Here is a 144,179-nt window from a genome sequence, read left to right on the forward strand (position 1 = left end):
TTGCAACGGTTGGATTTGGAATCCATTCTTCTTTCGACGAGTCATATGAAGAGATTCAAGATACATGTGTGGGAATCCTTCCATGGATCCTTATGCATGGGATAAAAGATATTATGTGAAACCCGGTCAAATTTCCGAATAAATTTGAACTTTTGGAACCCGGGTGATTTCAGATTTTGGTTCAATATTTCCCATGCTAACCTCAAGCTATAGGCAGCATCACATGTTTTTCCTGTGCTTGGCATGCTGGTTTGATGGCCTGCGAAGCCTGTCTCTGTCTTTAGGCCGAATCCCAGGTAAGAATCCCATTTTATATGTATATATGTTGTATTTTTAATTAATTAGTGTATTAGGGGCAGAATAGTAATTTTTATCATGTGGGACCCCGCACTAGAGCTATCTAAGTCAGGTCTGCTGGCTGGACAGGCTGCAGGACCTCCCCCTTAATTAAACTCAATGTAAGTATAATTTAAAATATATTTATATAATGTTTTGTACAACCAAATAGAGTTAGAAAGGTATTTTAGTAAAATTGACCATGTGGGACCCACTTTCCTAGTAGGCAATGCTGTCCCCGATAGTTACCCGTACTCGGATGACCTTTAATATCTCTCGGCATCGAATTATGGATAGAATAGTGTATTAAATACAAATTTTAGATATATAAACTGTTATAGAAATTGATTTAAATCTAATTTCAGTCAAAAAGACTGAAATGCCCTTTAGTGCTTCAATGCCATTACCATATATAAATATATATATATATATATATATATATATATATATATATATATATATATATATATATATATATATATATATATATATATATATATATATATATATATATATAACCTTCTCTTTACTATTACAATCACAACAAACTAAAGGGGCTGAGAGAAACGAATTCTCTCTTGAAAGAACCAGAAAGCAAGAAGGAAAAATAGAGAAGAAAGGAAAAGAAGAAGAAGAACCTTACAACCTACCTTCTACTTCTGAAATTGAACTTAGAGACTCCATTAAAAGGCTGTTGTACCTTGTTTCCTGCTCCTATATTAAGGTAAGCCTTGAATACTTGTTGTCTCCCTCTTTATTTCACTTCTTCTCCATCTCTAGTTCATCTATTAGGAAATTCTACCATTAAAGCTTGAAGACCAAGCATGGGATTTAGAGATTGAGCATGTTTGGACTAATTGGAAACAATTTCTGTCCCTATGAGACCTGAAATTCAGTAATTCATCAAGTCTGCAGTCGTATTGCTATTTTTAATAGTATTTCATAAACCCTAATCTAGTTAATTAGGTTTAATTCTTGAAATTATCAAAATTAGGAAGTTGTTTATGAAATTGAACCCCTATGTAGGTAGACCCACCTTAATATGGTGTTAAAACACCAAGATTTACCCTTGCATGTAAGGATCTGCCCAAAAATAGGAAAAACCCCAAATTCAGACACAATCCCGGATGGAGTTGTAAGCCCAGAGGAGGTCGACTGGCTCCTTTGGAGTTTGCATCCGGTTGGTCATTTTTTATGCCTTTAATGCTCTGTTATGTTGGGGTTTGCCCTGATACTTCATGGACCTAATAAACACTGTTTTGTCATGATATTTAGGTCTATTTCTCTGCTGTCTTTGTGTGCTTTGCTGATCTATTGGAGAACTCCCTAGTTGAACTAGACTCCAATACAGGTAAGGGGATTCGACCTTAATTTCCTGCATGTTTATCACATTAACTTTAACTTTATGCTGAATGCCATGCTCATGCATCATTACCTCTATACCTGGAGCATGTAGTTTTCTAGCTTTTATTTAATGCATTAGACTGCATGTAAAATAGGTTGCACAAAGACATACTGCATTGCATTTGCATTGATTATTTATATGATGTGAATTTATGATGATGGAATTCGATAATTTATAACTCAGATCATGCTTGCCTCATCATGTTTAGACTGCACTGGGCTAGGTTGATATTCATTACCCAGTACTGCGCCCCTTACCAATAGGGGGAAAGGTGTTGGACAACCCGTGGCAGAGACCGATGTGTTAGTTTCGGGATGCCATCTTCTGTCCCATGTTAGCGGGTTCCTACTTCTGCTGTGGGAATAAACAGGCAAGGTTGGTCATTTGGGGGTCTGTCGGGGTCCGATGTGTTAGTTTCGGAACTAGCGGGTCCTCACCATGGTAGAATGGTTTCGCTCGGGTGACCGAAGGGTTAGTTTCGGGACCGAGGTTAGTATCTACCACTAGTAATAGTACTTATACCTCATGAGACTTAGTATCTGTGCTAGGAATATGTTAGTTTAGCACATGCATCATGGATTTATTGTGTTTGTATGCTTGTACCCCCCCTTACTGGGCTCAGTTAAGAGCTCACCCCTGTGGATATCCTTATTTTTCAGGTGATTTAGTTACTTCTAATGTTGGATTTGCGGCGCTGGAGTTTGAAGTGTACGATAGTTTGTGCGCACGTGATGATTGCGTAACCTCCTGATCTTGGCCTGATAGTCCAGGCTACCTCCCCACTCTTTTATGCTTTATAAATGCTTTATATAGTTATAGTATAGTTTCTTGTATACTTTTACTCTGTGGTACCTTTGAGAACTGTATAATTGTATCACAAGCCTTATCCTTTATATAAATGAAATATCACTTAGACTTCTCTTACTAATGATGTTATCTCTATTAATTAAATTATTTTCGCTGCCTCTGATTACTGTATCTGTGAGCAATGATTGTGAATAGAGTACTGTACTTGTGATTCTTGGGGATTGGTTGGATGTCAGAGACATCCCGTCACACTTGGCCCTTAATAACCGGACCGGGGTGTGACATTTAAGTGGTATCAGAGCCTTTGTGCTCTACTCCTATTTACAATCAAGTTCACAGTACAGTAGTTCTTAGGCTCATTGATCTGAAGATGAGTCTACTTCGGATAAATAAAAGCTTCAACTAAAAGCTACAACTAAAAAATAAATAAATAAATAAATAAAATAAAATAAAATAAAAATTGATTGTACAACACAAGAGATATTAAATAGAAAATTAAAAACTTCATAAATAAGCTAAGTCTTTAATACAATGGTCACAACTTTTTACAGACCTTAAGTACAAGGTTCAACAAAGAACAACTGAGGAAAGTAAAGTAAAAGCTAGACTAGGATGCATAAGTCATCACTGCCGTGGTGGTGGTGGTGGTGGGCCCATAACCCACAGGTCCCACGATTTCCACTGGCCCAATCTCCACTACCTAGACACAGCTGCTAACATGAGTGAAGTCTCTCCTCATGTTATCAAATCCCTATGCCATGGATCTCTCTAAGCCCTCAAACCGGCTAAAGAGCTGTCCCTAGGGAGTACCATCTGCAGGAATAGCTGCAATAAACAAGGAAGAAGCACCCGCATGACCATATGAAGGGTGTCGAGGAGGAGGAAGTGGATCTCTGCGTGCCTCTGTATGTCCTCTCTCTGTAGTATCCTCAGCATCAGTAGTCTGTACCATGTCGGTGCAGTCAGGATGACCAAGCTCTGGAGAAAAAGGTAGAAGTTCTATACCCATCTTCACTCGGGTAATCCAGTTGATATTCGGAGACTTCACCCCCGAAGCCTCCTCATTTAAAAGGTTTACACCAAACCTGGGAAATACTTTGGTGAGTAGCCTCCCCAGTAACAGATTTCCACGCCCTGGGTTATCATGCAGGTGTGCTATGGTACGCATGATGGCATTAAGAAGGCAGATCTGGTATCCTGTATAGAGACAGCAAGTGGCAAGGATCTGTATTGTGGACAACTCAGTCCGGTGACCACTTTTTTGGACTACATTATGTCCACAAATCCTAGATAAAACACGGGCTGATGGAAGCAAGTCCAACTCAGATTTCATCTTCTCATAAAACTTGCCATTACTGAATATAACCATTCCTGTTCTTCATCAGCCAGGAACTTAGATGCATCAGTACTTGGAGGGCAGTACCTCCACTCCCCTTCATATGATATCTTCTGAATATTAGCTAATCGGGCTGTGCTGAAAGAGATGGGTATGTCTTTCACATAAGAGTTGATGATGAACTCTTTTCCTTCATACCAGTAAGATTGATTGCTCAAAAAGAATCGCATCAACCGAGGGTAGTAATGTGTCTCCGATTGTAGCATGGATAACTACCCTAGTTTCTCAAATCTTTCTTGGACCTTGAATGGGATAAGGTCAGCCAAAACTACATTCCTTTCTTCTTCTACTTTCAGGAAGATCTTTGGGTTGATTTCAGCTGGAACCGTAGCTGCACCTCTACGTCTCCCTCCACGGCCTTGAGTTGCAGTCATTTATGGTAAATGCTGCAAATTTAAGAAGAAAATTATTTAGGTAAAGTCTAGGACAGCAACAAAACTTAACATAAGATTGTTAAACCTACAAAGTACTAAGGTAGGAAGCCTATCAATATGTCTAGGTAAACTAATTATATAGGAATACATTATGAATAAATAAAATCTGTTTAGATTCCAATATAAGTATAAATAGATGCAAACACAAAAAAAATAGGGTAGTATAAGGAGAGAAGGTAATTATATAAGAATCATAGTACATTAATATAGCATTAGATAGAACACGTGCAAAACATAAAGTAAACTTTAAAAACTTAATAAGAAAATATTACGAACTAGGTAATCTTATGATTAACACTGTACTATGTTTAAAATGAACAAAAATAATACCTAATATTAAGACCTAACACATTCACAATGATAGATAAGAATCAACAATGTACCTTAGCTAAAACCTAAGATGAAAGGAAGAAAATATAAGAAATGCATAAAATCCAATAAAGAAAAAAAGAAATACGTGTTAATGGAGTAAAAGAGTAAATATTTACCTAAAATCTAGAAAAATGATGAGCCATAGTTAGGTTTTGAAAAGAAGAACAAAAAAATGTACAAATTTCTAAGTTTAGAACACTTACTTTAGATGTGGAGGAGTGGATCTTATGATTTAAGCTCTTATTAGTGTTATAGGAACCCTAGAATAACCTTAGGAGAAGTTAGAAAGGGTTAGGGAAGAGAAAGAAATGAAGTTTGATGTGTTTTGAGTGGGTTTTATAAAGCCTGTTTTGCCTGGCGGACGATCCGATTGGATGGTGTCTGAATTCGGCTCTTCCATCCGGCTGATCCAAAAATCTTATGAAGCTACTGCTTTGATAGGCGGTCGTCCGGCCCATTAGATGCTTGAATCCGGTTGTGTGCATCCGGCTTGGTTAAAACAGAAAATAAAATTAAAATAAAATATAGTAAATTACATACATATTATACACTATATATATATATTAATTAAAATAGTAATAATAGGTATATAATACAATAAATAAATAGAACCTGTGTTTCATCAAAATAATGAAATATATAAAAAATAAAATAAGATTAAATATGCATATTGTATATAAATGTGTATATATATATGTATTAAAAGTATATATATTAATGTAGTAAGTGTGAATAGAGAAAGAAACTAAATACATTATGACACTAAGATGTGCATTCTTGTGTTATCATTATTTATAATGAATATAGTGTACGATTTGGTTGCTTATGTAATTGTAATATATGTAAAGTACTATATGATGCTCATGTTTCTTTTTAGGCACTCGCTATGATAGTTTGTCATGCCTTTGCATCTCAATAACGAGTTATATATTGAGTATCTAGGGTAAGTAAGCAAAAATAAAAGACCTAGGAATGCTAGTTTAGGCAGCCAGTCAAACACCTTGTAGGCATTAGAATAATAAGCTCTTCCTAAAATTTTTGATACATATATATATACACATTTTTTATACATATGTAAAAATACACATTTTACTTATATAAGAATCATAGTACATTAAATAAAAGACCTAGGAATGCTAGTGTATGATTTGGTTGCTTATGTAATTGTATTATATGTAAAGTACTATATGATGCTAATGTTTCTTTTTTGGAATTTGCCATGATAGCTTGTCATGCCTTTGCCTCTCAATAACGAGTTATATATTGAGTACCTAGGGTAAGTAAGCAAAAGTAAAAGACTTGAAAGAAATATAAAAGACTAAGAAACACAACCTGGGATCAAGAAAGGTGAAAATGTTGAAAAAAAAAATTTTGAGGAGAAAAATTGAGATTGTACAACTTCCTTATAGATTAGGAAGGTATATCTTAGGATTCAATGCCCCAAAATGTGTTGGAAGTCTTCTAGGAGAATTCTTGAAAGAATTAGAGAGTAAAAAAAAAAGAAAGAATAATGCTACATTGCTTAGACTAAGTAAACAAAAAATAATAATAATAACTGAGAACGGAGAGAAATTGGAACTGAAAGATGTGTCAACACTTTGCTCAATAATAAATATGAATGGAGCAATGGGTCACCGAATGTTCCCTCCATTTGGAGTGAACACCAGGGATTCCATCAATATTCCAAGTCATCCTACAGTTGAATTAGGTATTGCATAACCAGAAGGGAAAGTCTTCATAATAGAAAAACCCTATAAGTAAAAAAAAAAAATTGTACATACCTACACACTACAACCCAAACCTTGAAAATATAGATAAAATATAATAATTGCATTATATGAAAAGACCATGAACATAATAGAATTTAGATAAAAGAAGCAAAGAAATGAACACTAAAGAATAAGAATATTTTCCTTGTATTTTTAGGTTTAGATACTTTGTCGATATGGTAAGTGAGCCTGGTAATGAATTGTTCCCAAGTTACCTTAGATACTCTAGGACCCCCCGTTGTTTATTCTTGTGTATTTAGGGAAAGAATAGGAGAGTTTTGGAAAAGAGGATAATGTCTTTGGTCGGTTTAGAATACTGTCTGACCCAAAATCGATCAACAAAAGCCATCGATCGGTAGATTGTACGATACCCAAAATAAGAAACAACTTAAGAGAGTATAAGTCATGATGCTGTTGAAGTAACCTCAACTGATCGGATTATCTCCTGCAACAAATTTTGAGGACGAAATTCTTATAAGGTTGGGAGAATGTGAAACCCTGCCAAATTCCCGAATAAATTTGAACTTTTGGAACCCGGGTGATTTCAGATTTTGGTTCAATCTTTCCCATGCTAACCTCAAGCTATGGGCAGCATCACATCTTTTTCCTGTGCTTGGCATGCTGGTTTGATGGCCTGCGAAGCCTCTCTCTGTCTTTAGGTTAAATCCCAGGTAAGAATCCCATTTTATATGTATATATGTTGTATTTTTAATTAATTAGTGTATTAGGGGCAGAATAGTAATTTTTACCATGTGGGACCCCGCACTAGAGCTACCTAAGTCGGGTCTGCTGGCTGGACAGACTGCAGGACCTCCCCCTTAATTAAACTCAATGTAAGTATAATTTAAAATATACTTATATAATGTTTTGTACAACCAAATAGAGTTAGAAATGTATTTTAGTAAAATTGACCATGTGGGACCCACTTTCCCAGTAGGCAATGCTGTCCCCGATAGTTACCCGTACTCGGATGACCTTTAATGTCGCCCGACATCGAATTATGGATAGAATAGTGTATTAAATACAAATTTCAGATATATAAACTGTTATAGAAATTGATTTAAATCTAATTTCAATCAAAAAGACTGAAATGCCCTTTAGTGCTTAAATGCCATTACCATATATATATATATATATAACCTTCTCTTTACTATTACAATCACAACAAACTAAAGGGGCTGAGAGAAACAAATTCTCTCTTGGAAGAACCAGAAAGCAAGAAGGAAAAATAGAGAAGAAAGGAAAAGAAGAAGAAGAACCCTACAACCTACCTTCTACTTCTGAAATTGAACTTAGAGACTCCATTAGAAGGCTGTTGTACCTTGTTTCCTGCTCCCATATTAAGGTAAGCCTTGAATACTTGTTGTTTACCTCTTTATTTCACTTCTTCTCCATCTCTAGTTCATCTATTAGGAAATTCTACCATTAAAGCTTGAAGACCAAGCATGGGATTTAGAGATTGAGCATGTTTGGACTAATTGGAAACAATTTCTGTCCCTATGAGACCTGAAATTCAGTAATTCATCAAGTCTGCAGGCTGTATTGCTATTTTTAATAGTATTTCATAAACCCTAATCTAGTTAATTAAGTTTAATTCTTGAAATTATCAAAATTAGGAAGTTGTTTATGAAATTGAACCCCTATGTAGGTAGACCCACCTTAATATGGTGTTAAAACACAAATATTTACCCTTGCATGTAAGGATCTGCCCAAAAATAGGAAAAACCCTAAATTCAGACACTCCCGGATGGAGTTGCAGGCCCAGAGGAGGTCGACCGGGTCCTTTAGAGTTTGCATCCGGCTGGTCATTTTTGATGCCTTTGATACTCTGTTATGTTGGGGTTTGCCCTGACACTTCATGGACCTAATAAACACTGTTTTGTCATGATATTTATGTTTATTTCTCTGCTGTCTTTGTGTGCTTTACTGATCTATTGGAGAACTCCCTAGTTGAACTAGACTCCAATACAGGTAAGGGGATTCGACCTTAATTTCCTGCGTGTTTATCACATTAATTTCAACTTTATGCCGAATGCCATGCTTATGCATCATTACCTCTATACTTGGAGCATGTAGTTTTCTAGCATTTATTTAATGCATTAGACTGTATGTAAAATAGGTTGCACAAAGACATACTGCATTGCATTTGCATTGATTATTTATATGATGTGAATTTAAGATGATGGAATTCGGTAATTTATAACTCAGATCATGCTTGCCTCATCATGTTTAGACTGCACTGGGCTAGGTTGGTATTTATTACCCAATACTGTGCCCCTTACCAACAGGGGGAAAGGTGTTGGACAACCCATGGCAGAGACCGATGTGTTAGTTCCGGGATGCCATCTTCTGTCCCATGTTAGCGGGTCCCTATTTTCGCTGTGGGAATAATCAGGCAGGGTTGGTCATTTGGGGGTCTGTCGGGGTCCAATGTGTTAGTTCCGAAACTGGCGGGTCCTCACCGTGGTAGAATGGTTTCGCTCGGGTGACCGAAGGGTTAGTTCCGGGACCGAGGTTAGCATCTACCACTAGTAGTAGTACTTATACCCCCATAAGACTTAGTATCTGTGCTAGGAACATGTTAGTTTAGCACATGCATCATGGATTTATTGTGTTTGTATGCTTGTACCCCCCCCCTTACTGGGCTCAGTTGAGAGCTCACCCTTGTGGATATCCTTATTTTTCAGGTGATTTAGTTACTTCTAATGTTGGATTTGCGGCGCTAGAGTTTGAAGTGCACGATACTTCGTGCGCACGTGATGATTGCGTAACCTCCTGATCTTGGCCTGATAGTCCAGGCTACCTCCCCACTCTTTTATGCTTTATAAATGCTTTATGTAGTTATAGTATAGTTTCTTGTATACTTTTACTTTGTGGTACCTTTGAGAACTGTATAGTTGTATCACAAGCCTTATCCTTTATATAAATGAAATATCACTTAGACTTCTCTTATTAATAATGTTATCTCTATTAATTAAATTATTTCCACTGTCTCTGATTACTGTATCTATGAGCAATGATTGTGAATAGAATACTACACTTGTGATCCTTGGGGATTGGTTGGATGTCAGAGACATCCTGCCACACTTGGCCCTTAATAACCGGGCCGGGGTGTGACATATTATGTTTCATACAATATCTCAATGATTCAGTGTATTGAAGTTCTGCTTCTTTCATAGAAAGAAGGTTGTAAGAAAAGAGTTTTGTGGGCAGATTAGTTGCTTCCTTGAGGGCTCTATTTTGACATGAATAGAGAGGCATCATATAAAACAAAAGAACAGAATTTTTTAGACAAAATAAAGCATGCTTTGGTGGAAGCCGAAGATGCGCAGTTATTTGAGATGCTTTGAAATTAACCGCAAAAATTATGAATGCAGTTGATGTTCACCTGCAACTCTTCTTCTTTGCTCTTATTCTATTGGTTCATACCAACCGATCGAATACAAACACCATACACTACAGTGTCAGAATGTTTCATTCTATGGAACGAATGAAACCGCTTCATGGTTCATAGAATAATATCTTGAAATGAGGTGTCTTTTTATTGGAGACTTTTCATGTTGTTTGGTAGCTCTTGAGATATAAGACACATGCTTATGTGTGGTTTGCCTCAGTTACAATTGTTCGCTGTAAATTGCACTCGTTCACGATGGAGTTGGGCTCAAGTTCTAGTACGTACGAACGTGAACCTGTCTCGGTGGGTACGTTGTGTCTTCCTATATTTTATCCATTTAATGATTTTTATGACTTATATCTTATACGGGACGTGATAGTATATGAATAACATTTGTTTCTATGTGGGGATAGGTGGCGTTGACCTTGTGGCCGTTTCGTTTAATCATCATCATGGTATTCGTTGACCAGTTTCTTTTATATAATAGTACAAAGTAATTACAAACCCAACAATGGGATAAGTGTTCCTTATTAATTTTAGGACATGTGGACTGTATAAGACCATTTATCGAACTAGTCACAAGTGGACTACACATTATATATCTTATTTGAGGATTTGGATCTAGTCAAAATATAGTTTTGGATCATGATTAGATTATGTATTACGTATTGGTTCTTTTTACAAGACATATTGTATTTCTGTGATGATTTTTTCATACTTTATATGTATGGTGCTATATGAATAGACAACATGTTTATAATGCATAATTTAAGGTATTTCCATGTGAATCATATGTTGTATGGCTAAGTTAAATGTTTGATTCTTGTATTTGAAGATGGTTATGTTTATAGGATGTTAATGTCTGATTGGATTACGTTAAATCCAAAGTTGGCCAAACCAGGTGTCCATTAGAGTGATGTGGCATTGTATAATACATGTTGGTCGAATGCTTAATCTATTATGTATTTGTGAATTGCATGGGAGCATGAATCTTTGTTTCAATGTCATGTTATATTTGATATGCAAGTAAAGTTACATGGGTAAATTAATATGGAAGTGTGGGGGTTATAGTTTTCTCATAAGGACATTCTTATATTATTTTGGCTTATATCTCCAAATGTGATAAACCCAAAATGTGGGGGTCATTATGAGAATGCATATATTTACATGTTGAGTCTCTTCTTAAGAGATAAATAAAGCCAAGTAGAATAATTAATCTCTATTTGGAAATTGAATGTACTAGATATGTTTAGATTCGATTATGTAAATATTTGGAACAATACCTTGGTTTAAAGGTAACATGTACAAACATGTATTGGTGGGGCGATTCATGGAATCAGTAATATAAATCTATATTATAGGTTCCACCCATGGTTTTATTCTTATGGCTTTATAAGAATGTCAGATATAGAGTCACAAAGCAAGGATATAAAAGATATATATAAATATATATAGATAGATATAGATATAGATATATATAGTGATGACCAAAGCCAAATTTACATAAGTGTTGTCATGAAATACAAATGGCATGGTCAGTAGAGAAATAAAGACTAATATGTCTTTGTTACTTATATCTAGTGAGGCTAAGAAAGGTAGCACTATCAACTCAGTACAATCAGGACAAAAATGACTAATACTATTATATAGCCTCTGACCACTATTGTGGTATACATATAAAGGGATGAGCCCTTAAGGCCTGAGTCATAGGTCATGTGATGGGCATCCAACCTATGTGAAGATGAACAATCCTTGAATTAGGTTCAAAGGGTACAAACAAAGTCACTAGGAGACCTGTCTAGTACTACCAAGTGTTTGCTCATTCTGGTCAGATGAGAAAGTAGTACCACTATAATGAAAGGAATATGAGTTTTAGACTCTTAATTAGCCGAATCCTACGAAATGTGGGAGTGTGTTAACTGTGGTGCATACTGGTTGACCAAAGTGGATGTAGGAGGTGTGACCGCCTACCGATGAGAATTTTATAGGCGAATTCTCTAAACATCTATGAATCCAAGATAGGGGACAAGGCCCGTTTTTTAAAGAAAAAAATGCTCATATTTAAAAGGGATTGATTGCTAAGGTCGACCGGTAAGATATGGCTGGTGAGCTAGTCGGCTACGTCGATTAGGAAAGGTTCAAGAAGTCTGACTTCACCCATACTCTGTAGCGTAATTCATTAGACCTACTGTAGGTTCAAGTCATGAAAACACCTGCAACGACGTGTCCTGTTGTGTCTAATATGCTCATTAAACTCATTCATGTTTTATTGACATTGTGAATCTTGTGGGGGATTGTTAGATTTTTATTTGTCTTTAAAATTAAAGATTCAAAATATTTAGAAGAATATGTTGTTTCCTAATAGGCACCTAAATGACCAATAGGCGTGACTATTGGACAACTTGTTTGAATGGTCAACAAACAAGTATTTTGGGAAAAGGCATGGTGTTAGAGCATGTCTCTTGAAGATCGATACCCCTTAGTTATGTCTCTTCTTCTCCTATATATAGAGATGGGGTGTTGTCTATTTCTCTAACATTTTTGTGTGTGGAGACAATGGTTTTTCGGTTGCATTAAATTCATTTTTCTAAACCATCTAGTGAGCCTAACTTTGTTTACCCTTATAACCGAAGTCTTTGTGCATAAGACCAATGTTCGGTGGTTGATTTATCTTGGAGGTAAAATGCAAGGAACCTCGGTTGCACTAATACAGGGGGTGTTTCAGACCTTAAGGAGAGTGTCTTCATTGATGCGACTCAATCACAATTGCTAGTTCATGATTGATTCATAGCTATCAACAATAACGAGTTTGTGGCTATCAACAACTTCTTAGTCTTATTTTCTCAAACCGGGTATTTGTTTACAACAAGTTATAACACTCAATAGTTCACTCTCTTAAGGAGATGTCCACTTATTCACACATACGCATAATAACTGACTCTCAGACATGTTTGAGGTCCCACAATCTGACAGATGTCTATGATCCTTCGCAGATGTCTAATCTGACTGATGCAAACGCTTGTGTACATGTACGAATGCCTACATGGTAGAAATTCAATGGTAATATTTCTAACTATTGAAAGCCCAATGGTTATATTTTGGTTTGTTGGAGGTCAGCAGTCTTCCACGTCACCCGAGCAGCCGTTTGTGGTGTGTTTTTGTTTGAATCTGAGGTTTTTACTTCACAACACTTTTAGCCTATATAAAAGGAATTTTTGGATATTCAAAACATAACTATTACAACAAGGTTGATGTTTTAGTGTTTTTTTTTTTTAGGAAAGAAAGATTAGCATTTTTACTTTGCGATTCACCTTCTTAAAGGTTGTAACCATTCTTCTCTCACTTTGTAAAAAAGTTGTGTTTCTTGTGTGGAGATTTGAACTACACAAGAAGTATCACAGAGTGACATTGTCATTGGTTTTGATGTGATTCTATAAAACACCTTTGGGTTTGTAATGAGCCGTGGAAAAATTATATGTTATAAAGGTTTAATTGCTACCTAAAAACACAACTGAAAGTATTGTGTAACATTGGTAGTGGACATAGAGAAGTTGCTCGAACCACTCTAAAATCTTTGTCTCCCTTTTGTCATTTCTCGTATTTCAATTACTACTTCTTGAGTGCAAGTGAGAGTTTAATACTTGGTAGCTTTCACATGTTGGATTTTTTGGTTGGCTTTTATCTAGACCGGTTGATGGTTTGGTTCAATGGTCTAGTTTTGGTCATCCATTTGAATATGAGGTGAAGATTCTTCAAGTGTTGGAGTTTTCAAGAAGGTGAAATCTTCAAGAGGTGAAATTTTCTAGTAAATGGAGGAATTCAGTCTTTAACAATGTTGGAACTTCTAAGAAAGTGGAAGTGGTTTTGATAGTTGAAGATATTATCCTTGGTGGAGTCTTCCACGAGTCCCTTTGGAAGAAGTGTGAGTGGGCTTTCTCTAAGGATAGCGAAAGTCAAATCTTCTCCAACAAGTAAGAGGAGAGAGAATTAGTGGCTTTTATCTAAGGAGAGATAAAATGCCAAGAAGAATAAAGTGAAGAGATAGAGGTGTAGAGACACCAAGGGGAATAAGTGTGAAGTAAGAAAGAGGAGGTGAGTGAGTGTCTAAGGGAGAAGAGGGAAGAGAGAAAGGGTGTACAAGGGAATTGGGTTTGGGTATCAAATTGCAAAGGTTGTACTATTATTTTTCTTCACTTGTTCTTAATGGAAGATCGATCACTCCGTGGATGTAGGCGGTATTGCCAAACCACGTAAATCGTTTGTCTCTTGTGTGATTGTTTTCTTTTTCTTTTCTTCTGTTTGTTCTTGTTGATCTTGCGTATACCGGTTTCATCTGTTTCTCATATTGCAAAGAGAAGGTTGTTTTCACAACCCCCAACAAGTGGTATCAGAGTCGACGATTGGTGACCAAGTTTGAGGTCGGCGGTCTTGGTAGACAGTGAGCACATATGGTATTTCGAGAAGGTTGATTTAAGATCAACAAAGTTTGAGGTGTAGAAATTTGATGGCAAGAACAATTTTGGCTTATGACAGAGCACAGTCAAAAACATCTTGGTGCAACAAGGCTTAATCAAACCGTTGATTGGAGAGAAGCCAGAAAAGATCTAAGTTGAGGACTGGGAAGAGATGGAGATGAAAACGGTAAGCACCATTCGCTTGTGTCTTGTAAATAAGATAAAGTATACTGTTTTGAATGAAACCTCTGTTACTAAGTAGTGAAAAAATTTAGAGCAAAGGTATATATCGAAGTCCCTCACAAATAAGTTGTTTCTGAAGAAGAAATTATATCAACTGGGAATGAAGGATGGATCAAATATTGTTGATCATATCAATGAGTTTAACAAAATTGTCACCCAGTTCATGAGTTTAGATGTGAAAATAGAAGAGGAGGACAAGGCCTTATTTCTATTGTCTTCTCTTCCAATTGTTTATGATACGCTTGTCACTACACTTCTTGTTGGAAAGGACACATTAAAGATTGATGAAGTTACTGCAGCTCTTCTGGATACAAAGACGTTCAAGAGACCCAATAATGGTTCAGATTCACAAGCATTGGCGATGAATGGTGATGGAAACCAACAGAGGGGAAGGAATAATGACAGAAGATTTGCAAGGAAAAGAGACTCGTGGTCCAAGTCAAGAGGTAAAAATATTGATGAGATTATATGTTTTTGGTGTGACAAGGTAGGACACATAAAAAAGGATTGTCCGGAGAGGAAAAAATATTTGGAAGAAAAAGGAAATGAGGAGAGGACTCATGATGATACGAATCAAACAAGTGTGACTGAAACTTGTTCCTATTTTAATAGTGATGAGATCCTTGTCACAGTTTGTGGCAAGCACAATTCAAAATCGAAGGTGAAAAAAAACACATACGTTGCTATAAGTGCAGAAAATTTGGACAGATGAAGAGGGAGTGTCTAAAACAAGGAAAGAAGAATGCACATTCTTCCAAAAGTATGCATATTGTTTCTTGTGATGAATGGATTTTAGATTCTGGAAGTTCTTTTTATGTTTGCTCCAAAAGGAAATATTTGACAAATTCTAAGAGACCAAAGGAAGTGTGTCACTTGGTGATGGTTCTACTTGTGATATCAAGGGTGTGGGAATGGTGAAAATAAAAATGTTTGATGGAATAGTTCACACTTTTGGTGATGTTAAGTATATTCCAAAAATGCGTAGGAATCTAATTTCAATTAGTCGATTGGACTCCAAGCGTTTTAAGACTTCATTTGTAGGTGGAGCAATGAAGATCTCAAGTGGAGGTCTAGTCATGATGAAAGGTGAAGAATGTAAAGGGTTGTATCGATTGTTGGGAAGTACAATGGTTGACGATACTCCTATAACCCCAATGAGTGATTGGAAACGGAGTGCACAAGTTGGAAGAAACATGTGCAAGGTTTCTTTTGTTGATAATATTGAGAAGTGAGTTCATGTTCAACAAGTCTCCAGGTGGCTATGATAAAAGCCAAGGTGTAGATTGTTGGGTTTTTGTATGCTTTTATCTAGACCGGTTGATGGGTTGGCTCAATGGTCTAGTTTTGATCATCCATTTAAATGTGAAGTGAAGATTCAAGTGTTGGAGTTTTCAAGAAAATGAAGTCTTCAAGGGATGAGTCTTCTAGTAAATTGAAGAGTTGAATTTTCAATAATGTTGGAACTTCCAAAAAAGTGGAAGTGGTTATGGTGATTGAAGATATCATGTTTGGTGGAGTCTTCCAAGAGTCTCTTTGGAAGAAATGTGATTGGGCTTTCTCTAAGGAGAGAGAAAGTCAAATCTTCTCTAACAAGTTAGAGGAGAGAGAATTAGTGGGTTTCTCTAAGAAGAAAGAAAATGCCAAGAAGAATAAAGTGAAGAGATAGAGGTATAGAAACACCAAGGGGAACAAGTGTGAAACAAGAAAGAGGAGGTGAGTGTCCAAGTGAGAAGAGGGAAGAAAGAAAGGGTGTACAAGGGACTTGGCTTTGGGTATAAAATTGCAAGGATTGTACTATTGTTTTTCTTCTCTTGTTCTTAGTGGAAGATCGATCACTCCGTGGATGTAGGCGGTATTGCCGAACCATATAAATCGCTTGTCTCTTATGTGATTGTTTTCTTTTTTTTTTTCTTTTGTCTATTCTTGTTGATTTTGCGCTTATCGATTTCGTGCGTCGCTCACATTGCAAAGAAAAGGTTGTTTTCACAACCCCAACATCACATTCATTCCTTAGAAAAGTTTGGACACACTAAAAATTCCAATTCACCCTCTTTTGGGAGCTCTCTGATCCTTGCATCAGCCACCATCTAGAGTAGAAAAAGGGTTGTAACCTGGTGCATGCTCAACTTTAGCACTAAATTTTATTTTATATATAGGTTACTAAAGACCAACTTTAGCACCAGAGTTTATTTTATATTAATTGATCAAAACCTTGGTTCACATATTTTCAAAGATGTCATTCCGAATGTCATTGACCTGCACCAGAGGAGTCAAGGATGCATTTGTTGTTTCCTCCAACATTTTTGATGAAAGAAATGTTGGGAGCAGTAAAGGACAACCCAACTTCAAATTATAAGTCAAGGTGAAAGACAATCAAAAAGCAAAGCTATTAGATGCTGAACTACAAGGTTCCGTCAACCACGGAGTAGAATTAGGCCAAATTTTCCTGCTCGGAACAGACAGAGCCTTCTAGCTAAGGAGTCAACTACAGTGTTGATCTCCTTAGAGATAAAATGGAAACTACATTCCAAAAAGTACAATGATGGTACTAATTATTGAACAAGCAATTTCTTTCTGTTTGATTGGCACATGGAACATCAACTAAAAGCAGCATTCCGTCCAAAGCAAACATCCCCCTTGCTCTCCCCCTTTCATGCTGACTTGCTACCTCCTTAAGGATTTACTAATAAGAGGAGCCACATCAAGGCATGTTGGGCTTCTCGTCAGCCGGCTGATAGAAGGATTCATACGTTTCCACCCTTGTTTTCGATTCAGGTTGCTCTAGTTCTTCCAGGAAACCAACGGTCATCTTGAGAAAATCATTAAAGTGCATTTTCTTCCATTCCTTGGAAATTATGAAGGAAAAGAATGTATTAGAGGAAGCTATTTTCAAAATGGATTACATAATTTGACATGTACACAATCCAAGCAGTGCTCTATGTATCAAATGGTTGGACGGACCATATCTGCCCTCCACGTGCCTTAAACATGTGCAGGAGAAAAGCATTATTATCATCATCATCATCATACTTATTGTTAGAGGTATTCCCTTTTTTCTTCTTTATTTTACCCCTAGAACTAGTGACATGTGTAGAGTTGAATTTATGACATAATTTAGTTGCAGTTCAATAACTCACAGTACATTTTAGTCCACATTATATTCTGTTGTTGGTTGCAGCCAGGAAAGAAAAGCATTGTGATTCTAATAAGTAATTAGTTCAATTGGTTGATCAGCAGAAAATCAGGCACAAACTGAAAATTTGAAAATGTGGAAAGGCGAGAAGGTTACCTGAAAATCCCATTCCCCATACAAATTTGGATCATTTTTGTTTCCCCAAACATAGGCGTAGACTTGTAATCTCTTAGAATTTTCCTGCAAACAACCCATACTCTTGTAATTAGTACCCACACAATCTAGGAAATAGTGGCTCTATATTACCACAGCAATTCACAAGGAGAGGGGTTTATGTCAACCTATGTTGTGATTTTTATTCAGGGACTTTAAAATTTAAATAAGACAAATCCAGTGAATCTCTTACATTCATTTATAACACCCAGTAGCAGAGGTTTCTTATTGCAAGTGTGACAGTAATATTTACAGGTCCATCATACCACGTATAAGAAGATGCACAATAGAAGGTTATAGTTACAAATTTAGTTTCTTTTTTTCCAAAATTCCGTTGATGTCATTCCATGCCTCCCCAAAGTTGCTTCACTCAAGATCCTTTAGATTCCAAGAGGCAATAGCTCAATCAAGCATTAGAAAGAGCATCCGTCTGAACCAATTCTTGGTAGAATTTGGGATTTTATCTTTGAAAGTAAGAAACTATTTTTCCTGTCACTGCTAAACAAATTACAGTTATAAAAATGTATTGAACCTCCAGTACACCCCCTCCACCATACAATAATGTATATATCCGTTGCCACCAGTACTTTAAGATCCTTCTAGTTGAACATGTTGACCTATCACCTAGTCCTCATAATTGTGGATCAACCTCTTACCTTTTTATCCTAAACTTATTGACTAGTCAACTACTCATCCAAACCAGGCAATTGAACTGCTAAACTGGAATAGTTCATCCACATTGACCCCTGAACAGGACCAACTTTTTGTATGTAGGTATTTAATTTAAGTGTCAATAATGCACCATTTATTGCTTGAGCAATGGAAAACTAGAAATGATAAAAGAAAAAGGTCTGGTGATTTAGGAGAGGCTCCACTAGGAGATAAACTGAAGGAGAGTTGTTTGAGGTGGTTTGGGCATCTGAAACAAACACCATTTAGTGCACCACTAAGGAGGAGTGGCATGGTATGGATTGGGGGAGCTAATTGACTAAGGAGAAATGTTGACAATGAAGGGCTTTGAGTTGATAACAAAAGAGGCATTAACTTAAGGTTGAATTGTGAAATAGGATCCAAAGCCCAAAACTTATAATTCCCACAACAGGGCACCACAGTGACCCACGACAGTGTTGCCAATATAGAAAATAAAGAAAATAACAAGAAGAAAACAATCCAATACTGATCAACAAATGTAAAAGACCATCATCTCATTAACAATCATAGAAAATAACATGAAGAAAACAATCCAACACTGATCGACAAATGGAAAAGACCATCATGTCATTAACAATCCTTGCTTCCAATGGAACAAGCTATCAAAATTCAGTTTCATTACACAGTCCAGAGGAGTCCATAACTCAACTCTTTGGTCTGTAGGTATGTTCTCATTGATTACATTTTTCTAATTTGTGAACAGAAAAACAAATGAACATCTGAGAGATTGGTTTAGTCATTGCCCAATGAGCTCTATCCTCATCATGATCCACTCAATGATCAGCAATTCCGATGAGAATGTTTTCCTCTTCTCCCACAAAGGTCTTAACACAACCAATGAATTGCCTTCCAAAAAAATCCTCCCTTTCACACCAACTGAAGTAATATGCAAAAACCAGATCAACCCCAATATGTCCTTTGGAGGAATCCAATCCAGATTTGAATATTGTTACGAAGTGGACACAAAGATGGTAAAATGGGATCCATGTATCCGACCCAATTTAGTTGGGATTAGATTTTGAGTTCAATATAGAAGGATTGAAACTCCGACCTCCAAAATACTGTTCAAATAGAACTTACTAGTGTCACAATCTCAGTCATGCTACAGAAAGACTTTATTTATATATATATATATATATATATGTGTGTGTGTGTGTGTGTGTGTATGTGTGTGTGTCAATGGGGTGTTTAGTTTCCTTACACAAAAACCATTTGACCCGGTGATTGACTGCTTGACCTTCACAATGGGTTGGAGGGAGGACCATATTTCAGAACATTGGTTTCCACCTTGCAATGAAGAAACAAATCATTTGCACTCTCCTCAAACAAGGTGCACCTATTTGCCAATTGGAAACCTAATACTGTTTCAGTGATCGATCCTCCAGGAGCATTTGTCATACATGTGCACCATGTGAAAGATGTCATCATAGCCATGGTTTAAAGTATCGACCGATACGATACATACCGATACGTCTCCCTTTTTTTTTTAAATGAATTGCCTCGAATTGTATCGAAATGTATCGACCGATACGGGCCGATACCATCGATACGTCCAGTAAAGGGTTCTGTGGGTGGTTTAATACGTATTGGTCGATACGACTCGATACATACCGATACATTACCGATATATACCGATACGCACCGATACATACCGATACCATCGATACATTCCATAAAAAAGCCATTTTCACTCACAGACTAGATACAACTCTTAATCTAACGAAAAAATAAAGGCAAACTCTCAACCAAGAGTCTAAAATCTTGCATTTAATCTTGGTTTTTCACACTTTTAAACTAAAAAAATGAATCAAAAAGTGCTACAACATCATCCTTTGCATCATCCAATACTCTTCTTGGCTATAGACGATTACACATGTAAGGAACCTCATCTTTTATAACAATTTCAATTTAATGCACTTGTTTGGTTATACATTATTCACCATTTTAGGATTTATGCATGACACTTATTATGTATTGCTTATTTATATTGTTTTTTGTTCTCAAAGTGTATTTCAATGTGTATATTGATAATTTTTATGCATCTATATTGTTCGATACGTATCTCCGAAACGATACGATACGTCTCTTAAAATCACCCGACCGATATGATACCCGATACCGATACTTTAAACCTTGATCATAGCTCCATTTAGAGCTCTAATGCTACAATCTGATAAAGGACAGCCCAAGATTCTTAGAGTCGATCAAACATGCTCTAAAGTTCCAATAGGACCCTGAATTCATATGTATTTTTTTTTTAATCTTTTTAAGAATTAGCGAGAGTAATGTAAGCCTGAATTGATGACTCAAACCAGTACCAATAACAAGATCTTTAACTCAAAGAAAATTCAGAATATAGGGGCCAATCCTTGAAGATCTAAGAGAAGGATAATTTGGTCATAAACCAACAAACAAGAACAGAAAATAGGGTAGTCAACCTATACTGAATTGTTATGAAATGGGAATTAAACAGAACCTGATATCAGTATTCGATCAAGTAAAAAACAGTAATTAAGACTAGAGGTAAAACAGTAATTCAACTAAGGAAATTAAAGATCCGAGATTAGGTTTCGAACTAATAATCAATTCTGCTTATGGATCTGATATCAGTAAATAAAATAGAACAAGAAATCAGAATCAACATCAGTATATCCAGGTATAAAACAGTGGCTTAAGAAGAAACAGGGGCAAAATTGGAAAATAGGAATAATTCCATATCGACAAGTTAGAATCTTTCCAAAATTGAATCGAGTTCTTCTTTAGGATTGAAGAACATTAGGTCAAAATATGGGAAAATTCTAACAGCTAGATTCTTCTATTCAGAATTCGTGCAAAAAATGGCCTTATATATGAATTCTGGATAGAACAGAAGTTGCAGAAAATTTCAAAACTCAACTTACTTGTTAATGGCAGAATAATAAGTAGAAACCAACAAATCCAGATAAAATAATCCATCCGGGCTTCACACCGCAAGGTGTTCGATTGGATCAGACACCAATCTACCTTGATCACACACAAGGGGTTTATTGATCAAACACACCTAAATGGGCTTATTTTACTGGAAATAAGCTTTGGTTGGGTTATATATGTGTTGGGCCTTTGACCCATGTGTTTTCATTGTAATGAGCCACTTTAACGGGCCTATAATATGGGTAGAGACTAGGCACACAGGATTAGTTAAGTTAGTGTCTTTATTTCTTTGTTATTTCAGTTTCCTAGTCAGTTTAGGTTACCTTATTAGTTAAGTGCCTTTCCTTTTTGGTGTAAGAGTCACTTTTTGAGTCTTCTACATAAGTTTGTAAGGGAGCCGGTAATGTACATGAATTTTGATTGTTGAAAAAGCTTTTGCAGCTCTCTTCTCCATTGAAGATCTCTTGTATGTGATCAATAAACCCCTTGGGTGTGATCAAGGTAGATTGGTGTCTAATCCAATCGAACACCTTGCAATGTGAAGCATGGGTGGACTGTTTTATTGCTGGATTTATTGATTCTTCTACTTATTATTCTGCCATTAACAAGTAAGTTGAGTTTTGAAATTTTCTGCAACTTCTGTTCTATCCAGAATTCATATATAAGGCTATTTTTTGGCACAAATTCTGAATAGAAGAATGTAGCTGTTAGAATCTGCCCACATTTTGACCTAATGTTCTTCAATCCTAAAGAAGAACTTGATTCAATTTTGGAAAGATTCTGACTTGTCGATATGGAATTATCCCTATTTTTCAATTCTGCCCTTGTTTCTTCTTAAGCTACTGTTTTATATCCTGATATACTGCTATCGATTCTGATTTGATATTCTATTTATTTACTAATATCAGATTCATATGCAGACTCGATTGGTAGTTCTGTTAGACTTATTGGCAGTTGGCAGTGTGTACAGACTGATGGATGTGTTGTCATTGTTGGCAACAGTTCAGAGATGTTGTGGAGCAGTTTGGAAAGGTTTGGCAATGTCAGTGCTGAGCAGAAAGTGTAATGGTTTATTTGGCAGTGTTTAGGCTTATTTGACAGCTTTTAGCACCATCTGGCAGTGATTAGCAGTGTTTTGGGGTGTTTGGTAGAGTTTGGTAGTATGTGGTGCAGTGGTCATGAGCATTCAGTGGCATTTATGAAGGTTCATGCAGATGGGGTAATTTCGGAGCCAATTTCAGCAGTCCAAATGGCAGAATTGGAAGATGACATGAACTATGGAGTTGTAGAACAATGAGTCATCTTTCCAAAGCAACTGGAATCACGTCAATCCGAGTCCGTATGATGAAGTTACAGACATTTCCATATCATTGCGCAAAAATGGCTCAAAATGGAGTGGAGTTGTTGGTGATGTGGCACATTAGTTGATATTAAAAAAATAATAAAAATATATTGCCATGTGGCATGCCATATGGCATGGCCAACAGCATCCCACAGCAGCATGGGGGGCCAAGGTTCGCACCATGGCACATGGCTCAGCAAGCCCACAGCCATGGGCCACACAGATGTCTGGCATAGCACTCAGGCCACGCACAGCACCGGCATGGGCAGCAGGGCAGCTTGGCTACACAGTTGCCAACAGCCACAAATGACACACATGGAGGCCATGGCAAGGCACAAGCACAGGGGCAGGATCCCCACGCGATGGGCGCATGCCCGCAGAGGTTCTCACGCACGGGTGTGCCCAGCCAAGCTAGCATGCCAGGCCTCAATGCCACGGTTTGAAGGTTTTGAAAATTTTCTAAGTGTCAGATCGCAAATAAGCTATTCGACGACTTGCTTCAAAGAATGGGAAATTTGCATTGCTCTCAGGAAGTTATTCCGTGAGAATGCATTTTAGTGTGACACATGGCTGTTCCAGAGGCTTGTAGACCATAGATGTGGCATCTGAAGGGCTAGATGCCAATCCAAAAGCGTGTGGGAGTCCAGACACAGAAGAATCTGGCGCTCATGAGTTGATTGGGCCATGCACAGAACTCCCGTACACTGGAGTTTCACGGAAATGTGAGAAGAATGAGGGTCATTTGATCGGGTTCTGAATCGGAGGTGGCAATCTAACAGAGAGGGAGATTAGTGTTGTAGCTTCCATCGGGCATCCTTAGAGTGGTTGAATGCATGGTATTCAGTGAGCCGCAACGCATTGGAATACTTTGCCTAAGCGACTTCATTTCGGTGTTGTGTAGGTGTTTGATGCGGACAGGAAAATTTTCATTTTGTAGGATGAGAAGTGTCGGTTTCTCTGCTAACATAACTCACGATCCAAGAGCCCAGAATCCACGCGCCAATTAGATCCTTGATCTGATGGTCCGTAGGCAAGCCAACCAGGGTCATGACGTGCTGACACAGCACATCGACGGTTAGTGAGATGCGGAATGTCATGATATTTTCCAGAAATGCCTCTGATTCGTATTTTGGCCATAACTTGGCCATTTTAGCTCCAAATTGAGTGATCCAAGTTGTTGTGTGCTCACAAAAACGAGAGGAACATTGCTGTGGAGCTAGTGTGACCTGAAGACAACCCAAAATCCCAGAAATTGATGAAGAAGATGGGCATACAAAATGGGAACATTGGGAATGCTTCAAGGTGATTGGGGAGCATGCACTGAGGTCGTGTGGAGGTATGAATGTGTTTGTGCTGCTGGTTTGGTGGAGTTTTCCAAGTGATTGATACACTTTGGTAAACCTTAATCCCCCTTGTGTATTTGACTAGTTATAGTTGAAATGTTCTGTAATACCTAGTTATGGTTTGTAAATGAGTGGGGGGTTACAATTTATATCATTTTATCATTGTAAGGGACCTTGGAGTTGGGGCTCACAAGGTGTTTGATAACTTTTCTAGTAGAGAGCTAGACACAGTTGTGGCTGTGAGTGTTGGGATTTGTAGCTCCTTGTTTTTGTATGATCAAGGACAGAAGAGGGAGGAGTCCTAGCTGTAGTGGCAGTTGAAACTCGTAGAGTATTGAGCAAGTACGAAACCCCAAGGGGGTATTGTTCCGTGGATGTAGGCAATTTGTCGAACCTGATCACTTTTGGTTGAAGCCTTGAAGGTGGGAGTACATGTGAACTGTAGCTGGCAAAATTGGACAGCTCCAGCCAATGGTGTTTTCAGCTTGAGTGCCAGACTTGCACAGTGACAATGTTGGAACAGGGATACAGCTTTGGGATAAAATTTGAAAAACACTGATTCAACCCCATCCCCAGTGTGTTGAAGCCAGTTCAAACCCTAATTTGATCTTTAATTTCCTTAGTTAAATTACTATTTTACCTCTGGGCTTAATTATGTTTTAATTCCTATTTCATAACAGAATTCAGTATAGGTCGACTACCCTATTTTCTGTTCTTGTTTGTTGGTTTATTACCAAAGTAATGAAAGTACCATCCTTCTCTCGATCTGCTAGGATTAACCCCTATATTCTGAATTATTCTTTGATTTGCAAGTCGTGTTATTGGTACTGTTTGAGTCGTCAACTCAGTCCTACATTAAGTGTTATCAGAGCATGGCAGAGAGTAATTCACCAAGGCTTCTCGGTCCACCCGGGCTTCACACCACAAGGTATTCGATTGGATCAGACACCAATCTACCTTGATCACACATAAGGGGTTTCTTGATCAAACACGAGAGATTTTCAATGGAGAGAGAGGAGCAAAAGCTTTTCATTAATCAGAATTCGTGTACAATGCTGGCCTTCCTTACAAACTTATACAGAAGACTCAAAAACTAACTCCTTCATTGAAAAGGAAAGGCGTAACTCAATCCTTAACTAATAAGGTAATCTAAACTAACTAGGAAATTGAAATAACAAAAAAATAAAGACACTAACTTAACTAATCCTATATACCTAGCCTCTACCCTTATTATAGGCCCATTAAAGTGGTCAATTACAATGAAAACACATGGGATCAAAGGCTCAACACATACATAACCCAACCCAAAGCTTATTTCCGATAGAATAAGCTCATTGAGGTAATTTAACTGCATCATTCAGCTTGAAAAACTTGACCTTGAGTTTGTAGTGACAAGGGGAACAACATATGAGTAGCAGCTTTAACCATTCCAAGCAAAATTCTGGTGACAAAGGGAGGTTAGGAATAAAGTCTTCAACCCTGGGAGTTTTCTCTTTAAAATAGTGAGGTGGAATCACAAACTCAATAAATTCTCCGATGATAGAAATATCATCTAGAGTGTTGACAGCTTCGTGTGGAGTCTACTTGAAGTCTTCTTTAATCACGTCCTAACCTAGTACTGCTTCTTTAACTGTGTCTTCACGAACATTTGTAATGCAATCCTGAACTATGGTAACCTTCTCATCAAAGACTTGAGGTACAAGCTCTACCTCTTCAAAATTAGCATCATGAATGTCCATGATTTTTAGTAGAGTGTTCTTGATTACTACCTCATCTTTCACTGTTACAGTTTTGTCCACTTTGATATCTTCAAAGTAGACCTATCCAGTAGAATTTTCTACTTGTTGACCTTCTATCTTTAAGCTTCAAGCACTGCCTCTTCTTTATCACCATAGTTTACTGTGATCACTTCAATTCAGGCTCATTTTCTTTAACTGGTAATCTATCAAATTTCTTTGGCAATGTAAAAATTTGAATTCAGCCTTTGCCTTAACATTGTTGGACAGATTTCCAACAATACTCAACTTGCGAAATGAACTTTATATACAACTACTTCAAAATCTCTTCATCTTTAAATGCCTGTTGGTGGTAATCTTGTCTAAGGATGAGCTTTCTTTGGATATGCTCTGTTCGGTGCTTGTCCTTCAACTCCTGCTTCATGTCTTCCCAAGTCCTAGGTTCATGTCTTCTAACTCTGAGCCTTCCTTCATAGGATATCCACCAATTTCTTGCAGTCAATCGCATATAAACAAATCTAAGCTTCCACTCCTCTATCAAGTTGTACCAGTCAAAATATTCCTCCAGAGAATCTCACCAATCAAGGAATAGTCGTGTCTGTCTACCAAAGTAAGGAACTTCTGGCTTCACCTTCCTTGTAGTAATATCAGTCCTATAGTAGGTTTTGCTTCAGATGTTCTCCCTCTTTGAACTCTCATGATATTATTTACAATTAAACCAAGAGGTGGTTTTTTTTATCAACTCCATGATTTTCAAAAGGTGTATGGAAAGTGTAAGACCTCTGTAGACCTCTATCCATGAACCTTTGAGTATTGTTGTTTGTTGTAGAGTGTGTTGGATGCCTTGCCTCACCTTCAGGAGGTGCGTAACTACCCCTTGTATAGGGGCAGGAGTTCAATTTTTCATTGCTGTCAATAGATTATTCATTCTACTTTTCTAATTAGGAGTTAACTGCAATAATATCTCCAACATCGTAGCCATAGGATTAGGTGGGTTTGGAGTTCTTGAACTATTCTCTGCCATATCTCTGATACCACTTAATGTAGGACTGAATTGATGACTCAAATAGTTCCAAAAACAAGATCTTTAAATCAAAGAATAATTCAGAATATAGGGGTTCAATCCTACCAGATCTAGGAGAAGGGTACTTTGGTAATAAAGTAATAAACCAACAAACAAGAACAGAAAATAAGCCAGTCGACCTATACTGAATTCTGCTATGAAAAAGGAATTAAACAGAACCTAAAATCAGTATTCGGTCAAATAATAAACAGTAATTAAAACCCGGGGTAAAAGAGTAAAGAAATTAAAGATCAGAAATTGAGGTTTGAACTATCCATCGATATCAGAAATCTGCATATGAATCTGATATCAGAAAATAAAATAGAACAGAAAGTCAGAATCAATATCAGTATATCAGGGTATAAAACACTAGCTAAAGAAGAAACAGGGGCAGAATTGGAAAACAGGGATAATTTCAGATCAACAAGTTAGAATCTTGCCAAAATTGAATCGAGTTCTTCTTTTGGATTGAAGAACATTATGTCAAGATAGGGGTAGATCCTAACGGCTAGTTTCTTCTATTCAGAATTCGTGCAAAGAAAAAAAGCCTAGCATGTGAAATTCTGGATAGAAGTTGCAGAAAAATTCAGAACTCAACTTACTTGTTAATGGTATAATAATAAGTAAAAGAATCAACAAATCCAGCAATAGAATAATCCACCTGGGCTTCAAACCGCAAGATATTCGATTGGATCAGACACCAATCTACTTTGATCACACATAAGGGGTTTCTTGATCAAACAAGAGAGATTTTCAATGGAGAGAGAGGAGCAAAAGCTTTTCATTAACCAAAATTCGTGTATAATGCTGACCTTTCTTATAAACTTATATAGAAGACTCAAAAACTGACTCCTACACTGAAAAGGAAAGGCCTAACTCAATCCTTAACTAATAAGGTAATCTAAACTAACTAGGAAATTGAAATAACAAAGAAATAAAGACACTAACTTAACTAATCCTGTATGCCTAGCCTCTACCCTTATTATAGGCCCGTTAAAGTGGTCAATTACAATGAAAACATATGGGATCAAAGGCTCAACACATACATAACCTAACCCAAAGCTTATTTCCAATAAAATAAGCCCATTTATGTGCAGGTGAAGGTAGTTTTGATTAATTTTGAAGATCTTCCTTGTCCAAAGAGACCTCAGGTGTCCTTTAAACAAAAGCTACAGTTTTTTTCTTTTTGTGAGAGTGCTCAATGTATATAAAAGATTATTTTTGTTGTACTTACTATCAAAGAGACATCAACAGTGCTCCTTTCATACTCAACATCCTCAAAAGAATCAAAAACATGTAACTCAGGATCTGTGATACCAAAGAGCACCTACAGCATGAACAAAATGTGTGATACAGTCAGTGATGGATGCTTTCCATTATAGTAGAAAAGAATAGGAACAAATTTCATCAATAAAATCAATTGAAAAATTAAATTTTCCCTTGCCAACTAGAATATGAATTAAGGATTCAAGCTCAAAAATAGATCCATGAAATGGTTTAGAATAAGTTCAAAGCCTCAATGGAGCCCAAATATCTTTCAAAATCATTCAGTAATCAGAGTAACTTATACAGCTGTATAACCAGATCGAAGGGATATCATTATAAGAACTCTGCAATGATGAGAAATAACTTAACTTACGAAACCCTTCCCCAACTCAAATACAAGGTTTTTTGTTTGATGGCAGCTTAAAGGAAGAAAACATTTATAGTTTTTATAACAAGAGGTATCCCATGTGAAATTTTATCTTTCACATCTGATGTAGGATGGATTGGGAAAAACTCCAAATCCTATGGTTGTAATGGGCTATAAGGGGAATATTAGCAAGTACGTGATAAGAAAGATATAAGGAGAGGGATTAGAAAGAAAGAAGGAAAACTTCTGATCTAAAACTTAGAATCACAATTGCATAAGGAATAGGGACAACAGAATTAAAAAATAAGAGCAATTCCTAGAAAGGAAGCAAAAGAGTGGAATAGAATTGATATGAGAGAAAACAAAGAGAATCACTAACAGATTTGCTTAGTTTGGGTCTTGTGCCAAGTATGACCTCAGATAGAGCCTTTTGGAGGACAAGGATCCACGTTAGCGACATGTAGCTGAGATTTTCCTGTTTTCCCGGGCTATACTCTTTCGTCTTACTTTCATTTTTCATTTTTCATTTTCCATTACTTGCTTTTTTATCCGATTTCATCTTATTTTAATCTTCATTCCTCTTACTTTGTTTTTGAAAGGATCCATGTAGCCGACCCCATTTAGTTGGGATAAGGCTGACTTCTTGTTGTTTGTTGTTATCAGAATACTAATCTCTAACAGTTCAAAATAGGTAACAAAGGCATAGTATGTTTCATGAAAGGGTTAATGATGAAGAGAACAAACTAAAATTGACCTGCTGAGAGTTGATTTACTGTGTAGTGCTATCTTGACCTGCAAATCTGAATCTGAAGTAGGAGAAGAGAAAGAAGGATAGGAGTATAGAGAGAGAGAAAGAAGAAGAAGAAGAAGGAAGGTAGTTTACACCCAATTTTCGCTCTATTTCGGTCAGCAGAAAAATAGACCGAAGTTTATTTCAGTCAAGACTGACTTGTCAGTCAGTGACCGGAAAAGAAAAGGGTCAGCGACTGACAGATTGCAAATGATCGACAAATGGTCAGTGACCGACGAATTGTGTGTGACCGACAAACGGTCAGAGATTGACGAATTATGTGTGACCGACGAACGGTCAAAGATTGACGAATTGTGTGTGACCGATGGACGGTCAGCAGGGTAGTTATAACCAATTCTCAAAGAAATGAGTAGTTTCATAACTACCTAGTAACTACAAAAACTACCCCACGGATGCTTATAAAATAGGATTCCAACTACAGAGGAGAAGATCCCCGGATCAACTACACAACACTCTAGAGGAGTCTTTATTTTATCTGTCTTTTTATCTTTCGAGATGTAGAAGATCTTTATCTCTCATCTTTTCCTGTAATTTTTGCTGGAGTTGGGTTTCAGCCACCAATGTCGCATTGGCCCGTGTTTCATGAAGCATTCATGTAGGTCTTGCTTGGAGAATAACTCCAACAATTTGTCTTTTGCCCCATGTTTCAAAGGACAATGTTTGTAATCAGAGTCAACCTTTTGTTATCAATATATATATATATATGAATATATTATCATTTTTCTATTCTTCTTCTTGGCATTATGATTCTCATCATTAAAAGTCCTTGGAGCGATCAAGGCAATGGAAAGATCCCACTCTTTCCTGGTTAGAAGTCGGATAATCTATTCGATCCTCTTTCGAGTCTTTGTGACTCTGGCACACCCGCGCATCTTCAACTCACGCCGTCGATGCCGAAAAAAGAGGTAAACAATTTGGCACGCCCGGTGGGACACCAGAAATTGAATCTTACACCAAGAAGAAAGAAATGCTGATGAAGGGAACCCAATTCCGAGAAAGGCACTGAAAGGTGCCGTAACCCATCGACAAGGGGCACGGTTTACGTCCAACAGAGCTGTGATGGTTTGAGAAAGAAGAAATGCTCTATGCAAGTTTGAGAGAAAGGAGAAACTAACAAGAAGACCTGGTCAACATCAACCAGGGGCAAGTTTTAAGGGAAGTTTCTGTTCGAGACATTCGACTTGGTCGCCACCAAGAAAGAGGAAAATTTTAAGGGAAGGTTCTGTTCGTCACCAATTGGTTTTCAATTATTAATTTACGTGTTACACAGTTCTTCTCTTGACTGGGTTTCTAGCAACCATTCTCATGCGAGCACTTGGTTTTGACTAAAATGGTGTGATTTAGTCATTAATAATGATTCTGCCCAACGTTTCAAATGGCAAAAAAAGAAACAATTGAAGAAATGGAACAAACTTGGGATGATGGCAAAGATGAAAGCGAGAACATGATGATGAAACAGATGTAAAAGAGGTAAAAAAAAAATGTGCGCAAGGTAGAGCTGTTCACATCAGATCAAAACGTTGAAGCAGTTCTTGATCAAGTCAGATTGATATGTCTCTCATGTATGGCTTCGGTCAACAAGCGACGAGCATCGACGAAGACATGCCAAGGACGGTTACAAACGGTTTTAAGCCCGAGTTTGTGACGGTTACCACTGGTTTAGCAAATAAACTGTTTTGATTTGCCAAGAACAGTTATGAGTGTTTATGAGCAATTTTAAAATAATAAGTGCTCATTTTTCTGAAATGTAGTGTTGCATACTACTTGGGTTCTAGGATAGGCCAATAAATGGAAGCTTCGTTAATGGTGAAGACTGAAGGGAAGGCTATCAGAAACGATTTGAGTACCACCTACAGTTGTGTAGGGGCATAGTAGAAAGACTGAATTGAGATCATTGCCAACGACCAAGGCAACAGATCACTCCCTCCTATATTGTTTTTAGAAAACGAAAAGGAGAGGAAGAAGGGTTGTTAAAGGTAGGTATGGAGACGGTGGACAACGACGTACCAGATCTTTTTCCTCCTCCTCATTTCCTCAACAACCTCATAACCTGAGCCTTTTGTTGAAGCTCCAGCTTTCAGGTCGCCATTGATGTTGTTCGCACCTCTGGTAGACTCACTGCCGCTCCCACCACTGCCAACGTTGTGCACAAGTGGAGAACATGCTGACCAACATGATGCAGATAGGGGCTGGCGCTTGATTACGTGGACTTGTCTATCTTCATATTTCAAGGCTGTAAACAATCAAGATATTGATCTACAAATGTTTTTTATCAGAATGATTGACCCGATGACAAACGAGATTGTATTCTATCACCTGATTCATGTATAACAGCGAAGGAAGAAAAGAAAAGTTCAAAACTTCAAAGCTTTCATGGCAACTATGGTGACACAGAAGATGACTTCATTACCATGGACATCTTCTTCATTTGTAACACCACCAATTACATTTCTGATCCCTTGGCTGAGCCATTCTCAGATCGGCTGGACTATTTCTGGTTCTAAGGGCCAGAAACATTCTTCCTTATACTTGGGACCGTTCAAGACTTCAAAGGCACCAGCTTTTCACGATCACCATGATCTCTTCCACTTCGGTCATGTTCGCTGCCTTGAACAGACAAGAAAGTATTGCCAAATACCGACTTGTTGGATGTTGCAATGGTGAGACTTGAGAGCACTCATAAGTATAAAGGTAAAACTATCATGACCAAATACAACATTTAAATAAAATCTTGAGGTGTTTGCCATTCTCAAACAGGTCCGTTCCTTTATGGCAATATGAGAGACCCTTGGGATGATCTTGATGGTGGGAACCCATCCGTTGATGAGTTCTCCTTGATATTCTTAGATTTGCAAAGGGTTTAACCTAACTTGATTTACACAACTGTTTGCATTGGAATCATTTCCTTGAAATACACTGATAGAGTTGGTGAGGATGGGCTGCATAACCATAAAGAGGTTGCTATACGGTTTGTTCCAGATTTATTAGATTGTTTACCCGAGAGACCAATGGATGTTACACAGGCAGTCCTTGACTGAGAAAGAGACTCAACTTGCTTTGCAAACAAAGAAGAAATCAAAATAAGACCGATCAAAAGCCTGTCAACAATTCCATTTGAACTCATGTGATTCCGTTCAAAGGAATCGTGAGGGGCATTGTTTACACCCAATTTTTCGCTCTATTTCGGTCAACAGAGAAATAGACCGAAATCTATTTCAGTCAAGACTGACCTGTCAGTCAGTGACCGGAAAAGAAAAGGTTCAGTGACAGAGACTGATAAACGGTCAGTGACCGACAGACTGTGACTAACCGACAAATGGTGTGTGACCGACGAACAGTCAGAGATTGACTAATTGTGTGTGACTGATGGACAATCAGCAAGTTGGTTATAACTTATAACCAATTCTCAAAGAAATTAGTAGTTTCATAACTACCTAGTAACTACAAAAACTACCCCAAGGATGATTATAAAAGAGGATTCCAGCCACAGAGGAGAAGATCCCTGGATCAACAACACAACACTCTACAAAGGTCTTTATTTTATCTTTGTCTTTTATCTTTCAAGATGTAGAAGATCTTTATCTCTCACCTTTTCCTGCAAATTTTGCTGGAGTTAGGTTTCAGCCACCAATGTCTCATTGGCCTGTGTTTCAAGAGGCATTCATGTAGGTCTTGCTTGGAGAATAACTCCAACAATTTGTCTTTTGGCCCATGTTTCAGAGGACAATGTTTGTAATCAGAGTCGACATTTTGTTATCAATATATATAGGGAGAATGTTCTCTATGCCGCAGCGTAGCCTGCTCCCAGGCACATGGGACTGCCACTCAGGGGGGCAGGGTGGTCATTGCACCCATCCCCATGTACCTGGGCGCAGCCTATGCTGCGGCACAAAGAACAACGCCCATATATATATATATATATATTATCATTTTTCTATCCTTCTTCTTATTGGCATTATGATTCTCATCATTAAAAGTCCTTGGAGCAATCAAGGCAATGGAAAGATCCCACTCTTTCCTGGTTAGAAGTTGGATAATCCATTCTGTCATCTTTCGAGTCTTTCTGACGCTGGCACGCCCGCGCATCTTCAACTCACACTGTCGATACCGAAAAAAGAGGTAAACAAAGGTATGAAGGGATCAGCTCCCTAGAGGCTCAAGTGAGATTCTCACAAAATGCAAATATTTCATTCTTATATATCTCAAAAAAAAAAAACTGAGCATTACGTAGGTAATTATAGAGTTATAAGTAACTAATCCCTTGTGCTATAAGTAACTAGTTTCTTGCATTTTAAGTAACCACGTACTTATGGGTCAAATAACTAGAGACTTATCCATAAAGAGACTAGAAACGTCATCCCTGAATATAATTACAAAATTACTCTCCTCTAGAGCTACTAATTACAATCACGTTGCGGATCGGCCATAACCCACATATGAACCAGCCAAAAATACCTTAATACTTCTAATTAGACAAACCTAAAGGCTACTAAATGCAACTCTTACACAAAATAAGGATACCAAGTACAGAAAATACCACAATGAGTTCTAAATTCATTAATCCCTTGCAGCCAAAATTGTTGCAGCAAGCCCCAATAATTCCTCTTGTGAAGCTCACATCCCCCCCCTTCTTAATCCATCATCATTTTTTTCTCCTTGGTTCCCCCCCCTCCTTTTTATTCCTTCCTTATCATCTTCTCCTTCTCTGGTTTTCCCCTTAGTATATGGACAAAAAGATCTTATTCTTCTCTGGTTTTATGTTTTTTTTTTTTTGTTTTTTTTGGTTTTTCTGTCTCTGTTTTTCTTTTCTTTTTTTCTCTCTCTTCTCTGTTAACTTTTAATTATGGTTGCCTATAGAATTTCGTACATTCATATATTTCTTACATGCTTTTGAGCAAGGTTTAAAATCTCGTTTCGTTTCGGTATTTCGGTCGAAATATTGTATTTTTTCTACAAGGTTTCGGTAGGTCATTTCGGTGGGTTTTCGGCCAAGTTAAGGCCTGACACTTCTTGGAAACCCTATTTTCGGCTATATAAACACATGTAAATGTTCAAATTGCAAAAATAGTTACCCAAAGTGGTGTTTTGGAATTGCACCATTGATTGGCAGTATACGGTCGAATCCTAATGTATAACTTGATTAATTACACGTACACATTGTTTAAGACTTTAAGTACTAGAGGATATAATAACTAATAAGCAATTCAAACAAGTAAATTCACTTGGAAACATAAATTCAATGACTCATAAGTCATAATATTAAGTACAATAAGCTAATAACATCAATATCCCACATTTCCAATACAAGTCAAGTAGTCATCAAGTGACTCAAATGTCTACTAATAATAATTACTCCGCCATCCAAGATTGACCCCACTCATAGTCCGATGGAGCCGACGTGCATTGTTCTCCGACTGTAGGACATATGAATGCCATGTCATAGTCTGGGAGAAAAAACAAGTGTAGTCATCTACAGTTGCCATGTAAATAGCATCATCAACAACATGCTGAAGTTAACCTATCCTAGGATTGGCAAATGGTGTCTAACATATATTTAATTGATCCCCATACAATGTACATAAACCCTATTTTTTTAAAAATTTTGTTGTAGGAAAATCAAAATTTTGAAGCAGAAAAAATTTTAAAAAATAATATATACAGAAAAAAAATTTCGACACCGTGACGTTGTAGATCAGCCTCCGGTATCTGACATATATTAATTTCATCACAAACAAACATGTATTGATCATGATTTTTTCAAAAAAAAACATTTCCGGAGAAAATGGTTTGACCAAAAATAGTGGAAAGGCTTCACAGATGTGCTAAGAAGGTTCAATCCTATATTCTCCAAGTGCTTCTGGCGTAGATGCGGCGAAGATTCGAAGGCCTGTTCAAAAATCACCAAAGAGAAGTGAAGAAGGAAGAAATGGGTGGAAGAAAATGAAAAAAGCAAGCCTTGTGAGTCTCGGTCGAAATTTCAACCGAGACTCACAAGATTTTGACATTTTATAACTTGGGTTTGTAACATCTTGCCAACAACAGCAAGATGTTACAAAGTACCGAAATTTTGCAAAATGACTGAAATCTCGATTGAGTTATTGTATTTTTTCATTTCGAAGTGGTGTTTCGTTTCGGTCAAACCTAGATACTCAAGATTCTCGAAATCTCGATCAAGTTTTAACGAGTTTTTGTACTATGCTTTTGAGAATGAGAGAAAATTGGAGGAACTTGTTTTGTCATCATAGAGGTAAGAATAGCATACTACATCCTTAAATATTTATATGCTTTATGATTCTTCTTCTTAATTATATGATATTATACTTTTTAGTTTATTGCTTATATTTATAAATATGTGCTTCTTTATATCTTATACTTTGATCATCATTTGTTGATTTTTTTTCATTCAAGCTGTAATTATATCATTTTGCATTGATATCGCTTTGCTGTTGATTCTTGTCACTTGATGTTGCTTAGAGTGTTGATTCTTGATGTAGCATATAATGCATATTATATCATTGCTATACTAGATATAATGGATATATCAAAACAAGCCTACATCTAGGCGTCTTAAGGCCTCGGTGGACTTGCACAAGCTTGATGTTATTGGAGTGGCTGAGCCAAAGGCACATTTCTCTAAAGCCAGGAAAATTATGAGGCGGATTGGCATGGATGCAGTATGCTCTAATGGCACACCTTATGGGGATCGGATCTGGGTTTTCTGGAAGAGCTCGTTCCAGGTTAACATTGTTGAGGAGAGCAGTCAATTTATCACGGTGGAATGCTCTGAGGCTGCAAGGGCAGTGCACTTTCTGCTAACATTTGTACATGGGTCCTGCTTATTAGTGGAGAGGAGGGATCTGTGGGAGAGATTGGATCGGTTCTCCAGGACATGCTCGCTTCCCTGGGCCGTTGGGGGTGATTTTAATGCGGTTCTTTCCCCCTCAAAGAAGGTGGGGGGACGGCCTGCTTGCTCTATCTCCTTGGAGGAGTTTGGTGGCTTTGTTCATAGTGCAGGGCTGATGGATGGGGGTCATGTTGGCAACGCTTTCACCTGGACGAACAATCAGCAGGGGGGGCGTCTTGTTTTGGCCCGTTTGGATCGTTTCTTCATTAATCATGCATGGGTGGCAGCCTACCAGTCTAGTCGGGTTACCCATTTGAACCGGGTTTGTTCTGATCATTCCCCGCTCTGGTTGAATGTGGAGAAAGCTAGTGCTCCAGTTTACTCGCCATTCAAGTTCCAACAAATGTGGTTGCACCACCAGCACTTTCATGAATTTGTCAAAGAACAGTGGTCCAAGCCATGTTTTGGTTCCCTGCTTTATGTCCTGTATATGAAGCTTAAGCTGTTACGCAGTAGTCTTCGAACTTAGAACAAGGAGGTTTTTGGGGATGTCCACCAGAATGTTAGGAATGCAGAGGATGTGGTCTGTAGGGCCGAGGTTGGCTGCGATCAGTTGGGTACCCCACAGGCTATAGAGGCCTTGGTGGTGGCCAGGGAAAGCTTGCAGAGGACACTGTTACAGGAGGAGATTTTTTGGAGGCAGAAATCAAGAGTTACTTGGCTTAAGGAGGGGGACAGGAATACCAAGTTCTTTCATGCCACCGCCACAGTGAGAAGGAGGATTGCCACAGTTAGCACCATCAGAATGGGGAATGGGGAATGGGGTTTGGACCGGTGAGCCGGAGGAGGTTAAGGCAGAAGCAGTCAGGCATTTCTCAAATATTTTTTTTTATGGGGGTAGCACGGTGGATGAGGATCTGCTTGACAGTATCCCTCGGTTGGTTAACAATGAAGATAATACATGCCTGCTGCTACCCCCAATCGATGTCGAGGTGAAGGAGGCGGTCTTCTCGCTCTCCAGTGATAGTGCACCGGGTATTTCTTTACTGCCTGCTGGGATTGGATTGCGGATGACGTTAGTGCTGCGGTAAAGGATTTTTTTGCAAGTGGCTTTGTCCCTAGGAGCTACACTTCAGCGAACCTGGTGCTCATACCCAAGAAGGACAACCCTAAGGTGATTTCAGATTTTCGCCCTATTAGCCCTTGCAATTTTTCTTTTAAAATTATTGCAAAGATTATTTCTTCGAGATTGGCAGTTATCTTGCCCAGGTTGATTGCAGAGGAGTAAGGGGCTTTTGTGCAGGGGCGATGTATCCACGACAATATTGCTCTAGTGCAGGAAGTGGTGCAAGACCTTAACAGGAAAACTAGAGGAGGGAATGTAATCCTCAAGTTAGACATGGCCAAGGCATACGACAGGATGGAGTAGAGGTTTCTCTATCTAGTTTTGGCACGGTTTGGTTTTGCAGATGCTTGGATTGACCTGATTAAAAAGACCGTGGAGAACAATTGGTTTTCTGTTGTTTGGGGAGGGGCTCCCACGGGTTACTTTAAGTCCACTCGTTGGCTGAGACAAGGCGACCCTCTTTCACCGGCGCTGTTCATTCTTGCAGAAGAAGTTCTGAACAGAGGTTTGAGGAAGCTTTTTGAGGAGGGATGGGCGGCTTACTTTCATTTGCTGAGGGGGTATCCTAGCATCTCCCATTCTTTGTTTGCAGACGACACCATTATTTTTACCAAGGGTTTGAAGCGCTCGTTGAAGCAAATCCTTGGATTTATAGGCAGATATGAGGGTTTCTCAGGGCAGTTGGTTAACAAACAGAAGAGCTGCTACATTATGAGTCATAAGACCTCAGAAGCTAGAGCTCGTATGGTTGGATGTATTTCTGGCTTTAGCAGGCGAACGCTCCCCATCATTTACCTAGGGGTTCCTATCTTTACTGGAAGAGCGCAGGCAACGTTTTTTGATGAGCTTTTGAGTAAGATAAGGAATAAGATTGCGGGGTGGCAAGGGAGGCTATTATCTTCAGGAGGACGTTTCACTCTTCTAAGACATGTTTTGGCATCCATGCCAATACATTTGATTGCTTTGGTGGACTTGCCCAAAACAGTTATTCGTAGCTTTAATGGAACCTAGGATTTCTTATGGGGGAATTCGGACTGGGGCAAACGACATCATTGGGTGAGCTGGAGGAAAGTTTGTAGGCCTCTGTCGGAAGGTGGGTTGGGTATAAGGTGCTTAGATGATGTAGGGCTGGCTCTCCGGTTGAAGGGCTTATGGCGAATCCTTTCCGAGACCTCGCTATGGAGCAATTTCTTTAAGGCGAAGTTCTTCAAGAACGTTCACTTTGTTTTAGTTGGATCAAGCGGGGTTGGGTCCAGGTCTCGGAGAAGAGCTTTGGCACATAAAGAGTTTATCCTTGACAGGTCTAGGCGGTTGATTGGCTCAGGCGATGTAAGCTTCTAGCTTGATGACTGGGTGGGGGTGGGTCCATTAATTGACTTTGTGGACAACGCATTGCAGACGGATCTCTCTCTATGTGTCAAGGATGTGCTCGACATGAATGGTGAGTGGGATTGGGCTGTAGTGAACCAAATTGACTCAGTGTCGGTCAAGGAGTGCATTGCCACGGGGAATTTCCATAGAACTACTAAATAGGACAGGCTCATCTGGACACCCTCCTCTGATGGTATTTTTTCAATTAAATCAGCCTGGAACGAGTTGAGGCAGCAGGCCGCTACAACTCCCTACACGAGATGGATATGGAATCACTCCATCCCTACGAAGATTGGGTTTTTCATATGGCAGGTTCTGAACAGTAAAATCCCCACTGATGATTCTTTGATGGCCCTTGGAATCCCCCTGGCGTCAAGATGTGTTTGTTGTGGCAATCCAAAGTGTGATACGGCCATCCATTGCCTGGTTGAAGGGGTAACGGCAGCTAAGGTGTGGCATTATTTTGCTGGGATTTTTGACATTGCTGTGGCTCACAACCAGGATCTAAGGAGTAAATTTTTGCTTTGGCTCAATGCGGCAAATTATCAAAGCATGTGTGGACAGATCACGGGTTTCATTCCCTCATTAATCATGTGGGAGCTGTGGCGCGAAAGGAACAATAGGAGGCATGGGGAAAATCCAAGGACGGCTGGTACTATTATTTGGAAAATCAAGGAGTGGATACACAACCTCCCCTTCCCCTCCAAAAACAGGCACAGGTCGAGTCTCAGGGAGGAGTTAATTTTGCAGTGCTTTGGTTTGAAGGGGCACAACCCGGTGGGGAAACCACCAATCCCGATTTGCTGGCGGCCGCCGGCTAGGACTATAAAGCTAAACGTTAATGGTGCATGTAAGGGGAATCCAGGCATAAGAGGAGGGGGAGGGGTAGTAAGAGATAGGGAAGGTAAGGTCCTTTGGGCGTTCTCCAACTTCTATGGGCATTGTACTAGTTCTGAGGCTGAGTTAAGGGCCCTTCGAGATGGGCTGTTAATCTGCAAGGAGCTGGACTATGTTGCTTTTGATGTGAATTCTGACTCAGCCATGATGGTGCAAATGGTTAACCAGAGGAAATGTCAACTTTGGAAAGGGTGGTACTGGTTCGAGGACATCATGAAGATCAGCTGCTCTTGTCAACTTGCAGTCTCTTTTGCCTACAGAGAAAGCAATAGAGCAGCGGATTGGCTAGCCAATTTGGCTTGTGAAACAGGCGGCAATAGCGTTTACTACTCTGACTCTGCACTCCCAAGAGGCTTTCAGCAAATTCTCTGGGAGGACAGGGTGGGGCTGCCAGTTTTAAGGAAATAGGAGGTCTTTGATGGTCAACAATGTAAGGGCTGGGGCCTCAATGAAAGTTTGAGAGATTATATATCACTTGGGCCAGGGGTAAGGCGGGTATGTCCCCCCCTCTGTATTTGATTTTTTAAAATAACTTTCAATAAAATTCTAAGGGCCTCCCCCGGGTCCTAGATAATATTCGGGGTTTAAAAAAAAAAAATGGATATATCAAAAAGATACTTGGGCGCCTTGTTGACTAAACGCTTAGGCAGCCCTCCAAGACCTATAATCACCTAGGCACCGTGACGACTATATCAACAACAAATTAAAAACAAGGCTTCTTGCTGAAAGTCAAAAATGATATTTCATGAACTTCCTCCTATTTGAGTTCCATAGGAAAAAAAAAGGCTCCTTACAGAACAGTCTAGCCTTCTAATACCATACTCAACCCATGTCTCTTTGGACCTTAGTTACCAGGGCTGGAAGGCGACCATGGCGTTTTAGAGGGTAAAGAAACAAGGTGACACCGCCATGGTGGCAAGGCGCCCGCCATGGCGTCCAAGGCGACCAAGGAGTTTGGACGCCATGGCGACACCTTGATAACTATGCTTTGGACTGCCCAACTCTGATAAGTAAGCTAGTGCATCAAAATGTTTCTGAGAAATTTCTCCATTTCTGACGTGTTTTCCAGCTCCACCCCAAAAATAATACATGATCCATCAATATACTGCAAGTGTATGATCATGGAGCACCATCTAACGCCATTGAGACCTGGAGACTTCCAAACTTCAAGGCCTTTTGATTGTGCCAAACATCTTTTTCAAACTCAGTTTCTAGCCACTTTTTACTCATCTTTGAGAGCCTTTGGAAAGCCAGATTATCAAATGGAGGCCTTCTCACCTCATCGAAAGAATATAACTTCTTAGAACATCCCAATATAGCATCTTCAATGGTTTCTTCATCAACATGCAAGCCATCATCCATCCTTAAACTTAATATGTGAATTATCTTTCTTCAACAGTACACCCAAGTGATGGAAGATTTTGGTACATTTTTCTTTCAGCTTCAACCATATTACCCTCGATTTTTTAAATCAGGATGTGATGAGTTCTAGTAAATCAAAATAAGATTTTAAGAACACAAACAGCCACTGGACAGAACCACAGTTAACTAGCTTAAGTAGCTAACACAGCAAATACCAGGTTGGATATCTTCCAATCCAGCCAACCGATTGGGCTGAAATTTGTTAGAAGTCATGCAATAGGGGTAGTTTAGGAACTAGTCTCATTACTAGTTGTCTTATTATGTAATTCTGTTCTTTCTTCTTTATTTCCCTTGTACCTCCCTAGGGAGGTGGATGTAATTCTCTCCTTATTATGTTTGAAGTAATATAGGTGTATGGAGAAGTCTCTCCAACACAACCGATTCACAACCTAACATATTCTCTTCTCTCTTCTCTTGTCTCCTTCTTCTTCCTCCAACTTCTTCCTCCTTTCTTACTTATCTCCCTAACCTAAATCTAACTTGGTATCAGAGCCTAAGGGTTTGAGAGTCGAATCTATCTCCTTGTTCCCATTCTTTTCTTCTCTTTGAAACCCTAGGGAACAAAGGGTTTCAAGGAGAAGCTCCATATATAAGAAACCTGTTGAAAGGAGAATGAAATAGGTTTAGTACAACCTATTCTCAGGTTTGCAACTGCTATTTGAGCTTGGAGGAAGCTCCTTGGATGTTTTGAAGCTTCTCTAGCCACTGCTAGAGTTACCGCCTGCTCCACCTTGGAGTTTCTGTCTCTCTCTATCTCGGCATGGTTTTGGAGCTTGGACTATGTCACTAGAATCGCCCAAGGGTGCTGGTGAAGACCCTTGTGCTCCTTCTTGCTACTTGGAGACTCCATAAGAGTACAATCCTTTTTTCGTGGAGCTCTGTTTTCTGCCCAGGTAAAGCCGAGATTGTTCAACTTCTGGTTTTCTCATATTTGGACTGTAATACCCTATCTCCTTTGGTGAGTGACGCTTGTGCACAGCTTTTGTGAAGCAGTTTGAACTTGTTTGAGATTAATGCTATCTATTGGAATGTATTAGGGTGCAGTTTTTTCAAGGCTGCCTCTGTTTTTTCCTTGTATTTGGTTCTCTTTGGGTTGAGTGTGTACTCCCCACTTGGATTGGTACCCTAGTATATGGTCAAGTACCATTTCCCTTACATGATGGTTGGTACAGAGTCTTCTGAGCTTGGTTCGGCTGATTCACAGCCCCCTTCAACAGCTCCTCAGTTGGTTTATGAGAGTACTCACCAACAGATTTCCTTTGTGAAGCTTGATGGTACCAATTACTTGGATTGGTCACATTCAATGAGACTTTCCCTTAGAAGTAGAGGAAAACTTGGATATATCATAGGTACTATCAAGGCTCCAGAATTTGGTTCACCTACTTTTGATAAATGGGAGACTGAAAATTCTACAGTTATGACATGGTTGATCTTCTCCATGAAGCCCGTGATTGGGAGAAGGTTTATGAGGAAAGAAACTGCCAAAGCTATCTGGGATAGTGTCTCTGAGGCCTTTGACAGAGCATGTGACTCTGCCAAGGTCTATCAGCTCCATCAAAAAATTCACTCAATGAAGCAAGGTGACAGAACTATTTCTGAGTACTATAGTGCTTTTTTTAGTCTTTTGGAAGAGTATGACCACTACAGGGACCTTCATTTGACCAACCCAGAGGATGAAGCAAAGGTGTGTCGGACTCTTGAAAAGGAGCATGTCTTCTCTTTACTTGGTGGTTTGAACCCTAACTATGAGCCAGTTAGACTCTAGCTGTTAGGCCGGTCTCCCCTTCCCTATCTTAGTGAGGTCTGTAGTCACTTACAGAGTGAGGAGACTCGGCGGCTTACTATGGAACTACCACCAGCATCATCTCATGAGAGGTCAGCCCTCAATTTCAGCTCTTTTCGGGACACCCATGGAGGTAGTAGAGGCCAAGGGCCTAACCGTGAGGAAGCCAGTGTCGTGGAGACAGTTGGTGCCAGTGGAGTTGGCTGAGACAGATTTAAATGTGATCATTGTGGATGAACTAGACACACCAAGGATAGGTGTTGGTCTCTTCATGGTCGTCCTCCTAGTACACATGGTCGTGGTGGCCGTAGAGGGGGAGCTCGAGCTCATTCCGCGACGACTGAGGCTAATGCTCCACAGGATGACTCCACCTTTATGGATGCAGTGGTTCACAGGGACGTGTCACAGTTGAGCACATCTTCTACATCTAGTGTGGCTGGCTCCTCATCATCCTTAGCTTTACAGTCTCCACCTCGCTTCTATCGCCGCCCGTCTTGGGTCATTGACTGTGCCAGTGCACCACAGACCTGGTAGTGCGTCTCATTATTATGATTCCTATACCATTTGCTCCGGTAAGGATAAGGTTAGGGTAGCTGATGGTTCCCTTTCCTCCATATCTGGTAAGGGTAATATCGCTGTGACATCATCTATTTCCCTCACTTCTGTTCTTCATGTTCCTAACCTTACATTGAACCTTTTATCTATGAGTCATCTGACTAAATCTCTCAACTATTGTGTCACATTTTTTCCTTCTCACTGTCTTTTTCAGGATTTGGTGACAAAGAGGATTATTGGTAGTGGACGTGAGGAGCAAGGCCTCTACCTTTTTTACCCTTTTTTGCCCACGGCTCAATCCTATGTGGGTGGCCATAATGATAATAGTTCTGTGGATTCTGTTATGTTATGGCATCGTCGTCTTGGCCATCCATCTTTTGTTGTAATGAGGAAACAATTACCTCACTTATTTTCTTCTATTGCCTATTCTCATGTTTTTCAATGTGAACCATGTATGTCTGCCAAACATTGTCGGCCTTCATATCCTTATCATGGTAATAGAACTGTTGCACCTTTCCATATTATGCATGCTGATGTTTGGGGTCCTTTCCCTAATCCCTACTACTTCTGTATTTGGCTATCGTTACTTTGTGTCATTTGTTGATGATTTTTCACGTGCTACATGGACTGTTCTTCTGAAGCATAAAAGTGATTTTTGTGATGCCTTTCAGAATTTTTATCAAATGATTCTTACTCAATTTGAGACTCAGATCAAAATTGTTCGATCTGATAGAGGGGGAGAGTACATGTTTGGTAGCCTTCAAACCTTCTTTACTACTCATGGCATTATCCATCAGCTAGCATGCGTTGACACGTCCCAACAAAATGGGGTTGTTGAGAGGAAAAATCGTCATCTATTGGAGGTCACCCGTAGTCTCTTGTTTGGCATGCATGTCCCCAAGACCTTCTGGTCCATGGCTCTTCTCACTGCCTCCTTTCTCATCAATCGTGTGCCTACCAAGCTTCTTGATTTCAAATCTCCCTTGGACATCATATCTCCCAAGGCCTCTGCTTTTTCTCTTCCCCCTAGAGTCTTTGACTGTGTTTGTTATGTGCATGTAAACAAATCTGCTCGTACTAAATTTGACCCCAAAGCTCTCAAGTGTCTCTTCCTTGAGTACTCTTCTACAACCAAGGGTTACAAGTGTTATCACCCCTCTTCCCGCAGATGTATCATTTCCAAGGATGTTACCTTTCTTGAGTCTGTTCCTTTCTTTGTCCCTTCTCAGCATCCTCTTCAGGGAAATTGTGGGAGTGAACAGGCTACTGATGATTTCTTCATTTCTCCTCTACCTACATCTCCTTTTATGCTTGACATTGGAAAGCACAGGACTGTAGATGTGGTTGAGGCTGATGCTCAACCAGGGGGGAATACAGAATTGGTTGTTGGAAGTGGTTCTGGTAAAGAGAAGGTTTACCACATTACATACAAAAGAGGTGAAGGCTTGCATAATATAGAAAAGAAGACCTACCAAGAGTCCTCCTCAGATCCAGATCCACATCCTGAGATTCATTCTTCTCAATCAGGTGACATTCCTTGTCCTCCATCTGATTTGAACCTTCCTATTGCTGTTAGGAAAGGGAAAAGAGCTTGTACTAATCCTATATCCCAGTTTGTTTCCTATGATGCACTTTCTCCTACAGGTCTTGCCTTTATTACTGCTCTCTCTACTGCTTCCATTCCCAAGAATGTCATTGATGCTATGTCTGACCCAAACTGGAGACAAGCCATGTCTGAGGAGATGATGGCACTTGAGAAGAATGGTACTTGGCAACTTGTGGACCTCCCCAAGGGACGTGTCCCAGTTGGATGCAAATGGGTCTACACAATCAAGTATAAATCTGATGGCAGTGTTGAGAGATACAAAGCAGGGTTGGTGGCCAAGGGGTACAGTCAAGTCTATGGAATTGACTACCAGGAGACATTTGCCCCTGTGGCCAAGCATAACTCAATAAGAGTTCTTTTATCTTTGGTTGCCAATAAAGATTGGCCTTTATATCAGTTGGATGTGAAGAATGCCTTCCTTCATGATGACTTGGAAGAGGAAGTGTATATGCAAACCCCACCAGGGTTCAAGATGCCTTTAGTTGAAGGAAAAGTGTGCCTCCTTAAGAAGGTTCTATATGGTCTCAAACAGTCACCAAAGGCATGGTTTGAGCGCTTCCGACAGGTTATTCTGAAGAATGGATATTCCTAGAGCCAAAAGAGTGCTGATGATATCGTGGTCACAGGAGATGATATAACTGAGATAGGTAAATTGAAGAGCTACTTGGCACAGCAATTTGAGATCAAAGATCTGGGTCCCTTGAAGTACTTCTTAGGAATTAAAGTATCAAGGACCAAGAAACGAATCAACATATGTCAAAGGAAGTTCATTCTTAATTTGTTGACAGAGACAAGGATGTTAGGCTATGTAAAGAATCCCAAAACCTATAACCAACGCCTGGCAAAGAGAAGAGAGAAGAGAGAACGAGATGGAGAAGAAGAGAGAACAATGGGAGAAAAGGGTTGTGCGATAGAATATGTATTCTACCGTACCAGCCAACATATATTTATATTAAACCAAAACAGAATTACAAAAGGAATATAACTCTTACCTAATTAAGCCTAAAGCCTAAAACAAGAAACTTACTTCGATTAGGAAACTAACAATTAAAGACATAAACTAATAAAGAAAACCACGATAGGAGGACTCCCCCTATCGTGTTACATATCTCTTAACACTCCCCCTCAAGCTGGAGTATACACATATCAGAAGAAAGCTCCAGCTTGGACCAACAAGATCAAAAATAAAAGGCAGCACTAGTCTTGAACACATGTAGCCATAGATGCCAGCGAGCTCAAAGCAGCACTCCAATCAATAAATCCATCAACAATAGTAGGCCAAACAAATCCAATCAACAACAGCAACACGCCAACACCAAAAGCTCTTCCCAAGGAAGTCAACAAAATGCAGCACTCAACAGCTACACCAAACATCCTTCCCAATGAAGGCAATAAAATGCAAGTAGTAACCTGCTCCAACAAAGACAAACAAAAGTGCAACTCCAATGGTGACACAAAATCCCATAAAAGTGCAACTCCAATGACTACACAAAAGTCCATCTCGAGGAAGGCACTCCAACAACAATCAAACTCACTCGAGTCCTGAACTAAAAAAAAAGAGTCTCATGCTTGCAGTAGACACCTTCACAGATAGTAGACATCTTCAATCTCCCCCTCACGTGTAGCATTACATGTGAACATCTCAACAAATCTTATAAGCAAGACCACCAGCAAATAAGATCCCAATAAATTATTCAATCAAGAGTAGCTACATATAATCACTAATAAAAGAAACACCCCTCTCACGATAATAACTAAAATCCCAAACCAATGCAATCTGGGGTCCACCAAAGCAAGATAATGGCAAATTTGTAATTAATCTATCAATCCCAATATAATCCCAATCTTAAAATCCAACTATTGATCCACCCAAGATAGGTAAAACACAAATACAAGGAAGTAGTGGCAATCTGGTAATTAACCAGAATTTTCAAGTGGCTCTTGGGTAGATAAATAGGGGAATGGCAAAATGGTCAATAACTCAAAGTTGAAAAAAAAGGAATCTCATAGCTGTAATTAACCAAATAGTGGAGCGTCAAATGAAGGAATTAGTATTCATAGATACTTAGAAGGCATGGTAAAATATGGACATAAGGAGATAAGTAAAGAAGCGAGGGGCAAAAGAGGAAAACTTACTTAAAAAAAAGATATGGACAGGAGACAAGAAGGTAACGTGACTGTCTTCTTCTCCTTGACAGTCACGCAACCACCAAAGCAAACAAATGGCAAGAAAACAAACTCAAAGAAAGAAACCCATTCGTAATAGAAAACCTGAAAATCGAAGAATAGCAGTGGTCTCCCATCTTCAGCTTGAACCAGAGGCGGAACCTGGGGATTGATCATACCAATATCACTTCAGAAGGCTCTGGTAGGTCATATCGAACCAAGAATCCAAGCAAACAACAACCAATCGAAGCATACAACCAATCCCAATCGCAATTCCAGCAAGACCAGAAGCAAATCGAAAAGGGATTTAGAAGCCACATCTTTATCCTTCAAGAGACGCAAGCTATCGAGAACCAATACCTTTCCAGATGCAAGCTCAATTCCAAAAACCCCTAGACAGTAACCCACAAATTCTCCATCCAAGCACGAAGCAGCAAAAGTATGGCAGCAAAATCGATTCAAGATCAGCAAATCAATTCAACCATAGCACATATTGAAACACTTAGCAACAAGATTAGTGGTGTTGCTATCGAATCAGATCGAAGAAACACTTAGCAGAACCTAGCAGCAGAACAACCTTCAGTCTACAAACGATAGTAGCATATTTTCAATCGTCTCAATATACGAAACCCTTGTTCAGGAACAGTAGAAATACTTGATCACTCTCAATAGCAGTAGCAGCAACAAATCGATAGGCACATGCTTCATCATACAAGAATCTTCATTGAAACCAAACGAATCTAAAAACGACTCTCAAACCGGCAACTGGTTATAGCTTTGATACCATGTAAAGAATCCCAGAACCTGTAACCAGCGCCTGGCAAAGAGAAGAGAGAAGAGAGAACGAGATGGAGAAGAAGAGAGAACAATGGGAGAAAAGGGTTGTGCGATAGAATATGTATTCTACCGTACCAGCCAACATATATTTATATTAAACCAAAACAGAATTACAAAAGGAATATAACTCTTACCTAATTAAGCCTAAAGCCTAAAACAAGAAACTTACTTCGATTAGGAAACTAACAATTAAAGACATACACTAATAAAGGAAACCACGATAGGAGGACTCCCCCTATCGTGTTACATATCTCTTAACAGGCTGCAAACCAGCAAGCTCTCCTATTAAGCAGAATCACAAACTAGGAGAGAATTGTGGTCCTTCTCTTGTTGATGCGAGGAAGTATCAAAGGCTAGTGGGGAAGCTTATCTATCTCTCTATGACTCGGCCAGATATCTCCTATGCAGTGGGAATGGTCAGCCAATTCATGCATGCTCCCAAGAGTGGCCACTTGGATGCTGCGTATCGCATTCTAAGGTATTTGAAGTCTTCTCTAGGGAAAGGACTGTTGTATGCAAGGCACAATCACTTGAGAGTGGAAGGTTTCACAATGCCGATTGGGCTGGTTCCATTACAGACAGGAGATCTACCTTCGGCTATTGTACCTTTGTGGGAGGTAACTTAGTCACATGGAGGAGTAAAAAACAGCATGTTGTAGCCAGATCTAGTGCAGAGGCAGAATTTAGAGCTATGGCATATGGAGTGTGTGAACTCATCTAGTTAAAAAGACTTGTTTAGGAACTGGGATTTGACACTGAAGGACCCATGAGGCTATACTATGACAACAAGGCTGCCATCAGTATTGCTCACAACCCTGTTCAACATGACCAAACTAAGCACATTGTGGTTGATAGGCACTTCATCAAGGAGAAGATAGACTTTGGCTGTATTTGTACTCCTTTTGTGAAGACTGGTGATCAGTTGGCAGATATCTTCACCAAGGCTCTTGCCTCTTCTCAGTTTAGTACTCTCCTAAGCAAGCTGGGAGTGCATGATATATATTCTCCGGCTTGAGGGGGAGTGTTAGAAGTCATATAATAGGGGTAGTTTAGGAACTAGTCTCATTACTAGTTGCCTTATTATGTAATTCTGTTCTTTCTTCTTTATTTCCCTTGTACCTCCCTAGGGAGGTGGATGTAATTCTCTCCTTATTATGTTTGAAGGAATATAGGTGAATGGAGAAGTCTCTCCAACACAACCAATTCACAAGTCACAACCTAACATATTCTCTTCTCTCTTCTCTCTTCTCTCTTCTCTCTTCTCTTGTCTCCTTCTTCTTCCTCCAACTTCTTCCTCCTTTCCTACTTATCTCCCTAACCTAAATCTAACTAAATTATTGTCAAAGACTCAAAGGTTAGCCCAAATCTGCTGGTCTAGTGTCTAAATATCACAGATCCAAGGGTTAGATAGGAAGTAATGGCGGTGAACAGGAATTGGAAACTAAATGAAAACAGAAAATGGCAAGTTAATAAAACGTGTAGATCTCCCAAATTCCAGATCTGGTGATGCTGCAGTTCTGGAAAGATGTAGTCCTATTAGGGAGGAACATCATATCCAAAATTGGGCTCAATCAGATGGTCGGATGGACTGGAATCTTTGAGAGAAGACTAAGAACACAAGTGAGCAGAACTGATATGCAGGAACAGAAACTTAGGAAGAAGATTAGTAGTAGATCATACAGAGAATAAAACAAAAACAGAGAATGGATACAAGGAAGATGGATTCAGTTTACCTTGTTAGACATCCACACACTCACCTTGTAGCTTGCTGAAACTAAGAACAAGATGAAGAGAAGAGAGGGGATAAGACCTGGCTTCACAACCAAGGCCCGTGGGAGGCTTCACCACCTACGGGTGCTGCTGATTCACCACAGCAGCATGCATCTCACATAGAGGAGGACACAAGTTCTTCAATAGACAAAATCGTGGGAGGGTCTTCCTTTCTTCTATTTATAAATTCCAGCATAAGACATTACATAACTAAACCCTCCATGCGTGGAAGGGCTTTAGCAACATAGAATCTCCTAAGATGTTATTACAATGACGGAAAATCTACTCTCTAAAAAGGAAACTGAAAATAGAAACTCCTACTTGGTAAAGACTTAGTAACTAAGAATCTAAGAATGGCCCCAGAATAGAAACTAATTAGATCCTTCATTCAGAAGCAATCCAATAATATCCTATAGAAACATTTTCCATGCAAGGCACCAATATGGGGCCCACACAATCTGCCCAAGAATCTCCATCAAACTATGCTGATTATATCTACAAAGAGGGCCCACGCAATCTTCTAGAAATTGCAGATCGCAGGCCATTTTATGGGGCAGAATATGGGCTTTAGATGGGACTGGTTTAAAATCATGGGGGAGCCTGGTTGAGCTGGCTCTTCTTCCTCCTACACTGATACTGTTGGAGCTCTACATCAGTATGCCTCCTCCTTCAGTACAGTTGCCACTCTTTCTTTAATGCTTCCTTCCTCATTGTTAAATTGTATGGTGTATACCGTAGGGGGTATATGGGTACTTTTCTATGTATTTTTTCCTTTTATTCATAGTAAGGGTACCAGTGTAAGTCGCCTCTTTGAGGCCTCTATTATTAATAGAAGCTTGGGTTGTCTAATAGAACAACCAAGCATTTCAGTCCCAAACTCTTTCTCTCATCCTCCAAACATTCTCTCATCTTCTAACATGGTATCAGAGCAGTAAATCTGATCTAGTTTTTTTTTTTTTTTTTTTTTTTTTTTTTGAGCCCTTCTTCCTTCATTCTACTGCAAACCCTCTCTTCAGCCCTTCTTCTTCCACCTTCTCTTTCCCTTTTGTTCTTCTAAACCATGACAGGGCAGCAATAATGAGGTGATTCTTATGAATCTAGTTGCTGCCCTACACCCACCTCGATGAGATAAACATTATTCAAATTTTCTGCAAGAATCGATTGGAGAGCTTCCACCTTTTGCGATTTTTTGATTATTCCTTTTTCAATGGAGTTGAGTCTACATCAACATTGAAGATCATAGTATCATACTCCTCTACTTGAAGATCAAGCCCTGCACCTGTGGAAGCATCCATCATTGCTTGCAAGAGTGAAGCTCATCTTTCGATTTCAGATTTCTGGGTTTTGTTCAAAAACCCTAACTCCATCGATTTCAGCTGTTCCCTTCTCTGATCAGGCCTATTTTTTGAGGAGTTCTTCAGCATCAAAAAAGGGGAACTCGATCATAGTTTCAGCCATTTATGCCCAGTTTATTTGGTGTGAACCTTCTTCCTATATTTAGGGTTTCTCCCAAAACCCTGGGCAGATTAATCTCTCTTCCCTCATCAACCACAGCTGGTCTTTGGAGGAGTGTTTCACCTCAACAATAGGAGCACTCGATCCAGAATTAAGCTCCTCCTACCGGATATTTTTGGAGTTACAGCTGTGATTTTTTTCAGAAATTTCCTGTGCTGCTACTGGTTCTGCAGAATTTTTTGGGCCATCATTGTGAAAACCACTAAAAATTGAAACTTTGGAACTTGTGTGATTTCAGGTTCCAGTTCTGTGTCTATGGTTGCCTTGATGCTGTGGGCTGCATCTGTCGAGGACATAGATCAATCCCTCAACACACCTATGGAGGATACCAGGGAATCTTCCCAACTTGCTCTTCTGGAGTCAGAGGACCCTGCCGGTACCCTGCACCTGAGCTACCTATGTCGGATCTGCTGGCTGGACAGCATGCAGAACCTTTCTATCAATTAAACCTATTGTAAGTACTATTTACTTGTATTTTATATTGGATTATATTGATCAATAAGAATTATAGGGGCAGATTAGTAAATTATCTCTGTGGGACCCGCATCCCCAGTGGGGAATCCAATTCCCAGTAGTTACCCGTGCTTGGATTACCCCTGATGTCATGTGACATCAATTTATAATTAAAAGAAGATAATTAGTGCAAAATTCTAATTAGAATCAATTTAAAGAAGTAGTTTAGAAATCAGCTTTTGGATTAATTAAACAAACACCCCCTAGTTAAACATCTATATAATCAAAACTCATTTTACTATTCACTATTCCTAAAACTAAAGAGACCAAAATCGATTCAGCCTTGAGGAAGCTTAGAAAAGAAATAAAAAGAAGGAGAAAAGAGAAGAAGAAGAAGAGAAGAGATAGGCTACATGATGGGACCTTGTTTCTCTACCTAATTTGGAGCTTTTGGACATTCTTTGGAGTCCTTGCTGCACAATACTAAGGCTGCCTTCCTCCCTTCTCACTGCTGAACGTAGGTAAGCTGAAATTTCTGCTGTTCCCATCTTCTTCTCCTAATTTCTCCATCCCTAATTGAGTTTATGATAAAATCTGCCATTAAACCTTAGCATTTATAGGTCTAATAGACCGAGACCCATCTTTAACCTTTAAATTGGACCCAATTGTGTTCAGATGTGGCTGCAAGCAGTGAATTACATGCTGTTCTTCAAATTACAGCTGAATCATGGAATTATTATTAAACCCTAAATGGGTAATTGTGATTAATTGACAAAAAACCCCCAAAGTGATTGTGGTTTTTGAAATTAAACCATAAATTTGTATTGACCCACCTTAGGTTAGTATGAAAATCTGAAATTTAGACCTTGCATGTGAAGATCCATGAAATTTGGACAAAAACCCCAAATCTGACTTGGCAGCCGAATGGAGTTGCAGGCCTAGGGCCGGTCTTCCAGCCCTCTGGCAGTCTAAATCCGGCTGCCCATTTTGGTGTGTTGGTCGAGCTGGTCTCTTAGGGTTTGACTTAGGACTCTTTCAAAACCTGATATTTGTTATTTGTTTGATAATTAGGGTTGTATACCCTGTTCTTTGTCTGTTTTGCCTGGATCATTGGAGTGTTATTAGCTTAGGCTAGTCTACGGTACCAGGTAAGGGAATCTGACTTAATTCCTGGCGTGTTTATTAACTTAATTATATCTTGTTCAGTATGCCATGTCACGCATCATAATTATGACTCAGTTCATGTAGTTTTATAGCTTTATATATTCTTTGCATTAGTTGCATGTGAATTAGGATGCATCAGCATACTGCATTGCGTTGTTACTTACTTTGGAATTATATGAATAGTGTTGATATGTTGGTTAACTTGCAATTATTCTATCTGATACATATGCCATCATGATAGACTGCATTGGGTTAGAATTTTCATTGCCCAGTACTACGTCCCTTACCAACAGGGGAAGAGGTGTTGGATAACCCCTTGTAGGTCCGAAGGGTAAATTCCAGAATGCCATTCACTGTCCCATATTAGCGAAGAACACTCCGCTGTGGGAATAAATAGTAAGGTTAGTCACTGGGGGTCCGTTAGCGTCAGATGTTTGATGCCTGAGCTGCCGGGTCCCCACCGTAGTAGAATGCTTTTGCTAGGGTGACCGACGTCTGGTTATGTGTTTCCGGGACTAAGGCTAGTATTCTATTACAGTAGTACTTATACTTCATGTGACCTAGTATCCATGTTATAAGCATGTTTGCCTAGGGTATTCATCATAGACTATTTGTATGTGTTTGCATGCTTTTCCTTACTAGGCTCAGTAGAGCTCACCCCCGTGGATCCTCATATTTTTCAGATGATACTGATGCTGGTTCTGTGGGAGTTTCTTCTGCTCAAGACACTCCTTCAGCTTATGGAGTTGACACTCCTCTGGTGGTGGAGCACAATGCTTCGTGCTCGTGCGACGACTGCGCTTTCTCCTGAGTTGTTTGCTAGATTAGGCTTCCTCCTTTTTATTATATACTTTTGTACTCGACTTGTGTAAATATGTCTTTTGTTCCTTACTACTGTGGTGTGGTGTTGTAACTCACTTTCTCTTCACTTTTATATATATATAACAACTTATCACTAGTTTTCCTTATTTACTGCCTTAATTCTATATTTAATTGCTTCCACTGCATTAAAATTCTGTATTTGTGAATATGATTGTGAATAGAGTACTGCACTTGCGATCCTGGTGGGTTGGTTGGATGTTAGAGACATCCAGTCACACTTGGCCCTTATAAACCGGGCCGGGGTGTGACAATCATGACTAGTTCAAACCTCACCTCTTCTACCTCTGGTTCTGATGGACAACCTCAGAGTCATTATCTTCATTATGCAGCTGCAATTAAGCTCGACAATACCAACTACTCGATGTGGTCTAGATCTACCTACTTGACTATTGCAGGTCAAGACTTCACTGGACACATCACTGGCACTACTGTGAAACCAACTGAGGAAGGTCCTACTCAGAAAAGATGGATTGCAAGTGGCCATGGCGATGTCCTTCTTACTCAACTCTATGCAGTCTGATATCTCTAGTAGGTACTTGTTACTCGATACTGCTGCCCAGATCTGGGCTGGTGCAAAGGAGACATATGGTCAGGTTGGGAATGATGCCCAAGTATATGTCTCTCAATACTAGGCTATCCTTCGAAGCTTATGGCAGAAACTTGATCATTATTCTGACTAGCAGCCTACCAATGCTGCGGACATTGCTTCATACCGCAAGCATGTGGACAAGATTCGAGTGTATGATTTCCTTGCTGGTCTCAATGTCGAGTATGATCAGATTCGGGTTCAAGTTTTGAGCAGATTTCCTTTTCCTTCCTTGGAGCAGTCTTATGCATTGGTCTATACAGAGGAGAGTCGCCGAGCTGCTACGCTGCACACTCCTACTATTGATTGATCAGCCCTCCAGGTTAGGGCCAGCCCTACTCCCACTACTGATAGTTCCTCTCATTTGGGTGCTTCTTCGAAAGAGGTTGTTCGATGTGATCATTGCAACAAGCCATTCCATACAAAGGTTATTTGCAGGAAGCTCCATGGGAAGCTTGCTAACTTTGAAGCCAAACGTGCTGCCAAGGATAAACCCAAGACCAAGGCTCATCACATAGAGACTGTTGCCACTTCACCCCCTACCGAATTAGGTCTTTCTCCGGAGGAGCTACAGACCTTTCGCGGCATGCTGAGGGCCTCACTGCTTCTGCTACATCCTCTACTGCCTCTACTCCGGCCTCTTCATGTTCCCATTATGCTCAGTCAGGTATTCCTTTCGGTGGTCATTGTGCATCGGTTGTTTCCACTCCGTGGATCATTAACTCCGGTGCCACTGACCACATGACAGGTTCCTTCAACTTATTTCACAAATATACCCCTTCATCTGGAAAAGACAAAGTTCGAGTAGCAGATGGCTTTCTCTCCTCTGTATCTAGGAAGGGTTCCATAAGCTGCTCTCCTTCTCTTACATTGTTTTTTGTACTACATATTCCTAATTTTACTACTAATCTTCTCTCCATTAGTAGTTTGACTCGAGATTTGAATTGTAAAATAACATTTTCCCCTAATTATTGTATTTTCTAGGATCTGTAGCAGGGGAGGACAATTGGATGGGGTAGGGTGCATGGTGGTCTCTACTTGCTTGAGGGCGCTTCTACATCAACAGCCTTGCCTTCTCAGCTTCATTCGGTTCCTCCTCAGCTTCATTCTGCTTCTTTTACTACTTTGTATCAATGGTATTGCCGCTTAGGCCATCCCCCTCTTGGGATCTTGTCTCTTTTATTTCCTAAACTTGTTAAAGAATATAATCGAACTGAGTTTTTTTGTGAGGCAAGTGTTATGGCCAAACAAATTCGGTCTACTTATTCTCCAGTTAATCAAAGAAGCATGTTGTTTTTCATTTGGTTCATACTGATGTATGGGGTCCCTCTTGTCGTACTTCCATTTCTGGTCACCGTTGGATTGTTACTTTCATAGATTGCCATTCTCGTATCACTTTGGTTTATATGATGCAACATAAGAGTGAAGTATTCCGTTGTTTCCAACTATTTCATAAAATGGTTCAGACCCAGTATCAAGCTACCATTAAAATTCTTAGGAGTGATATTGGTACTGAATACACTGAGGGCCAGTTCCAGAAATATCTAGTTGATCATGAAATCATTCACCAGACCAGTTGTGTTAACACTCCTGCCCAAAATGGGGTGGCCGAAAGAAAGAACCGCCATCTTTTGGAAGTCGCTCGTGCACTCATGTTTGCTCATCATGTTCCTTCACAATACTGGAGTAATGCCGTCCTTACTGCTGCTTATCTGATAACCCGAATGCCTACTTGGTTCTTGAGTGCTCACTCTCCTATTGAGGTTTTGGAGGGCTCTTCCTCTTTTGTTGTCCCTCCGCACACTTTTGGTTGTGTATGTTATGTCCGTGACACACATTCCCCTGGCAAATTCGAACCTCGTGGTCTATGGTGTATATTCCTTGGGTATTCTCCTACACAGAAGGGTTATCAGTATTACTTTCCCCATGGTCTTCGTACTGTGGTTAGTATGGATGTTGTCTTTCATGAGTCAGTTCCCTATTATTCCTCGCCACCTCTTCAAGGGGAGTGTAATAGCGAAGATGTGGCTGTCCAGGAACCTTTTCTCCCTATTTGTGTTCCTTCACCTTCACCCTTGCCTGTCACTGAGCCTGTCACTGACATTTCAACACAGGGGGAGCCTACTTCTCAGTAAAAAGGCTGAGGCTGATTAATGTTCCCAACCTTAAAGTCTTTCACAAAAAGCAGTCAAAGAAAAAGCAAGTTGAGATCTCCACCACAACAGCACCTGAACCTGTTCAGTTGGAGTCCCCTGAGCCAGATCCGAGCTCTACTGGTAATCCCTCTTCTCCTCAACCTTCTCTTAATCTTGAATTACCTATTGCTCACCGTAAGGGAACTAGGTCTTGCACTCAGCACCCCATATCTCATGTTGTCTCTTATGATGCATTATCTACTTCCTATCGTACCTTTGTTTCTTCCCATTCCTTTGTATTCCACACAATTGGCAGGAGGCTTTTGCAGATGCAAAGTGGAAAGCAGCCATGGTAGAAGAAATGAAGGCTTTAAAGAAAAATAGCACATGGTGTATTGTAGTTCTTCCTCCAAGAAAGAAACCAGTTGGGTGCAAGTGAGTATTTATGGTCAAACAGAAAGTTGATGGTAGTATAGACAGATATAAGGCAAGACTTGTGGCTAAAGGGTTCACTCAAACCTATGGAATTGATTACTAGGAAACCTTTGCCCCAGCTGCCAAGCTAAATACAGTGAGAGTTCTGTTGTCTTGTGCTGTGAACCTAGGGTGGGATCTATAACAACTTGATGCGAAGAATGCTTTCCTTCATGGAGAGATTGATGAAGAGGTGTCTGGCATCTCATCTGACACAACCAATGGCAAAGTATGCAAGTTGAAGCGTGCTCTATATGGTCACAAACAGTCCGCTAGAGCTTGGTTTGGCAGATTTCATCAGGCTATGACCTCTGTGGGGTTCAAACAGAGCAATGCTAATCATACTTTATTCATCAAGCGCCATGACAACAATGTTACAATTCTTATTATATATGTTGATGACATAGTTTTGACTAGGAATGACAGATAAGAGATGAATCGTCTCAAGGAGTTTCTCGGACATGAGTTTGAGATTAAGGATCTAGGACAGCTAAAGCATTTTCTAGGGATTGAAGTTGTCAGATCATCAAAAGGCATATATCTTTCCCAGAGAAAATACATCCTGGACCTTTTATCAGAGACAGGGTTGCTGGGTTGTCATCCTAGTGAAACCCCTTTAGAGGCTAACACTAGGCTGGAGGAATGTGATGGAGAACCAGTTGACAAAGGTCGTTATTAGAAGTTGGTAGGTAAGCTGATCTACCTATCTCACACACGACCAAACATTGCCTTTGCTGTGAGCCTGGTAAGCCAATTCATGCATGATCCATATTCCACTCATATGGAGGGTGTTCTTTGCATTCTTCGATACTTGAAGTCAGCACCAGGAAAGGGAATTCTCCTATCCCCACATGATCACTTTCGAGTTGAAGCCTATACGAATTCTGATTGGGCTGGCTCTTCTGATCGCAAGTCTATTACAAGGTATTGTACTTTTGTTGGTGGCAACCTAGTCACATGGCGCAGCAAGAAGCAAAATATGGTGGCTAGATCAAGTGCCGAGGCTGAATTTCGTGCAATGGCCCAAGGCATTTGTGAGTTATTATGGCCTCGGGGGCTACTTCGAGATATTGTGTTCCTATTTCTCTTCCCATGATGCTATACTGTGACAACAAGGCTGCAATCAGCATAGTCCACAACCCAGTCCAGCATAATTGTACTAAACATGTGGAGATTGACAGACATTTTATCAAAGAAAAGCATAAGAGTGGCCTAGTATGTATTCCCTTCGTGAAGTCTGAAGACCAGCTCGCTGATGTGTTCACTGAGGGGTTGAGTGGAAAACTGTTTCATCCTTTTGTATCCAAGTTGGGCATGATAGATATCTATGCTCCAACTTAAGGGGGAGTGTTAAATTACCGTGGGGGGTATATGGGTACTTTTCTATGTATTTTTTCCTTTTATTCATAATAAGGGTACCAGTGTAATTTGCCTCTTTAAGGCCTCTATTATAAATAGAAGCTTGGGTTGTATAATAGAACAACCAAGCATTTCAGTCCCAAACTCTCTCTCATCCTCCAAACATTCTCTCATCTTCTAACACTTATCAACTCCTCTTCAGAGCCTGCCATCATTTCATCAGATTGTTTAGTCTGGATCAAAACAATACCAAGGAATTGGTCCTATATCGTGATTCTGTCATTGTGCTCAAAGAAGCAAACGACCAATTTTCTGTGGAGGAACATTGTCTTCACTACCCTTTGGAGACTAATAGAAGAGGGAATGCATCAGGAATTTTTGGGATTGCTACAGGTCAGCATCAAGTGTGAAGAGAATATCTCTATCAGAGTAGCTCAATGGCAACCATTATCCAGAAATTAAGGGGTGTCCTCTTTGAGTCTAGCATGCGCAACTGGCCAGTCTTCTGCTATATGTATTACTGGTTCTGGGAAATTGCTCTTCTACGTACTCCAGCTTTGTGCAGCAAGAAGGTCAATTTTGATGAACATTTTTTGTGGAACCCAGAGCCATCTGGTGTGGGTGGATCTCTTTAAAGATGGACATATGGATAGTACAAGTGTTTGTTGGGCTGGTCTTGGGCATGTCTGGAGGCAAGTGGGGGATGCAGATTCAAATGGAGCTGAGTTTTTGTCTCTAGCTAAGGGTCTCATGATGGCTCTGACAAAGAGCTAAAGCCTGTAGTTGTACAGTACAATTAAGCCAGTGGTTATTGGCTGGATGAAACAAGAGGCAGGAAGTCCAAGGGGATTTTCTCCCTGGTTTGGGTAGATCAAGTTTTCCAATATGAACGTCTCTCATTCCTGTGGAGACTAAGATCTGCAAAAGCCACTGCACACAATATTCTGAAACTGGGAATGGCCAAACGTTTTGTTTTTTTTTTTGGAGGGGGGAGGGGGGGGGATTTCATCCTATTGTAACTTATATGGCGATGGGCTTCTACCTTAAATCTTCGTTCTCTTTTTCTTTTCTTTCACTTACTTTTAGATAGGAAACAAAGAGGGAGGAGGAAAAGAAACATAGGCACATGCATATGCATTTCATAATACTTTTTTCATCGTTGAGGTATAGTAAAGATCACCACCCTTAAATGTTTGAAAATAGAGTTAATTCAAAAAATAAATAAATAATAATTATTCAACCTACTTTTAAGATATAAAAAGCAAAATAGAAATGGTTAACTTACCCTTCCTGTAACTTTTGTATTCTCCACAGGTAGAATTGCAGGATAAACACGTTCTTTTATGCTAAACCTATGGCTGCAAAATAATTACAAACACTATCATTGAAGTTCAAATTAGAGAATCTGAACAGTTCAGGCTAGGTTTACTAAAAGAGAACAACTGGAAAATAAAATGCTACAACAATGTAAAGTTTGACATCTGCAAAAGTAATACAAATATTTTTCTAAAGCCAACCATGCAAAGATCTTCATGCCGTCCTTATTGACATACAAAGCATATGATTATGGTACCCAAAAGATCATCTCTTGGGCTTCGGAAGATAACATATTAACACATAACTGAGGATATATGTGGAGCTGTAACTAGTGTTAGAAGAGGAGAAAGCATGATGTTCATGTATTAATGATACACATGGAGCAGTATGTAATGCATAGTTCAAAAACTCACCGAAATCTTGGAGAAATTTCAAGTGTCACTCGTTTCAACATGGCCGAAACGAAACAGGAGGCGAATCACAATATCAGCATTGTTTTGCTCCAAATTTTGGTGTTTCGCCAAACTTTCTCCGTCAAGAACAAAAAACTAGATTTTCGGCGATAGTTGAAATTTTCAACTTTGCTAGGGTTTTTCTCAAATCTAAAAATTCCATAAATCTTGTCATGACAAAACATCACTAAAAACCAAAACAACGGCAAAATAATCATTTGTTTTGATATCTAAAAATTTATTTTCATTCAGAGCTGACTTTAACAGCATTCACGCACACCAAATAAAGTTTAACTGGAACATAACTCCTTCAATATAAATCAGATTTAAGCAATCTTGGATTTGTTGAAAAGTTTTCAACAAATTCAAGATTGCTTAAGAAAAACTATCCAACAAATCCAAGATTACTTAAATTTGATTTATATTGAAGGAGTTATGTTCTGGTCAAACCTTATTTGGTGTGTGCGAATGCTATCAAAATCTCTCTGAGTGATAATTTTACCGTTCTTTTGGTTTTTAATCATGTTTAATCATAATAAGATTTATGGAATTTTAAATTTGAGCAAAACCCCAACATTAGAAAGTTGAAAATTTCAATTACGACCGACAATCCAGTTTTTGTTTTTCAACTGGGGGGGGTTGACCTTTTATCCTTTTGGAATTTGATTTTCTAACTATTTTACTGGATTCAAAGGGGGGGTATTTGCTTATGTATACTTAAATGATATTTAGCATAAATATGGTGATTCAACCAGGTTCAGGTCAAAAGTCCCAGGTTTCATCAAGTTTCAATGGGGATAACTGAATTTATATAGGAGGTTTAGGTCGAAATTTGCGAAATTACCGAAATATGACCGAAACATGTCGACACCTGGTCGAAACCAGGTACAAAGTGGTATCGCATTAAAGTTTCGTCCATAGTTGTCACAGCGTCTAGGTGACCCAAGGCATTGGAGAGGGTCCAAAATCAAGACGACACCAATTAGGCAACTAAGGCGTCCAAGGCGCCTGGACGCCTAGGCGATGCCTTGACAACTATGGTTTCATCTCGGTTTATTGTGAAACCGAGATATCTGCAGTTACGACCGAGATTTAGAACCATGGATTATAGTTTCTGGTTGGAGAAGACTGAACACACTTTGCGGTTCACTGGACTGAGTTCTCTCCTAGAGAAAATTCGAGGCCCAAGATCTTCCAATCTACCCATCGGTTGCTGCCCAATTTTGAGGATCAAATCAATACCCCAGCCCTGCTGTTTGATGGTAATTTTAGAGCCATCCGATGGTTCAACAACCCTGTGGTAACTAGTTATTAAATCTGGCCCTTACTGTCTATTTCTGGGACCTTCAAATATCTCAGCATCTAGCCATTGTTTTGGGCTGAGATTTGGAGGATTTATTCAACCCTATTAGACCCCCACTCGATGGGAATATAAGGCCCATCCAACATGTGTAGCTACTGTTTCTGGATATGGTTATTTTCCTTCTTGTTTGGTGTTGTTCCTGACCTGTGATAGACCTATTATGATTGCTGGTTGATTTTCTCTTTGGCAGGGATCATTCTAAGTCCTTTGCTAATTGTTATTATAGTTGTGGGGTTGATATAGTCTACATGATTCATGGTTTTTCCTCAACTCAACAATAACTCCTCCCTTGCATCTTAGGTTGTTCAATTTCTAGGAGAGGGTGGACCAGTACAACCAGGTTTGTGCATCCATTGTTAGGTGATTGTTTGATGCAGTGTTGCTGAGATTGGTGTAGAGTGTTCTGTTTACTTGTGATTGGGATCGTGCTTGGGGGTTAGGTCACTTGTGAGTTGTGACTTAGCCTTACATTAGGGAAATAAATAAAAGGGAGTATGGGCTAGAGGGGCTTAATCCTAAATAACTGGAATTATATCTCAGTAGCAAACAGAAGAACATGATTTCTTCTTCATGATAGAGCACCAGGCAGTAGACCAGGGATCACTTCGAAAGGGAAATCTCGATCACCAGGGCAGCGCTTGACCTTAGGGTTTCTGTGGAGGTCGATGACTTCAGGTGGCGTTATCCCCAACAGATAAGCAGTCCAAACAACAGCTAAGAGATGAAGATGTGATCCCTACAACTTAGTCCAGGCAGTAAATAAGAACTAGCTCTGGACTTCAATATGATCCCTTCGATTCGAACCATAGTACTATATCTCGCGATATATCGGTATCTCGGGCCTACCGAGATATCCGAAATATCCGAGATATCGCGAAATATGCCCGAGATATTGCATTTTTTCTGCAATATTTCGGGGGTTCATCTCGGGGGGTATTTGGCCATATCTAGGCCTGAAACTTCGTGGACAGCCTTATTTAAGCTTAATAAACACATTTAAACCATAAAATTGTAAAAATGTGAATTCAAATTGGTGTTTTGGGCTTGCACCCTTGATTGACATACGGTCGCCGACCCTAATGTATAAATAGTTAAATACACATGGATTAATGAAATCACAACTTAAGTTACAAATTACGAGTGCTAAACTGCTAATAGTAGTTGCTGTGCCTCCCTGGATCAATCCCACTCATGCCTCGCTGGAGTCGACGTCCATTGCTCTCTGTTTGAAGGACATATGTGGACCACGGTATAGAATTGGAGAAGAAACGAGTGTAGTCATCCACAAGTGTCACGTAAATGGAATCATCAACATACTGTAGGTAACCTATCCTAGGATATAAACTAGGGTTACCAATCGATCCAGTCCGTGAAGAAGATGATCCACTATGATATGATGTTGGCGCCGGCGCAAGAGGCGATGGCATTGGCTGCATGTATGGCTGGTGAGGTTGGTAGCTAGGTCCGCTAGGGTATGCAAAGATGTTGTCTACAAAAGATGATCCAGTATGTCCCTGGGACTGGGACTGGTAGTCATAGTCCCCTACCCCACTAAACTGCCCATATGATGATGATCCATATCCATATCCACCGTAAGGTTGTGATGCACCATAATCCGATGCCAATGGAGTGGCATGTACGTCAAAAGATGGGGCACGCCAATGTCCAGTCGGTCCTCCCTCCCTATCACCCACACTCAAACCACCAACAGAGCTAGATAGGTTATCAATGTCCATGTGATCAGGTTGCAACTGTGTTTGTCGACCCCTACGCTTCCTGTTGTATGTATGTAGGGGGCCTCTCGAGGGTGGGGGTGCGGGGGCACGTGCTCCGTGGTCCGTATCTTGTGTGGCATGATCAAACTGTGTCTCTCCAGTGAATCGGAGTGGCTCTACAGGTGTCATATCCTGGGCCTCCTGGCCTACCACATAACGCTCTCGCATCTGTCAAATTCTTCACCAAAGATCACCACCACCAACATCACCACCACCAAGATTACCACCACCAAGATCACCATCACCACCACCAAGATCACCATCATCACCATCATCATCATCATCATTTAAGGACTTAGACCAGTCTTCATCATCGCAACATTGCCACCGTGGGTGGAATGGTATGGGTGAGGCTTCCTCGCATGTATCCGACCCTCGTCGCCATATACTCGCCCACATCAGCACCAATCTCGGGTTATCATCGGGGTCGGGCCTACCTCCCTCCTCATCCAACACTGGCTCACCTCTATCCTCACCCAATCCACAATAGGGTCCTCATCGTCGAGTCAACTTGAAAGATGTCGGCTAGATCAATGGTGCCCCTCTTGTCCCACATGTCCCATGCGTATGTGTTGCGTTTCAACCTCAAGTCAGAGGCACATACACCATGTCGGATAAACGTTGAGACCCCAACTGCTGCGCCTCTTGGAGTGGATGAGTGCAAAGGTACTCCAGTTCCTCTCACAACCGATGCGAACATGTTTGGGCAAGGACTTTAATTGCTATTCTTCTTAAGTTTTCAGCCGATTCCCATACAACACCCACCATTCAATTGCATTACAAGTTTACAAAAAAAGACATGTGTCAAATGTTGTTTCAACTTTCAACTTTCAAATTTCAATACATATGTAATTTAAAACTTAAAAGAATTACCAAGATCACCACGTGCTCGCCTCAGATCGCACCTCGGCCCAAAACTTCCCAATGCATCCCTAAATACCTCGATCTACACCCACGTGGAAAATTAGTAAGTACTTCTTCACTACTTATTTGAAAGCATGAATAAGTTGAATTTCCAAATGAACTCACTTCATTGTTGCAAATTGCTTCAGAGCGCACCATCCGGCTCCAACTTCTTCACTACTTGTTTCACAAAGATCAATAAGTTAAGTTTCCAACCCAAGCCTATTGTTATATTGATACTTAGGGTTCAAGTAGTATCTTGAAATATGACATATAGAATAGAGGTATTGTCAAATGCATAGGTAATTAGTAAATAATAATACTATGAATTAGTAAACATAAAACAAATTTACTCACCAGCCTTATGCAGTGGATGCATAAGTTGATTCTCCCAGCGAGCATTTATGATATCTAAGAAGTGTTTGCTACTGTGAGGAGCCACACTATAGACACTATCTTTCATTAAGTCTATTGCAGCATATAGGACTGGCATGGTTGGGCCCTTCAGAGCGGAGTCAGCAACGTGTAGAACTTTAACTACTGGCTCTAAAACTTTCACCACTTTGCTTAGTTTGGTCCAGAAGTCCTCAGATGACATCGTTGTTTGTGCTTCCCTCCCATTTGCAGTCTTGGAACCCTTCCATTCAAACCACTCCTCAGAAGCAAACATGCTTCTCAGCCCGGCCTTCTTTGTCTCAATGCTTTTGAGAGCAATGTAGTTGGTGGCAAATCTTGTGATGCCAGGCCTAACCAAGTCACCCCCACATTTTTCCCTCAATAGATTGAGTGCATAGGAGTGGTTGTATACAAAGTTGGTGACTTGTCTTGCACTTTCAACCACAGTCTTCACCAACTTTAACTTTCCCATATCTTTTAGCATTAAGTCAATGCAATGGGCTGCACAAGGAGTCCGAAGAGCCGTACTTACTATTGTTCATCATCTTCTCACCGCCAGCTGAAGTTACTTCCATGTCGTATAACGGACAACATTCTCAATACCCACATCTTTTTCCACTACTTCCTTTAACAATCAGAATATATTTTGCATCCTTTATCTCTTTGGATGCATCCACGATTGAGGAACACCGCCCTCCCATCACAATAAACCATGAAATTGATGATGGACTTTCTTGTAGGCCCAGTCCATCCATCTCGCCATTATAGTCACCCCATATGTTTCCCACATATTCCTCATCTCACTAATGTACTCATCAATCTCACTCTTTTGTTGAGGTAGATAAACATTCATTACCTCATATGGGGTGGGGCCCTTGAATCCTGGGCCAGCCTCTGCAATGGTATCTATCATGGTATCATAATGGGGGCCTTGTGCAGTGTTTGCTGGGATGGTATGGTATAGCATCCACTTAGCTATTGATTCTTTAACCAATCCCTTCATCCCCTTCCATGCTCCTTTGATTCTGGGTCGATCGCTTCCTTTCTTCTTATGCAATTTAGGATCGATGTTGATGGTGGTACTGATCTGGTAGAGGTGTTGGGGTTGCCTCACACTTTGTGATCTTTTAAAAGGATTCAAAGTTCTAGGACCTCCAGAACTGCCAGCTCCTCCACTACCACTACCCCTACTCTTTGTCTCTTGATCATCTTGAAAACTTACTCGCTCCTTGAAACATCCACTTAAAATCCCTAGCCTCCTCTGCTTGTTTGTATGTCATCATGCGCAATGTCATCATCATCGAGGAGTCATCATCATCATCATCATCATCATCATTGTATCGTCTTCCTCCTCCCATCGAACTCCTCACTGTATCCTCAAGTTGTTCTCTTATCCTTTGCTTGTCAGCCTTCCTCTTCTTTCTTCCCCTCAAACTATCACCAATCTCCCTGGCTACTTCAGGAGGGACCATATGACAACCTACAACATCTTTAGATCCTCCAGTCAGATGTTGTTTAAGTCTACTGGACCCACCTCCCATAAATTGCATGTGACAATAGTTACATATAGATTTTCTCTTATCCCCATTAATGGGAGTACCATGTAACCATGCAATGTCACCCCTATCTTTGGCTGGCTGGTCTCTCTTGTTCCTCTGTTCTCTTTGTTCCCTCCGCCCCTTTGTTGACTACTTTCCCCACCTTTTGCTTGCCCTTCGCATGTTGTCTATCACGATCCGCCATAATGATACTTGTTTATCGAATGTAAGTAACACAAATAATTAAAAAACTTAATGTAGATGCACTTCAATTGACACTTTTAGGTTACTAATACACTTGTATAGTTATTTAATATTTTTCCCCTAACCCTTATATTTTTCACATAATTAAAACCAATTTTTTATATATAATGTTAATATAAGTATTGACCTAACACAACAAAACCAAAAATTAGTAAACATAATATACATGTAATGCATCTCAAAACATATAGAAATAACTTTCATATTTTTTCATTATTTTTTAAACTTAAAACTCATATTTTTCCTTATTTATTTCTGTTTTTTTAATTTTTTATATATTTTTCTTAATTTTCGAAAATTAAAAGAATTATTTAAGAGCAGAAAAATAAATCCGACACTGTGAAGCCGTAGATCGGCCATTGGTGTCTAACATATATTTAATTCATTACCATCTAAGTCATATTACCCCTAATTATTTCCTATTTTAGTTGTAGGAAAATGAATTTTTAAAACCAGAAAAAAAAAAAAAAAAAATACATATGGGAAAAAAATTTCGACACCGTGAGGCTGTAGATCGGCCTCCGGTGTCTAACATATATTAATATCATCAACATCCAACAACATTTGTACAAAATTTTTAAAAAAAAAATAGTTTTAGAGAAATAGAATTTACCTTAAATAATGAAAATAGGCTTGGATGATGAGCTTAGATGACCCTCCGACGTCTTCCCGGCGACAAGGAGCTTCAACAATGCTTGGATGAGGCTTGGAAGGGAGGAAGAAGAGAGAAAATTTGAATTTCAGCAGCTCTCGGTCGAAATATCGACCAAGAGCTGCGAAATATGGAATTATAAGGCTCTTAATGTGACACTATTTGTCACTTTTACAATATCTCGCGATATATCGTGAGATCTCGCGATATATCGTGAGATCCACGATATATCGTCGATATATCACGATATATCGACGAGATATTGTATTTTTATGTTTCGGAAGTGTTTCGTATCTCGGACATATCGAGATTCATGAAATATGGCGATATATCGCCGATATTTCGCGAGATTTTATACCATGATTCGAACAATGGTTTCACCAAAGTAATTGCAGGTTGGTTTGCCCTAGAGTTATGAAGGGTTTCCCAAAGTTATAGAGGGAAAGAAGGTGATGAAGGAAATCAAACTCAAATTTGAGGCTGTTACTGCTGGAAAACAGAGTATGGTGAAGAAGAATTAAGAAACTCAGGTAGAAGAGAAGATAGGAAGAAGAAGGTGAAGAAAGGAATAGAGGAAGATGGAAAAACAGTACCCAACTGTGAGAGGTAAAACCCAACTCAAGCTTCTTTCAATATTCCATACCAAATCTCAGAATCATTGGCTTACATCATGTATATAAAGAAGCAAACAAAGAAGTCCTAATCCAATCCTAAAAATGAAACAGAATTTGACCCCAACTCTAACTCTATCTACAAACCCATCAATAGGAATAAAAGAAAACTACAAAATAACTCAAACTCAACTTCCTACTAACCCCTATCGTTGACTCACTCCAACAAGAGAAAATTATAATTACAATTTACATTGATAACCCTAATTAACCCAACGTCTAAATGCATTGACTCTCCCGGTCTTTAAATGAACTCGATTCCGTAGTGTTAGGTTGTGAACCCAAGATACCCTTGTAATTATCTTGATGTTAGAGTGGTGTGTATCTAGGGAAAATGGTTGAACTGCAACTCTAGAAGGTGATCCATATCTGGAGGAAGAGACTGTCGCCAACGAGGCATGTCTGATAATGCGTGTGGCAACATCAAGTATATATGGCCTCCTAGTTTTATCTTGATGGTATTCCGTGCACCATCGTAGAGAATAGAAGCTTGTCGTTGATAAGGTCACCCTAGAAGAATGTCACAATGCACCAAAGGGGTGACTAAGCAACGCACATGGTACTGTAATCGTCCAAACTGCTATTGTACTTGAGCTACTACACTGGCTTCTTCTCGAGCTGTAGGTCCAAAACCTTGCACATGAATCTTCTTGAAGAGTTGTTTCTGCGGACGGTTGTGTGCTCGAACAAATTCAGCAGCTTGTCGTTGCTAAGGTCCCCCTAGAAGAATGTCACAATGCACCAACAGGGCGACTAAGCAACGCACATGATACTGTAATCGTCCAAACTGCTATTGTACTTGTGCTACTACACTGGCTTCTTCTCGAGCTGTAGGTCCAAAACCTTGCACATGAATCTTCTTGAAGAGTTGTTTCTGTGGAAAGTTGTGTGCTCGAACAAATTCAGCAGATATAAAATTTGCTTCAGCCCCGGCATCAACGACTGAAGATTTGTAGAATCAGAACCATGCAGAAGATTACCCTTCTGTCTGAAAAGGAGAGCCTAATCAACTAGTTTGTTTGAGAATGATGTAAGACTAATCAAGTGAGCTTCAAATTCGTCGTCATCATAATCAATACTGGGGTCAACATCTTGCTTAGGAGGAAGAGCATCATCAATCTCCAAATCCTCCTTGTTCACATTGGCCAACAACTGCTCCAGCCCAACCATAGTCAGGGGATAGGTATTTTTAGGACACTTTCTGGCAAAATGACCTTTCTTGCCACTTACTACTTCTGATAACCTCTGGCTTGCTTGCTTCCAATCTTCCTGATTCAAGCTTTTTCTCTTCGATCCGTGGTAGAGGTCTAGAAGTTGAAGGAATTTTGAGCAGCTATCTTCGCATAAGCAGCTTCCACATCAACGGACCTGAAATCACTGTTAGCCAACTCTAGTTGAATCTTAGTACTCAACCCACTGATATATCGCAGAACCCGTTGCTGGTCTCTCTCCTGAAGTCGGTACCTCAAAGACAATGTGTGGAATTCTATCGTGTAGGAATCCATGTCCTTGCTGCCTTGGTGCATTCCTGACCTGACTTGGTATTCTCTTCAGTCGGAGAAGACTGGCCACCTACATTAAGTTGAGAGGATAGCATAAGCTAAGCAGCAAAGGAAGCCGTTTCCTTTTTTAACCCGAATATTACCTAGGACCCGGGCCAGCCCCTAAAATTTTATTAAAATCAAATCACTTGGAAAAAGAATACAAGGGGGGGACGTCCCGCCTTACCCCAACCCGAAAAACATGTCTCTCATTAACCACTGGGCCCAAACCCATACAAAAAAGAAAGAAAAGAAAGACTAATTTCTGAGTACAGGCAAACCAGCACTGACTTCCCACAGACTACGCTGCAGGTCCCCCGGTGGATGGCTGCCATAGTGGAAAACAATAGAAGCCCTGGTATCACAAGCTAAGTTGGCAAGCCAATCGGCTGCCCTGTTGCTTTCCCTATAAGCAAAGGATAAGAGAGGCCAAGCAGATCGCAATAGAGCCATCGTCTCATGGAAGCAGTACCAACCTCTCCAAAGATTACACCTCTCTTGATTAATCATTCTTACAATGGTAGACGAATCTGAATTGACCACAAAATCTGCGAGACCCAAATCTTGGCACAGCTTCAAGCCATCTCTTAAAGCTCTCAACTCAGCCACCGAATTAGTGCAATCACCATAGTAGCTGGAGAAGGCAGCCACAACACTACCCTCCTTATCTCTGATAATCCCTCCACCCCCTCCTACGCCTGGATTGCCCTTACAAGCACCATCCACATTGAGTTTAACCGTGGTAAAGGTGGGACACCAATAAATGGGGAGAGGGCGTTTCAACCTGATAAGGGGATCCGAAAGGCCCAAGCATTAAAGAATTAACCCTTCTTTGTGAGAGCCCGAGCTCCTAAACTTGGAAGGATACGGAATGTCCTTCACCCAAGCTTTAATGCTCTCAATAACAGAACCAGCAGCCCGCCTTTTTTCTCTATGCCTTCTGTTGTTCCTTTCTTTCCAGAGCTCCCACACTACCAGAGAGGGAAGCAATCCTGTAATGTAGGCACAGAGACTTTTACCAATCGCCACCCCTTGCCACATCAGGATCCGACTCCTGGCATCTTGTGAAGGGATTACACCAATATCAAATACTTGTGAGAAAAAATCCCAAACCTTCTTCGCAGTGCCTCCAGCTAACCGGCAATGATCTGTTGTATCTCTCCTGGGATTTCTGCAACAGTTACATTTGGATGCCAGGGGGATCCCCACAGCCATCAAGGAATCATCAATGGGAATTTTTCCATTGAGGAGCTGCCATGTAAAAAAGGCAATCTTCGTGGGCAGAGATTGGTTCCAGACCCATTTAGAGTAGGAAAGCTCAGGTGATCTATTCCACATTTCATTCCAGGCTGATTTGGTAGAGAACTGACCGTCACTAGAAGGAGTCCAAACCAGCACATCATCCCTTTCACCTAAGGCAAAATTGCCACATATGATGCTAAGCGTGACCACATCCAAGTCAATCAGGTCCAGAATGGACTGTTTCCACCAGCCATCCTCCTCCAGAGCATCCTTGACCTGCAAAGCCATGTCAACCTGTAGCGCATTATCCACGTAGTCAATCAACAGGCCAACCCCTACCCAATTATCCAACCAGAATAAAATATTGCCAACGCCAAATCAACCATCTTGACTTCGCAAGGATGATGTCCTTATGCACCAGAGCGTTTCTCCAAGACTTCGAGCCTATCCCGCTCGGATCAGCCAACACAATATGATTGTTTTTAAGGAATTTAGCCCTGAAGAACCCACTCCACAGAGAGTGATCAGCCAGGACCCTCATAAACCTTTAAGCCTTAAGGAAAGGCCGACATCCTCCAGAAGCCTAATTCCCAACCCCCCTTCATGTAAAGGCCTACAAATCTTCTCCCAACTCACCCAATGTCTGCGCTTCCCCCACTTCGAGCTTCCCCATAAGAAATCAGCAAAAATTCCATATATCCGTCCTAGGACTGCCTTTGGCTGATCTAAAGTAGCAAGCAAATGGATGGGGATAGATGATAGCACATGTTTCAAGAGCGTAACACGTCCCCCAGACGACAAAAGCTTACCTTTCCAACCTCCACCTTGTTCCTTATTTTTCCAACTAAGTCATCAAATAAACAAATTTTTAATCTTCCAGAATGGAGAGGGGCCCCCAGACAAGTAATTGGAGTGCCTTTCTAGTGAACCCTGTAACAGATCCCATCATCCGAGCTCTAGCCGTAGAGACCTTGTCCCCTAACAAAAAGCAACTTTTTTGTTTATTGCCAATTGGCCAGAGAAGCCTTTGTATCTGCTTAGGAAGCCCAAAATCTGTTTCAAAGATTGCTTCAACCCCTTGGAAAAAATAATGGTGTCATCTGCAAATAAACAATGCGAAACACCAAGACACCCTCTAGGAAGCTGAAAGTAAGCAGTACGGCCCTCTACAAAATGATTTTTAATTCCCCTGCTCAGGACTTTTTCTGCTAAAATAAACAAGGCAGGAGATAAGGGGTCCCCTTGTCTCAATCCCCTAGTTGATTTGAAGAACCCTGAAGAGCTGCCTCCCAAAACAATAGAGAACTAGCAATTCTCAGTAGTTCTCCTGATTAAGTTGATCCATGCATCAGCAAAACCAAACCTTGAAAGGACCAAATAGAGAAAATTCCATTCAAAGCGATCATATGCCTTTGCCATGTCCAGCTTAAGGATCACATTACTGCCCCTTGTCTTCCTGTTTAAATCCTGAGTGACCTCTTGAACAATAGATATATTGTCATGGATATACCTGCCGTGAACAAAAGCATCCTGCTCTTCTGCTATCAAGGAAGGCAGCAACCCAGCCAGCCTAGCAATAATAATTTTGGCAATAATTTTATAGGCAAAGTTACAGAGCTTAATGGGACGAAAATCAAACATTACCTCAGGGTTGTCCTTTTTAGGAATAAGCACCAGGTCCTGAGGTGAAGCTCCTAGGGAGAAAGCCCCCTCCAAAGAAATCATTAATATAAGCCCAGACATCATCCTTCATAATCTCCCAGCAAGCTGTGAAAAAATGTCCAGAGAAGCCATCAGGCCCCGGAGCCCTGTTACAAGACAGAGAGAAAACCGCCTCCTTTACTTCCTCCAAAGAAGGGAAAACCAAAAGGGAAACATTGATTTCCTCTGTCACCACCCAGGGAATATGAGCCAGCAGATCCTCATCAACCAAACACCCTTGGGAGGTGAAAATATCCGAGAAATGCTTCACCGCCGCAGCCTGCACCCCTTCTTGGTCAGTGATCCACTCTCCCTCCTCAGACTTTATTCCATGGACACCACTCTGCTTATGCCTAATGTTAACCATGGAATTAAAGAATTTTGTATTCCGATCCCCCTCCTTGAGCCAGGTAACTCTGGATTTTTGTCTCCAAAAAATTTCTTCTTGCAAAAGCACCCCTTGAAGCATCTCCCTGGCCTCCGCCAAGGTTCGAGAACTCGCGAGATCTCGCCGAGTTTCTCGGATTTTTGAAATCTCGAGACGAGATTGCCTGCGAGTCTCAAAAGTGCAATATCTCGGCGAGATCTCAGATCTCGGTTGGATCTCGGTTGGATCTTAGTTTCAACCCATTATTTTAACCCACCTACCACTCAAATACCTTACCTAATTGGACAAAACTCGACATATCTTGGTGAGATCTCGGATCTTGGGTTGACCCAAAGTTGAGGCTTCGAGTTGAAAAAAAAAAAATGCACCAACTCGGCGAGATCTCGCCAAGATCTCGACTCGTCTAGGTTTTTCCAAGAGTCGAGTTGGCACCGAGACTCGAGTTTTAGTACCTTGGCCTCCGCTAGATTCCCCAAAGACTCAACGCTAGCAAGCTGGTCATAATCCGCCTCCGCCTTACTAACCGCATCCTCTGCATCTCTGACTTTCTGGTGTATATTGCCAAAAACCTCTCTGTTCTACGTACGGAGCGCACTCCGAAGACGTTTCAGCTTCATAAACAAAACAAAAAGAGACGAGCCAAAGATAGGCATCTCCCACTGACTCTTAATAAAATCTTGAAAATTAGGATGCAACAACCACATCTACCGGAATTTAAAGGCTGAGATGAATCTGTTGCCATGGTTGGAAACAGCTAAAAAGATTGGAGCATGATCCGAGCAAGTTCTATTTAAATGTCACCTCAAAACTGGGAAAAGCAGTGACCCAAGCTGGATTTACCAAAAACCGATCCAGACTAGCCATGACCTCCCCGCACCCTGCTGGTTATTAGACCAGGTAAACATATTACCTACATACCCCACATCAATAAGGCCAGTGCAGTTCACAAAGTTGCCAAACTCATCCAAAGATAAAGTGCAAGCCGGCCTGCCACCTATCTTCTCCAATGGGGAGAAAACAGCATTAAAGTCGCCCCCTACCGCCCACGGAAGAGAGGACGACCCAGAGAAACAAATTAAGGCCTCCCACAGCTCCCTCCTCTCAACCACCAAGCAAAGCTCATGGACAAAAGAAAAATGACACTTTACCCCATTGGCTGCCAAGCACTCCAAAGTGATATACTGGCAATGCTCCTCCACCACTTTTACTTACAAAGAATCCCTCCAAAAAATCCATAACCTCTCCAAAGTAAAAACATGATCCAAGCCAACCCTTCTCATAACCACAGCCGCCTTAGAAAGTTGTGCTTTAGGCTCCGCAATCGCCACAATGTCCAGCTTATGCAACTTTATCATCGCTTTCAACCGCCTAGAAGTAGGCTTATTTCCAATTCCTCATGCATTCCAAAATAAGCAATTCATTTGAAACCATTAAAGTTAACATCCACAAGCCTTATTGACCTTGTAATACACCTCTCGATCCCCTCCTTGGAATGGCATTTCCGCTTCAATTTCTTTCTCTTGTAAACATGGGCAGCAGTGAAGGAAGCAGACTTGACAGACACCCGTTCAGGCAAGGGAACAACCACCGGCCTAGCTCCCCTACCCTCTTCACCCAACCTTGCAAAAGTTCTTCGCAGCCTCTCATCAGGAGAAGCATTAAAAGCCTTGAAGCTGTCCAGAAGAGTACCACAATCCAACCCAACAGAATCCAAATCCGTAGTCCTCGAGTCATCACGAACACAGGGACGCCCCACCTTGTCACCGAGATACGGCGAAGGAGAACCACCCACCGAAAGCGACCCTGCCGCCACCACAGCACTACCAAACTCAACAGAACTGCCCACCTCGCAAGAAACCTCCACAACACTGTCCACCTCGGCTGCAAGAGAGTCCCTCACCATCTGGCCAGTAAAAGACGCCGTCTCTACCAGAGAGGCCACAACAGGGACCTCACCTTCATCCTCAACCACATAAGCCACCACCGCCTTCTCCACAGGACCAACCATCACCTTCTCTACCAAAGAGACCATAGCAGCACCCCCAACCACCCTAGCCTGAGCCACCACCTGCCCTTCCACAGCCTTTCCAATCGTAGCATAACCCCCGATTGCATCCACAACTCCACAACCAGGAACGCCAGGTACAGCAACACCAACAGAGCAATCAACCGAAGGGACTCCAAGCACAGATGCCCTCTGAGCTGAAGGTCGCTAACGACCACCTCGTTTCTTCGCAATCAGCCCAGATGAAGAGTTCCCCAGACCTGGCGCAACAGCAGCACCTCGCAAAGACCCCTCCCCCGATGGAATAAAAACCCCATCCTTGTTACGGTTAGCTTCCACTTCACCCACAGCCAAAGCAATGGCCTTCTCCGACCCGAGAGTACCCTCCTTCTTGCCTTGCGCAGAAATTCCCCCTCGAACCTTGTTCAAACAAGATTGTCTGCAACTCTCTCTGGGGTACCCAAGCTTCGAGCAAAAGTCACAGTAATAGGGTAGCCGTTCAAAGACAACTTTCTAGTAAAAACCATCAGCCCCACAACCAATCCAAACCTTCGAAGGAAGCGAAGAACGAAGATCAACTTCAACACAGACACGAGCCGCCATGATGCGTGTACAATTAGATGTAGCACAACCAATCTTCAAAACCCTGCCAATCGCACCAGCAATAGAAACCAAAAAATTGCCTTGGTAGAAATTTACTAGCAGACCAGGTAGGGAAACCCAAACCGGGGCAATGGGCGATTCCCATCCTGTTACAAAATCAAAAGTCCATTTCATGAAATGCAGAAGAAACCCCTAGATGTGAATAACTTCCTTCAACCACACCTTAACAAAGTCCGCCTGGACAGCAAACCCGAGTAACACATGCCTCTGATCCAAAGTCGAGACGACGACATCCCCTTGAAGAAAGGGAGTCTTCTCCAAGCATTCCTTGATAAAAAACAGCGAAGGTCTTCCATAGCTGCACTTAGCAATCAAGGAGGAATCGAAAGACCATTCCGAGAGCTCCACCTCTTCCCTGGAGAAAAGAACAGTAGGTTCCCCGAAAAAACGATGAAGGTTTTTTTAAATCCACCTCAACAGGTGGCAAGGCAAGAGAGCGAGAGACCACCGAAGCAAAGGAGGCATGACCGACCCCAGCAGCAACAGATCCATGGCGAGGATCGGGGGGGTGATCCTCCCGAGGAGGAAGAATCGCCATCAACAGGCCCCACGAAAACCCTAACTAACGTGCGCCTACAAAGCCACTAGTCGCGAACTTGCGCCACTAAACGGGTCAGATCTAAGGTAGCCGTCTCCTTATTCACGAGACTTTCAGTAAAACAATGACTATTGCTGCCCGGGTTATAAGGAAAAGACTCTATCAACAGATGACAGAGCGAACTTGGACAGCTTGAAGGACAAGTTTTAATCCAAAAAAAAGAGTTTGATCTTTTCTTTCGTAAGTAACGGGTCGTAGTCATCTGACAAGCCTTAAATGTAGTACGTCATCCCACCATGAACATGCATAACTAGTAAATTTAGTGAGCATGAGTTCGCACTTATTTTCAACTGGGAAGGACTTGTAAGCATGGTGCAAGATTTCGCGATATATCGGCAATATATCGGAATATTTCGTATATTTTGATCCTACCGAGACGAAATGGTAGCTCGAAATGAAAAAGTATCAAATCTCAACGATATTTCGTGAGATTTCGACGATTTTTCGTGAGTCCATGAAATATCGTCGAAATACTTTTTTTTGACTTAAAGTATCACGTGACACTTGTTTTAAATGCCATATTTCGCAAGTCTCAGTCGATATATCGACTGAGACCTGCTAAAAGCTCAAAGTTCTTCACTTTTTGCTCTTCTTCCTCTCTTCCAAGCATCATCCAAGCCTTGTTGAAGCTCATTTTTTACGGATTGTCACCGGAAACATGTCGGAGCCTCATCTAAGCACATCCTCCAAGGGTTTTTCACTATTTAAGGTAAATCCTTTTTCTTTAAAACTATTTTTTTTGAAATTACTATGTTCAAGAGTAGTTGGATGATGATGAAATATTTCTATGTTAGACACCAGAGGCCGATCTACAACTTCACGATGTCGAAATTTTTTTTACATATGTATTTTATATTTTTTATTTTCTGGTTTTAAAAATTGATTTTCCTACAACTAAAATAGGAAAAAATTAGGAGTTCTATAACTTAGATGGGGATCAATTAAATATATGTTGGACACCAATGGCCGATCTACGGCTTCACGGTGCCGAAAGTTGTGATTTGTGAACTTGTGACTTTGGGTATTGAGTTATTGACTATTGAGTCTTTGACTATTATGGAGTTTATGAATTATGATTTATGACTTATGTCTTATGAGTTTTCATTAGTTTTTTAAATTTCTTTTATGTCTTTTACTGCCTAATCAATGTCTATTTAACTATTTATACATTAGGGTCGGCGACTGTATACTGTCAATCAAGGGTGCAAACCCAAAACACCACTTTAAGTTCTTTTTTTTCGCAATATGAAGGTTTAAATGTGTTTATTTAGCTTAAATAAGGGTGTCCATGAAGTATCAGCCCTTGATATGGCCAAAAACCCACCGAGATGGACTGCCGAAATATGGCAGAAAAAATGCAGTATTTCGGCAAAATTTCAGAAATTTCGGGATATTTCAGATATCTCGGTAGGCCCAAGATACCGATATATCGCGAAATCTTATACTACGCTTGTAAGTGAAAATCCTTTTGACTTTAGTTAGTCAAAAAAATCTTCAACCCCCTTCTCGCCATCGAACTTTGGAACCTCAATCTTGATGCCATAGTTCTTATCTGAAAATTGTCATGTAACATCCTGGGGTATAGCCGGATCGGGTTGCCATCTCTATGTTGTATCTTCGATCTCTAAGACCCCAAACTGAACTGGCGTAGACGGTCCAACTTCTTGTTCGACTGCCCTTCTCATACAATCATGAAACTATATAAAGAGGTTATGTGTTTCTTCTATGAACTTATCAAGCTTGGCCTAAAAATTCTGTTGATTCTCAACCAGTTCCCTATATAAATTGTGCAACTCGGTAGTAGTGATGTGAGATTGACCTGTCATGGTTAGTAACTGCAAGAAAATTCGGCTCTGATACCAATTGATGTAATCCCGTGACCCAATTTGAGTCACTTATGGACCCACCCAAGTATTAAACAATTCAAATATGCAATTCTATAAATATATGGAAGTATAGGCCTTGAATATGAAGAAAACAGAATCTGGACCTAATGGGAAATAAATTTTGAAGAGGGATGCTATGGAAATTCAAACATTAAAGGCTAGAGGGGCTTGATAGCAAATAACTGGAACCATACCTTAATAGAAATAGAAGAAGAGAATTTCTTCTTCTTCACGATAGAGCACCAGGCGGTAGACCAGGGAGCACTTCAAAAGGGAGATCTCAATCACCAGGGCAGCGCTCGACCTGAGGTTTTAATGGAAGTCAATGACTTCAGGTGGCGTTATCCCCAACAGATAAGCACACCAAACAATAGCTAGGAGATCAATATGTGATCCCTGCAACTCAATCCCGGCGGTAAATAAAAACCAGCTTTGGACTTCAATTTGGGCCTTTCGATTCCAATAAGGGTTTCAGCAAAGAAATCGCAGGTAGGGTCGCCATAGAGTGAAGGGTTTCCCAAAGTTATAGAGAGATAAATAAGGTGATGAAGGAAATCAACCTCAAATTTGAGGCTGTTACTACCGCTGGAAAACAGAGCATGGTGAAGAAGATTTAAGAAACTCAGGTAGAAGAGAAGATAGGAAGAAGGAGGAGAAGAAAGGAATAGAGGAAGATGGAAGAACAGTCACGTACCCAACCGTGAGAGGTAAAACCCAACTCAAGCTTCTTTCAATATTCCATTCCAAATCTCAGAATCGTTGGCTTACATATGTGTATATTAAGAAGCAAATAAAGAAGTCCTAATCCAATCCTAAAACTGAAACAGAATTTGACTCTAACTCTAACTCTATCTATGACCCCATCAACAAGAATAAAAGAAAATTACAAAATAACTCAAAATCAACTTCCTACTAACCCTTATTGTTGTTAACTCCAACAAGATAAATTTAAAATTACAATTTACATAGATAACCCTAATTAACTCAACATCTAACTGCATCAGGTTTACACCCGCAGTCAACATTGAACATAGCAACCTCAATATAAGTTATAAACAAATTGACTGCATATATAAATTATGCATCCAATAGTGAATGTTGTCTGCCAATGAAATAGTTTTGATTGACAAGACTAGAGGGAATAGATATCATGTCAGAATAATGGAGAGTTGCTCTAACATTAAAAGGTTTAAGATAAGTTGGACTAAGACAAATATAAGTACTGCAACTTTAGTGAAAATATGAGTATAATTGAAGAATTAGTTAACACCAATAACCCAAAGATATCCTAGAGCACACATTTTCATTACCTTGCTTCAATCATAAGAATTTTCCCAGGCAAGTGGACAAAGTGGGGAGGAGCTAGAGTGTTGAATGGTTGGATGTGTGTTGCATTTGAAAATAAAGAGTAACTTTTCGATGATGAAAGGCCCAGCAGTAAATGAACAACTAATTAACAACACAGCTGAGATCTGAATATTGGATTGGATACGTGATAAGACCATAAAGGATATAATAAAATATGGAAAGAATTTGAGGAAGGCGACGGTAAGTTGGCTGGGCTAGTTCATCTGTATACAATAAATGCACCAACAGGAGAGTGGTCTGATGCAAACTGGAGGTGTTAGAGCAGCAAAGGGAAGGCCATAAATGAGTTAACTAAAGTCGGGAGAAAAGAGATTAATGCTGATGAGATAACAATAGTAGATGAGCCTAAGGAGACTGTAAGGGCAAAACAGGATTTGTATAACTACTAGAGCTCAGAAATCCCATAGATGATGAATGGCCGGCACTCATGAAGCTATACTATCTACTTGGAAACTCTTCGAATAGTAAAGAACGAAGAATATGATCCATGAATTCCTGGTTAGAGTAGAAGTACACTCCCACTGCAACCAAGGTGCAAAGAATTGTTTTATTAAACTAAATCTGAATTCATTAAGGAAATTTATTTAATCCCTATTGTTCTAAGGATTTGAAGGACCAATACAAGCAGGAACTATCAAAATCAAGGCTAAGTGACTGTCAAATAAAGTAATATACGAGGAGAATATTCTTACGTGTACGCAGAATTAGGACAGTTGTAACAATTATAAGATCTTCAATTTCTATCTATAAATCAAGCAGGGGAAAAAACCTGAAAGACAATTCACTCTAAAAAAAAAAGGAAAGAGAAGACCAGAGATATATGCCACGGCTGTCCCTGTTTTGTGGGTCCCGTGATTGAATATTCAGCCAAGCAGCCCATTTTTCCCATCTTCTTCTTGAGCCTAGAGATGGAAATCTTCCATTATTCGGTGTCACTTTTAGTTGACCACCATTCCTTCCCCTTCTAAACAATTAACAATTCACTAAAATGCAATCGAAGTGAATAAAATTGTAACAAACCAGGATCTGTACCCAGTAACTGCAAATAGGAGAGAGAGAAGGGAGAAGAACAGAATTGCTGAGAACCATGATAGATTCAGTCTACTTGTCTATCATGGGCTGTTCCTTTATTTATAATACCTGTCCAACATAGTTATTGTATTTGTAGTAGGATTCCTACTAGGAATACAATACTGATTACGACTAAATAAGGAAATTAAATAAACATAAAACACTAAAGACATATCATGATAGGGACAACTCCCCCTATCATGATCACTAACAAGGAACTATGCCGCCAACAGTACATAATAGGGCTGCAACAGGGTCGGGTTGGGCCGGGCTTTATAGAACCCTAGCCCAACCCTAAGTCCCCTTAGCTGGGCCCAGGCCCGACCCGACCCTGACTCAGGGCCAGAAAAATCCAACCCTGACCCGCCCTCAGTGTCACACCCCGGCCCGGTTATTAAGGGCCAAGTGTGGCGGGATGTCTCTGACATCCAACCAATCCCCAAGGATCACAAGTGCAGTACCCTATTCACAATCATTGTTCACAGATACAGTAATCAGAGGCAGCGGAAACAATTTAATTAATAGAGATAACATCATTAGTAAGAGAAGTCTAAATGATATTTCATTTATATAAATGATAAGGCTTGTGATACAACTATACAGTTCTCAAAGGTAGCACAGAGTAAAAGTATACAAGAAACTATTCTATAACTATAAAAAACATTTATAAAGCATAAAAGAGTGGGGAGGTAGCCTGGACTATCAGGCCAAGATCAGGAGGTTGCCCAATCATCACGTGCACACGAAGTATCGTGCACTTCAAACTCCAGCGCCGTAAATCCAACATTAGAAGTAACTAAATCACCTGAAAAATAAGGATATCCACAGGGGTGAGCTCTCAACTGAGCCCAGTAAAGGGGGTACAAGCATACAAACACAATAAATCCATGATGCATGTGCTAAACTAACATGTTCCTAGCACAGACACTAAGTCTCATGGGGTATAAGTACTACTACTAGTGGTAGATGCTAACCTCGGTCCCGGAACTAACCCTTCGGTCACCCGAGCGAAACCATTCTACCACGGTGAGGACCCGCCGTTCGGAACTAACACATCGGACCCCGACAGACCCCCAAATGACCAACCCGCTGTTTATTCCCACAGCGGAAATAGGGACCCGCTAACATGGGACAGAAGATGGCATCCCGGAACTAACACATCGGTCTCTGCCACGGGTTGTCCAACACCTTTCCCCCTGTTGGTAAGGGACGCAGTACTGGGTAATGAATATCATCCTAGCCCAGTGCAGTCTAAACATGATGAGGCAAGCATGATCTGAGTTATATTTACCGAATTCCATCATCATAAATTCACATCATATAAATAATCAATGCAAATGCAATGCAGTATGTCTTTGTGCAACCTATTTTACATGCAGTTTAATGCATTAAATAAAAGCTAGAAAACTACATGCTCCAGGTATAGAGGTAATGATGCATGAGCATGGCATTCAGCATAAAGTTGAAATTAATGTGATAAACACGCAGAAATTAAGGTCGAATCCCTTACTGTAATTGTAGCTAGCCTAGGTGAATAAATTCCAATAAGGCAAGAATGGACAAGACATCCTAAATATGAGACAAGAATATTATAGATTAGTTATGAAGGAATCCTAGTCGCTTACCCACCAACAATCCAACAAACCGACTAGAAAGTGAGAAACATTACCTAAACAACATACCAAACACCACGCAATAGGTTCGGGATGGTCCAAGGTCAAGTCCCAAGGGTATAGGTCATAAGGGCACAAAAATAGAGAGCCGGATGCGAGACTTCAGGAGCGTCAACCGCCCCTGGGCTCGCAACAAGATCCGGTCGGTGTCCGAATTTGGGGGTTTTGCTCCATGCATGGATCCTCGCACGCAAGGCCCTAATTTGATGATTTAGCACCAATTGAGGTGGGTCGATCTATTTGGGGCTCGATTTCATATTTGGCTTCCTAATGTAGGGATTTCATAATTTAAACCTAAATTAGTTGACTTAGGGTTTATGGTTTCCCATTAGAAATAGCAACGTGTCTTGATTAGAAGTACAACCATAAAGATTCAGGCATACTGAACCTAAAAAGACTAAACAGAAGAAATTAGGTGGAACTTCCACTTTTTAAGCTTGGATTAAAAGCTTTAATGGCGAAATCTATTTAGGCATAGTCTAGGCATAAATTAGATCAAATTTAGAGGAGGAGGAGATGGAAACAGCAAGGATTCACCAAGGCTTACCTGAAACTGTAATTGCAGCCTTCTAATGGAAGCTTTAAGCACGAAATTAGGTGCAAGAGATAAGCCTTCAAGAACAGCCTCTAATCCTTCTTCTTCTCTTCTCTTTTCCCTTTTCTTTCTTCCTTCTCCAAGCTGGAACGATTCTGGTTCCTCTTCTCTTTGTTGGTGAATAATGATTAGTGTAAAGAGGGTTATATTTATAGAAACTTAAGCACTAAGGGGCAGAATGGTCATTTGGTTATAAATTATTTCTAAAATTGATTCTTTTGTATTTATTACCTTATTCCAGCTACAGAATGATGTCATGCGACATCAGGGATGATCCAGATACGGGTAACTGTTCGGAATTACAGTCTCCACTGGGGAACTGGGTCCCACAGAGTCAATTTTACTAAAATACCCTCCTAACCCTATTTGGTCGTACAAAACATTATATAAATATATTTTAAATTATACTTACATTGAGTTTAATTAAGGGGGAGGTCCTGCAACTTGTCTAGCCAGCAGACCCGACACAGGTAGCTCTGGTGCGGGGTCCCACAAGGTAAAAATTACTATTCTGCCCCTAATACACTAATTAATTAAAAATACAACATATATACATATAAAATGGGATTCTTACCTGAGATTCGGCTTAAGACAGAGAGAGGCTTCGCAGGCCATCAATCTAGCATGCCAAGCTTATGTGTTGTCTTCCGCTAGACACCTCAGACTCATTTAAGGCCACGATAATTGGCCGATCGGAATGCCTTTACAGACGAGTCATGAGATAGGTCTGAATTTCTTAATCAAGACGGCCCACAAATTAGAGGCTAGTATGGGCAAAGTTGAACCAGAACTTGAAATCACATAGATTCCAAAAGTTCAAATTTATTATGAAATTTGACCGGGTTTCACACTCAGGGTCGGGTCGGGCCGACCCTGATTGGCCCTGATCATGGGGAGGGGGAAAGAAATGCATGGGCTGGAAAGAACATTATTAATTTTACATAAAATAACAATATAATAAATTATATTATAACACTTATTGTCTTCATATATAATATATTATATAAAGAAATGTGGGTGAAATTTAAAGTTTATAATGTATAAATTTTGTCAATATATATTTTATAGTATAACTTAAATCAGGGTCGGGCCGGGCCGGGCCAAGCTTAGCTCGAGGCCTCAACCCTAACCCGACCTGACCCTAACTCAGGGCCAGAAATTTCTAGCCTTGACCCACCCTCAGGGCCAAATATCTCAACCCAAACCCTGTTCGGGCTCAGGGCGGGTTCGGACCAACAGGGCCAAACTTGCACCCCTAGTACATAACATTCCTCCTCAAGCTGGAGTATAATCAAAAGGCTCCAGCTTAAAACAACAAGCATGGATATTAAAAGCAGCACCAGTCTTGAACACATAGAACAGTAGAAAACGTCAGTGTCCATAAAGAGAACTTCATTTTGGTAGCAATATCAACTCTAGCACACCAATCATCAACAACTACAGTAGAGAAATATATTTGTGTCAAATAAATCCAGCCAGCAACGAACAAGTTATGCGGTAGAAAATACCAACCGCAATCCAAAAAATCATAGCAGCAACAACAACATCATAAGACCTTCTTAAGGAAGGCAGATAATAAGTAGTAATCTCCATAAAGAAGACTGATCAAAATATAGCATAGGTCGTTGCGAATCACTGGTAAAAGTGCAATACAGGTTACTGCAGACTACTGATAAAAATGTAGCATAGGTCACTGCGAACCCCTGGTAAAAGTGCAGAATAGGTTACTACGGACCACTGATAAAAATGCAGTATAAGTTACTATGGGCCACTGATAAATTGCATTGTTACTGAAAACCACAATAACTATCTTCATAAGATAAAATTTGTTGTAAGGACACGAACAGAATATAATAGTCTTCAAATAAGTAGATGATACTTACTGATGACACGAGTAGATAATAACTCCAATCTCCCGCTCACATGTAGCATTACACGTGGACAAATAATGCAAAGGATGCAATAAAGGATGTGAAGAATAACTAACATCACGAAGAATAAATCCCATAATCAAGACCAACCGCAAAAACATCCCAATAAAATAATCTTCAATCTCTCCCTTGCAGTAGAAAATAAAATACCAGATAGGCCAGATTTAAACAAATCTGACCAAATAATCTCTAATAATTGCAATAACAACCATCACTTAATTATAATGAAGGAATAGCAATTTCGTAAATTAATACATGCAACCCCACATTTAAACCCATCTTCCCACATAAGGGAGTTAAAACCCAATTACGATGCAATGGCAATCTGGTAATTAACCATAATGTTCAAGAGTCTCTTGGATAAATAAAAGGGAAGCAATGGCAGAATGGTAAATAAGCAGAAATTTTCAAGGCACCACTGGTAAATAAAGAAGCAATGGGACAACAAGGGTATTAAAATTTATTGTATGGGAACAAACTGAAGGGAATGTAGACTGTAGAGTATGGACAAAAGAGGATAAAAGGTGGGAGGGGCTGAGGGGCATAAAGGGAAACTCAAATAATAAATAAATAAAGGGCAACAAACCCATTGATTTACATAGAAAAAGGGGAAAGAAGAAATGTGACTATCACACGATGAGGAGTGTTAAACCTGCCCCAGACTGACTGGAATTTTTGCCTGAAGGACAGGAGCCTATGACCAATCACCCAAGCACACTGTGGAGTGTCACCCCTGTGGTTAAATTCAGTGGAGAACCTCCAAGGATGTCATCCAGTATACCTGTGAGATGATGGGTTGCAGACCCATGCAGCTGCTCAGCCCACAGCCTGATGTACAGCTCCAACTCCAGGTAATCTCTCTCCCTCCTAAATACATAGGGACCATTTCTATTCAGTTGTGTATTTGGTCCTGGAAAGGGGTTTGGTGAAGTGCCCAAGTGTTAAACTTAACCCCTATGCAAGCCCAAGGCAAATACAGCAGAGTTTCATTCTCTGGACAATAAACTGGGCGATTGACCCAAACGCCTAGAGTGTCTGAAACTGGTATTTTGGACCAAGGTACTAAAACTCGGGTCTCGGTACCAACTCGGCTCTTGGAAAAACCAAGACGAGTCGAGATCTCGCCGAGTTGGTACATTTTTTTTTCCCCAACTCGAAGCCTCAACTTTGGGTCAACCCAAGATCTGGACCCGAGATCCGAGATCTCACCGAGATATGTCGAGTTTTGGCAAGTTAGGTAAGGTATTTAAGTGGTAGGTGGGGTAAAAAAAGGGTCGAAACCGAGATCCAAACCGAGATCCGAGATCTCGCCGAGATATTGCACTTTTGAGACTCGTAGGCAGTCTTGCCTTGACTTTTCCAAAAACCGAGAAACTCGGCGAGATCTCAGCGAGATCTCGTGAGTTCTCGATCTATGTTTTGGACTCCAGACACCTGGGAATCATGCATACAGCCTGCGGACAACCCCTAGAGGTAGATGGGAATTTTAGAAACCATTACCCACCTTTGGAACCAAGTGGACCCCACCAATGCAGCTGGAATGGCCCAGAATGCACTCAAAAATGCATTCTTGGAAGGAGGGGCTCATGGCCAAACAGACCTTAAGAGGTTCAAAACTATAAATAGGAGGGGCCGGCCCACCCATTTTCGTTTACTGCCTCTACTAAAATAGAAAGAAAGAAAGAGAAGGAGAAGGAAGAAGAAGAGAAAGAAAGAGAAGAAGGAAGGAAGAAGAGGCCAAAGGGCTGGTTTGGACATTGGTAGAGCATCCCTACAAGTTCATAGGTATGTGCTACAGTCCCTAACTCTGCTGTCCATTCAAGTTAGCTTTCAGTTCTTTTGCCAGTCTGGTGTATCTCTGGCCAGTAATGCTCAGAGCATCACCTGGATGCCTAGTAGAGCTCCAGATCTTGCATGCAAGATCTAGCCATTCAAAGATTAGATCTGAAGCTGTTTTTGCAGTAGAGATTGATGTTAGTCTCTGAGTTGAGCTACACTGCAGACTTGCACCTAGATCATGCTGTATGGGCATAGATCTTTACATGCAAATGGATTTCTTCATACCTTAGCATAAAACCAGACATGTGGTGGGTAAATACAAGTGAGTTGGGCCATGCATGCAGCCAAAGCTGGATCCAAAGCTTGAGCTCAGCCATAGCAGCCATTCTCTGTGCTGTCAGAGCTCAACCCAACTTCCAAATGGATAACCAGGCCTTGAATCCATTAGGACCAGCTCATTTAGCTCCATTTTAGGACTACAAACATCCTAGTAACATCCTTGATCGAAATCATGGCCAAGCTTGCAGCAAAATCCAAAAATTGGAGCCACATCTCGTGTTTAACAGGCTCTAGGCGATGCACTGGGCAATTGACCCAAACCCCCAGTGAAACACCCACAGTTGCTGTTTGGGCTCGAAATGTAATTCCTATTTTTGGACCTTCACCAACAGGTCTAGAACAGCATGGGGAGGAAGAAAATGACTTAAAAAAAACCCTTTCCCATTGGTCCTTGCTGTCATCCACACCTCGGGTGCTCAAGTGGGCCCCACAGAGCCAGAAACTCACACACAGACCTAGTCTCTCTTGGGTTGTGAACCCTTGCATTGATTTATGAGATTGGTAGGGCCATGCATAGGCAGACCATGCTGTAAATATACTAGGAAAGGTGCACCTTGCATCTCTGGATGATGCATGGGGAGATTGACCAAAAAGCCCAGTGCATGACCCAGAGAATTGTAAATAATACCCATATATGCAGAGTCGAGTCCAATTAAACCTAGACCAACCCTAAGATACTAATATGATCTTGAACATTGTTTGACATACTTTAATGATCCGGTTAACTAGGTTTTGACCCCGAGCTCAAGATGCAGTGTCAGATACCGGCCGGACCGAGCTGACTGCTGAGCAAGCAGGACTAGAACAAGGTGAGTGAAATTACACCGTGTGTGTAAATGTAACATGATTAACGAGTCATGACAAATACAACAATAATATTTATTCTGTTCTTTTATTTCATTTGCTTTATATTCTGTTGATTACTAAATTCGTGACTGATGGATAATGAGAATGAACAATGATGCTTGTATATGAAACTGCTAGACTAGATGCCGTAGCCGGCTTGGAAATGAGGCCTGTGGTAGCCCGTAGAATGGGATGCGGTTGACACCACCCGACTCATACTATGCCATATAGAATGCATTGGGCTAGAGTATCATCACCAGTGCTACGAACCCTTGCCAACAGGGGTTAAGGTGTTGGATGCCTGTGAGAGTACCTATGTTTCATTCACGGGTTCGGTGGAGCTCACACTCTTGTATATGTCTTTTGTTAGATGATCCTGCAAGTGGATATTTCAGTAGCGGGGAGGCTCATCTCGCGGAGACGGGCCATGATTATTATGACTGTGTTGGTGTGGACCCGGACGGAGGTCATACTTCTGGTGCGAGTCTTTTCTATGATAGTTGATGAGGACCCGTGATGGGCGGGCAGCTGACTCTACTTCTGACCGTGGAGTTCTTTTGTTGTAGTTAGGGATCCCCTTTTTGTATAGCTTTAATTTGGGGCTCGGGTTATCTTGCCCTTTTGATATTCTTTTTGTAAAGCTTGGTTGGAAGAGTTGGGACTGCCAGTGTGAGAGAGAGAGAGAGAACTGATACAATGATGTTTGTACATATTTAGAAGCTAAACAAATAGAAATTAAATTAACAGGAGATAAGATGGAAATAATAAACCATGAGGGCAGATATAACACTAGTAAATAAAATTTCATAAAATTCTGAAATTCGGCAGAGGCCATTTTGATATTCAATTGGAAGTATTACTTCCAGTTACAACCCAGTAGAAAAAAAAAAGAAGGGACTGAAAATAAAGAGCTACATAAAGCACGATAAAAAAAAAAAAAGAGAGAAATACATGAAGTAGGACTGAAATAAAAGACATAAGTTCCTAAAGCAAGACATCGGAGTTGGAGGAACTACTCCTGTGAAGGATCATCGTTGTGTAGAGGCTGAACCTGTCGTGAGATAACCCGGTAGTAGGAGTCCCAGAAATCTAGACATTGCTCGACAGAACCTACTCTCCCCTCCAGGGAAGTGAAACCCTGGTCCATCCTCGATGACATCTAGGCAAACTGAGTGTGTAAACCTCGGAACTGAGCCATCATATCTACCCAACCATAAGCCTCCGATGCCTGAGGTGGTACCTAGGAATTAGAAGCTCCCGTAGGCTTATAAGTAGGGAGATCCCTAAACTGCGTGCCTGGATCCATTGGGTCGCCCTCCTGCTCACCAACTCCAACCCCCTCAGCTACCTCATGTCCCTCCTCAAACTCTGAGTTACTCTCCGGCTTCCCTAGCATCTTCATCTTCTTAATGGAGATTTTACTGATAGGCTTCAACCTATCACCTCCCTCATATTCCCCACCAAGAGAAACCCCGAAATGCAGGAAGACCTGGGTACGGAATCTCCCATATGGCAGGTTCCCATCAGTAGGGTTCTGGGCATGATAGAGCATAACCTGCATAAGAAGATAAGGAAGGTTGATCACTGGACCTCCCTTGCCTGCCCTCAGCAAACAATATGTGATGTACGCCCGTAGCATGGAAATGCTGCCCCGATTCCCACCTTTGGGATAGATGTTATAGGAGATGCACCTACTCAAGATCCTCACAATCGGTTTGTAATCCCCCTCGGATTTTGGAGTCCTTTCGACCCCAGTTAGGGCCTTGAAGACCATCCTCCTAGTCTCCAGTGAAAACATGTCAAAGAATGGAAAACAGCAAAAACTGAATTTTTTATGATTGGGCTTATGACAACTTGCATCAAAAGGGTACATTGGGCTCTCCAAAGGATTTAGTTAGTCAATATGGATGAACTCAAAAAAAATATATAATAATATATTTTTGATAAAAAAATATAATAATAAATAAATAAATAGATAATAACAAGCAATATGTGAAATAAATATGCTAATGTAATGCAAAAAGGAAACTTTTTTTTTTCCAGAAAACCTACTACGGGTGTAATTATTTATACATAAATAATGTATATAACCCTGGATGTATGAACTTCTATGTGAGTGATGTATGTGGAAACTCAAACACAGGTAAATAGGAATGTATGGTTAGGAGCATCTGTGTTATTACAAGGACTTAGGTTCTACCAATGATACCTCACCTATATAAAGGTCATACCTTGCCAATAGTCTCACCCGGATTGTAGTTAAAACACAATAGATCATAGGGAGGTATAGATAGTTTGTTCACTACACATGCCTGTACCAGAGTGGTATGCTAGATTCCTGATCATGTTGCTTAAGTTCATGTAGTGTTAAGTATAGATATTGAGTTAAGGAAACCATAGGAACCTAATGGCCAAAATTTCTCCATGACAGGGTTTGACTGTGTTGTTTGGGCTTGGAAGACCCCAGTAACATGCTCTACATTAGATGGTTAAGAAAGAGATTAGCTTGGATCCAAAGGATTCAGTCCCAGGCAGAAAAGCAATTAGTTGTCTACCTAGCAATTGTTGATAGTAGTAGCGTGGAGGACCGTGCCATTTATCTTGCTTTAGCAGACGAAGTTAGGAGTGACCTAGGGTACCTACACATTCAAGCCTTTATAACTGGAAAGAGACTGGAGCGACTCGCATGCTAGGTACAGGTATAGACCAAACAATTGCTTTCTATTATGAACCCTTGTTCTGTCATCTTGCATGAAACACCATGACATAAAACGCATCCAATACATGAAATTATTAGCAACGACAACCTAGTAGGAAATATCCTTTGTTGTTATTATTCTTTGCTGCAATGCTAGTAATATTACACCAAAAATATAGAAATGATAGCCTACATATGACAGTTAAACTGTAAATTTTTTCCTCGCTAAAGGGTGTTGGAATATTGAACACAGAGTTTCTTTCAGAAATCAATCATGGTCAACACCAGATCCAACTGGGGAGGTCGTCGTGGAAGACGCTCTCGATTTGTTCCAGAAGTTGAGCTACCGCACAGAGCTGAAGCTCTGAACTTTGAAGTATCAGTTACTGCGCCAAGGGTACCACAAGTCGTCCCAAATCCGGTACCGATGGCTGCCTCAGTTGCTGCAGCTGCACCCCAGCCAGGTATGGCAGCTGCAGAGGTGAACACCATCATGACTACCATGATGCGAACCATGCAGCAACAACAGGAGTTGTTAGGCTAGATGTCTACACAGTTCGCGGCCATGATGCAACAACGAGCAGTGTCACCACCACCACCCAATCGACCCCTACAGTTTCCACCACCTGTGCCTCAACACGCGGCGGAAAGCTCCACACCTAAAGTAATAGAGAGATTCAAGAAGCTCCAGCCGCCTGCGTTCTCTAAACTAAATTCTGAGGCAATGCAACCGGAAAGGTGGATTAGCGCCTTACAGAAGGCATTCAACGTACTCGAATGTACGGATGTGCAGAAACAGATATGCGCTGGGTATCAACTACAAAACGAGGCGGAAGCATGGTGGAAGGCAACGAAGCCTAACTTGGAAGCGGTTCATCCCAATCCCACCTGGGAGTAGTTTAAAGAGGTTTTCTTTAAGAATTATTTCCCTGAAAGTTTTAGAGACAAGCAGGAAGCCGAGTTCTCTGCTCTCGTGCAAGGATTAAAGACTGTGCTGGATTACCAGCAACAGTTTGAAGATTTGTTTCATTTGGCCCAAAACATATGAAGGGGGAAGCCAACAAAACAAAGAAGTTTGAAAAAGCACTCAAGCCAGAGATCGGGTCTATTATGTCAATCCTAAACATTCAGGACTACGCTCAAATGGTCAACAAGGCGAAGACTATGGAGGACAGACTGAAGGAGAAGGCTATAGCATTGCGTGGTTCTGGCAAAAGGCCAAGCAACTATCAGAATTTCGGGTGGCCAAACAAGGCTTTTCGGGGAGCTAGCTCGAGCCCTAGCCCGATACAATATTGACGGCAAGACGTGGGCCAAACTCCATTCCGTCCCACTTACAGCCGGCCTGCTCAACCCACTACAAGCCAAACAACAATTGTTGCCCCGCTATCCCGACCTGCAACGAGCCAAGCAAGCCAGGCCTCTTCCCCAGCTACACTACCCAACAGATGATTTGTATGCCACAAAGCAGGACACATGGCTAGGTAATGTATGCACCACGGATACAATGCAAACCCGCCGGTCCAGTCCCCCGCTCGACCTTTTTAGCCAAGGGATAATCGGAGGCGAGGAAAGGTGTTCGCGCTGACTAATGAAGAGGCGGAGGTGAATCCAGAGGTAATGACAGGTAAGTCCGCCTAACACTGCTAAATTGTAGGAATTAACCAACGGGTGCATGGAATTTAATTACATCCTTATTCTACACAAACCCTAGGTACCTTGACTATCTCGTCCGCCCCCGCGCAATTGTTATTCGACTCAGGTGCATCCCACTCTTTTGTTTCTACTGCTTTTGCGGATAGGATGACCATCCAACCAAGAGACATAGGGCACAACTTAGTAGTTAGCACACCAACTGGTAGTGTCATGAGCCTGAAGGAAGTTTACGACCCCTGTATGGTGGAAATTTGCAAGAAGAACCTGACCGCCCGATTGATCAAGTTCGACATGAAGGACTTTGATGTAATACTAGGCATGGATTGGCTATCTGCCTATGGAGCAAACGTCATGTGTGTGGAGAAGAAGATCACATTCAAGTTGAATGACGGCTCGGTTTACACCTACCAAAGTGAACCAATGAAGAAGCCCAAGAGGATAACTTTATCTACCCTTCAAGCACGAAAGCTGTTAGATGAAGGATGTCTGGGCTATTTGGCCACGGTAATGGATACCGAGGCGAAGATTAAGCCATTAGAAGAACTCGACGTTGTTAGGGAATTTCCCGATGTTTTTCCAGAAGATCAGACTCAGGTACCGCCTGATCGAGAAACGGAGTTCACGATCGATTTAATCCCCGGTGCAGCACCTATATCCAAGGCACCCTATCAGATGGCACCTGTAGAATTAAAAGAGCTGCAGGTCCAATTACAAGATTTGTTGAAGAAGGGACTCATTCGACCAAGCGTGTCTCCTTGGGGAGCACCTATGTTATTCATAAAGAAGGATGGGAGCACACGAATGTGCATCGATTATCGAGAACTGAACAAACTCACAATCAAGAACTGATACCCGTTGTCACGCATCGATGACCTATTCGATCAATTGCAAGGTACAAGAGTCTTCTCTAAAATTGATCTTAGGTCTGGATACCACCAGTTGAAGATCAAAAGTAGCGACATTCACAAAACGGCATTCAGGACTCGATACGAACATTATGAATTCTTGGTATTGTCGTTCATGTTGACCAACGCCCCAACTGCATTCATGGACATGATGAATAGAGTATTCCATGATGTGTTAGACAAGTTTGTCATTGTTTCATCGATGACATACTGATCTACTCCAAAAGTGAAGAGGAGCATGCCCAACACCTAAGGTTCGTATTACAACAATTGCGGGAATACCAGCTATTCACCAAGTTCAACAAGTGTGAATTTTGGCTCCACCAGATTGGGTTCTTGAGGCACATTGTCACCAAGGATGGCATCAAGGTAGACCCATACAAGGTGAAGATGGTTCTCGAGTGGGAGACTTCGAAGAATGCCATAGAGATCTGTAGCTTCCTAGGATTAACCGGATATTATCGCCGATTAATCGAAAATTTCTCGCTCATCTCAACACCCATAACAAAGCTAACGAAGAAAGGTGCAAAGTTTGAGTGGACCGACGCTTGTGAGAAAAGTTTCCAAGAGCTAAGAAATCGGTTGGTGATGGCACCAGTGCTAACCATTCCGGATGGCACCGGTGGCATGGTGGTATATACAGACGCATCCCGCACAGGATTGGGCGGTGTGCTAATGCAGAGAGCAAAGGTAGTTGCCTACGCCTCCAGGCAGTTGAAGGAGCACGAGAAGAACTACCCCACTCACGACCTAGAGTTGGCTGCGGTAGTTTTCACATTAAAGATTTGGCGGCACTACCTTTATGGTAAAAAGAGCGAGATCTTCAGCGATCACAAGAGCCTGAAGTATTTCTTCACCCAGAAGGAGTTAAACATGAGACAGAGGCGATGGTTGGAATTAGTAAAGGATTACAACTGTGAGATTCAATACCACCCTAGGAAGGCCAACGTAGTGGCGGATGCATTAAGCAGAAAATCCCAAACCGCATCCCTCTCTTCCTTGGTCGTTAGCGAACAGCTAATATAAGAAGCTCGGAAGTTTGATCTGGAACTCATGATTGAAGGGACGGCTATGCAATTAGCAGCTATGGACATACAGTCGTCGATCCGGGAAGAGATAATTGAGAAGCAGCCCAGAGACCCCGACCTAGCAAAGATAATCTGGGAAATAAAACAAGGAGTCCACGGAGACCCAGACTTCTCATTGGCCCATGATGGGGCATTAAAATTCAGAGACAGATTGTGCATGCCTGGTGATTATGATGTGCAAGACCGAATTCTTAGAGAGGCGCACAATTCACCTTATTCAATCCACCCTGGAAGCACCAAAATGTACAAAGATCTGAAGAAATACTATTGGTGGATCGGAATGAAGCAGTCCGTAGAACTATATGTGTCCGACTGCCTCATCTGTGAGCAAATAAAGGCTGAGAGACACAGACCATATGGATTGTTGCAGCCACTCCCGATTCTAGAATGGAAATGGAAAAGAATTACTATGGACTTCGTGACTAACTTACCCAACACCAGAAAAGGGATGAATGCAATCTGGGTGATTGTTGATGGACTGACGAAGGCAGCTCACTTTATTCCCATCAAGATAACTTACTCGATGGAAAAGCTCGCCCAGCTATACATTGAAAATGTAATCCGCCTATATAGCATGCCCGTCAGCATCGTGTCCGACAAGTACCCCCGATTCACATCAAGATTTTGGAAGAGTCTGCAACAGGCACTGGGATCCCAGCTAAATCTCAGCACGGCTTTCCATCCCCAGACGGACGGACAATCCGAAAGAACCATTCAGACTCTGGAGGACATGCTCAGAGCCTGTAACATAGTACTAAATCTCGCGAAATCTCGGTCGAGATCTCGAATATTTTGAGTATCTTGACCTGACCGAAACGAAACACAAGCTCGAATTAAAAAAATGCAAAAACTCAGTCGAAATTTTGACCATCTCGCGATATCTCTAGACAAAATCAAAATCTCGAGAGATATCGAGATTCTTTTTTCAAAAGTAGCTTTATAAATACCAAAACTCGTTAGTCTCGGTTGAAGTTTAGACCGAGACTTAACAAGCTCTGGTTTTTTTGGGTTTTTTTCTCCTCGTTAGTCTCGGTCGTTTCTTCTCCCATGCTATGACGTGGCATTCATTTGTCCTACAAGCGGAGAACAATGCACGTCGGCTCCATCGGACTATGAGTGGGGTCGATCCTGGACGTCGAAGTAATTATTATTAGAATATTTGTAAACATTTGAGTCACTAGATGACTACTTGACTTGTATTGGACTTATTGGAGATATTGTCATATTGATATCATCTTCTTAACTTGTTATTTACTTATTGTACTGAATATTATGACTAAAGTTATAATTTAAGAGTCATTCACTTTATGTTTCCAACTTCCAAGTCAATTTACTTGTTTAAATTGCTTATTAATCCTTAATTTATTATGTCCTCTAGTACTTAAAGTCTTAAACAATGTGTATGTGTAATTAACTAAGTTATACATTAGGATTCGACCGTACATTGCCAATCAATGGTGCAAATCCAAAACACCACTTTGGGTGACTATTTTTGCAATTCGAACATTTAAATGTGTTTTTTATTTGGTAAATGAATATATTACCGAACCCCGGGGGGGCAAGGAAAGAGAACCAATATACAAAAAAGAAAAAGGAAAAAGGGGAGAGAGAGAGGGGGAGAGGAAAGGGGCGGCGACCAACCAGCCTACACAGAGGAGGTAGGCTGCAAAAGGGCAATATCTAGGCCCCAAAAAATCACAATGTGCCTGTTCTCATAGTTCGAAATCTCACGAGATCTCGCCAAGATTCTCGGTTTTCCAATTTCCCGAGTCGAGATGGCCTACGAAACTTAAAATGTCAATATCTCTCCGAGATCTCGGTTTGACATAGGAAAATGCCCATCAAGGTCCTTTATATGAGTGCCAAATCTTGAGATCTTGCTGGAAATTCTTGGTATACAGACACCTATCTATGCCAGGAACCAAGACAGAGAAGACAGACACTTATTTATGCCTAATATCATTTAAGTAAATGCTTTGTATTTCATTTACATAAGATATTATTCATAAATAAGCAAATACCCCCCATTTGAATCCAATAAAAATAGTTAAAAAAAGTCAACCCCCCAGTTCAAGAACAAAAACTGGATTTTCGACGATAGGTGTAATTTTCAATTTTCTAATGCTGGGGTTTTTCTCAAATCTAAAAATTTCATAAATCTTATTATGGTAAAACATTGCTAAAAACCAAAAGTACGGTAAAATATTCATTTGTTTTGATGTCCAAAAAATTATTTTCATTCAGAGCAATTTTGACAGCATTCACGCACACCGAATTAAGTTTGACCGGTACATAACTCTTTCAATATAAATCAGATTTTAGCAATCTTGGACTTGTTGGAAAGCTATGTTTTGAAAGCTTTCCAACAAGTCCAAGATTGCTTAAATCTAATTTATATTGAAGGAGTTATTTACCCGTCAAACGGTGTGCGCGAATGCTGTCAAAATCGCTCTGAATGAAAATATATTTTTGGACATCAAAACAAATGAATATTTTACCGCACTTTTGGTTTTTAGCAATGTTTTACTATATTAAGATTTATGGAATTTTTAGATTTGAGAAAAATCCCAAAGATTAGAAAGTTGAAAATTGCACCTACCGCCGAAAATCCAGCTTTTGTTCTTGAATGGGGTGATTTTTTTCCTTTGGAATTTGATTTTTTAACTATTTTTATTGGATTCAAATAGGGGGTATTTGCTAATTTATGAATAATATCTTAAGTAAAAGAGCATTTACTTAAATGATATTAAGCATAAATAAGACTGTTTGTCCTATATCTGTCCTGGTTTCTGCATAAATAAGACTCTTTGTCCTGTGTCTGTCCTGGTTTCTAGAATAAGTCTTTGTCCTGCTTTCTCACTAACTGAAACTCCTATTTGGACTTTGTTTTTGCAAAATCTAATAATGTCATTGTGTTTAAATGGCCTAAAATAGGTTGTATACCAATTTTCAGACCCAAAAGAGGTCTAAAACCCACCGAGATGGGCTTCCAAGTCGGAAAAAAAAAATGCACAAACTCGCCGAGATCTCGACCCAACTCGGTTTTTTGCTAGGCCGAGATGGCTCCGAGACCCGAGTTTTCGAACCTTGCCTGTTCTTACAGTTATCCATGGAGGGCCTCTGACGGATGCAGTTGAGCTTGGAAGAAACCCACCAAAATGACCTACTGAAACATAACAGGAAAATGCAAAATTTCGACCGAAATATCCGAAATTTCAGATATTTCGGATATTTCGGTCAGCCCGAAACACCGAAACGAAACGAGTTTTCGAACTATGCCTGTATATTAGAAATGAAACACAGTTGGGACGCCCACATCCCCTTGGTGGAATTTACTTACAATAACAGCTACCACTCCACCATTGGCATGGCACCGTATGAAGCTTTATATGGCCGGAAGTGCCGCACACCGTTATACTGGGATGAAGTCGGAGAACGGAAGTATCTTGGGCCTGAAATGATACAGGCAACCTGCGAAAAGGTAGATGTGATCAGGGAAAAGATCAAAGCGGCCCAATCCAGATAGAAGAGTTATGCCAACAATTGAAGGAAGAACATTGAATTTGGAGTCGGTGAGAAGGTATTCCTCCAAGTTTCTTCAACAAAGGGGTTACTACGTTTCAACAAGAAGGGTAAGCTGAGCCCAAGATATATCAGCCCATATAAAATCCTGAAGAGGGTTGGACCAGTAGCACATCGACTGGCACTACCGCCGTCCTTGCAAGGCATCCATGATGTTTTTCATGTGTCGATGTTAAGGAAATATATCAACAACCCGGCACATGTACTCTCGGCTGAACCCGAGCAACTGGATGCTGATATGACCTATGAGGAACAACCGACGGAGATACTAAACAGAATGGAACATAATCTCTGTAACTGTACGATCGCATTCGTTAAGGTTGGGTGGGGAAACTGCCCAATAGAGGAGGCCTTGTGGGAACGCGAGGAAGAGATGCGAGAAAAATATCCTCAACTTTTCGAGCTATTGGGTAAGCCAATTTCGAGGACGAAATTTTTGTAAGGTAGGGAGAAATGCTAAACCTGCCCCAGACTGACTGGAATTTTTGCCTGAAGGACAGGAGCCTATGACCAATCACCCAAGCACACTGTGGAGTGTCACCCCTGTGGTTAAATTCAGTGGAGAACCTCCAAGGATGTCATCCAGTATACCTGTGAGATGATGGGTTACAGACTCATGCAGCTGCTCAGCCCACAGCCAGATGTACAGCTCAAACTCCAAGTAATCTCTCTCCCTCCCAAATACATAGGGACCATACCTATTCAGTTGTGTATTTGGTCCTGGAAAGGGGTTTGGTGAAGTGCCCAAGTGTTAAACTTAACCCCTGTGCAAGCCCAAGGCAAATACAGCAGAGTTTCATTCTCTAGGCGATGCACTGGGCGATTGACCCAAACGCCCAGAGTGTCTGAAACTGGTATTTTGGACTCCAGACACCTGGGAACCATGCATACAGCCTGTGGACACCCCTTAGAGGTAGATGGGAATTTTAGAAACCATTACCCACCTCTAGAACCAAGTGGACCCCACCAATGCAGCTGGAATGGCCCAGAATGCACTCAAAAATGCATTCTTAGAAGGAGGGGCTCATAGCCAAACAGACCTTAAGAGGTTCAAAACTATAAATAGGAGGGGCCAGCCCTCCCATTTTCGTTTACTGCCTCTACTGAAATAGAAAGAAAGAAAGAAAGAGAAGGAGAAGGAAGGAAGAAGAGGTCAGAGGGCTGGTTTGGACATTGGTTGAGCATCCCTACAAGTTCATAGGTATGTGCCACAGTCCCTAACTCTGCTGTCCATTCAAGTTAGCTTTCAATTCTTATGCCAGTCTGGTGTATCTCTGGCCAGTAATGCTTAGAGCATCACCTGGATGCCTAGTAGAGCTCTGGATCTTGCATGCATGAGCATTGCATTCAAGATCTAGCCATTTAAAGATTAGATCTGAAGCTGGTTTTGCAGTAGAGATTGATGTCAATCTCTAAGTTGAGCTGCACTGCAGACTTGCACCCAGATCATGCTGTATGGGCATAGATCTTTACATGCAAATGGATTTCTTCATACCTTAGCATAAAACCAGACCTGTGGTGGGTAAATACAAGTGATTTGGGCAATGCATGCAGCCAAAGCTGGATCCAAAGCTTGAGCTCAGCCGATGCAGCCATTCTCTGTGCTGTCAGAGCTCAACCCAACTTCCAAATGGATAACCAGGCCTTGAATCCATTAGGACCAGCTCATTTAGTTCCATTTTAGGACTACAAACATCCTAGTAACATCCTTGATCGAAATCATGGCCAAGCCTGCAGCAAAATCCAAAAATTGGAGCCAAATCTCGTGTTTAACAAGCTCTGGGCGATGCACTGGGCGATTGACCCAAACGCCCAGAGTTGCTATTTGGGCTCGGAATGTAATTCCTGTTTTTGGACCTTCACCAACAGGTCTAGAACAGCATGGGAAGGATGAAAATGACTTAAAAACCCTTTCCCATTGGTCCTTGCTGTCATCCACACCTCAGGTGCTCAAGTGGGCCCCACAGAGCCAAAAACTCACACACAGACCTAGTCTCTCTTGGGCTGTGAACCCTCACATTGATTTATGAGATTGGTAGGGCCATGCATAGGCAAACCATGCTGTAAAAATACTAGGAAAGGTGAACCTTGCATCTCTGGATGATGCACTGGGAGATTGACCCGAAAGCCCAGTGCAAGACCCAGAGAATTGTAAATGATACCCATATACGCAGAGTCGAGTCTAATTAAACCTAGACCAACCCTAGGACACTAATATGATCTTGAACATTGTTTGACATACTTTAATTATCCGGTTAACTAGGTTTTGACCCCGAGCTCGAGGTGCAGTGTCAGATACTGGCTGGGACCAAGCTGACTGCTAAGCAAGCGAAACTAGAACAAGGTGAGTGAAATTACACCATGTGTGTAAATGTAACATGACTAATGAGTCATGACAAATACAACAATAATATTTATTCTATTCATTTATTTCATTTGCTTTATATTCTGTTGATTACTGAATTCTTGACTGATGGATAATGAGAATGAACAATGATGCTTGTATGTGAAACTGCTAGACTAGATGTCGTAGCCGGCTTGGAAATGAGGCCTGTGGTAGCCCGTAGAATGGGATGCGGTTGACACTACTCGATACTATGACATATAGAATGCATTGGGCTAGAGTATCATCACCAATGCTACGAACCCTTGCCAACAGGGGTGAAGGTGTTGGATGTCTGTAAGAGTACCTATATGAAAGAGAAAAAGGAATAGAATTGTTTTGCACCGAAAAGGTGAGTATGTGGCTGAATGCCAGCAAAAGGAATATGTTATATTGAAATGATGATGGGCGCCTCACAGACTAATCCCAGAGGGTTGGTCGGGCTGACCATAGAGAGCATGCTGGAACTGATCGGTCCTCTCCGACAACTCAATGGGTGTATCGTGGGAACGGGTTAAAAGTCCGCACTAGGGATACATGTATTGAGGATTGTAGTAGCACTTTTACCTGCCTTAGTTGTGATGTTAGGTGGCTAATAAATAAAATGAACTGCATTTCATGTAGGACTCATTTGGTTGTGCTTGCATGTGCATGCATGGTTATGTTTCATTCACGGGCTTGGTGGAGCTCATACTCTTGTATATGTCTTTTGTTAGATGATCCTACAGGGCTGCAGGTGGATGTTTCGGTAGCGGGGAGGCTCATCTCGCGGAGACGGGCCATGATTATTATGACTGTGTTGGTGTGGACCCGGATGGAGGTCATACCTCTAGTGCTAGTCTTTTCTGTGATAGTTGATGAGGACCCGTGATGGGCGGGCAGCTGACTCTACTTCTGACCGTGGGATTCTTTTGTTGTAGTTAGGGATCCCCTTTTTGTATAGCTTTATTTTAGGGCTCGAGTTATCTTGCCCTTTTGATATTCTTTTTGTAAAGCTTGGTTGGAAGAGTTGGGACTGCCAGTGTGAGAGAGAGAGAGAGAACTGATACAATGATGTTTATACATATTTAGTTTTTAATGTTTAAAGTAACTATTAGCTTTCGCAACACTCTGAGTTCTATTTCATTCATTATTGTGGATGTGTGTGTGTTTGTAAATGGTATTAACAGCTTCTGGATCCTTGGGATTTGGCGGATTGCTACCGTGCAATTTGTGTCACCTACCTAATCCTCCCAGGGGATGGTTTGGGGTGTGACAAGGAGGAAGTCTTCTTCCCCACGATACTAAGAGGGGGGTGATTGCGGGAGTAGGTTCCTCTATCCAAGGAACTTCTTCAACCTCTGTCTTCAACGAAGGCGGTAACAGCAGCAAATTTCAACTTTGCAAGAGAACCAATGAACAATCACGCCATCGATAACCAAGGGGTTGAAGAGGGGCAATAACCAAGGGGATTGGGGTTCTTAATATACAAATCAGCAAATCGGCAGCATTATATAGCAGCAGAATATCAAGCAGTATATCAATCTTCTTCAACCCTCTTCTTCGATCGATCAAACAGCAGGGTATATCATCATCAATCGATAAAAGCAATAGAATCAGCAATATGGTGGAGCTGCACGTGTTCTTCTCAGACCCAACACGAAACCCTAGTTCAGCAGATATGGTTGGAGATAAAACGCAGAAAACCCAAGCAAATCCTTCAATCTCCAGGTATGATTCAGCAAGCAGACAACCACAAGGGATCAGTCTTCATAAAAAAAAACCTATTTTTTGATTTTTTTTTTTTTTTTTTTTTCTTTTTTTTAAACTAGAAGAAGAAGAATTTGAAGGGAAAAATCACTCTCTCTTTTTTCTTCTTCATGGCTCTTAAAACAGATATGTAGAATGACATACCGGTTACAGCTTTGATACCATGTAACAAACCAGGATCTGTAACCAGTCCCAGCAAATAGAAGAGAGGGAAAGGAGAGAATGGGAGAAGAAGAGAATTGCTGAGAAACACAATAGATTCAGTCTACTTGTCTATCGCGGGCTGTTCCTTTATATATAATACCTATCCAATATAGCTATTGCATTTGTAGTAGGAGTCCTACTAAAAATACAATAATGATTACAACAAAATAACAACTAAATAAGGAAACTAAAGGCATTCAAATTAAATAAACATAAAATGCTAAAGACATATCATGATAGGGACTACTCCCTCTATCATGATCATTAACAAGGAACTATGCCGCCAACAGTACATAACTTAACAAAAATGTTAAGGAAGGTTCTTCTTATAAACAAGAAAAGCATACCCATAACTACCCCCCTATCAATGAAGTAACTAAATCATTGGAACTTCCAGGCTTCTGCATGAAATACCTCACCCAGCTCCATGTCAACAACTTTTTGTGCACACATATATGTCACATTGTATACAACAACAACAACTATGCCTTATCCCATCTAAATGGGGTCGGCTAAATGGATCCTTGCAAATCAAAGTAAGAAAAAAGAAGACATGAAGACATAAGAGATGAGAAGTACGAAAAAAGAAATGAAAGTACGAGGAACGAAGCCCAGCCCAGGAAGTCAGGGAAATCTCAGCTATATGGGGTCGACAACATGGATCTTTGCTCTCCAAAAGGTACTATCCACGGTCATACTTGGTACAAAACCCAGGCTACGCATGTCATTCCTCACAACCTCTCCAATGGTCATTTTAGGCCTGCCCCTAGCCCTTTTAGCTCCTTCAATCAGGATCAAATCACTCCTCCGTACTGGGGTATCCTCAGGCCTTCGTTGAACATGGCCATACCACTTCAAATGACAATCTCAGAGCTTGTCATTGATCGGGACAGGGGCAACTCCCAAATCAGCTCTAATACTTTCATTCCTTACTTTATCCTTCATAGTTTTACCACACATCAATCTTAACATCCTCATCCCTGCTACGCATAGCTTCTCTATATGACACTTCTTAACTGCCCAACATTCCACCCCATACATCATGGCCGGTCGGACAACAGTCCTATAAAACTTTCCTTCAAACTTTAAAGGAATATGTTGTTCACATAGTACTCTGGTCGCACCTCTCCACTTCATCCATCCCGATTCCCGCCTTAATTCTCTGTAAAACATCATCATCTATGTCACCTTCTTTATTTATGCTTGACCCCAAATATCTAAAATAGTCACTCTGCAGTATCTCTCTCTCCTCAATTTTCACCATGTCATTATCCATCATAATGTGACTAAAGTTACACATCATATACTCCGTCTTTGATCTACTAATCTTAAAGCCTCTTGTTTCAAGGGTTGATCTACACATCTCTAACTTAACGTTGATCCCTACTTTAGTTTCGTCTACCAAAACAATATCATCAGGGAAGAGCATACACCACGGGACCTTGTCTTGAATGCTTTTGGTTAATTCATCTATGATCAGCGCGCACAAATAAGGGCTTAGAGCCGATCTCTGGTGTAACCCAATCGTAATTTGGAATTCCTTGCCCAGGCCTCCCACAGATCTCACTCTAGTCGCCACACCTTCATACATATCTTTACTTACATCAATATACTTACTCGTCACATTATATCTATTCCTTTAATCCTGTCCATACTTTGATTTTGTTTTTTTGGTAATCACACAACCCACATGCCAATCCATACTTTGATTTTGCTTCCTTCAAACATAAAGAAAGTTTTTCAGTAATTAATTAAAAAAATCCAATGTCCAGAAGTTACCCAATATCTAGAGTACCTCTAACTCTTTTGTTTACATCTCAAGCAGTTCCACGAACCAGACTTCAGCTAGAAAATACCAATCAGAATTCAAACCTGGAAGCATGTGCTGGGTTTGAGGGATTCGTATAGACATAAGAATAGGAAGATGAGATGGCAAACAAAATGAGCAGAAGGGGGGAGGGAGTCCAAAATTTGAGACTTAACATCTGGGATCAAATCTGAACTGGTAAACAAAATAACTAAATTAGGGAAGTGGATTTGTGTTTATCAAAAATCCATTAAAGCTTGTAAAAGCAAGAGAAACATTTAATTTCCAAACAAATATCACTCTATCTACTAGAGAGGTCCTAACAGGCCTGCGGATTTTCAAACCATTTTTCCCCTCTTTTTATATAGAGCCTTCATTTCAATACTTTGGGCTTCTCAGGATAACTTTTAGGCTGTTGAGACGAGATACAATGAGACGTAGCTATGTAAAGAAGTAATCACTCTTTGGTGGATGAGTTTAGCTGCTAATTTCACAAATTTAGTAAATAAGAAGAAAAAAAATTCCCAAGTTTCTGTGACTGAAGAACTCCAATAGAAGCCAAACAAGAAATTACAAATGAAGAAGAAAGGTAATAATTCTAATTAATGAAAGTTGGAATTGATACTTGATAAACAGCAATCATAGGCAATTGAAAGAACATGAAAGTGCAGCTGCGAAGGACTTGCTTGCTTTCTTCATTTAATTTTCCTGATCCTAAACTTAACTTCTCCATGCAAAGTACAAACCTTATCTAACAATACAAAAGCCTTAAAAATTATTATTGGAAACCGCAGGTGGATTACTGTGCTAGTTTGTAACAATTAGAACATTGGCATGAACAAACTCACCCTTTACCACCCCCCCCCCCCCCCACCAAAAAAAAAGAAGGGTCATCAAAATTCAATCTTTCAATACAGGCACTTAAAATTCATCAGAGAACAAGGATACCCAACAATCATAAGAAAATCAATCTTTCGATACAGGCACTTAAAATCCATAAGAAAACAAGGATACCGGATACCCAGCAATCAGATGGAGAGGGATAACACACTAAACCAGAGAGAGAGAAAGGAAGGGTCTTACTAGTCGTGAAGGATGGCGGGAGAAGATTCAGGGACGCGCTTTAATAGCGCGCGCACTACGTCGTCGGCCAACAGACTTCCGTATACAAAGATGTTGTGAAAGCCATGAGTATGAGACATTGACGAAGATCCCATTCTATTCTGATTCTGCAACTCTATGCTCCAACACTGTTGGAAGCGAAGAAACTCAAAATCTTTGGTAGGGACGAGCCCAACCACTCCTTCACATACATATTGAGAGCAGGAGCTTAGATGGTGGGCCACTGTTCTGTACCAGTCGTCCAATTGCCACGCAGATTTTTTTCTTTTGTTTTTTTCTTTGGTTTTTTGAGGGGGGTTGTGTGTAGGTAGTAGATCTGAACTCGTGTGTGTGGGTGGGGTGGGTAAGATTATCTGCATGGTCCAGGGGTGTCAATTATAGCCTACTATTGCCTGCAAGTTTGGTTCCTTGTGAATACCAACAGGTGAACGTACATGTGAGAGCCAACCACCTGTCTTATTTTTGCAATTTATAAGGAGATGAGGGATTTTTATAAAAATAAAATTAAAATGTGATTGGCTTTGAGATGTACGTTCACCTATTGGTACGTGCAGATGATCCATTATCACTACCTCCACCAAGCACCATGCGCATCAGACGGTTGTAGTTGTTTGCTACTTGCCCTAAGGACAGCTCTAGCCATCTGATGCATGCTGCATTCACTGGCGCATTGGAGAGGATTTTTTTCTCCACCAACAGGGTCGACAGGTACCAATCGATCTAAAATCTAGACTGACACAACCGAATTGTAAGCATCCCAAGCTTAAGAACCGACTAAATATTAAACGATCCTTCACCATGCACAATGGAAGATTGACGATCGCCTGACCAAAATCTATTATCGAATGCTACTTTAATGATAAAGATATTAAATTCCTTTGGCAAGATACATTTATATCTCTATATATAATATGGAAAAAGTTTTCAGTGGGAGAATATACCGCCCATGCCTAGACAAATAGTGGGAGACAAAATGACTACCCCCCCCCCAATAAAAGGCAGAAATCCCACCCCCATGATGTTTCCATATGTGTTCTCATTAGCCCCACACACGCAAGGCCACGCTCCCCACATAAAGCTCTTGGCCATATAATATAATGGTAATGACGTGACTGGTGTACTGGAGTATGACTGACATATTGATTTATAATATAATGGTGATGACGTGAATGGTGTATTAGAGTATGATTGTATGTGACATTTTGATTTATAATATAATGTTGATGACTTGATTTATAATATAAAATATAATATAATGGTGTATTTCAGTATGACAGTATGTGGCATATTGATCATTTACAATAATTTATAGGACAAGAGATCTCTACTTGGTCGCATGGTTTCTACACAAGTGTCTAAGCCAATGGGTATCTATCCAGGGGGCAGAGGTGTAATCTCATGGTACTCTGTGAGAGTGCATAGGAAACACCACCAAGTGGAGATCTTTTCCTCTACTTTATATATAATGATCATAAATATCACATATTGATTTATAATATAATGGTGATGACATGACTGGTGTATTGGTGTATGATTGTATGTGATATTGATTTATAATAATTTATGGGAAAGAGAATGCTATTTGGTCACGTGCAGTGTGTGACCTCTGTGTCTAAACATAACACCATACAAAATGACTGCCACACCTTCAAGGATTTCCACCTCTTGATACCCTGTGAGAGTGCATAATCTCACAGTACCCTGTGAAAGTGCATAGGAAACACCACCAAGTAGAGATCTTTTCCTCTAATTTATATATAATGATCGTTAATATCACATATTGATTTATATTATAACGGTGATGACGCGAATGGTGTATTGGTGTATGATTGTATGTGATATTGATTTATAATAATTTATGAAAAAGAGAATGCTAATTGGTCACATGCGGTGTATGGCCTTTGTATCTAGGCACAAGATCGTATGAAATGACTGCCACACCCTCAAGGATTTTCACCGTTCCATAGGGCTCAGCGATCGTTACTACGACTAATTGCACTTGCTCACACAATGTTCTATGGACAAAGCTCCCACATGACCTTTGGCTGGCATTGTAAGTTTCAGCTCAAGTTTGGTTCAAACTTTGAATGATTGATTGTTGCAAAAGGAAGAAGTTCTTCATATGGTGGACAATGTATTTGAGTTTGGATTCGAAATTTGAAAGATGGTCAATCTGTATTGTCCTTTAGAATTGCTATATGAGCCTTATTTGATCCAATGGTTGAATATAAAGTGGAAACAATTCCACTAGATAGTTTTTTTTTTTGGCTAAAGAATTCCACAAGATAGTTGGCCCTATGTTAAGATGGCAAATGAAATATGACATTAACAGATCTAATACCAGCTTGCCAGACATTTTACATTCCAAGGATCACGTTACAATTGGATAGGTTTCACCTTAAAGATTGGATTAAATTTTTAAACCTTACACCCACACAGCAACAACAACAGATTAAAAATTAAATTCAAAGGATACTATTCAGAGATCAACTTATTTTTTTGTCAAAGAGGTCTAAAGAAATGGATGTTTTAACATGTTTATCTCAGTCTTCTCACGCCGGTTTGGTTATGTGTCACAACCCTTTGAATATGGGATAAATTCGAAGGGCACTGTCCCTCTAGGGTGTTGGATTAGTGTGTTCAATCAAACCCGTTATTATTAATAAAGTGTCTATTATTATTTTTTGCATGATATATCTTATTGGGCTTGTAAGTTGTTCCATGGGTTTGTCACCCAAAACAATTCTCGGCTAGGGATATGATCGGACATCAACACATCGTATTCATACGATAGTCACATTATATGTTACTAGGAATGAGATTTTGGTATATAAATGTGTATAGAAAATAATCTGATAACAAACTCATTGTGCTACTGTTAGTTGTGAGGATGAGTGTTGTACCTGTAAATTGGCCTTTGAACTAAGAGATCATATTTGTTGCAAAGTAGTATCATGGGTTTTGGTGAGCCAATGGTTGACGTCTTACGGACTATATATCGATACACTAGGCATGTGGTTCCGCATTATTAATGAAAAAGATGCTCAACATGGAATCCACGACCCTTAACTGGGAAATATCAAGGAGAGAGAGAAAGTCTATGATTGATCGGATTGAAATCTAATACTGGTATCAGTGTCGTTTTTGTAAATTGTTTACAAAGCCACTTTCTAATATGAAATATAATATCCTATTTACTAAAATTTATTTTAACTGTTTCCCGGCATCCGATCATAATCATAGAATCTCTGATAAAAACTTATACAATGAGTTGGGTTTTGGTAGTATTTAATTACGTGCCCTATAACCCATTATAGGATATTGGATAAATAGAATGTCTTTTCTGCAAATTAAAGAGTTTAATTGTGCATGACATTTACTGGAAAGATAATTGGTAATTATCTTTTATTTATGGCAATATAATTTGTTATTTTGAGAAAATATTGTTGGCCATAATTAAAGAGATAGCAATCCGTTTTAGCTTCTACCTCTTCCCTATTTAGAAGCAAGATTGTTGGCAACTTGGAAAGATTCTTTTCAACTACCAAAATAGACACATACACATACACAATTTGGGAAACTGTGTTGAACAAGGAATCTCATTTGAGTAGGATTACAATATAGAAGAGGAGGAGAGGGAGGGGAGAGCCGGATTTTTTGCTCCTCTCTCTCTCTCTCTCGTGTGTGTGTGTATGTGTGAGTGGTGAGATTCTAGGGTTTTTTGGAAACCCTAGGTTCTAGTGATGTGATCTTTCCTGTTTTTTTTTTTGGATTGAAGATTCAAGGCATTGAACATTCAATCTCTTCCTCTGCTCAAGTTGGAAGAACTATTATATGGAAGAAGAGCTACATCTATGGTTCTCAGGTAACTATGTGTTTCACAGTGATAATATAAAAATTTGTGTTCTTTGTACACGGATGTACAAGTGGTCTTACCCAATCTCTTTTCGCTGCACAATCAGGTTTAAACGAACATGGGGAACATATAATGACTTAGGATTCAAGATTTAAGGTTATAAATGTTGGAAGACTGAGGAATGCTTATCCCTTTTTGAAGAAGTATTATTTGTTGAGGAAAAGTAATTGGTGCCCATTGGTACATACAAGGAAGTCATATATTTGAGTCTCTAGATGTGTACATGGCACTATCCCATTCCCTTGACCCAAAAAATAGGAAATTAGAGAAACTCTTGTGTAAGTAACTTCATAAAGGGAAAATCTGTTTGTAATTGAGGTGGTTACAACGGATGGTTGTAACTATATTTTTTCTATTTTTTACTCTCGATTATTTTATCGTTTTTCTCTAACGGGTGATGTCTTTGTAATTTTGCGTTCCCTCTCCCTTACCCCTTCTTCTCTGTCTCCAACTCCCCCGCCCTCTCCAGTTCCAAATCCCCCTCCCCCCTCTTCCCCTCCCCTTAGAGCTCCCTACCCCCAATTCACCCGCCCCTCCTCTGCAAAACCTTCTTGCCCCCACTTCTACACTTCTCTCTGTCTCTCTTGAAGTGTGTGTTTGTGTTTATCCCCTTCCCTTCCTGTTGTTGAACCCACGCCCTTTATTTATAGCACTGCTAGCTCACAACAAAGAACCTCATGTCTTTTCTTTGCTATTAGAGCTACAGGCTACCGGCCTCCAATCCCCAATTGCTTCTTCTAATAAAAGATTACAGAACAAGCCCCTAAAGTAGTGGAAGACCAAATTCACTTTCGTTGGTAGGAACCTTTGAAAAAATAGTATTCAGGCCTTCATGTACCCTGCATAACTAGTCTCAGACCTTAAATAATTGGACAAATTAAGAATAAAGACGAGTGGGGAGTAGAATGTTTCAGGGCTGATGCTAAGTCTTTCTTGCTTACCATGATTTCCTACAGGGAAAGGATGAAGTCCTACCATAGGCAGTTGTAGCCTATAGGTATCCTCAGGGTTTGAAAGTACCTCCATCCTCAACGTTGCGGTTTGGCCTCCTTTGATCTTGGTGAAAGAAGGGGTCAGTCAAAGTCAACAAGGATTAGGGTTCTTTCTTTTTGTCTAAGGGAGTCACCACCTAGATAAGGATCTAGGACCCAAAAAATTTTCCCCCTTTTGGGGAGAGAAAGTTTGACTCATATCAATAAGGCAAAGGTCTTCCCAAATCTCTGGGTAGGTTCAAAGTTACAGCCGGGGAAAGTGTTAGGCACCCAGTCGACTCCGTTGGGAGCCGGTCTCTTTATATTTGGACTATTCTTATTCTTACTAATCCAACTAACTAGCAAGTATATAATGAAAGAAGTAAATCTAACCTAGTCTAGGTATAAAGGCCGAAGCATTAAAGCATATAGTGAAATAGGTAGATCTAATATAAACATGTCATTAATTATCATAATAAGGCTCAAGATGTGAATATTACATAAATAGGAGAATTATATATATATATATATATATATATATATATATATATATATATATATATATATATATATATATATATATATATATATGTATATTGGAGGGACCCATGCCTACCCATGCTGCTGCATCTCTCTCGTTTCAATCTTGTTTAACCTGATTTTTTTTTCCCCACAAGGAAGGTAACTCAATACCTTTGATACTCGTGTTCTAGGCTCCCCCAAAGTCTACTAGAAGGTCTTCTAAAACACCTATGGAGTTGCTGCTTTACCCCAAACTGTACAAATGGCAGTCCTATCACTTTACTGTGGATCGACGGTAGGGTCCACATTGGTTTTAGGGCCAATGTAACTCATTCAACATTAAACCATCATACTCAATTAACTTATCTTAAATCAATAACGTTGGTCCATATTTACCTGAACTGACGATAACTCCTCTGTTGTACCAACATGAACCAAATTCCATCAAAATGAACCTGTATCGTACCTACCAGTCATCGACATTAATAAATTAATACTTTTCTAGGTACAAAGTATAACAATTTGTTTCTCAGAGAAAACTCGTATATTCATCAGGCTAATGTAGGTTTTGAGATGAGCTTTTGGGTCACCCGACCCATCGAACTTATCTGATGGCCATTTGAACTTTCTAGCGATTCTAACGTCTGGAAAAAAGCCTATCCCCTCTGTATCTACCATCTAATCTTCCATTCCTTTGGTATTTCTGAAGGAAAATTCTAACCTCAAGCCTTTCCCTTATCTTCCTCTCCCTTTCGGTCACTGGGAGTTCATGATTAGGTTTTGCTATAATCCCATCTTCATCTCCTTCTAGGGTCAACTTAGGAAGGATCCGGGAGGTTATATGGATTGCCCCTGGTATGGCTGGGGTAATTTGATCATTTTCTTTGAATGACAGTGCTAAGTTGATATTAACTTGAGCTTGAATATACTACAGAAGTTGAGTCATTATTTGTCTCATTTCGGTCATTTCTCCTAGTCATTGAATGTCTATTAGAGTATCTTGATGTTCTTCCCCTGCTGGATCCATAATGTTAGGGAGCTACTTCACTATTTCTTGTTCTCAGGAGTTTGCTCGATGGAATTAGAGAAAGTTGGATAAGAAAGAATTTAGGTGTTCTGATAAAATTTGAATTGAGCAGAAGTAAACAGAATAGTGTCGACCCTAACTAATCGTACAATCTATCGAGCCCACATTGGCAGCGAGTATTTTGACCAATGTAAAATCATTCATGTTTGTAGGATAATGATCTGGATTAAGGATATGCTTGTTTCCCATGATGAATAGCTTGGAAGATGAGTGTTAGGTTAGGAAGATGTGAGTATACCCAAAGAGGCTCAAACAAATGGGTAGATCACTAAATGAATAATGTCAATTTCATTTTTCCTTAAACCAGTACAGCGATATTATGTATATTGTTTCAGTCTCATTAATACATCAGAGAGAAAATATAGTTTTCCAAGTTCAAAATATTCATCACGTTATGCCTTGGTAGGTTAAACCCTAGACATAACGTGATGAATCTTTATTGGAATTCTACATTCTGCCCCCTAATGTGTTATACCCGCACCCAGAATACACCCTAATTTTCCAGGTTAATTTGAATTTCACTAGTAGGTGTCACGACGTTGCCAACTATTGACACCTGTGACCTTGGGTCGTGGTAGTCAAGGGGAAAGGTTGAACAAATGATGGGAATCACGCCTTGAAGAGTAATGAGCCCACCCAAGGGTAAGTTTTTAACCCTGAATATCTTATGTGCATGCCCCCTTTGAAATCCTCGAAGTACGGGACAAAGTTGGGGTGTTTGGAGTGAAGAATGACCCATCTTTGCTTGGGCAGTTTATCATACGGTTTTGGGTGATGAGTGAAACCACCCGTAAAACCGCCTAGGCTAAAACAGCTGCAAAAGAGGTGTTTGTTGTGGGGCCCACTTTCTCCATGAATCTAGACAGTGACTTGGTGCCTTGGGCATCGTTGACCTTAACCTTAACCTTCCATACCCTGTAGATGCCGGTTAGTGGGCCCATATTGTCCTACTTAGCCATTTAAAGGGTTTGGACCTTAACACAAGCTAACCAAATGAACCTTAAGAATGACTTAAGGTTCTAAAAGGGCATGAGTTCTCTTTATTTCATTCCATTTCTCTCCAACCAAAATCATGGGAGGGAGTGAAGAGACGAAAAGAAGAAAAAGAAAGGAAGGGAAGGAGAAGGGCGAAGGGGATTAGCTGAAGATTAGACCCACATACCTTGGAGGCCAAATCGTGGAACCCCTCTCATTGGTTAGGTAAGCCATTAAAGCCTCTTCCCCCCCCCCCCTCTTTAATCGATTTTGGATTTGGGAACTTGGGGAAATGGAAAGATTTTGACCTAGGGTTCCACGTGGAACCCAAGGACCGATTGGAACATCTATCTTATGCCTATATGGGGTCAATACCCTCTATACATGACCCCAAAGACTCACCCTTGAACCCTACTAGTAAAACCTAGGGTTTTATCTTACTTTACCTAATATTAGACTGACCAAGGGTTCTCCCCTTGAATCCTTTGGTTTCATGGACCTAATAGGGTCTTGGGACCCTATAAGACCTAAAGGTCCCTTTGAAGCCCTAATGCCCTCAAACCCTTGGGAGATGAAATCCTAGGTGAAAAACCCCAAAATCTCGGACTTAGAATTGAGTGGCTTTACATGTGGTTTTGGATTCTGAGTACAATCACCCATAAAACCATACTTAAATATAACCCTAGTCTTGAGTGGTTTAACATACGGTTTCATGTTCTGAGTAAAACCACCCATAAAACCGCCAGGGCTTAAAGGCCTTGGTTGGGAGTGGATTTACCTGCGGTTTTAGGTATTGGGGTAAAACCACCCATAAAACCGCCCATCCCCAGAATTGCTGACCACTCAACCTCTGCCCGTTGTTTAGGTCATAACTTTGTCTATACATATCGTATCGGTGCAATTCAAATTGCAATGTAAACTAGAATTAAAGGGATACATTTCTATAAAGTAACCTTTGAACAAATTGGAATTTAAAGCCCTCAAAATTGGGCTCAAACCTGACTAATATGTTTTGACAACAATAGTATTCTGAAACTATTTACCTCGGCGACCTTGCTTCTTCATGGTTGTTAGTAGACTATTAAAGGGTCTCATGGAGATTACCTACAAGCGTAAATGCCTTCCAAATATATTATTTTTGTGAGCTAATGTGGTGCTAAGGCTCACCTTTTGATGCCCTTTTGACCATCCAGTGAGCCCCTAGTTGGAAGCTTAGGGTTTTACTTCATGAAACTCTAGTTTGGAATCCATTCAGGGATCCATCCTCAAATCCCTTGGATTTAGGGGCTTAATAAGTTCTTGGAACCTTATAAAACCCTAGGGCATTCCCCCTTCCACCCCTTGATGCCTCAAACTATCTCCCCTAACCCTACTTGGAAGCCTAGGGTTACAACCACTTAAACCCTAGTTTTGGATCCATCCTTGGTTCCACCCTTAAATCCTTGATTCTTTAGGTTGAATATGTTGGTAGCAACCTATAAGACTCTAGGTCACCTCCCCTTTCATAGCCCTTGGTGCCCCTAAACCTTGGGGAATGGAGTTTGGAGGTCGATTCTCAAGGCCTCGAAGCTGGAGTTGGGCGGTTTTTAGCCCAATTGCATGCTCAGGTTAAAACCACCCAAAAAACCGCAAGGCCTAAAGTCCCCTACCCTTGATGGTTTATCATGCGGTTCCTTGCACTGAGTAAAACCGCACGAGAAACCGCCTCAGCCCTGAAAGCCTTTATACTTTGGTGATGATTGGGGTACCTCTTGGGACCTCCCTTACCTTGTTTAATATTCTTTTTATAAATTCCTAGGCAACAAAACACTTACAATGAGGCATGTTGGGCAATGATTGGACGACAAACCATAACTTCGATTCGCAAACTATATTATGAGTGGGCGTGGATTTGATTTATTTTGGTAGTGTTTTTGCACTATATTTTGTTGTGTATGTCATTCTCCATACATAACTTCATACTTATATTATACAACTATGTTTGTGAGTATGCGAATGTTGGTTGATGTTTATGCATAACGATTATGGCTTATTAATGCCTTCATCATGTTTATAATTGGTCTGCCATGTGTCGTGTAGTGTTGGTACTCAGGTGATAGATGGTATGGGACGTTGATGCACCTGGAATATCTCTTTGATACGATAGTATCAAATCTCATCATGTGGTTAGTGTTATCATGTGTTATAACTGACCTGTCATATGCCGTGTTGTGCTGGTACCCAGGCATTAGATGGTGTGAGACGTTGATGCATCCAAAATACCTCTCGACACGATAGTTTCCTATAGTATTATAGTTAGGGTTATGTTCCCTTGGATATGACCCTTACCAACAGGGGTTTAGGCGTTTGGTAACCAAGGCCCCCTGTGTGCCTGAGGAGTTGATGAGGCCAGGTCAGGGATGATCATTGATTATTGGGGTTTGCCATTGGGTGGTATCGTGCGTGGCTGCTTCAAGGCAGCAATTGAGGATACATCACGACGATGACCGGAAGTGACCTGATGATGTATCCTGAGTTGCTGTAGTAGCATTAACCTAGTGACTTAGACTGTTTGTTAGGTGTTTAATATGTTAATTAATTCATGCATCATGGACTATTCGTTATTGCTTGTATGTTCTCCATCCCCTCACTAGAATCAGTAGAGCTTACCCCTCTTTGCGCAACCTTTTTAGATGTGTTTGCAGGTGATGTTTTGATGGTGTTCCTTCTTTTGATTATGTTTTGTTCGGTGCCGTTGATTCGTAGCTGGTGACTTCGGGCTATGATGATGAGTAGTTGTTGACGGCGGTGCCAATGGGGCACTTGGATTAAGATTTCTTATTTCTTTTGTTATTTTAAATTTTATCATTTGCATTGTATAAACTCTGTAATATTACTGATGTTTATAGCTTTTAGTGGATTTATTGAGATAAGATGTAATATATTAAGTTATCTATCACTTAAACTTTTGAACCCCTTCATAACGCTTCTGCACTCTTGTTTTTACATTTGTTGCTTTTATTGTCAATGCATTTCCTTCTCTACTCTGATGTACATGTGATCTTATATTGAGATGACTGTGATTCGAGCCACTGCATTGAGATCCTGGTAGTGGTTTCGTAGGATGACACGTGTCGTCCTAGTCATACCCTAGATGTTGTATTATTTTATCCCTGGTTGGGATAGGGGTGTGATATAATGTGTGTAAATGGGTTTGAAACTAATACATAGATTCATGCTAGTTCAAGAGGAAACTGGATAGGCAAAATCTTTGGTTGATCATACAGAATTTTCAGACAAAATAGGAATGAAGAATACTTAGTTTCTAGTTTAGTCTCAAATAATTGTTATTGTTGTGGTGTAGCCTCGTCAATCTATTTTCCTACATGAAATGTGCAAGTGGGAAGGATAATTTGTAAAGAGGGTCACCTTTTCCTAGGATCGCAAAAGCCATTTTTAGAGGACTCATTGTTGGGAATAAACCCAATGCACAACGGAATTTGAATCGGGTCAATGCTTGTAGTTCATGATCTCTTAAGGGAAGAAACAATTTCAAAATAACATTCATGGTTACCTTAGAGTCGCAAGTGAAACTCCTCCTATAGATAATAGATCTTCCAACTTGTGCAAACTTGGAGATTGAAAAATTGTTCAACACGTTGAAGCTTGATCAATACTTGCAACCTTTTAGAAGAACATAAAAATCACCAAAGCCTCTTGAGTTCTCTAACTCAAGTCTCACATTTCCAACACTCATGTGTTATGCCTTTCTGGATGTTAGCCTCAAAGCGGCCCAGCACAAGCACGAAGTATCCCTCATCAAGAATAGCAAACAACCGATATACCTATCATCAATTAAAGTGAGTCTATAGTACAAGGTTTTATTTATGTAATATACCCTTAGGTATGAGATCAAAGGTTGTAATTTCATTGCATTGCTGGGACAATAAGTGTGCAATGGACATGATGGAATTGGCATGATGCAACTAAGTCACAAAGAAGCAGATAATAATAGAGCACACAAGTATACATAAATGATCTGTAACAGGAGTCTTGATGTCCCTAAAAAAGCCGCCACTGTAGGTGGGAAGGATATGGGCTTCCAACCTCTATCTCGTGCATGATTCCTCTCTCTACACTTCCGTAGGAGGGAGATGACGACGAGGATTTTGTTTATGGTAGCCTAGAATATTCTTATTTATGTTAAGGAATCGCCACCTAGATAAAGGTCTAGGACTCGTACATCTCTTTCTCTTTCGCTTCAAGACAGATAATTGACTCATGATGGATAAGGCAAAGGTCTTCACCAGATTTCATGTAAGTACATGGTTAGGTGTTGGGAAGCTTTTACACACCCAACCCCGCTCGGCCAGAGACCAATCTCTTTCTATGTAGGCCATTCGTACTAATATTACTTGCTTAATAACTAACATGCATCATAAAATAATAAATCCCATCTTAATCTACGTAGCTAAGTTGAACATTATATATGTAAAAGGGGAAAAGATGACTGAACTTGGGCATTAAATAGCTGCCCAGACTGCCTATATGATGCCCCGCATTTCATTCCTATTAATTTATTATAATCTATTATGGTAGGTAACCAGTGTTTTGAGGAGGCCTGTTTTGATCGGGTGTATCTATGTATGCTCAAGGTATTGTTTTTGTAATGGCTTTTATTGTTGTCGTATGTTCATTATGAGATGTTATGCTTGGTTTTGGACTTTTCTGATTTCTGATTGATTGAGGTTCATATTCATGTGCAATGTTTAATTATATGGGTTAGGGCCTTTTTGGGATCATTTTTCATCTTCATTTTTTTACAATTTTTCATTTTTTCATGTGCTTGGTATAAAATAAATGAAAATGTCCCTAAATGATATGGATTATGGCCAAAATCTATTTTTCTTTCATGTTTTTTCGCTCTTTAACGAACACGCATAAGATCCAAATATGAGGGGTAAGAGAGACATTTGGTTGTTAAAATTGAAAGGCAAGTCCCTTCATCTTCTTGCAACGACAACTCTGGTTCGGTATATTTTTTGAAACACAGAGAAAGAGATGGAAGGGAAGTGTGTCCCTCGCCTGTCACAAGAATAAAAAAATGATCTCCATCTTCATGGAACAAATAGGCATTCGTTTATGGTCGATTTGCAGACCTATACGACTCTAATCCAAGATTGTTTGCTAGAAGCTTTAGCGCTGATCTGCTGAAGGAGTTGAGGTAAGAAAGCTTACAGCCCATAGATCTTCTCCAAGTTACTATCATTGAATGAAATCTTACCGACCCACTTTGGTTTGAATGATTTTCAACCTAGCAATTATAACATTTAGAGTGACAAAAGGAGTAAAAGACATAACGTTTCAGATTCCAAACACCTGCAGAAGTTTCAGACAATTCTGTCGGTGATAAAGGCCAAGATTCAGGAGTTTCAGATAAGTTGAATGTCTCTGGAAGCGAAGAAGATGAAGGTGGAGAACATTAGGAAGAGGGAGAATGTGGGTTTTGTTTGTTCATGAATGTTCATCGTACTATCATAATGCATTTTGAATCAGGGATCTGAAACAGTTGGGAAGAGCTAAGGTTGGGATCAAGGAGAACTTGATAAGGTTCAGCTTTGGAATCGAGGATTTTGAAGACTTGAAGGCTGATATACTCCATGCTCTAGAGGCCATGTAGGGTGTGTCAACTTTCATAAGGTGTTTTGGTGGACTGCATCTAAATTTTCATTAACATTTTGTAGAAATAGTAGCTGAAGATGTTAAATTTAGGCCCTTCCACCAAATCCCTCTGAAGTTCTCAAGCAGTGAAATGAGCTGCCTGATTCTATAACTCAAGATGAGGAGCTTGCAATCGCCTTTAGTTCTTTCCGAGATTCAGTGTCTCAGCACCACAATCGATCGAGTATCCATGATTGTATCTTCTTCCTCCGATTACGAAGGCGAGAGTATTCTCATTTGGCCCATTTGTCTTCATCTGAGATAATTGAGGGTGAAGACAAAGTGGGTTCTCCTAAGTCCCCAAGGTCATTAGAGGCTACTGGATTTCATAGTACATCCACTGGTTGTTGATCTATATTGTGTTTCCCCAATGGAAGGAAAGAGTAAGAATCCCCATCCGGTTTAGAGTTGATTTGGGAAAGAAGATGGGTGATGGGAGAATTTCTTCACCTACCACTACAATATATATAGGTTTTAAGCCAAATTTCTCTAAAAATTATTTACATATAGGTAGTTATCAAACTTATTTTTCATTCTACAATTTCTTCTGTTTAGTAGTTATCAAACAATTTTTATTTTTTGATCAAAATGGTTTTTAGTAATGATTTTTGTTTTAAATAGTTCAAAAATGAAAATGAAAAATGATACAAAAAAGAACCTTAATAAGGAAGAGATGGTTTAACCAAGGATTTGGTTCATCTTTGATTGGTTTGGTTCATTTCGAGTGGATAAGGTTATTTTGCAATAAGTGGAATTGACCAAAGGTAAGACTAGAAAGATATGGAGTTGGTAGACCATGCATAAGTTTCTATTGGTTAGATTAGTCAGTGGAGAAGGATTTAAGAGAGAATATAATGGGTAAGTTTTAAGGATTTAAAATTATGTACAATTCTGCCACTTAAGGTTTGTGAGTTAAATTTTAAGTCCATTCGAATGAGCAAAATTCATTTCAGAGAATAGAAAAGGGTTTAGAGAAAAAGATCGTAGAACAAGGCTTAATCCCACTGAAACCTTATTATTTTGAGAGGGATTTTAAAGATTAATAATCCTAGATGATGTAGAAAGCTTGAAAGAAAAAGATTGATCCAGTTTAAGCAAGAACAACACTGGTATGAGGTAAAAACACCTTGATTCTCATTTGGTTTTGAAATGGTTTGATAGAATAATGATTAAAGAGTGGATTGACAATGGAAATTAATTGTTGATGCTAGATTTCACACCATTTGAGAGATTGATCTACGTTTTGAAGAGGGTTTGAACCCCAGATAAAAGAACAAAGTAAATTCTTCCTGAATCTTCAATTTGTTTCATAATTAGTTAACTTATGTGTTAATAGATCATGAGATGATGTTTAGAATGCTTATATGGTTGTATTTTGGAGTTTTATTTCAAGTATGATGTATTAGAATGGAAACCCGCATGATTGAACCTCATTCAAAGTTGGAAATTTCATTTTCGGGCAGACTGACCCATGTGCAGTGCGAATGACATATATCACTCATTTTAGATCAAAATTGAGTAATTCTAAGTTTGAATGAAAATAGACTCATAGAGATACATTTTATGTGAAAATAGCATTTCCCATAACATCTCAAAAAAGAGTAAAAAAAACCCTGAAAGTTTGAGGACAGGGGACAAAATTCTGCAACTTAGTTCGCCCAACTACCTTGTAAATGCCAATTTTGCCTATTTTCTTTTGGGGTTTTGTTCCATGACCGTAAGGGGATTTTTTGTGTTTGAAATACATCTAAATGGGATGTTTTCCATTGTAAAACATCTTCATTAGTCAAGAGTCTGATGGCCTCAAAGTTTGATTGGAACTTGTGTCGAATTGGACAAGTGTTGAATTAAGGTGAGTGGTCCAACCCAATTGATGGTTAAATATGAATGAAATGTATGAATGATGAATGATATGAATTATTATTTATCATAATACAAAGTGATTGATTCTATGTTAAAGTTATGTATATGTCCATGTTTTCTTGTATGGACTATACTAATATGTATTGAATTGCATGTTACTTAATTGATTGATAAAATAGAATGTAAAGAATGTCAATAAAAGCATGATTACTACTTGATGAATGTTTTTATAACTGTAATGTAAAAGATCAGATAAGAGGTCTGATTAAGAGAACTAATCAATGATAAGAGAAATGATCATTGATAGGAGAACTAGCCAACATATAACCATGTGGAGTACACATAGAGAAGTCTAGAACTTGAGGCTTCGGCCTGAGACAGATTTTGGCACAAAGAAGTCCAATTCTTTGAGCCCTCGGGCTATATAAGTCTTGGCATAGAGAAGTCCGGCTCTTGAGGCCTTTGCTAAAGATAGATTTTGGCATGGGTGTTCTCACCCACAGAGAGGTGTACATATTCACATTAGGAATTGAGGCCAGCTTTAAGAGAAGAACTGCTATAATGCATACTGATTTGAATGTAAGAGACAAAGTAGAAGAAATGAATAATAAAGATAATGCTTCCAATATTGATAGATATACTTAATTGAAAATGCAATAGATGTAGCATGGTTGAGTTATATTGCTCATAGGGCTTTGTAAAGCTCACCCCTCTATGTTTACCATGTACAGATGAAGGAAGACCAGAGAAAGGAAAAGGAATTTTGATATCTAATGAGGCGTAGAAGACTCTTGGATCCTTTACTTTGATGATGCATTTTGTACATTTTGTGTAATTATGTTTTGTAAGTGTTGGGTATTTTCACCAAAGGATGAATGTATACCTGAATGAAACAGTTCAGTTAATGTTGAGGCTTGATGTTTATTTTTTGGAGGGCTTACTTTAGGGTAGCCACTCAAGAACAGTGACGGATATAAGAATGTAGACTGGCCATTAGATCCCTTTTTTTCAGTCGTTCAATGTCGTTATTTGTTTTGTTATGAATTTCTTCCGTTGTAGTTTTATAAGAATGTTAGTGTTACATCCGTAACTAAACCTATACTAATTTAAACTTATGTGTAGGGGGCGGAGCTCTATTATGTTGGGGACCTTTGGAACATCACCATGAAATCAACCTATAGGGTCTTCAATATGTCGGATGGCGAACCTGTTGAGGAGAAGTTCCTCGATAGGATTCAAAGAAGGTTCATCAATGATTCCACATATGTCAACCTTCCCTCGGCACTACCCTCCTTGAAGGAATAAAGGTATGTTCACTTTACATTATTATATTTCCAATTATGCCCTTAGGAAATTAGGTGTGCCAACCCTCTTGATCGATATCTATTATTACCCACCTCATTTGTTTGGACCCACTCAAGAGGCCCTACCCCTCTAGGACCTTCAAAGTTGTCATTTGGGGTTGGCGGGTCTTACAGCAAGATATCTGGCGGATGATGCATGAGCCGTCAGTACATGAGCTGCCAGATGTCAAAATGCTTCTCTGTGAAGCTAAAACCAGCTTGGTTCGACCATGCCTTAGCCTAGGGCTTAGCCATAGCCTATTTTAGGCTATTTGGGATCCAAATGACTCAACTAGACCCTAAACCCATAAACTTATGGTCTATTTGGGTTACACCATGTACCAAACCCATTTTGGACCTTAAAACCATTCCCAAACCAAAAAAGGCCTAAGCCCCTTAGCTAAACCCAGCCAAAACCCTACTCTCTCTTCATGCCTCTCAGTTCACTACACCAAGAAGGGAGGAAAAACGTGGAGAGTAAGAAAGGAAGAGAGAAGGTGCTAGAAGGAAGAAGGGAAAGAGAAGAAGGGAGGTTCCACCTCCATTGAAGACCCATTGGAGCTCACCTTGCCCTCCTAGCTGGCTGCCTCCACCCTTGGCTCTTGGAGCTTGTGGGAATAACTATTTGGAGCTCCATTTCAGCCATTGAAAGTTCCCACTTGGCTGTTCTAGCTCACTACTTGGTAAACCCTCCAACCTTTGTGATTTCCTAGCTAGTACATGCTTAGATTTGATTGGAATCCATTCAATCTTGCATCTAATCTTAAGGCTTTTCGTACTTGAGATATATCTATCTAATTGCATGTCTACTGCATCAATTTCTGAAACCCTAGGTTGGGCTATTCTTAGTCCTATGGCTATAGTGCCATGAAAGCCCCATTATGGAACTCCATTTTCATGGATTTTGGTGTTTGGGTCAAGTCTTGCTTGGTGGATCCTAATTGGATCAAAACCAAGGGTAGGATAGCTTAATTGGAGACCCTTAGTACCCCCACACTAATTCCCAGATGGCTGCTTAGCCATTAACCAAGGTTTGGTAGCAATCCATTCCAAATCCTGAGTTCTCGGACTCTGACGGACAATGCAGCAGGCGGCTGATGCATGAGCCGGCAGGAAATATAGAGCATGAGCCGCCTAATGCAAAAATGCTGTTGTTTTAGGGTTTGAGCCCCAGACCTCTGACCAGACCTCTTCTCACTTGTTATACACCTGTATATTGTCATGTTAGGCTAGTATACACGTATGGGAGGAGCGTGCACTGTGCAAGAGTGAAAGATACCTATACTTTGACTGTGAGTGGATCGATAAATTGAACTATTTTATATCGTGTTTCTCATTAGGCATCAAGCTAGTTGTGCATGTTGATTTGGATGAGTGATATGTATGATTGATCCAACCTTGTCTTGTCGATTAATAAAATTGGATATTAAACGTAATGAAACATGATCAGTTATGCATGATGCTATATATGAGAATGAGATATGGTTAGTATAGGATATTTATATATGAAATTCTTTACAATGATTGATTGATGGATTTGATTCGGGTGCTACCGGTCGACCGTTATTTCAGTATCACACCCGCCGTATTGATACTTGATGTGGGTGTAAGCTAGAGAGCTGAGAGGGTAGTCGGCCTCCGGTTTAGGCACTATGGACTCGATTTTCAGGCTACACTCACACACGCGAGATTATATATGTTTATGCATTCAATAGTTGTATGTTGGCTAGGATGTAATTCACTCAGTGCTACGACCCTTTCTACAGGGGTGTAGGTGTCAGGCAAACCCATGGGTCCCGATCGTATTTTGGAGTAGCCCACCGTGAAGTCACCACCGTATTTTGGTAGATGTCAGGATGGGGTTTGTAATGGGGGCTCGCGGACAACTCGGTGAGTGAGTCCGGTCTCACAGGTTTTCTTGGTAACATGGGATTGACATGGTCAGAATACCATCCGTTTCTATGGAACCGTTATTTGTCATCTATTTATGGTACCATTTGCCAATGATGTTGCCTGTGTTATTGTAGTACTTGACCATACTTAAAATCTTGTTGCTAGGGGAAAAATTGAATAAAAGCATTCATGCATCATATGTGATGTGCATACTTTAGCATGCATTGATGGTGTACCTATTATTGTATGATTGTAATTGGTTTGATAGTTCACTGGGCTTGTGTAAGCTCATCCCTCGGGAACCTTTATCTTAGATATGGATGCAGTAACGGTGGATCTAATGGGGATTGACCCGGCCTATCTTGGTGGTGAGGATTATGAGGCTTGGGGTGGTTAACCAGAGATGGAGCATGCATCTGACTACCTGTGCGATGGGTGTGCTCATGAAGCACCTAGGGGCCCTTTGATTGGAACTTTACTTCTTTCTTATTGGTTAACATGTTGGATTGTTGTAACCAATAACCTCAGGATTTTATTTCTTTTCCTTAGATATTATTAACTGCTAGCTATTTAACTATTGAGTTGGAAACTGAAATCGTTATCCATATAAGGAAATTATCATTTAGAATTTCTATTATATCCGGATTGACTATTACATATTTATTCCGCTGCAACTCTGATTTCGATTCTTATATTCTGAATAAGAATCCGGGTAGTGTACATAACATAGCAAAGCGTCAATCCTGTAGTTTGGTGTAGAAGACAGGGGTATTCCCATTATATTTCCCCAGGTTGAAGGATGGGGGTGTGACAGTTAAAGTATAGCTTTCCTGTGCGGCTACCCAATCAAGTTTGGTCCCATGGGCTTGGCTAGGCTTGAAAATTAGGGTCATTACAACCTACATACCCTTATTAAGGATCAAGCCAAGCATAATTCAAGAACATTTTGATATTAGTTGTATGTATGGCATGATACTGAAAGTATACAACATAAACTTGCATAGCTTGTGCGAAATTCGAAAATGTAAGAAATACCTTGATTGTAACCCTATAACAAAAGCTTCTTTTTTGTATTTCTTTGTTAATAAAGGGAAGTGTGCTAAAAATTGGGCATGACTTCAAATATTTTAAGAGTTATATTATGATTGGGGAATTTGATGATGATAACCATGTGTGGAATGAAATTCGCTGAAAAAATTCCTTTTGAAACCGGGTTTAGTAATTAGGGTGTAAATATTTTATTTGGGTAGCACAATGGCAAATAAACATTTTATTATTTTGGAAAACCTTAAATTGACATTATAATGACATAAATAATGGACTTTAAGGAAATTTCTATTTATGAAAATTTTGACATTATAATGGCATACATGGAGGTAGAAAACTACTGGATAGGATATTTATATTATGATATATATAAATGAAATAAAATAAAGGAGGAGTTAGAAAACTTATCTATTTGGTCCTAAAAGGGCTTGATCTGGTTGGCAGAGTTTTGACACTTCTACAATAATTCTTATAGAATTTTAAATTTGAAAGTGTATTTGTTGGGGATTTTTAGGGTAAATTTTTCAGAGTCCTCTCTCTCTTTCTTCTTTGTCATTCGCCATTTACAGGCATAGAGGACGGGGAATTTTTGCCAGCAAATTAGGATTTTTGTCGATACAGAAAGAGGGTTTTGCTAAAAAAATTGGCTTTCATCGACGAATCAGCCGAGTTACCTATGTATTTTTTACTTGTTAAAATTGCCTCTTTTTTGGGTATAGTGTTGTGACCTTTTGCGGAAAAGCATCCATGAGTGATATCTCTAAATTCATTCATTAGAATTTCACGATCTAGGTGACGTCGGAAAGATTTTCACGTGTATTGTGCGATGGTGACAACATCGAAGATAAATTATGTTGGAGGTCAGGTAAAAAATGCTTCAAAAAGTGGGGGAGACCTATTTTAATGCACACAAACGATTTTTGTTTGAGAGGGGCAAAATTAAGTATCCACAGATTGGTATAGCTAGCTATATCTAAGGCCATTAATCATTATAGCTTTGGGAATGCTAGGTTTGAATATAAGAATAACTTTATTCCCTTGTAAGACCAGCCTTGTGGCAACAAAAATGTCTTATATGAATGAATGAAAAATGTTAGTTCTTGTGTAAATTCAGGTGTGGCCTCAGGATCTCATTTTACGTGAAGATATTTTGATCCCTATGGAAGTCTATATGGGAATTAGACGCACTTCATTTGATAAGTGGAATACTAGTTGTGTCTAAGTAAGACCAGTCTTGGTAATAGACTACTCAACCCTTGATTAGATTTTGTTCTCTTTATAAGGCCAGTTGTGTGGCTTTAAGGTAACATATATACTATGAATGACTATAATGTTGTTCTCTATATAAGTCCATGCTCTTTTTGGCATTAGACTTCCTTGATATAAATTTGGAAAATATTTTGTTGAAATCTTTGTAAGACCATGTGCTATATGAAGTACATGTTGAGCTTGAAAGAAAATCAATTTGAATGATTGATGCATCAATATGTTAATATAATGTTAGGCACAAATGGCCTTAGTAGCATGATACATGATCGGACTATCATCTTTTGCTATTATATATTTTCATGCTTTTATTGGTTGTAGTCATATTATTTTTTATTAAAATTAGTGTGATGTCTATATAAGTTCAATGTCGACAGTAGGAATGTATTTCAAAGAGATATCATGTATATATATGGTATTCTTACATATGATTAGCTTTGGCTACAAAAGTTATGATCTTTATATGAAAATTATCTTATTGAAATGCTATGTATGACCATCTATGTGGCCTTTGAGTTGCTTACTTTTAATTGGTTTATTGTTTGCACTCATAGTAAGACTATGTTTATTATCATATTATGTTTTTCATTGGTATATCTTTCTTGGTTCCCTTCTTTTGTCGATGATAAAGGGAGAGAAAAGTTATGTGGTTAGAAAAGTTACATTTGGTGAGAATATATGTGAATAAAAAGGATTTATTTATCATTTATTTGTGGCATAGAAAGAACCAAGTATGTGTCTTAATGTGAATGACAAATCATATGTGCATATTCTCAAGGAGAATTTTTTTTAATGTCTCATGTATGTATCATACTTGCGTGGAATATTTTTTTGTTTGCATACACTGTTTTACTTTCATGTTTGGATACTAATGCATTATTTAAGGGGGTATATGCATTGTGACGCTTTTTCAATAATAGTCTGTCATCACCAAAAAGGGGGATATTGTTGAGGCAAATGATGTCATAACATTGATTATTAATGATTTTTTATGTTTTGGAGATTACATTCTATTTGTGTGTAAAAAAACTATCTTGATCTTCCTTAGTGATTTAATAAGTATAAAAGTTTCAAGCATGAGAAGTGAGTCCTTGAGCTCAAGCATCAAATTAAAAAATATCAAGCTACTCAAAAGATTTTATCATAAATTGATGGAGCTCAAACTAAAAGATCAAGTCAAGCCATCCATGATGATTCAAGCATCCAGAGCAAAGATTGGAACAATTATTTTAGTTTGCTTAAATCTAATCTTAGGCTATAGTTTTCATCTTGTATTTATCTAGATGATCCTAGGATGTAAGGATCCCATATGCTCAAGCTCAGCGCATCACCTATGGATTTAAAATGGAAAAACAAAGATAGGTAGTTCATAATGTAGACTGACTAAGTCAAACTGGACATAAATGGTTGACATCTATCATGAACCTTGACTTAGTCCTTTTGATAAATGCATGGACCTTATATTAGTTTACTTAATATAATATGAGAAATAACTGGAAAATATATCCAAGTAATATGAATTAAAAGTGAGAAAGACCATTTACAACACTTACAGTCGATTGAGTGGCCGACCTGATCTGAGCAGAGTGGTCAATCAATGAGCACACTAACAGTCTATCGATATATGATCCACTAGTTACCAAGAGAACCCTTGATCAAATGGACAATCAATTCGGTCAACTGGTTAATCGATCGGAGATCAAAAAGTAGAAATCCATTAGAACACATAAAAACTATTTTTTTATTGTTGGAATTAGATCTATAAACAATGAAATAGCTTGAGTTTCAAAAGGACTTTCGGTAAAATTCTGTGGAAACTCTACTGTGGTAAAACGTGAAAAATTCCAACGCCTATATGCTTTAACATACAAATCTAACGAGTTATTGAGCAAAGAGGCTGAGAGCTATGACTTGCAAATCAAATCAACATTGAGCATGAGCCACTAAGCAAAGGGATCAACATAAGTGCTACAAATTACAATTTTTTTTGTAAAAGATGTAAGTTTTGTTTTGGCCTTTGAGACATTATGAATCATGAATATATGGTGAAAGGTATTAAGGCACTGAACCTTGGTGAGGTATTTTTTCAGCCCTAGAAGGAAAGTATGGTTGATCACAGGGAGATCATTGTGGTTTAGTGTTTCTTCAAACCTGTAAGGAGCTTGTGGTTGATCTCTTGGAGCTCATTGTACAGGTGTTTCTCTTACCCTGCAAGAAAATTGGTTTAGTGGGATTCTAATTCAGCGATGCTTTGGGAGTGAATGTATGATGGTATTGAGGTCGTGCTAAGCCACTACAAACCTGTGCATTCACTATATCTTCTTCTTTTGTTGTACTAGGTTTCACTACCGAGAGGGGGGTGAATCAGTAGTAAAAAAAATTCTTTCACAAAAATCAAGTCCCAACTAGCTGTCAACTTATCACTGCACACACATTGGCTGCCAAGAGTTGATTCAAGTGACTTGTAAACACCACTGGCTAAGGCACCCATTGGCCAGCTACAATCATTGGTTAGGTCTACTTAGAGTATCACACCCACTCTGCACATACCACAACATTTCACGAAGTACAAATAACAAATCACAACACACAAATATACGTGGTTCGACAATAAGCCTACATCCACGGTACAATACCCATATTGAGTTTTATATTTACACAAATACTCTTCAACACTGCAACAACAGATATGGCTTAGGTCCTTGAGCGTACAAAGACGAAGGGCACCTACCCCAATAACTCACTGCCTCTAGTATGAGTACCTAAGTCTTTCTAGGCCTTTTATCAAACACCCATTGAGCAACAATTCACAAGGGCATTACAATGTAATGAAATGGTGAAACAATAAAACCCCAATTCCCAATACGATTCACTCGGCATACATCAATGTTCAACAACCTAGGATCTATAAAGGGGTTAAGAAAACTCACCAAAGTAGACTAGCCACTTGAAGATCTCCACTCACAATCACCATCACAAGCTCCTCCTAGCTCACATACTTCTAAAATGATGAACCCAAGCAATCTTCAAGTGATTGAATGCATCCAAATGCATTGAGCATAAAAAAAACCTCCTAAAACTAAATTTTTGGGCATATATGAGCTCTCCCAAGCATCCCAATATGTTCTTCACATTTTTTTGGAAAATCCCCATTTTCAATCATTAAATTCGGACCTAAATCGATCAAGTTATGGCCATTTAAAGTTCTAGGGGCAAAACTATCTTTTTGAAACATTTTCGTGACATGAGGGCAGACACTATTAGTTGTCGTGAAGATACAAATCACAACAAGTTATTGGGCTGTCATCTTGACCATTAAATCTTGATTCAAAAGTGTTGCTAAAACCTTGATCATCAAATTAAAGATGACATGTATGGTTCAGATCAAACAAAAACAAAATCTTTTAAGTAAACCTTTTGTATGTGCTCAATAAATATTTTCACAAAGGCCCCTAGGCTTTTTGAGGTTTATTTTAAAGCCATTCCGACTTTTGAATTGCACCATGTAAAGAAACTTCACACCTGCTTGACAAAAGGCCTAGGCCATGCATGAGGCTTTTCTTTGTCGCAAGGGCCGTGGACTTAGGGCCATGGCTGGCATGCCCGCGTGCGGGGGCCTCTATAGGCATGCCACCAAGTGCACATGGCTGCCATGCCATATGCCTGCTGCTGGCCTATCTGCTACCCATGTATGCAGCCATGAGAGGTTTTGCTGCCCAGCTTGCTAGCCATGTGGCCCTATTGCAGCTTATGCGCGAGGGTCCTGGCTGCCCAAACGAGCACTTCTGAAAACTTGCTACCTAGTTGCTACCCAAACCATGTGGCCTACTTTCTAGCCACATCACACATGCCACTTCGGACCTTAACTCTTCAATGCCATGTCACCAAATCTTATGCTGCCGCATTAGCGAATTGTGTAGGCCCCACAACTTTTTTAATAGACATACAATTTAACTCGTGATCATGTCCATGCCATCTCATGTCTCATCAGATTTGCTGCTCTTTGGCAAACAAAAGGTTATGTGGCCTTCTGGCTTGCCACATCACTCCCCAAAAAAAATGCCACCTCACTCAAGCCAACAAAATACTTCAGCCCTTGGTGGGTTAAGCCTTGCTGCTTAGGTGTGCTAAACCTTATTGGGTCTTCATGCATGCTCAACTAGGTTGAGATGCTACTTTGACACATGCCAAGCCATCGACTGATGCTGCCACTTGGCTGGTTCACTGCCTAGTAAGCTGCCACTTGTCTGAGTCATTGTCACTTCAATCATCGTTGCCACATCACTTCAAATGATGTCATGTCAGTACCATCTCACACCACCATATTCATGCCACCAAAACTATCATGTATGATCCAATATCATAATATACCATAAATTTTAACATACATCAGCATGCCATGCATTATTATGCCATTTTCATGAATACATGCATCATAACGTCTACATCAACACATCCACGAGCATCACCATAGCATCTTCTTAACAACTCATGCATGTCACAATCATTTCAACATACAATGGATCTTCCATCCATACATTTGATCCCATGCTCCTCATCACCATCATTACACATCACCAATGCATCATCATGTCATACATTAAGTCATCATTCATCATGCATCTCATACATACCCTATATGCTCAAAACAAGAAAAGTGGGATCAACATCATCAAAAGTTCAAATACCATCTGCATACTACCTTGGAATACCCATCGTAAGTACGGTATCACCTCTAAATTTGCAACCTTCTAGGAGTTGCATCTAAATCGTGTGACTGTAAGGAAATCAAAATAACCTTTTCGTACAAACTCAGAATTCGATGATTCTAATTGCGTTGAAAAGATAACTCATCACACTAAAACTCTCCAGTTCATAATTTTTTCAAATTTTGTCAAGAGGCTGATCCAAATTGGGTTCAAAGATACCTCTTCTGCATGCTCTTATGATGCACTTTAGGAAACTGACATAAACTAAAAACTTGTTGCTTCTAGTCTCTGTCAAAAATCACCAAAACACCATAAAACACTACCAAACACTGCCACACATGCCCAGAAACCTCGGTAAACTATCTAACATGTGTTTAACTTGTTTGATGAATCCAATTAACTAATATATTGCCATAACCTCCAGGGACACTGCCATAACACTTGTACATGTCAATACGTCCACCGATACCAAAGCAAATGTCATTCCTCTACTCACTATACCATTTGTGTGAGTGTGTTGCTCAATTAATTGTATAACACAATGACAACAATACCAACCATAGCCCAACACTTTCCTATCTCCTTCATTTATTTTATTGTATATTTTTTTTCACTAATGAATATTTAGAGTTTTTTAGATGATGCAAATAGAAAACAAATTGGGATAAGATTTCGCATTAATTTAATTCATCTCTCTTGGATTGCCTACATGGTCAAAAAATGAATATACATGTTCAAGTCCTAATGTATATAAGGGAATATTACTGAAGGTGAAGGATGTTGTTATATGTTAAAGATTGCAAGTTTATATTGAAGTAGTTACTTCACTGATTTTTTCAACTACCCTATATAGAGAATTCGAGGAGGTCAAAACATAAGAAGGGGATATTTTTGAGTTAGATTTCTAAAAAAAATTGAATTATATCAATCCAATATTAGAGTGAGAAGTTTTGACTTGTTCTTCAAACATTGCGTGTATGCTTCAGGTAGCAGTTTTAGTATATGCATCACTTTCAAAATCCAATTTTGGAACCCATGCACTATACCTGAGTTGAAGGTTAGTCTATAAGAAAAGTAACCCTTCGAGTTAGGTTTACATATAAAAAGAATCGGTTCAATTAGAGATCATATGAGAGCAGATATGGAGGTTTGCAGAGACAAACGTCGGTCAATGTTGAAGGTTGTGTTGCTCTATGATTCCATCAAAGGCCATGAAAAATTTGTGTTTATATTTTGACTTTGCATCACATTTTTTTAATTTTTATTCTTCTTTTGAGTTGAAGCTTAAATCATGAAATTTGGAGAGCTTCAAGTTTATTTTCATATGCCTCAAGAATCGACTCAATCTAAATTCGATCAAATAAGTTGATTTTGAATATGAATAGTGCAAAATATGACTTGAATACTCTCTTTGCATATACAACAAAGTACAGTAAAATTTTTTAGATTCCTCACCACCGGGTGTAGACATCACATTTTGTCACCCCAAAGGCTACTTTAATAATGATGAGTATCCCTTGAATAACGATATTCTTGTATCTATAAATTTGGGGAGCTTCCCATCGTCTGCGACACATTCTTAAAAGCATTTGTGAAAATAATAGAAATGCCCCTAAGACGGAATCTAATGAGACAAATGTTGGCTCAATCCGAAGAGTTTAAGAGTTGCCAACATGTCCTATTGATAGATTATTTCACCATATTCAAGTTTGGTATTGAATAACATGAATAACGTCAATTTCTATCCTTACTTGGGAGAAGATTCCATGTTGATGATTATAGTTTACACTGAAGGTAGTCTCTGCTAGTTAGTACAGCTCCGGATTCTCATACCCAAGAAAAATATACAAAATATGTTAAAAAAAAAATATTTTAAATCATCTAATTCGGATATGTGTAGCCTAAGTTATAGGCATTCCAAGGTCTTAGACATGTACTAGATAGGCCAAGTCTAGCCTAGTTACACTTGGAATTGATCCGATTCCTAAGTGAACCAATCAAAATGGCACCAATAATACATAAAGAAAAATCAACAAACAAGTTCCAAATCGACATCTATATGATGTAGATCAACAAACTAATATGTTGATTGTTTCTGATACCATTAGATAATTTCTTTGATACCTGGACAATGGACTGTATTCTTCTATTCATAAACTTCCACGGAATAAGCACTCTTACAAGTATACAGACATAACACTCTTACAGGCATACAAACTTAACACTCTTATAAGTACACAAACTTAACACTCTTACAAGCACACAGACTTAACACTCTTAATACTCTTATAAACGCACAAACTTAACACTCTATAAGCACACAAACTTAACACTCTTACAAGCACAAGAAACCAAGTACGAGACACCTTGTCCGCTTTCAATCAGTGTTGTCAGATGACACAGTATACTGATTGAGCAAGAAGTTATCATAATGCTCAAGTGTTGTGGCCACTAGTGGGTGTTTGAGTATTCCTATCTCATGGAGGGTCCAAGCATAATGAGTGTTAGTCATAAGAGGTTGGGGCACTATGTCAGGGTCCACATTATTATGAGAGCACATGCTTTGCAAGAAAGTTTGCCATTCTTTTGGATAAGTGTGGCGATTGTAAAATTGATCAAAGGATGAAGTAGCTAACATCTCATAATGGGACTGGTAGTGGATGAGATGATGGACTTAGGAATGGCTTCGAAACTGGTGAGGATATGGAGGTCAATGGAAAAGAAAAGTAACATAAGTAGTGTCATTGGAGAAAGTGGAGAAAAGATTAAGCCAACGGATTGTAAAAGCAAATAAGAGTAAAAGCGTGGCAAAGTGGATTTGGTTCTCGGGGACAAGTCCACTGTGAAAACAGAGAAAGTAGTGATGGAGGTGATAAACAAGAAAATACAAGGTAACTTTGTAGACATAGAAGAGGTGCCAGAAGAAGCAGATAAATTGCTTTTAAAAAATATTAATTTATTTACGGTGAAAAGGGTGAGATAGGGGTAATCAAGGTGACAGACAAAACCATCATTTTGAAGACCATGTCGGAGGATAATCACTTATATGAGGGTCTGATAAATAGAACGACTATTAGAGATAAGAGTTTTGGAAGTGATGTTGGAAAATAATTCTGGGGGAAGATGGTGAAGAGAACAGCCAAAAGATGAATCTGGTAGGACAAAGGAGGAGGAAGAGGCTCCTAATGTTATGAGATATTAGGAGTGTAAGTTTGGCCTTATCATCTGAGCTTGCCTTGGCCCTCCATGAACCCGAACAGGGCCTAGGATGGATTTTTCAACCCTAAGAGTGGGTTAAGGTTGATTCAGGCCCTGGGTCAGGGTTGGGCTAGGCCAGGGTTGAGGCCTCGAGCTAAGCCTAGCCCGGCCCGACCCTGTGTTACTTTACAATTTATTGTTTACATTTTGTAATTTTTGTTCAGTATCTAATTATTTATTGGTTTACCAAAAAAAGGGGCTAATTATCTAATGAATGAAAATTAAAATATTTACAATTTTAAGATTGGGCTAAGTTTTTTAACCCAAGGAAAAATCTAATAGTCAATTAAGTATGAAACTAACCAATACCCAATCACATGTGTCTCATTTTTTTAATGCATAGGAAAAATTAAATGGCAAAAAAGTAGGGTAAGTCAGGGTTAACCATGCCTTAAGAAAAATAAGGGTCAATCAAGGCCAACATGGCCCAGCCCAACCCGATTAGTGTAATACCCTTATCCTAAAACTATCAATTTAATAATTGTATATTATTGAATTTACAAAATGATTAGACTGGACGGAGGGGGAACCGATCCTATCGTATGATGTTGCTAAATTATGGTAAAATTCTCATGTAGTTATGATTTTACATGATTTGTGGGCATATGTATGATTGATGGTCCTATATGGACATTTATATCGATTTATAGCCCATGATCTTATTTTATAGACTATGATATTATTTTATACACTATGGTTGTATTTTGATACACTATGGTTAATGATGGAAGATTTATATTTAGGTATCCTAGGTATATGTTATATATTATTGGGTTCACTTATGTTATTGATTTAATGTTGGTTCATAATTGGTTCAATGTCTTGGTTCATTTTAAGTGATTTTGGTCTAGTTCAATATTAGGCTAGAGAACTAAGGGCATAATAGAAAAGATCCTAGCTAGATACTCTAAAGTGATTCACTATTGGTTGGAGGGCTTAGAATAAGGATTATTGGATTGGTTTTATGGGTATTTTCTTAAGAAACCCAGATACTTACAAGTTTGCCACTGAGTATAAGTATTCCTTATGGAGAAGTTATTTTTCATAACAAGGTTTCTTCATCACTTTACCAAATTAGGTTAGAAGAGTGAGAAAAGTGCGGAAAAGGCCTGAAGATGGAAGAATCAAACTGAAGATGGTGGAATGAAGGCTTATGATCAAAGATTGAAGTAATTAATGAAGGATTAGAGCAAAGGATTGAGGATGTGAAGTCATTCAAGGGATTTTGAGGTAATAAAACCTTGATTTTCGTGTGGTTTCTTCAAAGGTAGCTAAAGTATGTTTTGATTTCTTAGATTGATGTTAGAATAGCTTAATTAAGAGGGTTTTAATTGTATTTGATAGGTTTTACAATCTGAGAACAGTTAATCCCGTTTTTGGGAGGTTTTTGAGGTATTTCTTAGGTAAAGGTCATGGAAGTGATTTGATTTTGCAACCAAGTCAAGAGTCATTCTATTAATGGTTTGAATGTCACACCTCGAAATCGCTTCCTGGGAGGATCCGATAGTTGATCGAATACCCGAAGTATTCAAATACCTTTAGGATCCAGATGCAGTGCAAACAGCTCACAAGCCCCATAATAAAAGAAATGAATAGATAAAACAGAGCATAGCAGAAGACTTCTATCATCTCAAAAGTTAAATATTTACAAGTGTTTATAGTTTTGGTATTTTCCCATATCTTGGATTTGCTTTCCCAAACATAACCCAGTAGGATCAAAAGATTAAGATTGTACAAATATATGCAGTGGATCTTAATCCACTAAAAAAATATTGTAAAATATCAAAAGAAACAAATGAGAGTCCATCATCTTCAAGTCTGGTCATCTAAAACCACCCTAATCACATGCATGATAGAGGTCACACCCCTCGGGGTCCATACAAGTATAACCACAATCACCATCAACCTCTGCCTCAAAAGAATCCTCCCCGACAACATGATATCCACCTACAAGATCATCTAAAAGAATGAATTCCAAGGGGATGAGCTCCACTGAGCCCAATGAATGAAGATAGACCACACAAGCAGTTGCAAACACATGATCCTAAATGCATGAGGTTCAATTTAATTCGTTAACAACCTAACATCAAATACAAAGTTACTAGGTAAATAAGTACTACTACAATCCCCAATGCCTGCAATCTGGGTACAGAATTGCATTCCGTACGTGGTAGCAACCACATTAAGTTGTCAGAGAAGACTAGCTGGCTCCAGCAATCTACTTTCCGTGGTTAGCCCAACCTGCCCTCTAAGATTAACATGTATTACCATCCCCTTTCGGGAGATAGGTCCCAAATCAAAAAATGCCTCACGGATATTAGTACTCACACAGACATCCAACACCTTAACCCCTGTAGGCAAGGGTTCGTAGTACGGGTGATGATAATCCCTAACTATATGCTTCTATATGAAATAGTATGAGTTGTATGGTGTTCAATCGCATCCCATAACTATGGGCCACCACACACCTCATTTCCAAGCCGGCTACGACATCTAGACTAGCATGACAATGGTTTGCATTCCAATACATCACAAATATCTCAACATTATCCATTCATAGTTTTATAACCCGTATGCAATATTAAAAGATCAATTAATAGATCAAATTTTAACAATATATAAAAGAAGAGTCACATATGCATGTATGACACTCAATAAGAAATTAAATAAATAAACACTCTCAAAAGAATCAATGTCTATCCCCACTCACCTTGCTATGTGTGCAAACGCGTATTTGAATTGGTCATTGGGATGGTTGCCGATAGGTCCCGATGGTCGAGTCGATTGATTCTATCCTATGATTGTTAAGCCACACACATATGTTAAAATGTGTTTAAGTAGAGGTGGGGCCCTAGGGTGTCCATAGGATTAGGTTAGATTAGGTTTAAAATCAAGAACTAGCCTGACAGCAACTCTGATCAATTGGAGTAGTCGATCCTACATCGACTTGAGTCATCGACCAGTGTGTCATTTCCTTACTGTCCTTGTGCCTAAACACCCCAAGTGTTGGTGTCTTCGCATACTAACGCTCTCCCAACATATTTCCCAAGTTTAAAACATTAAGTCTATGGCTAGGGTTCGTCAGTCAGGGATACTTACCATGATCCGTACATCCAATGGTGGATCTTACATTTGCATGGGGGAGGTATCCGTCTAATTACCGACAAGTGAAATCTTACTAACAGGATTTCTTCATCCCGATCAATCACCTAGTTAATATTCCACAATGTACTAGTGGCTATAACTTCGGGTTTCAGACCTATAATCAGGATTTGGGTTGGAATTTGAGCTAAACTGTAACATTAAATGTCTTATTTGGGTTGTGTTGAAGCTAGGACTGTAGTGGATTGAAGAGATTCCACGTTTTGATTGAGGATTTAAGTGAAGAATCCTATGATTTGGGGGTTTTCATTGAATAAGAAGGTATAATTGATCTAGTTTCATTTATTAATTATGCATGAGTTAATTGAGCATTCTAGGATGTTTAGGATGCATGTTCTAATGGGTTTATGCTTTGAAATTCGTGTATGGAGGTTTGGGGATGAAACCCCCAAGTTTGGGGTGAGTTTCCATGGCTACTCAGACTTCCCAAGCAGGGTCTTCCATGTAGAGGTCAACCGGTATGATCCGACGGTCGACCGGTACCTGTCAGACTGTTTGGAGGTTGACTAGACATCGACCGCTAACTTTCTATTTTTGCCGATCAATGCACCAGTCAACCAGTACACAGACCGATAGGATTAAAAGTGCTTTTTTTAAAAATGCTTTTTGTATGGTTTTGTTCTATAATTTGGTCAGTCCTTGGACACCAAAAATCATGCACTGATTTGAAGTTTTGGTGACCTCTAGGGCCGCTTAAAGTTAAATAAAAGTTGGAAGATTGGAAAGCGTTTGAAGGGTGAGTAACGAGAGTCCATTATGTTAGGACATGTAGCTATTAGGCTCTGCATGTATGAATGATAATTGGAATGAATGAATGAATGCTATGATTTAAGCTAACTGTGAACTATGCACACATGATAGATATAAAGGAAGCACGTTAGAATGCAAGTATAAAGGCTTAATATGATAAAAGATGCTAATTATGCATTATGCGTATGGTAAATGGTTAGAATGATAAGAATGTATGATTGATGGACTATAAGTGGGAATTTAAATACAAAGTTATAATTTGATGATAATACAATGTTTATTTTCCTATGTCTGTTATAATGCGAATCGATGAATGAATGCATGATTACATATGACTATGAATGAACTAAGAATTGAAATGAGTGTATGTGCTCATATTGTACATGCAACTATAATATGCTCCCTATGTATCATGTACATGTTCAAGGTAATGTTAAGGACGGTTATGAAATGATACATTTAGTACACAGTGGATGTTCAAGGATAAAGAAAGAAAGTCATTTGAGGCCCTACTTCAATAGACGACTCAGGATGGTATCAAATGGTGTCATAAAAGGCATTGAGACTAAGGCCAAGACATGGTTCGACACAAATGATATGAGAGGCATTGAGGCAAAGGCCAAGACATGACTCGACATAAATGCAATGAGGGGCATTGAGGCTTTTGCCAAGACACAATCTGACATAAAGGGATACCACGCCCAAGGAAAGTTGAGGCTAAGGCTGGGAATGGAATTGAGTAACATATGAATGATTTAAAGAATGATGAAATTACTATAAGATGCATGTTGTCCTAGGAATATTTATGGATTTTGTATATGTATAGTTATGCATAATTGTTATCTTGCTCACTAGGCTATAAAGCTCATCCCATTATTGTTAAATATTTTTACAGAGCAAAGAGCTAAGGATAAAGGGAAAGGAATTGTGATCGAGTAGGATCACTCGGACTGAGGAAGGCTTTTCTATTCTTTGAAGCTTAGTTAAGGTCAATATTATGGATGTTTAGATAATTTATTTTGATGGATGTTTAAATAATTTTTTTTGAAGGATGATTGTAATTAATAGGGATAGGTATCAATAATGTTACGATCCAATGGATAGGTATTGGGTTTTATGAATGGTTTAATGGTTTTAATATTTGATGCCCTTAACCCAAGAATGTTTCCGCTAAGACTCTGATGGATATTATATCATGGATCTTTTGAATGGATACCTATGATGATAGCGGAGCTTTAGACTTCGTGAATGTTTATGATCCATGTATAGTATGTATTTAATGTGAATGTTTAAGTTTAACATGCATGGAACCCAGCTAGATCCGGTATCATGGGCCCCACTAGGTCTAGGCATTCCGAGGGCGTGACAATTAGGGTTAATCAAGGCCAGGCTAGGCTAGACTGAGCCCGACAGGGTTGGGTCTGGGTTGAGATATCTCAGCTGGACCCAGGGCCGGGTTGGGCTTGGGTTGAGCTAAGAGGACTCAAGGTTGGGCTAGGGTTTTAAAAAACCAGGCCCAACCCGATCCTCTTTCACCCCTATGAGATATAGAAGGGGGATGATGGGTAGGGTAGGTTTTGTAGGATGGGAGAGAAAATCTATTAGCACATTTTGTTTTCCGATAATGCTGGATCAGTAGACTGGGCTTCCCTTATTCTCTCTATCAGTGATTGATGTACCATAAGAACTACCAAAGATACAGTGGCGTCCTCAACCAATAACTCCAAGTCCAACCATTGAACTTTTTCAATCAACTACTTGCTCACTGCCAAGCAGCTAGAGACAAAGTCTGAGACTTCCAGTTGGGAGCATCCGCTACCACATTTGCCTTGTCCGGATGGTAGTGGATGGTACAATCATAATCCTTCATAAGCTCCAACCACCTCCGTTGCCGCATATTCAACTCCTTCTGGGTGAAGAAGTACTTTAGGCTCTTATGGTCGTTGTAGATTTCTCTCTTCTCACCGTATAGATAATGGCGTCATACCTTCAATGCAAAGACCACTGTAGCCAACTCGAGGTCATGAGGGGTAATTCTTCTCGTAGTCCTTTAGCTGTCTGGAAGCATTGGCCACTACCTTCCCACTATGCATCAACACACACCCTAGTCCCAACCTCGAGGCATCACTGTATACAACCATTCCTCCTGTGCCGTCTGGTAGAGTCAGAACTGGTGTTGTGCTCAATCTCTGCTTTAACTCCTAAAATCTTTTCTCACAGTACTTAGACAAAACAAACTTCACTCCCTTCTACATCAAGCGGGTCATCACAACTGAAATTCATGAGAAGTTCTCGATAAAATGCCAAAAATACTCAGACAAACTCAAGAAGCTACATATCTCTCCTACGTTCTGCGGAGCTTCCCAGTCCATAATTATCTTCACCTTCCCTGGGTATACTTTAATTCCTTCAGCAGAAACTATGTACCCCAGGAAAGCTACCTGCGAAAGCCAAAACTTGCACTTGCTGAACTTGGTATACAGTTTCTTCTCTCTTAGTCTCTGTAAATCCAATTTGAGATGCTCTGCATACTCTTCTTCTATCTTGGAGTATATCAGGATATCATCAATAAAGACGATGACAAACTTGTTCAGCACATCTTGGAAGACCATTTTCATCAACTCCATGAATGCTACTAGAGCATTGGTCAATGCGAAAGACATCACCAAGAATTCATAGTGATCGTAGCATGATCTGAATATGGTCTTACTGATGTCACTCTCCTTGATCTTCAACTGATGGTACTCTGACCTCAAATCGATCTTGGAAAAGACCCTGGCACCCTGAAGCTGGTCAAATAGGCCATCAATTCTAGGCAGTAGATATCGATTCTTAATAGTCAACTTATTGAGTTCTCGATAATCGATATACATTCGCATGCTGCCGTCCTCCTTGACAAAGAGGACCGGTGCTCCCCAAGGAGACACACTAGGCCAAATGAAGCCCTTCTTCAATAGGTCCTATAACTGAGTCTATAGTTCCTTCAATTCGATCGGTGCCATCCTGTAGGGTGCCTTGGACACTGGTGCTGCCCCCAGAAATAGGTCAATGGCAAACTCCGTCTCGTGGTCAGGAGGCAACTCAGCCAATTCCTCCTAAAATATATGGGAAGTCCTCACGATCTTCCATTCTGCCAAAGGTTTTACCTTGGGCCCCATGTCAATCACCGATGCAAAGTAGCATTCACATCCCCGATCTAACAACTTCTTCGTTTGAAGCTCTGAGATGATAAGATTCTAAGATTTCTACTTCCGGTCTCCAGTAAAGACGAACTCTTCCTCACCCCGAGGTCTAAAAATAATCTACTACTCCACACACAACAAGTTCTCCCTGTAGGCTGCCAACCAATCTATACCTAGGATTGCATCGAAATCGGTTATGTTGAGTTCGATAAGATGCATGATCATATCCCGACCACATACTTGCATTGGGCAGGGCTCATACAAAACATCCAAACTCACTACATTCCCAGTAGGCGTGTTAGCATCAAGTCCTTGGGCTAAACTCTAAGGGGCTATCCCCATCTTCTTGATGAAAGATGAAGACATGAAGGAATACGACAAGCCAAAATTGAAAAGTACATATGCAGGAATGCATGCAATAGATAATGTATCATACATGCAATAAGATATTAACTCATACTAGTATGTAAGATTCAATCATACGCAAACATATAAAGAATAGTGATGAGAAGGGTTACCTATTACCGCTCCCGGAGTCGTCTCCACCTCGGCATCCGTCACTACATAAACCTGACCACCTGACTTGGAATCCTATTGCCCGATGGGGTTGTGGTGGTCGTACGATAGGTTGGGGCAATGCTACTCGAGGAGGTACAGTGGGTGGCAAACCAGTTTTCTTTTGTGGTCAACTCCTAGAGATGTGCCCGAATTGGTTGCAACTAAAACATCGAATGTCGGTACCAGTGGGTTGTAATGATGCAAAGATTGGATGGTACAGGTAAGTTGTGATGCCTCTGGACATCGGAACTATACAAGAGTTGAGTTGAGATAAGGTCCCCTTGGAAAAATTTTGGGTCCCCGATTGTCATGTGCCACCGTCGATCTCTTGTCGGACCCATAGTGAGCAATGTACATATCCCGCTGCTAGTCTTCTATAGATTTCGCCAGTTGAACCACTCGAGCATATGACTTGAGAACATGCGACACTAGGTTAGTGCTAATCCCGGGTCTCAACCTTCTTTCAAAACTCTTTACCTTCGCATTGTCGACCTTGAGATGCACCGGTGCAAAGTAATATAGTTCCTCAAACTTTTGCTGGTACTCAAGCACTGATTTGGGACCTTAAATAAGATCTATAAACTCCGCCTCTTTCCTCTCTCTAAAACTTTATGGGAAATAATTCCCAAAGAAGGCCTCTTTGAATCATTCCCACATGAGATCAGGGTAAGTAGCAGCCAAAAGGGGTTGGGTGGATCTCCACCAAGTATCTGTCTAACCCTGCAGCTGAATTGTGGCACACTTGATTTTGTGCTCATCGGCACAATCCAAAACTATGAAAAGCTTTCTCCATTTCTCTAACCCACTTGGCAAGAAGCAATGGGTCCTTAGTTAAACCAGTGAATGTCATTGGGCGAAGTTTTTTGGAATCTTTCCATTAGGTTAGGTACATCTACCTGAGCTGGAGCCGGTTGGACCACAACCGTTGGAGGGGTAGGAAGTATCGGAGGAACCATAGGCACTGGAGTAGTGCTACCTGCTTCTCTGGCACTTTCATCGGCCTGATATCGGGCATTCATGTGTGCCATAAATTTTTGTTGTTGTTGATGGAAGGTGGCCTGCATGTTCTCCATGTAGTCGAACTGTTGGGCTTGGAACCCTCTCAATATATGTCCCACAATGTGGCCGACTTCATAAGCTGTAGCATACCTAGGGGTATTAGGGTTTAGCATTACTGGAGGTCCCGGTAGCTTGCCAGAGGTCCGATATCTCCCACCATGTGGCTGACTTCATGAGTCGTAGCATACCCAGGGGTACTAGGGTTAGCATTACCAGAGGTCCCTGTAGCTTCCCAGTTAGGTGAGGTAGGTCTGCTCCCACTTCGGTTTCGAGTGCACACCATGGTTCAATCCCTAAGAGGAAAAAATCACGTCAATTAGACTCACAATTAAACCTTCATACATTTAACCAAATAAATGTTATAAAGCATGCATGAGTGGGGTAGGATCATGTTCAGGTGAGTCATAATATTTAAAAGTGTACACGTAAAACCAAAATCTCAAAAGGTTCCATTTTTTGCCAAAAATACACAAAGCGGACGATGGCTGCGCTTGATGCTTTACATCATCCGCAGTCCTGTGGACGAAGCAAGAAGAAGTGTAGTATTCTAAGTTTTTCCTGCGTACGATGCCTGGGCCCGCCAACATCGACCACAAGGTAAAATTTCTATTTTTAAAACAGTCTACAGTCTCATTTGAGCATTTCCTTTATGCTCAAGCCGTGAGGAGAGGACTCCAAGCACTCCGAACAAGCTTCCTACACCAAAAACGACTTGATAGAAAGCTCCCGCATCAATTATTCACTATGAAATAGGTCTCAAAGGAGAGTTTCATCCGATTAAAACCTCGTTTTGGTGATTTTTCTCCAAATTCCAAGACCTAGGTTAGAGTTTGTGATATTCTTGAAATGTCTTGCATCTTCTTGCATATTTATACATTTCCATTATGAATACATGATGTGTATGTGCTCGCAACATAACTTTGATGCTCTATTGTTGCACAAACATGATTTCCCCAATTTCAACCTAGGGATTTAGGGATTTTTGCCCAAATCCACAATGTAGGTAGGTTTTGGGTTAAATTGATACAACGTGATGATTGTTTAGATCTCTTAACATTGAATCTATAGTGGTTCAACAATTTCTCATGTGCATCACCATCTCTACGACCTTAATGCTCGAATTTTGGGTTTTTTTCCAACTTTAGAAACTAGGGCTTCATGTGCTTTGCCCTAACTTGTCACCGATTCTTGTGTTTGGGGAGGTCGTGGTAGGTTGTATACATGTTCAATAGGTTATCCCTACCACAATTTCAAAAGTTTACCCCAATTTTAGGAATTTTCAATTTTCCTCAAGCTTGAAAACTTAAATCTCCTCTATCTTGTTGTATTTTCTCTTTTAAATCTTAAATAGCTTCACAAAACACTTCACACATCACAATGGCGATTGTTCTATGTATTGTTGCTAAACCCATGCTTTGCTTGGTCCTTTGCATGTGTGTAAGTTGAATATGCCGCCAAGAAGAGGTCCTAGGAACCCACCACCAGCAAGGGTGTATGATGCCCATTGGTTCCATTCGTCGAATTATGAGGATTTATGGGAGGACTTCAAAGATGCTGAGATCATAACAGAGAGGAGGGTCATCACTAGTGACTTTTGATCCTTCAGAGTGGAGGAACGCTTTGCGAGGTTGAGGTGGTCGAGGATTCTCGAATCGATACATACCTACTACCCCGTATTGGTGCAGTATTTCTACACCAACTTCCACATGGAAGATTTAGGCGACGAGGGGTTTCGAATTACTAAACGGGTGAATGGTGTAGATATAGCCTTTACCACCACCGAGTTAGCGGAGATCCTCGACATCTCCCCGGAGGGTTCCACAAGGTATGTCCCTCCAAGGACTGAATACAACTGGCTTATGACCAATGAGGAGTATGCAGCCCTGATGCGTACCTTGCGGCCTACACGCATACAGTCCCGTCTACTCATTAGGGACCATTATCCCTCGCCCAGTCGCTCCAGATTTCGTCCCACATTGTTCAACTAAATGTGCTCCCCATTGGAGGGCACAAGGATCAAGTAATCCCTCACCTTAAAAAATTGTTTTTCCATGTTTCAGCACCTTAGTTAATGCCTAAACACATGAATTCTAACACTTGGGTGTTCTTCTTACTGGTGTCAATAATACAGAGCTACTGCGCCTACTGCTTGTACACCGATTGCTCCTTATGCCTCCTCAACAACATTGTTAGCACCATGGCACTTAGGGTGGATCACCCTGAGGAAGGGAATCTACCCTATGCCAAGTTGATCACTAAGATCCTTGCTCACTTTCAGGTTCCCTTAAATGAGGAGTGGAGTGGACCTCGAGATACT

General features: G+C 39.9%; 1 protein-coding gene across 1 annotated transcript; it reads right to left on the minus strand.

Annotated features, from left to right (window-relative positions):
- Window positions 1–17,221: 17,221 nt before the first annotated feature.
- LOC122662651 (AIG2-like protein D) lies at window positions 17,222–104,745 on the minus strand. Its single transcript, XM_043858354.1, has 5 exons — window positions 104,563–104,745; window positions 59,736–59,808; window positions 28,296–28,388; window positions 17,900–17,983; window positions 17,222–17,455 (listed from the first exon to the last, which is right to left on the minus strand). The coding sequence occupies exons 1-5, from the start codon at window positions 104,694–104,696 to the stop codon at window positions 17,312–17,314; spliced, it is 528 nt and encodes a 175-aa protein (XP_043714289.1). The 5' UTR covers window positions 104,697–104,745; the 3' UTR covers window positions 17,222–17,311.
- Window positions 104,746–144,179: the final 39,434 nt, after the last annotated feature.

The sequence above is a fragment of the Telopea speciosissima genome, chromosome 5, assembly GCF_018873765.1.
Source record: "Telopea speciosissima isolate NSW1024214 ecotype Mountain lineage chromosome 5, Tspe_v1, whole genome shotgun sequence".
In the NCBI taxonomy this organism is placed as follows: Eukaryota; Viridiplantae; Streptophyta; class Magnoliopsida; order Proteales; family Proteaceae; genus Telopea; species Telopea speciosissima.

What these genes read in the sequence shown, in the direction of transcription:
- LOC122662651 (XM_043858354.1), bottom strand. Translation starts at nt 104,696, where the DNA reads ATGGGATCTTCGTCAATGTCTCATACTCATGGCTTTCACAACATCTTT. An exon ending in ATACAAAAGTTACAGGAAGG is followed by an intron (nt 28,389 to 59,735) that starts GTAAGTTAACCA and finishes TTCATGCTGTAG; the next exon opens with GTGCTCTTTGGTATCACAGA. An exon ending in ATGGGGAATGGGATTTTCAG is followed by an intron (nt 17,456 to 17,899) that starts GTAACCTTCTCG and finishes ATAATTTCCAAG; the next exon opens with GAATGGAAGAAAATGCACTT.